At 36.1% G+C, this 131,826-nt stretch overlaps 7 protein-coding genes across 8 annotated transcripts; 1 reads left to right on the forward strand and 6 right to left on the reverse strand.

Moving 5' to 3' along the window:
* The first annotated feature begins 15,572 nt into the window (after positions 1-15,572).
* On the forward strand, positions 15,573-65,594 carry LOC144444412 (cAMP-dependent protein kinase type II regulatory subunit-like). Of its 2 annotated transcripts, XM_078133858.1 has the most exons (13): positions 15,573-15,933; positions 19,207-19,242; positions 20,979-21,031; positions 38,060-38,143; positions 42,232-42,273; positions 51,816-51,880; positions 53,284-53,425; positions 54,308-54,409; positions 55,653-55,727; positions 57,675-57,740; positions 59,752-59,809; positions 60,644-60,715; positions 62,122-65,594. In XM_078133858.1, exons 1-13 carry the CDS (start codon positions 15,705-15,707, stop codon positions 62,253-62,255), a joined length of 1,158 nt encoding a protein of 385 aa, XP_077989984.1. In that variant the 5' UTR covers positions 15,573-15,704; the 3' UTR covers positions 62,256-65,594. The 2 variants fall into 2 exon arrangements, with proteins under 2 accessions (XP_077989984.1, XP_077990060.1); XM_078133934.1 differs by lacking the exon at positions 38,060-38,143.
* A 6,951-nt stretch (positions 65,595-72,545) lies between these two features.
* On the reverse strand, positions 72,546-74,113 carry LOC144433840 (ileal sodium/bile acid cotransporter-like). Its single transcript, XM_078122222.1, has 3 exons — positions 73,770-74,113; positions 73,365-73,569; positions 72,546-73,133 (listed from the first exon to the last, which is right to left on the reverse strand). The coding sequence occupies exons 1-3, from the start codon at positions 74,111-74,113 to the stop codon at positions 72,546-72,548; spliced, it is 1,137 nt and encodes a 378-aa protein (XP_077978348.1).
* Positions 74,114-79,998: 5,885 nt separating this feature from the next.
* LOC144433850 (ileal sodium/bile acid cotransporter-like) lies at positions 79,999-82,425 on the reverse strand. Its single transcript, XM_078122233.1, has 3 exons — positions 82,142-82,425; positions 81,248-81,452; positions 79,999-80,553 (listed from the first exon to the last, which is right to left on the reverse strand). The coding sequence occupies exons 1-3, from the start codon at positions 82,381-82,383 to the stop codon at positions 79,999-80,001; spliced, it is 1,002 nt and encodes a 333-aa protein (XP_077978359.1). The 5' UTR covers positions 82,384-82,425.
* A 3,719-nt stretch (positions 82,426-86,144) lies between these two features.
* On the reverse strand, positions 86,145-91,535 carry LOC144433857 (ileal sodium/bile acid cotransporter-like). Its single transcript, XM_078122246.1, has 3 exons — positions 91,198-91,535; positions 88,797-89,001; positions 86,145-86,765 (listed from the first exon to the last, which is right to left on the reverse strand). The coding sequence occupies exons 1-3, from the start codon at positions 91,533-91,535 to the stop codon at positions 86,145-86,147; spliced, it is 1,164 nt and encodes a 387-aa protein (XP_077978372.1).
* An 8,089-nt stretch (positions 91,536-99,624) lies between these two features.
* Positions 99,625-106,450, reverse strand: LOC144436297 (ileal sodium/bile acid cotransporter-like). Its single transcript, XM_078125050.1, has 4 exons — positions 106,046-106,450; positions 102,056-102,425; positions 101,044-101,254; positions 99,625-100,818 (listed from the first exon to the last, which is right to left on the reverse strand). The coding sequence occupies exons 2-4, from the start codon at positions 102,421-102,423 to the stop codon at positions 100,186-100,188; spliced, it is 1,212 nt and encodes a 403-aa protein (XP_077981176.1). The 5' UTR covers positions 102,424-102,425; positions 106,046-106,450; the 3' UTR covers positions 99,625-100,185.
* A 2,206-nt stretch (positions 106,451-108,656) lies between these two features.
* On the reverse strand, positions 108,657-119,976 carry LOC144438319 (pleckstrin-2-like). The gene is made up of 9 exons (XM_078127389.1): positions 119,680-119,976; positions 116,957-117,112; positions 115,670-115,845; positions 113,916-114,007; positions 113,203-113,372; positions 112,680-112,832; positions 111,994-112,077; positions 111,455-111,533; positions 108,657-111,166 (listed from the first exon to the last, which is right to left on the reverse strand). The coding sequence occupies exons 1-9, from the start codon at positions 119,734-119,736 to the stop codon at positions 111,024-111,026; spliced, it is 1,110 nt and encodes a 369-aa protein (XP_077983515.1). The 5' UTR covers positions 119,737-119,976; the 3' UTR covers positions 108,657-111,023.
* A 4,108-nt stretch (positions 119,977-124,084) lies between these two features.
* On the reverse strand, positions 124,085-129,838 carry LOC144433865 (uncharacterized). Its single transcript, XM_078122257.1, has 6 exons — positions 129,712-129,838; positions 127,928-128,065; positions 127,227-127,346; positions 126,332-126,427; positions 125,182-125,289; positions 124,085-124,547 (listed from the first exon to the last, which is right to left on the reverse strand). Exons 1-6 carry the CDS (start codon positions 129,836-129,838, stop codon positions 124,240-124,242), a joined length of 897 nt encoding a protein of 298 aa, XP_077978383.1. The 3' UTR covers positions 124,085-124,239.
* Positions 129,839-131,826: the final 1,988 nt, after the last annotated feature.

Genomic DNA, 131,826 nt, shown 5'->3' on the forward strand with positions numbered 1-131,826 from the left:
TGCTATTTTGTTGAAGAAAAAAACAACTTTATACTGCTGAAATTAGATAGGTATTCTGAAAATCTTGAATTCAATGGAAATCTGTCTTCTATTTCTGATGAAGCATAATTTAATTACTTTTACTTAAGAAGTCTGTCACAAAGGAGTAAATGATGACTTCGACCTTTGACCTCTACGTAAGATATCAAAGTTTGATTACTGCCTTGACATGTGTTTGCTTTTAATAATAATAATAATCAATTTTTGCACACACAAAAAAAGCACACCTGGAAATGGCAGTCTTAACCTGCTCTACCATCTTTTTCCTAGAAAGTTGATAGAGGAAAGCTGCTAGAGAATCTATAGTGCAATCTAGGGTTGCTGGTTAGTAGTGTTAAGCTATGATCTCTAATCCTTGCTAAGCTCGCAGGCTTTGGTTAATTACGTCATATGACGTGCGCTGCCCTCTACGCTAATTGATAGATGTGCGTCACCACCATATCACGACTTCTGCATAATTGATAAGGAAGATCAGGGGATCACATTGAGGAGTATTTCCACTGAAATGTACACTGACAGGACATATAGATTGTAGACACTACTTGTTCTATGTCTAGTATAAATACATGGCTTCCAGCTGTAAGTTTCTTCAGCTGCCATGAAATGATGATCCCTGTCCTCAAGGCATTTACATATTCAAAAAAGTCAGGAAAGTTTCAACTCTTCACTCTTTTAGATGACATTACATGCCCCAATTACCTCATTTTTAACTTGTTGATTAATTTCAATTCAAATTTTATGACTTGGAAGCAAAGAAGTGGCATATGCCTTAATTATTAATGAGATGATGTCAAAATTGGATATATTAATTGGACATATTGTCGGAAAATATAAAAAATGGAGATGTTTGAAATTTCCGTCACAAACACCTAATCTGCACTGCAGGGGTTTAAAGGTCTTAAATATTCAACATCAAAGTATACATGTTATTCCTTGGGTTTATGCTAAGACTTACATCTTTCTATCTGAATGAATCCTTTAAGTAAGTTGAACTTTAAAGAACAGTGATTTTTATCAAATACTCCTAATATATCTTTAGCCGAAAAATATGAGATACACTTTATTCATGTACTCTTCAATTTTGATGTGAAATGATTGACAATTTTTGGATGCACAGTGTAGCTGCTGCAGTGTATTCTTTAAATTTTGATGTGATCAACATCACATTGGATCAAAATCACTTGTGAGCTAATATTCTATTCCAGGATGGTAATATTCTAGTCTAGGATGATCATAATTAAATAATGATGTTATTAGGTGTATACAACATGCAAAATATTCCGTTGCTGGTGATTGCTCCAGAATATACTGAAGTTGGGAAACAGCGGAAGATACACAGCAATTTCAACGATCCTTTTTAATTTCGAAATCAACAAATATAACTGAAACATAACCACCCATGCTACTCTTACAGTCTTAGAAAACACTTTACCCTACCTGACAACTAATCTGCAACAATATTGATCCAAAATGGGTTTTCTAACGAAATACGTCCACATTTAAATGACCCGCCCTGATTAACAGGACATTACATCATTCATCAACATGTTAATGAATGAATATATCATGCTAATATTGCATTGCTGTTCTTAGTTGTGTTGCTGATTGATTGTAAGGCATTGTCGTTGTGACCGCGAGAGTGTGTGATGTGGATCGCATACAGTGTGCTTTAATGCACAGATGTGCTTCTTGTATACAGATGTAACCAACATAAAGTATATCCAGTATCAATAATGGAAATTTGTTGTTTTTTCATTTCACTACCATATAATAGTATATTCCTGTACAGACAATGATTATCTGTTATGTTAGTGTCTTCACCAAGTATGAACCTATTCAAAGTCATAACACTGAACACAACACTAACATTGAAATATTCAAAGAGAAACTTTTAACACATAACATTGATGACCACAATTGAAACCAAAATGACTGATGCTTAGAGTGATGTAACATCGGAGATTGGTTGTATTCAAGAAATGTAGTAGGGGCTTAACATTTCCTGAGTGAGTCACTAACCTCTTGTATGACAAAATAAACAGTAATTACCTGGCACTGATGTAATGCTATTTATCATTGACAAACAGTTCAGAATAACATTCACCTAATAAACTGGTACTGTATAGTATTACGTATTAAAATCTTCATTTCTAATACCAGTCTAGTCAAGTCGGTTGTTCGAACACATATATCTGTGCTCCCCCCAACCGTGTCCATATAAACACGATGACGTCATCGCGTGCCCACGTGATTTTAGTTTAAACAGACTAGAGGTGGAGTCCTGGTTGGACATTTGCATATCAGTGCAGTCCTAGAAGCGTTAGAAAGGTCAAAAACGTTTCTGTATCAATGAATATTAATGAGCGATGATGACAGCCTGTCAGTTTGTAATGGATTACTACTGACATGTGCCCTTTGCGACACTTTGTTCACTACAGGGGAGCACCACAATTTAACATCTTTCATAACCGTCTTGACTAGACTGATATTAGCAATGAAGTTTTTAAGATGTATCAGTAATACTGTACCAGTTTAGAACTCTAGACAACCCAATATGATGAATTTATGTGTTATATTGTTTATTAATGGCATGATGGGCAGTAGAGGGGGGGGGGGAGCTTTTGGTAGGCGATATAGCCCTTAGTGCTACATTAATTGTTTTGGAGTGGAGGGGCATGGTAGTATTCATGATGTAGCCTTGAACTGTCATTGTCATACTAGCTAGCACAGCTTTCACCTGGTGCGTTAAATGGTGTGATTTATAATACAACATTGTAATTGAGAATGATGCCAGCTACCGACAATAACATACTTACATTTTATAATGTATGTAGCATTTAATGAGTACAAAATAACCAAATATAGGAAATTGGAGGGAGGGGGTGGGGACATAGATTATCTCAAATAAAAGTATCAATCATAAAACCACAGCAACTTTGCAGCAACAGGAGATTTTGAGCAGAATGGTTATTCTGATTTATGAGAATGATAAAATGTTCGTGTGATACTGATTCAGTACTGATACTACAAGCACAGCATCCACGCAGTGTAAATGGTGTCAAATTTTTACTCTCTGAAAATTAGGCCACAACATTATAGTTGAGCATGATGCCAGCTGTTGATCATTTAATATATTATTGTATGCAATGAGCATTTTGAGGGAAACTAAAAAAATTAATCAAGTGGAGGAAAAGTCGTAGCCTTTGTTATTATATTCCCTTTTAATTTAACTCATACAATAATATCTTAAAAGTAACAAAAATTTCGAACCTGTCTTTCAGTTTTCTGTCACTCTCATCCAAGTGCTCACTCTCCCCATCCATTGGTCATAATTTATGTTGTTCATATGCAAATATTCAACTATACATGACACTTTCTTGGCAATGTAATTAACATATATAAATTAAGCCTTAAGGCCTTTACCTTCACCCTGTTGAATTTTGACTATAGATTCCACAAATGTTTAGACATATGTCCAACAGTTTAGCATTCAAACCTAAGTTCAGCATTCAAACCTAAAGTTGATTACAATTTCATGTAGCAATGACTCAATCTACATGCAAGTCAATCGTGTCATGAAATGGTCTCCTTTGCGATATTGGCTGATCCTGTCTACTGACGTCAATTTGATACTGGTAATTATAATCATGCCACACAGCTTCACCCTCCTCATTGATTCAGGTCATGTAGGGATGCAGGTGATGTCATCTGACACAGTGGTAAATTTAAAATCTAGTCGGGATGACCCTATATATTTGTTATGCTTCTCATTACTCTTTCATCACAACAATGGGTCAGTCTGTCGATTTAAAAAATCTTCTTTTTATTTATTGGGTTCCTGGTTCCTTTCCCAGCTTTTGTACACAATTGGCACGTTGTCAGGCCCTCTTAGTTACTTGAACAACTTCTGTCATGAAAGAAATGCTATGTTTGTGAACAAGTGTTGTCACTGCTGCCATGACTGTAGATGATGTTGACAGTCTAGACTCTTGCTTATTTTTGCCAGAGATGGTGCTGTTCCAAAAAATATTAAGGTCAGGTGAAAAAATATTTTATTTTGATGTTGGAGTTGAAGAATTGGGTCGTTCAGGTGTTGAGAAACAGAAAAAAAATAGGGTCATCCTAAGAATTTGCATCCGTTTTCTGGCCAGTGCTTCATTTAAAAGTAAAATAATGAATTCAAGAATCCATAAGGTCTATTAATATAATATTAAACCTGGGTAGTCAGTAACTACGCCCTCCCTTCACATAACTTGCATTGTGCGAACTAATAGCTGTTACCAATTGTAGAGTATATTCGTGTTTTATATTTCTAAAGGTGCTACAGAGTTTAAAAAACAAACCAAAATAACGATAAAATAAAAAGTATCAATATATATATAGAAACCATGTTTTATAAACTAGCATCTCATGTCTGCAGGCAGCAAGTAGCTGGATTGGAAACACATAACCGGCAATGAAAATTCATGGATCATATTATTTTCCTACTTTAGCTGTAACTAGTAGCCATTTTCAATCAAATGCTGTTGGTTCATTTTTTGGCCTTTCGCAATCTTACCTAGTTAACTAGGAGTTCTTAAATTGAAAGCAAATATTAGTGTTACTAGTGTTACGCCCTAGGTTAATTTTGTACCTGATGATGTGGCACATCACTATTAAATTCCATTCAATGTCTACAGACTCCGTACACCTATTAAAAACACACAATGCAAGCAGAATATTAGGCAGTAGTTGTGTGTTGTCTGACAACTTAATTAAGCTGTCCAGGCCTGTCCTTCTGGCCATAATTCTTTCCATACATGGATACAGACTGCTAACTGCATGGCTTAGCTATGTGTAGTGCAAGGAGACATGTACATTTCCTATCATCCCAACTGCATTGACAACAGTTTAGTTATTTGTGAATTTTTTTATGAAAGTATATTATACTCAAAAATTTTCACAATTAATAGAATTTTAAATCATGCCCCATCTTCCCATCTTCTCTTATTCTGCTTCATAATTAATCCATACCTGTGATGAAGATTATAACGAGAGAGAGAGAGAGAGAGAGAGAGAGAGAGAGAGAGAGAGAGAGAGAGAGAGAGAGAGAGAGAGAGAGAGAGAGAGAGAGAGAGAGAGAGAGAGAGAGAGAGAGAGAGAGAGAGAGAGAGAGAGAGAGAGAGAGAGAGAGAGGGAGATGGTGGCGGGACTCTATCACCATTAATTTGTATTTGATGGGTGTGATGAAATAACAATAAAAAGACCCATTTTTCCAATGCCACTCCATGCTATCAGACATGACTTTGATTTATCTCAATTGGTAATTCAATGCAGCTTTTGTTTAATTCGACTCACCTGCCTAAAGAAAAGTATTTGTATTATACTATCATCAATTATTCTCAAATGATTCACACAATTTAACCAAATGTTGCATGCATATATCGTCATGCAGAACTGAAAATCATTTTGTCACAAATACAATTTATGAATTTTGTCATCAAAAGAGTTAAAATCACAGCAGCTTTATATTACGACAATCAACAGAATTTTGAAAGTATCATGATGGGAATATTGCAAATAAAAATTATTATATTTCTTATTAGGTAGCAAATTATGAAGACTTTTTAAAATCTTAGGAAGATAAAGGCAGCTATATATCTTTAGATGGTTCAATTTCCTGTGGCCATCACACACACACACAGAGTCTGTGATTAAAAAGATTGACAGCAAACTGTGTATCGCTTCAGGGAAACTAAACGACTTGTGACTAACATCAAAGCTAGATGCATATGTTGTAAGACTTCAGTAGGCCAGGCTTCTGAAATGTCTTCTTATGAAATGTAACTTGAAGATCTGCCAGCCCAAGAGATAGTATCAAATTTCTCCTTCCATCATCAGAAAACATCCAAGCAGTAACATATTGCAAATCATACAAATTATAAAAAACATTATGTTATTTTTTCAAACTGCAACTTTCCTTGCATGAAAAAAAAATGACAGACTCTCACTTAGGTATGTGGTTTAAAGAATTATGATTATACTAACATAACATATCTGATTTAACAAGACATGACATTTGCAGGTAAATGATTGTCCTGATCTATAGATGTCAAGTAATATACCCTTTCAAAATCTTTCCTTTGATTATAAAACTGGTACAGATTAAATATCAACTATTGATCGGCTATCATTACCAGACATCCAACGGCATGTTGAAACAGGATATATATATAAAATGTCAAATGTAACATTTACTCAATGAAGGCCATGGTCAGGGGTGCCTGCAAATCATTTGAAGTCAATATCTACAACATCTTTTGTTGTCATGATCTCTGCTGTGAGATTTTCATGTTTTAACCCCATATCAAAGAGCTCAATTTATAATTATAGATATTTTATCCCTGTATTAAAGTGGTCATATGGATGAGGATTTGGTATTTATTTTGGATTTTTAATTTATAAATTTACAATTTTATCATGGCTTCCTACTTGAAAAATCGATCTGAAACAACATAATTGCCAAGTCCTTGTTTTTTAACTGAATGAATGGCAAAAGATTAATAAATGTTTGTTATTGAATGACTGTACATTATAACAAACATTTTACACAATTTTTAAATAGTTTTTTGCAATGTATTGAGTGACAAACACAGACTTGGCCAATGTTGGTTCACATTGATTTTTCAAGTTGGAAGCCATGATAAAATAGATTTCTATAAATTAAAAATCCCAAATAAATACCAAATCCTCATCCATATTGCAACTTTATAAAGAGATTAATGTTTAAGTTGCATTTGAGACTACGCTCCACATTCTCTTCCCTAAAGCACTGCCAAGCTAGGTTCTCCCTATAAGACTGCATGCCGCCATGGCACTTATCTGATCACCATCATTACCATTTTCATTAGTTGCTGGCTTTTTTTGTGCTTGGAATAATACAAGTAGTTATAGAGAAACTGCAATTAGTATGCTTCATTGAGGAATACCATTCTGGCTGAGGTATCCCATAGAATCGATGATTATTGAGTGAGTTTGTCTTCTAGTGAACCCAAGTACACTAAAACCTTTCATCAACATGCCAACTTTCTAATTCTACCATACGTTGCACTTCCAAACATTATTTGTGATACATAAACATAAGCAAGACAAGTATTTAATTAAAAGAACATAGAATTTGTACCATGGTCAATCATGGCAATTACACATGTCTGCATATTGGCAAAATCTCTATTATTTTTCCTGATAAATTATGGTACATTACACCGGTATAATTATATTAATACCCCAATATTTTTTTTTTCATTATGCCATAAAATACTTGCAAGCAAGGGTTTTGTTAAGCTATTCACCTTCCAACATGTTGTGATAAGACCCGTTTAGGTCATCACTCGTACTCCCCTTTGTGGAATGAAGAAAATTATTGACATAATCTAATTACCACAAATTGATCTTCTAATTTGTGATGTGTTCTGAATAAACTGAAAATTGGGTATAAAGTCGAACAACAAGAATAGACATTTTACTGTTTGGGTAAGCTATGGCCTCTCATCATGCATATATGTAGCACAACAAGACAAGGGTTTGATCCAATTAAATTAAATGTTTCATGTTTTCTTTTCTGAGATTTCCAGAATCACTTAAATGCATGACTGCCTTGAGCAGCAGATTGTCCTTTTGGAAAAATACTAGCCTGTCTATCGTAAAACAAGAATTGATTTACTGAGCTCAGTGTAAGCTCAGTAAATCAGATATATATATATATATATATATATATATATATATATATATATATATATATATATATATATATATATATATATATATATATATATATATATATATATATATATATATATATATATATATATATACATTTTGTATATATTAGACTTATAACTCGGACTCTGCATATAGAATGACTGGCAGAATGGACAGTTTACACATTGTACAACTTATGTGTAGATATGGTTGCAGACACAGTTCTGGGAAAATCTGATATCATAGATGTAGTTATGTATTATACCATGCACAAGCCAAGTTGAACAGCAAATATGGAATATATACTCGTCGTTTGCAGTGTGTCACGACAACACGCTTCTATGTCACAACAATGCGTGTCTATACATCACTGATTCTGTTGTGTTTGAAATACGAGTCAAAATGTTCAAAATTGCCATTACTTTCATAGAGATTTATAATTATGCTGGTATAGTTATGTTATTCTCCAATATTTTTCTTCGTTCAAGAGGAAAATACTTGTGACCTAAGGGTTGTCACTACTCGTCTAGCAACTTGTATTGACAAAGGCTGCTTAGGTCATTCATAATTTCCTTAGCTGAATGAAGAAAAATATTGGGGAATAACATCTATATAAGTATATCCTTGTATTGGGTTATGTTTTTGTCATTTTTTGTCTTTCTCTTAAATTAATGGGGAGGTATTTGTGATTATGTTGTCTGTCTGTCTGTCTGTCTGTCTGTCTGTCTGTCTGTCTGTCTGTCTGTCTGTCTGTGTGTTTGTTTGTCCATCTGTCTGTGTCATAATTTCCTTACTAAGGACTGGCTCAAATAAGACAAAATTTGGTACATTCTTTGGCGGCAAAGTTAGAATCGATTCATTTTGGGTGAGATCTGTGCAAGAAAACTAACATTGATCTAGTGATAGATGTCCCCACATTAAAATGGTTTTGTCCACATATCCACAACCTGACTGCTGATGGCACTTTTTAAATATGGTACCATTTTCACAAAACCAGCTGTAGTTTGTGCTTTGCACTTGCCATTGCAAAAAAAAAACTTTCATTGCACTTTCAATAGTAATATTTGGGGATTGCAAATCATATTGTTCAGGGCTGCAGCTTGCGAATAATGTTTTATTTACATTTTGTGAATCTATTGTTCGTTAGTCGCATTAAGCCTTGTAACACCTTGTGATGTTGCTATGTATCACAAAAATAAGGGTACAGCTTCTAAAATAAACCATATTTCCTGCAAATCTGTATATAGCAGGTTAAACTTATAATAAAGATATTATCGCCAAGTCATTTTTTTTTTCAATCACAAAGTTATTGCAGACTTATTTTATTTGTTTCGCAAGACACACAGTTCTACTGCAACTGCCAAGTGGGATTACTAATCTTGATAGCAATTTGTGAAAGAATTTGTACAACTTAAGAAGTGAAAATGGTATTTTAAGCTTATGACTTTCACAGCAGGTGCAATTTCAAAACCAATACTTTCAGTGAGAATGGCAACATTTTGCCAATATTTCACCAATATTTTCCATTTGAATGTCATTTTCATATTTTTATTTCTTGTGAATGTTAAAATAAAAATATATAGCGTTCTATTTATTTATCAATTGATTATGAGTAATAATGACAGCACAAAAGATTGTAACAAAAATAAATTTGACATAAACTTTTATGCAATCTGTTACAGCTAATATCTATATCAATTTGTTAACTTTATAAAACATCCGGTACTTAATTTGCCTGGTTATTTTAACAGCCTACCCACAGGGTGACAATAAAAATTTATCTTTCTACAAATAGACTTGACAAGTTTTGTAAATGATGACAGGTAGTGGTCTAGCATTTATCTAGATAACTGAGATACTGGGCTTAGGCTAAAACAAAAATAATTTGGTTCCGGTAGCCCAACCCAACCTAGTTTTTTATTTCCCGCCCAAACTTTATTGTAGGTAATTCGAAAAAATTATTTAAAAAAAAAAAAAAATTGCAAAGTCACGTGAGAAATAAGTGAGATTTGAAGATGTCATCACCTCAACTGTGACCCATAATGCAAAGACCATATGGAGGACTCGAGATAAACAAGGGAAAACATAACCTAAACCAGACCAAAAAAAGTTATAAAAGTTGTTTTTTTTAAGATCCTTCCTACTCATCCTATTTTGAAATTGGGCATTATCAGAACCATACAATTTTTTTTTATTTGGCCTCACAGAATGTATTTTTTTTATGTCCTGGGAAATCAAAGTCTGTGGGACAGTACTTAGTATCAATTGAATTACACAGGCTGTATCAAAACTCGCGTGAAATCATGTTTTGTAAAACTACTGGTGATTGGTTGATTGTGTTTCATAATCAGTCAGGGTATAATTATATAGATTGACAAATAGAATTACATGTAAGTGTCTGATAGGAATTACTGTTCCAGCAGACGACCTGAGTCAAAGTCAGTATTTATTAGTATGTGTTATTAAGTTAACCAAGCTGTTCAGTTGATTTTTCTCTGATGTCTGGAAAACTTGTTTGGCAGATCAAAAAAAGAAGAAATCATGTAAAACTGATGAAATGAGTTTGAAATTTTTTTTAATGATTTTGATATTGAGTTATAATCGATTGTCAGTTGTTGGCACTATATTTTTATGTGGAATGATACAAGTCACATGACTGCATACTGATGCTGTTTGTAATTCGATTTAATATTATTAATAACTTTGTTTTTCAAATGGAAATGAGAAAACTAATCTGGTACATCAATTATCTAAGATAGAATATTTCACACTTGTTGTTGAATTCCAGCATTTACAAGTGGCCTGGGAGTGACAAAATTTGCATGAGAAATTTCATCTCAGTCCATTGGGAGTGTAGAATTCTAGTAATCACTTCTGTAATATAATTAAATTAATGTTTTTATCTGTATTTAAATTCTGCTAGAAAATACATGTGACCCAAGAGTTTTCACGATTCATGGTATCTCGCTTGGCTAAACAAAGAAAAAGTGTTTGGTAATACACGTAATATCTATGAAGAATGGTTGCCAGATAGAAAGACTAACACACAAAAAAGGCTTTTATACACCAATTGAATGCGTCAGACATGATTATTGCAAACACTGCGCTGGAAAATGGAGCTACAATTCCACCTTTCATGCCACCATAGACTAAGCTGTAAAAACGAAACAGCGTTCATTTAGTGGACTTGTATTGATATTTGCACTTTAAGTGCCTATAGGCAGCCATTAGATGATTACACTCATATGACTGGATGCATTCCATCAAAAGCCACATCACAAAATCACCATTCACTATTCTAAGTATTAGGATTGGAGACAATTTGAACAAAGTGTTAGGGGTACAGTCTTTCACTTGTGAAATCCATGGGTTTTTTTTATACATTTGTTATTACTTGTATACAGCATTTTGCATTTGACCAGATTTTAGATTCTGATTTTTGTAAATTCCTTCTTATTCCTTACTTTCATGTGGCTGCTTGAGTGAGTGCAAATGTGTGGTGTGTGTGCAAGTGCTCTTGTATGTGTGTGTATAATGCACTGACATGCACACACATGTACGTATGCATGCATGTGTGTATGTATGTATGTATGTATGTATGTATGTATGTATGTATGTATGTATGTATGTATGTATGTATGTGTGTGTGTATATGTATGTATCTGTATATAAGCATTTTCATTTCTCCTTTCAATGACAAATAAATAACTTAATATTTAATGTGCCTAGTACATTTAAAAAAAAAATCATCTTTCAACTTTTAATTTTTCATTGACTATCTTGAATTTCAATTAAACAGTCCAATACTGCCATAAAATATGATCTCAACTTAAAAGAAACAACTTTCTTTGGAAATTGATATTGCAGTCACGAGTGCCTATTCGCCGCGTGTGAGATGATGAAAATCAAAACTAGAAAATACCTTCATCGCCTCATTTGGAAATATTTGATACCATGTGTTAGTCTCAATAGAATGTTTCAATTTCCGCTATGCTTTTGTAGTCTGCTGTTATCAGAGAGTGAAATTAGAAATGGGGGTCTTCGACCTCCGTTCTTTGATAATCGTTGAGTTTACATCATTTTTAATGAGAGATAGGCGTTAGATTAGTTTTTCTACAGATAAAAGATTAAATGAAGTGATAATTCTGCACCTACAGACTGTAACAGAAGTGGGTGGCTCATGATCATAGAAAAAAAAAAGTGAATATCAACAATTGCAGCTGTGTTCATTTTTCACTTGCTTTTTTTTCATACATTTATGAGCTTGTTTCATCAGGATTCTATTTATATTTAGAAAGAGTAGTACATATTTATTGCATGAAAGGTGACTGAATTAGAAAATGAAAAGAGGTGTCAAAACAGGATCCTGTATGTTGTCACATGGTGCGTACAGCAGAATTGAAGGCACAGGATCCTGTAGGCTGCAGTGTGTACGGTAGACTATCAACAGTCGTCTTGACTTTTTTGTAATTTATCTTTAATATGTATTGTCGCTGAAATTAATAGAATTAAACATTATGGTGTGGACGTTCCATGAAGTCATGTGTTCGAATCCTCAGTGAGTGAGTAGCTCTGTATGTGCATTGTGCATGCTGACTGTTAGATTGTATGTTATAGGTTATGTATTTGCATACAACTAGTATATAAATACAACATATTTCAGAAGGTTTTTAGGAATACGACAAAATATAATCTGTGTCTGAATACAGACTAAGTGTATGGCAGCATGCAGACGCAGGTATAATTCCTGTATGTTGCAGTGTGTAAAGCAGAATATTCGGTTGGCACACCAGGTCCTGTAGGTTGCAGTAAGTAAGTGATAGCGGAAACACAAAATTTTGGTGTGTCACTAGAAATTGTGTGTGTCAGTGGTGCATCAACTCAATTTGTGGCCCTAAAGGTATGCCAGAGTTATTAAAACTAATAAGTTTAATCGATGAAATTGTGAATCTTAAATATAATTTAATAAATGTATATGTTATAGGACAATAATTAAATTCATTCAATGAAATGCTACAAACTACTATTAAATTAGATTTAAAATATTTTTCACCAGAAAGTGAAATCAAAATATATACGATCCATGAAGGTAACATAAAAATCACATTGCTAGCAATAAATTATCCAAACTACTTTTAAAAGGTTAAATTCTTCTAATTAGCTGAATTATGCATCAAACTGCAGTGGATGTTTATATCATAGCAACATATGAAAGCCCCTGAACATGTTTGCACATCCAGGAGAATGACCTATAAAAGTACAAGTTAATTGCCATGGTGACTCTCTACTACGTGTATTACGATGTTATGTATATATACCTGAGAGTGTCTACAGTTGTATATAAATTTTGAGTTCATTCTCCAAAGTAGAAATTTTTTCAACTTCGGATACACCCTAGGGTGACTGGGTCTGTTTGCACAGGTTGATAGACACAGTTTATACATCATTTACATGTACTTCCTGTCAATAACAATAATCAAATAATAATAAAAGGAATCACAAGATGTTTTAGAATAAGTTTTATGCTCCATCAATTTAAATAGTTAGTTTGCCGTCCTTGGATTTCCTCAAAGCCTACCAGGCAGACAGGGAAAACACAAACACTAAAAAAAACCCCCACAATACTATGTCATCATATGTAAAATTCACTTTTCTGTTCATTCATTTTCTGTTTGTACCTACTATATATTAAATCCTACCACACTGAAGTTTAAATTTCAAAATCCAAAGTCTGATATTTAGAGATATTTGTAGTCTTTTCATTTAAAATGATATAAATGCAGCCCTCCACGGAAATTTTGAGCAAAACGAATTTTCTTTCTCTCTAAATTAAATCTCCCAACAAACCTATCCACACTCACGGACAGACTACAAACAGAGGATTTTTTAGATGGTGTCTTATATGTTATCTTTTTTTATTTGGTACCAACTGTTTGCCCACATTTTATAATCATGTACAAACTGAATCTAAATGTAGGGTATTACATTTTCCATACCGACCGTGCACTAGTTCTCAAGGTATGTCACAGCGAGGGTCGAGCTCAGATGGCATATTCAGTATACCGCCCTCTATTGACAGAATTTAGTTTTTACTGGAGATTTTTTTTTAAGCCAATGGCGTACATTGTGTCTTGTAACTTTTTGGTATTTTCAAAGGGCTAAACTTAATATCGGAATAATGATGTCTACTTTACCCTCCTTTCAGCTAGATCTAGAAGGTCATTTAATAAATACAAGCAAAAGTATACTTGTACAGTAACCAACTAGTTTAGTATTAAAGTACGATATGTTCTGTATTGTGCAACAGGTAACAGACCATAGATCAACTTGAAATACAATGTTCTCAGAGAGTTGACTGAATAATTCATTTTTATTTTTACCAGAAATAATTAATGGGGAATTAGAAAAATTGCCTATAACTGACACAATTATTATTACTACTACATGTACCAAATATTATCAAATGCATTTAGTTTGACAATGCAACATTGTTTGTAGCTGATAGAGCTGGTATCAATGCCCATGAAAGTTGAGTGATAAGTTTTAAAACATTCATGTGCACTTTATTGAATTTCATACCATGTGCATTTAATGTAAATTTCGTTGCATACAAATCTATATACTCATAAGATTCACATTTTTATCAATTTATGAGAATAATATTCAGTGTTTACATTACATTTATTTTGTCAATGGTAGTTTTTTTCTGTATGCACAATTCAAAACCTAAGTTTGTAATTTAACCAGGGTATCAATGTTGTATTGCAATATTGCATTCTTTACTAGCAAGGAGTGGAAAGAACAGAGGTTTTGTTGGGGGGAAAAAAAGTGTTGATATTTCGTCAACTGTAACTGTTGAATATGTAATTTTTTTGGGAATCAAATTAAGTAAAAAGAAATCGAAAATTTCTTAATTGCCAATCTCCCAGATGTAGAATAAAAAAGAAATATAACTCATATATATCATATGTCCCACAACATGTTGGTGAGTTTTTGTTGTTTTTTTAAAAGTGGGAATTGGGTTGTTCATAGTGCTTGAAAAGTAACATTAATGTCTGCACACCTTTCTTTTCTTTGGCAATAGCACTATAAGCAACATCCGCATTCCGCATATGTGTAATATGTTGTAAAATACGCACATGGCATGAACATGGTGGCGTTTTAGAATGTTTGGCTTCACATCATCGCCTTACAATTTACAAAACTAATGCTGAAGTTTTAGAGTTTTACTGTGAGAAATGTTTAGGATACTGCAGTACCAACACGCATGTTACCATGTATATGATATCGCCATGCCGTGGCCATTTCTCACGGTCATTCATGCCGGTACGCGGTACGTCCACTGACTGACTTATAAATATTTAAAGTTTTCTCGTTGTTTACCTGTCCAGTTCATTGGTCAAGTGGTTGTCAGGGAGGGCTGCGTGTACCTAACCATTCGAGTTTTCAGTTTGCGCACTACCTAATCACTGTAGGTAAAGTGTAAGTAGTCATGCGCGTATGGCTTACATTTTTCAATAAGGTGCTAAATAAACCTCTTGAAATATTAGTACATGAAAATGTTGAATCATTTCAATACGATATTATTATTTTGCATATAGTGAAGTTATTATGAATAGCTCGGAAGTCATTTTTGACGTTATTTTACAAATTACTCGCTCGGGGATCGTGCAATATTTTGGTATGTAAAGCGGTTTGTTGAGACACACACTATGACGTCACACAACACGTTGATAGAATAATAATACGGTGAACTCTCCTCCCTGACGATGACTGCAGATAGGGCTTCTCGCAATTACTCACTGTAATATTAGGTTTTCAAACATTTACTACAGACCAGCTGGTAGACTTCGTGCCACGGAACTACAATTTTAATTTCCACGCAATTTCTTTCCATTTAATAGAGTTTTCTTTCTGGATGCGTGATGAATTTTGAAATACCGCCTGGTCTCACGGATTTACTCCAGGAGTTCACCGTCACGGTTCTCCGGGAGAAGCCCGCCGATTTGGTCGAGTTTGCTGCTCAGTATTTTACCAAGCTGAATGATAGCAACACAAGCAAGACGGCGGGTAGACGAGGTGTGAAGTTTTCGGAGCCGTCCGAACCGGACGAGCCCATGCAGACAGATTCAGACGAGGATTTTGTACCGCCAGGTGAGTCTATCAAATATGCGATGCTGTCTCGAAAATGACACGACGTACCGTGTCCTGTCCGTTGTATTTATGTCCGATAAACTTTTGACTTTAATACAAAACATTACTGAAAAGGAGTCAATTACCATTGTCGTTCCTCAGATTGTATACTTTCCTGTCAAAATAGGCTCGGGACAGTCGTTTTATCACCACTTTGTTTAAGCACGATGTTTAACATGTTAACAGCCGATCGATATCGCGACAGGATTCGTTTACGTTTGATTCCATGAAATAGAGTCCATCATCATCATCATGAGCATTGATGCATTGCTTGGATAATTGCTTTTCACCTTTCAGTCACGTTAGGGTCAGAAGCTTTTCGTCCTATATTCAAAGAATAATTTTGTGCTTGCTAAGGATTTTAATAAGAATCTTAAAATGATAAAAATTTTCTTGGCTTGCAAAATTAGGCTCATGCATGGCATTGGCAGTGTATGTGCGTGGTTCATATTTTATTCAACTGCCAACTGCACGCGACTGAAATTACTCACGTGGGATAATGTCAACGACTGTACATAGCTACCAAACAACGTTTCGACAATAGCAATGTTTTACTATAAATCGTTATTCATATCAAATCAAATTTCATTCTCAACAGTGTAGCATTTAAACATTATTTTTGTCACGCACCGTACTCGTCCAGAAGTAATAATATGCACTGTGTCATGGCACTTTTTCGCATGGCAGTGCCACATTAATCACGAAATTGAATCCACGTTATGTACATGTCACGAATAGGGTCAAGATGAAATATCGCTCGTGTCGCACATACCAAATTGACAAGAGCTGAATGTTTGACAGTCGTTAATCTTTTCTTAGTATGCAGTCAAAAATTTGTGTAACATACTTGTCAGGTGTAAAGTCAGTTTTGCTTGTAGAGCTGTAAAGAAAGGAAATATGGTCAGGAGGTTAATTAACTTATTGGAGATGCTTACCAATACCACTTTAGAAAGTTTTTCTTTCTTCTGTTACCCGCTCTCAAGAGCTTTGAACATTCCAAAAAGTAGATAATAAAGCCATGGTAGTTCAGGAAATTTCAAGAAGTAGTTGGAAAATGTTTTTTATTTTATTTTATTTTTTAAAGTAAACATACATGTATAAGCAGGAATTTGTTATTCAGGTACCAGCACATATTTTTCATGATTTAATAATTATTTTTGTGTTACTGATCAAAACATTTGATGAATTTAAAAAAAAAAATGAACTGTCTGTGGTGTGATCTGCAGTCACAGTCTGTTTCCCTCATCAAAATACCAACAAATATAACTAAAGCAAATATTCTAACCATGTAAACCTTAAAAGTCTGTAAGTGTAAGTCAGATACTTTGAGACCCACATACCCATACTAATTTTCTGTTTGACTTTAATGTAAAAGCTATATTGTACCATCTAATAATAGACTTTTATATCTTTGGTCTTGACTTTAAACCTGCACTAGCTGCAACTGGGCCATTTTGTTTCCTCGCATAACCAAAGATATATATTCACCAAAAAAGGCATTGTATCTGTTAATTAGTGGTCAATATTATCTGTAGGTGGTGTAGTGACCCGTATCTCCTGTGCAAAAGCCTAGTTTTCAACTTGAATATATAGCTAAGTTAAAACTGGGCTTAGTTCATTGAAAAGTGTTAAAATACCAATAATTAGACATAATTGTAGGGGAGGTCTTTATATTGCAGTGCATGCATCCTTGTATGTGGTTGAGAGCTATTATATCTTAATCAGAACAAAATTAGTATAAAGTGGATATCTAAAGATTAAAAACATGAAATGCATGTGTATGATTTGTTACCTTTATTTCAATTTTGTGAATGCCTAAAGTTGTGTGGGGGAGGCATAAAAATCCAGTAAATTTAATGACTTAAGGAAGGATATTATCGCCAGTACAGACTGTCTAAAAAATGAGATCTTATATTAATAGTTAATGAGTTTTCTTTTTTCAATGATAATGAAAAAAATTAAATGACACAAGTGATACAAACTAGACAGCGAAAAAGTTATCTTTACAATAAAAAGTATGAAGTAGTGAGTTATGTCATCTGTTCTTATTTTGAGAGAGAGATTGACGTCAATCAAAATTGACTTTTCTTTGAATATAAAGTGGTATCGTTCAGCAAGTTTGCAATACTAACTTGTACAAATATGATCAGTACTCTATCATTTGTTGTACAGTGTTTGTTTAGTTGTTCATCTGAGATTATATTTGAGCCAAGTTTAAAGTCAAAGAATTCATATCAACACTGCTATTGTTATAAAAAAAGAAGTCAACTCAGCCTTTTCAAAGACAAAGTACTCTGTGTAGCACAGAGTCGAAAAAGTTATACCCCACTGACTTTTCCCTAATGCATTGTCAGTGGTAATCTCTTGAGTGTATATACAACTGTAATTGAATGCCCAGAAGTGTCCCTACTAGCATGTCAGCATAACTGTTCCTATTGAGTAAGGAAAAGTCTGTGTGGGTGAAAGATCAATACACCAACACCAGGCCCACAGGACAGTTGTAACAATGTAAACTGGTACCAGTAATAATTCAAGTAATAATTCAAATTTAGAAATTGCGTAAGATGTATTTGAAGCTTTGCAAATAGTAATGTTTATAAACTATTGACATCCACATGGTAGGCTTCCTCATCTCAAAAACAAACAAACCCAGTGAAAGGTAAATGGGACACTTTAAGCTCTTTCCAAGAGAATGATTTGAAGAAAAAATTCGCAAAGAAAGTTCTGTATCGAAACTGTGTTCTGAACCAACCCCCAATCTAATCTGCTTTCCTTATCAAGATAAAAGCTGTTGGTATTTATATTAAGTTGCCTGGTCACAGTGAAATGTACTGCTCTACCAAACAAGCTCTTTAGCCTTTAGTAGCAGCTGGTGAAGTGCTTGTTACCTGTAGTTTGGCTCATGCATGTTCTCAATTGATCCGATAGTGATACAGAATGATTACAGACATTGGTAAGAAACTAGTATAAACAGTGCAGTATTGATCAAAGTTTGTCTAACCTTCTTCTTTGTACCTGGACACTGATAGGTTATCTGGGTTTCATGACTGTAGGGCAGAATCATTTGTCTATAGTTACCCAAATTTCATTGTATTTCGTGGATTGTCACCATTGGAGCGTTTTTTACATTCACTTAAGTATACCAAGGCCAGCCTCATTTTAGCAAACTTTACAACATGGGGTTTCGTGTGTCTTCGCTCTCTCACAGTCCAAACCATTCTTATCTCTTTCCAGAACTTCCAAAGAACAGATATAACAGAAGAAAATCAGGTAAGTGTTTTGGGTGTGATTGTGTATTTACGTACAGGGCAGCTTCTTTATGGACAGGGATTTAGCAGGGCAAAGTACACAGCAGTTGTAAAACTGAAAAGATATGCAGCTTGTGCAGTATAATCATGACAGTATTGGATTTCACCTCTGTACATGGTGTTCAGTGGCAGTGTTTGGGTTCATGCAGTGTACCTACTATACCAATAATTGTTGAACGTGATTCTGTACAAGATGTACTTTGAATGGGACAATAGAGGCTAAGTGTAGTAGTAGAGAACTGAAACTTGAATACACTAGGCCAGACCTAGTATTAACCCTGAAGAACATTGCAAATTGGTTGTCCCGTTGTTATGGACGATGGATTTTCCGATAAGTATGGCTGCATAGCCATGGTAGTGTAGGGTCACTCCAGATGTGTAAAATCAATGGAATGAGGAAGTAGTCAGCGTTAGCGTGGTTAGGGTTTCCTTTTTACTCACTGCATAGTTTTGTAGTTTCATTGAAGCATTCAGTTGCATAACATTCATGGTTACATACAGTACTATTGATTGTAGTCTTAGCACAGCTAAATGTATTGATCACAGTGTTGCCATTATATTCATGACTGGACCACAATGAGCATTATTTAGCAAGGTTGCTACAGAAAGAGGTCAGTCACGGGTGGAGTTTCCATGGTAATAAACTGTTGATCAGTTCTGAATCGATCCATCAACTTTGATTTGAGTAACGATGGCCTGGATTTTGTCCATTTTATTATCTGTAGACAATCTTACAGCAGACAGTGGGTAGAATATCCCTGTCAGTAGATATACCATGGCAGCCGCATTTTTAAGCACGAAAGCTCAACATTGGCATGCCACTAAAAGTTTTGGAACTTTTCCGTGTATTTTGCATACAAGTACTTACAGTCCATAATACCATCTTGGAAGTCATTTTGTAGAATAGTTATTGTGAGGATTTTAGAGCAAAAATCTCCTCATGACTGATTTCTAGGTTAGATTGTCTAGTACGCCATCCCGTCCTTCCACACAACAGTTGTAATATGCAGGCCGACAGAGTGCATTTAAGGCTGTCAATAGACTGACAGACATAGTTAGTATATGTCCTATTGCTTGCGTGTTGATTTTTCTTACAATAACACTTTCTTCTGTGTAAATCCCCTATGTAAACAGTCCTTTGAAATTTAAAAAAATTCTCAAGTCTTTACTAAATACTGGACCTGTAGATAATTATACAATCAAACTAGTCAACAGTCATTGTGTAGTTGTGAAGTGTATTTCAATTCAGTTTTGTATATAGCCTTTGCAAAATCATTACAATTTACACTTTCAAAACATCCAATTAATTACGTGTTCTTTGTATAACCGACAAATGTATTCTGAAATTTCTTTTTAAGTCATTGTCACCACAGAGTTTTGTCAAATAACATAGTTGTTTATTGGGATGTATTACATTTTGAAAAGATGATAATAAAGGTAACACATTCCATGAAGAGTGATTTTGTGGTGCTGTATGACATGACAGAAATATTTGTGTTTGTCTATAGATGCCAATCACCAAGAGGTGCAAACATTTACATTAGTAACAAAGACACAGGTTATCACCAAGTGGTATGAAATGCTAAGAGATGTCACCGATTGTGACCCTAATGCATTGACAGATAATGGCGGTTTTCTCCTACAACATTTAAATGACTCTTGTCTAACATTTATTATTTTTCATTTCTTTGCAAAAAGTATGTGCTGAAAGGTATGATCCAGAAGCAGATGATGATGATTCAGAAGAAAAGGTAAGGTTAACATTTATTTTTTCTCACGCTGTCATCCTTTTCTGAGCCCCCCCCCCCCACATACACACACAATTTACAGAGCTACCCTGTAATGTCATAATTATGACCCCATGAAAAGTCTTTGTATTTTTCTCATTATAAAGACTATCATTACGGCCTAAAAAAATAATTGTTTGGTTCCAGTTACCCGACCCCCACCTAGTTTTTCACTGCTGACCCTAAACCTTTTTTTTATGTATTCAAGAGAAAAAAAATAAAATTGCAAAAATTGTGACATCAGCTTAAAAAGACAATATAAAACTTATCTTCCCAATCTGTAATGGCTGTGATAGGAAGAAACAGATAACACTTAGACCATTTGGAAAACAATGGAAAACCTGAACTAGACATCACACATGAAAAAAATGAAATAATATAAAAATAAAATAAAAAATCTACCTCCCCCACCTATTTTAAAATTGAGCGTAATTGGAACCTCACAATTTTTTTTATATAAGGCGTAAAGAATCATATTGTTGGATAGAAGTGAAGAATTGTTTTTTGTTATGTAGCAAAAAATTAATAAGCTTGTCATTATTAACATCAATTCTTTCCTGCCATAAAATGATGACCACTTAGTGAAAGCATTAACTCTATCAAAAACCTTTGCTGTATATATCTTTTGTATTTCAAATGATGAATAAAAATAACACAATATTGCTTGATCGAAATATAATATATATCTAATTAAAAAATGTACACCTTAACTAATCATTATGTGCCTGTATACTTTGTTGAAAAAAAAAATGAAGTAAATTTTAAAAAAATGTTCTTGAACTAGTAAGCTTATGAAAAAGAGTGGCCTCTGCCATGAAGAAAAACACTGAATGTTGTCTTTACGTCAGTATAGCGGCAAATCCATAACTGTGATGTCATTTTACTCTCATTGATTAAGTTTAGTCTTTAGTAGCACATAGTACACACTACCAGAGGAGGTTCATAGTTAAAGAAAATATACCTATATGTACTGTGTTAATACAGATTACAGAGGTCAACAAAATCCATCTCCTCAATTTGCAGATTGGCTTTAAGTTATCAAAGCTTTAAGACCTTGCCAATATAGGAGATTGGGTTTGATTAGGTCATTTGACAGATTGGCATTTTATTATTACTATTAGGCAGTAACCTAGTGTGGTAACTAGGAGAAATTGCCAAGTGTGTCCCAAGAATCCGCTACAGTGTGAAGACAAGTAACCAATGTGATATTTAGAAATATTTTAGTGTGCAGGGATTGTGTTGTTTTTATTAAAAACCATGATTACAACATCAGAGGATGTTTTAATGGATAGGAAATGAACTGCTTGCTGTCTAAAAAGTAACAGGGAAGAGAGGGGATAGGAAATGAACTGCTTGCCATCTAAAAAATAAAAGGGAAGAGAGGAAAGGGGTGGGGGGGGGGGAGAAAGACAGAAAATAACAGATTGAAAACAAACCAGTCAATAAATTTCTACTGTCGTTATCTCATCTCGGTGTACATACACATGATTGAAAATTTTGATGTCGCAGAAACTCTTATCCTCATCATATCGCCGTGGACATTATTAATGTTGGTGGTGGTTGTTAAAAAAAAGAAGGTTTCATTCACTCGACGGCTGTCACTATAGAAATACCCAATTACACAACTGTAATAAAAGAGAAGTGAAAATCGGCTTTATCACACATGTTACAATATGCAAAAAAGATATTGACCTAGTCTAAATGGAATGCATTAGCAAAACAGACCTATGACAATAGGAAATGGGAGACACACTCTGTAATATAACCATTACCAGATCTCTACATTAGTAGAATATTGTGGCTGGTACATTCATATGTAATGACAGGAGTAGTTATAGAAGTAATTGTCATACCAAGTCTGTGTATACAAGGATTGACCAAGGATATCAGCATACTGACTGAATAACTATAATAAGCTCCTAAATTATGCAGTTGCCCAGGTTATTAAAACTGAAATGAACCATGGTAGGAGATCGAAACAGAACTCAATCATATATCAGCTGAAAATATTGGTCAAATGTAAGAAATATTGAATGTGATATGTGGAATTGTTTAGATGATATAAAAATATTGAAATATAATACAGTACTGAAACTACTTGAACTGCGGATCAACAGTGGATGTATGGCAGCCATCAGAAAAATTTATAATATAGTATTGAAGGAATGATGCAACTCAGAATTTTGCAATGCTGTATATATTATATACATTCTGGTACTCACTGAATCAAGCACAGGTAGGAGATTTGTGACAACGGGAGATTAATAGAATATATTAATTTTATATTTGCTGATTCAGAGGTGATTTTGTTGATGTATGGAGAATTTATGTAGGGTTACTTACTCTAAGGGTGTCTAGATGCGTTATATAGGCAGCCATTTTTTTTTTTTTTTAGAATTTAGTGTGAGTAGCATGACATAATGAACCCTAGACAGAACTGTGATGACGATTACGTGTTTGCCATGGGCCAAATTGTGTAATAAAGTGAACAACAGGGCAAGGACTAAGGTAGACAGTGTAGACCACAATGAGAGCTGACAAATGAGTACTTGAGGAAAAGTACACCTTTTTTTCGCAATTTCTATGTACAATGAATGTCCCTCAAAATATGTTCAAGATGTGACGTGACCATCCTTAGTGAAACTGAATAGTTACCATTACCATCCACATTTGCAAACTAACATTCTCTGAAAGCTGGTGGATACCTTTCAGCCTTCAGGGCTCTACGCATTCACCTGTACTGTCTTGCAATCACTCAGTCAGGTTATCATTTCACACAAAAATATTTTATTCAAATAAAACACTGAAACAAGTCCTGAAGACTTTCCTCGTGGATACCATGAGATGAATGGTGTTAATAGGTAAATAGTCAATTCCTTTTTGGTCTAGCAGTGCTTTGAGTTTTTTTTTTTTTTTTTTTTTTTTTTTTGCTTCTCTGATAGTTTGACACACAGATCGAGTAATCAATTCTCAGTCATAGCATATGTTGTAAAGTAGAATGTGCCATAAATACCAAGAAGTGTGTATGCTAGATTGAAGTAGCTTTGACAAGCTGCATCCAACTATCAAACTATTTCGACATCATTCAATTTGAATTATTCCTTCACGCGGATACTACAAATTGGAGCAATTTTACACTTCACATCTCTCTTAGTAGTGTGTGTGTGCTTGTGTAGATGCACCGCCTAAAAAGAGTACCACATTTTGTAACAGTGCGTAACAGTGTGTTTTTGCAATAATTCTTTGGTATAATGACAACTAATGGCATAATTGTACCATCAATAGTTCTTTTGTACCAGACACTGAGACAGTTAAATGCTGATGGCACTTAATTGCACACTAAATTATGCATGGCCTGTCTATTTCATAGCATTTGCATTTAAAGATTAGCTTCTAGATAGACACTGCAGGAACATCATGCCACTTTGTATCCACCTCTTCAGAATAGATCAAGTCACTTTGTCCCACTTTGTAATGGTCCTGACGGTTTCCATGGTGACAAGGTGGCGACACCAGTAAAGTGACAAGGAAAGGTTAGCGCAAATGTGGAACGCAAAATTGTAGTTTTAGAGGAGCAATATGGAGTCTATAGACTTGCTGAAGTGAGTGTTGAATTATGGATGGGATCTTTGAAGAATTCATGGTCATGTTTATCGTTGGTTCGTTCTATTTGTATGATGTACACCTTTAAAGTAAAGTTCTGCTGGAAATCCTGTCAACTATACATGACACATTGTACACATTATATTTTGATAATATCTAAGTATGATTTGTATATGATTGTCTATGTATCTTTACATATTTATGTATACAGTTTAGTATATGGAGGCATGTGTGTGTGTGTGTGTGTGTGTGTGTGTGTGTGTGTGTGTGTGTGTGTGTGTGTGTGTGCGTACGCGCCCCTGATATTATAGCCCATTGCCCACTTGGAACTTTGAATTTGTTTCAAAATCAAATTGAAGTCAGTTCTCCAGTCCCCACATGTGCTAAAATCTATTTGGACCAATTTATCTGAATCAGTTTGAAACCATGTCAGTGGGCTTGTTTTGAACCAATTCAAAGTAAATCAGTTCAAAACCAGCACAAAGGCAAAAGTGAATCAATTCAAATCCATTGTTCAGTTTTCAAGTAGGGACAGAAACTGATTTTGAACTGATTTAATCGAAACAGTTAAGTTTGAATCAGTTTTGAATTGATTCCGGTTGGGACAGGGCTATTGTAATATTTGTATGTATGTATGTATGTATGTATGTATGTATGTATGTATGTATGTATGTATGTGTGTGTGTGTGTGTGTGTGTGTGTGTGTGTGTGTGTGTGTGTGTGTGTGTGTGTGTGTGTGTGTGTGTGTGTGTGTGTGCGCCCATGTATCTATGTGTGTATGTAATGTAACGTATGTACTATGCATACCGATATATGCTATGTGCATAAACATAATCTATGTCATTATAATGGATGAAATAAACAGTCGGTCATCATGGATGAAATAAAGTCAGTCAGTCATCAGGCACAGCTGCTCACTGACACACCCCTGTATTCTATCACAAGTGAAGGGCGCTGTATCATTCTGGATACAATTAGCTTCGTTATTTGCTTAGATAAAGTCTCGTGACATTTAGAATTATTTCCCGAGTGCCTCTCATACTGTGGTGTGCCACTACACCATCTCACCCAAATGCTGTTTTGATGCCCAAGCACAGTGAATATTCATCTAGCGCATCCTCAATTGACATTTGGATCTCATGAAAATTCTATTCTCAAACAAGTCATTCAACTTTCGATGTAAATGATAATGCATCAATTACATGTAACTCGCTTATGAGAAGAAAACCTTAAAATTTTAAATGAAAAAGTTGGCCTTCAAAAATGTACGAAATGGATGAAATCAAACGTAAAATCATTCATTGTGAAATAAACATAGAACACATAATTCAGTCTGATTATCACCATAATCACTTTGTCAATATTAATGGTTTCATTTCATTAAAAGTGGCAAAAAATAAATATGAGATTGTAATTTGCGGATGTCCACACAACTATTTTGACACAAATGTAGTAGACAACAGAAAATTATATTTTATGATTATGAGAAGTCAAGAATGTGTATATAGTTTCAGTAAAATGGCAATTTCAAATTGTATTTGATGAGAGAACAAAATGTCATGTAGCTAGCCATATATTTCATAAGTTATGCAGCTCAGTTTCTGAATTCAAAACACATCTGTGACCTTTGACCCGACCGTAATTCCACTGCTTGCATTGCTCAGTTTCAGGTTGATCTCATTGTAAGTTTCACTTCAGTGCTTCCATAAGGGATAGAGCAGTTGCATGTCAAATTTCATTTTGGAGAAAATTAGAAATGCAGTGTCATGTATAACCTTTTTATACCTCAGTATACAAGAGAGGATGATTTACAATCTTCACATGCAGCCACAATTTTAAAGTTAACTTTTCCCGAAGAATAATGTACAGTAAATTGAAATGAAATGGCCACCCTCTTTTATCTGGTAAAATATGGCCAAGACATGGCACATGTAAAAAATTTGTCTCATTAAATAAAAATAGTAGTATATTATACCGTACATGTAGCAAATGCTTGTAGTAAAAACTAATTTCCAAACCAAGTTTGGTGGTTAAAAAGTCGTTGCATCATTATTTTACTGCCAATCTTCCGTGTATCCATTTCTGAAATAACTTGTAAAGATTTGAGGCAGTATTGTGGACATAATAATCTATGATAGCTCTGTCCCTACAATGAATTTTGAATTGGTTTGAAATCGGAGCACATTCAGTTCTCCTGTTCCTAAATGCACCAAGACCATTTCGAACTGATTTTAATATTGTTCAAGTGGATCAAAGCCACTTGGGAGGGGAAGGGAGGGGGGGGGGGGTTCAATTCAAATCTTTGCTCAGTGTTGTGGTGGGAGAAGATTTAAGAGTTTGAATTATCGGTTTCAAATTGATTCAGGTGTGGACAGGCCTATAGTCTGAGATTTAGTCCTTGAAGATGTGCCAAGAACAGTTTGTAACTGCTCATCATTTGTTTTTCATAACACAGTAAATGTACTGGGACCTTGTCATTAAATGTCAACATTAGCAGTTAACAGTTAACAGTTTGTTTAGAATCCTGCTGGTAAGTTATATCAGGAATGATGAATTTACAATTGTTCCAAAAACGAAAAATGTGTCTTGTTTTTAATAAGCAAATATATTGGGACCATGTATTTGAAAAGATCTGTTTTCAAAAGTGGTTGCATTTGCCTCAAGGCTTTAATATAGAGTATAAACTACCAGAAAGATTAGTATCGCTTTCAGCTGTTACAACAGTTGACTTGCCATTATACAACTCATAAATAGGATTGCAAGTACAACACATACTGTATGCTGGTCAAATCAAATCGATCAGGTGTCCTTTGTATGGAAATCTCCTCATAGACTCATTGCACTGGTATTTGGAATGAGCATTGGACTGATACTGTACCATTTATCAATGTATTCATATTTTGGAATCATGAAAATTATATGAAATTGAAAATTTTGATAGATACATTATGTTGTGTGTATAGTGTGAAAATGCAAAAAAAAAAATAAAAAAAATTTATAAGTCCATGCATGATCAGGCGTAAAAAAAAAATTGGTTGGTTCTGGTTACCCGAACCCACCTAGTTTTTCACTGTTGACCCAAAACTTTTTTTTAGATATTTGAGAAAAAAATAACAAAATTGTGAAAATTGAGAAGTCTAAATGTGAAAAATTGTGAAATATATGAAGAGTGGATGTGGAAACTGACATCAACTTAAATAGACGAATGTGTAAAACTGTTCTTCCAAACTGTAATGGCTGTACATTTAATGGGAAGAAACCAATAACACAGAGACCATTTGGAAAACAACGGGAAACATAACTACCTGAGCTGGAAAATCATACATGAAAAAAAAAATGTAACATAAAATAAAAAAATCTACATACCTAAAGTTGAACTTAATCTGAACGACACAATTTTTTTTTTCATATAAGGTCTGATGTAGAAATTCTGTAATAAATTTGATATACAGAATTGAAACTAAACCATGCATTTTAAGAGTAGTACAATACTAGAAAATTTCTAGTATTTCTGAAATTCTTCCTTGTTGCATACAAAAGGCTATCTGACACTGAAATTTGATTATTTAATGATAGTAGTATCGAAAAGAAATTCACCTTATATGATTTTGTAATATTCTCCAAGTGTTTCCTTGAAAAAACCAAAATATGGAACATATTTCATAATGACTAATCGTAATCACTCAGTGCTTTCATTTCAATCTGACAAATTATACATTCAACAATTCCGCTGCACACAATTATGAATATGAAGAAGTTAGAGATTTGAGCACGTATGATTCCATCCTGCATATATATATGAAACTGACTTCCTCACGTAATTTTGTGTCTAACTAATCTGTTGACAATCAAAGGTTGATAGATGACATTTGATTGCTCTTATAGAAAGTAGAAATATTTCAATACCTTTTATTTAATAATTCCACTACAAGTGAGTAAATACATTTGAGCGTTTTTATACATACTTGCCAGTGAAATAAGAAAAAAAGTTCAACTTTATTTGGATGATGGAATCCATCAAAGACTCGCTAAAAACTATTTCCCTATATGCAGTACAGATACAGTCCACAATTTCAAAAATACACACTCCATGATTGGATCAAATAGATAGATAGAATAACAAATTATGGTAGTTGAAAGTATTAAATGCTGTGCCAGCCACTTTACTACTGTCAGTGATGTTCCGTGGTTGGTATTTTATAGCCAACTCTTCAGATGATAGCCTTGTAAGATGCATTTTGTACATTTACATGCAGCTTCAAGACAGGTGACCACTTTAAGTCTTCTCTTTTAATACATCATAGACAGCAACTTGATGTGAATGCATCTCCTGATGTGAATATTCACCATCCTCTTGATTTATAGCCGTCCGTCACACTTCATCAACGCTATAGTTTTTCTTTCAGTGCATTTTCTCGGGCAGGCATGTCTCACTGGTTTCAAACATTTTTATGCCTGCATGGTTTATGAAAAAGCCATTAATTTTGATGTCACTGGAGGCTTGCTTTGGAAAGGTTATCACTGCAATTCTCTCCCATCAGAGGTAGAGAAAAAAAATCAAAGTTTCATTATTGAATGTGATCTGTACATATGTTTGATTCCGTCACCACGGTGTGTCCGAATGAACTCTAGCATATTTTAATAATCCACCCACATACATTTAGAATTAGAGGTACATATTTTTGCAATCCCAGATTTCTCATATCTAGCATTATCAATCATAGACCTAGTGACAGTTACCCACAACAACCTTAGCCTTACTAGTGACAGTTACCCACAGCATCTGTAGTCTTACACTAGTGACAGTGGCAGAAACAATAAACACACATACAGTGGATCATAGACACTAGATAGTATATTATACGACCATCAAAAGAATGCATGATTTACAGTGAGCAGTACTGGGGGACATCCTCTCGTCACACTTTGCATTGTGTAGTGGTATTTTGTGAAATATGCCCGTCATTGCCATTAAGTTGTTATTTACATGGTAGCCATGGAAACTATTCATTTAAAGCAAAATATGTCCCAATGTAAAAATTGGTACAAAAGAGAGGATCCCTGTTCATAATTTGATAAAGATTGGACAACCTTCACTGCAGAATTTACTACTGGACTGTTACAAAAGATAACTGGCCCTCTCGTCCTTATTGTTTCCACGCCATTGTATAGGTTGAAAAGATGTACACTGTACTGTACATCTAGATAAATAAGCAGAAATGAAATAAAATGAACAAAAGAGAGAGACCGTGGATGAATTTTATGGAACCACAGTCCTTTTTTGTTGGCATGGTCATTTATTCACATCAATGTTGAATTACCCGATGGTGGTTTTCATTGGAAATTTGGAGTGTCTATTTACATTTTTAAATTTATCCTAGCAGGCAGAATCCTTTCCTATCTATGTCCTTGGCACTGCTGCAAGGGTTCATTAAGTGAGAAAATTCAATTTGTGGCTCAATATAACCATGTATTGGAAACGTTTGTCTTATTTAACACAGATATATAAACGCATTACCTGTAAGTTTGTTTTTCAGTATGGTAATCTGACCTAATTGAATTATAAAAGACATATTGAATCAGCCTATGTGTGTGTGTTGACCCATCCCTGTTTGTTTATCAAAAATAGTTGATCATGTCTGGTAAATAGCTGCTAGGCATCGTTCAATGATCTGACTAAGAAAACTTGTTTTCTTGACCTGATTACTTGTAGAAAAAGCCCGATCAATTTCTTTTTTCTGTCCTTCTAGTCTATGCTGGCATGTGTGTGTATGTGACCTGAATAGTCAATGCTGAAACTAAAAAGATTTAGAGCTTTCAGAAAATCAATTTTACTGGATGAGGTATATAAAGTAATTACGTTGAGTGAAATTGCAAGCATATAGGCAAGGTTTTAGGTTTGAAACACTGAAGCCTAGCACTATGAAAGGGACTAAAATTAAACAGTTGATCGTATATATCATGTACTTGTGTCTTATAGCTGACCTATCTAGCCGTACCGATGGTGCGAGGTAGCTCAATGACGCAGAGAAATTTCAAGTCATAGTCACACCCACTTATGGATGTAGAAATGTCAAAAAAGTTAGAATAGAAAAGGTCACAATCTATTTCAGTTAAATATATTTTTGTGTGTGAAAATTGTGAAAATTTGTATTTTTTTACTGCAAATGTACAATTTTTTTTATCGTGATTAATTGCACCTTTAGTCATTTCATGTAGCATATCGTTTCATCCTGACACTCATTAATAAATATCCTTGAGAATGGTGTTAAAATGACTACAAAAAGAAAAAGTCAAGCTGGAGTTATTTCCTGTAGGCAGAGTATGTGATGTCATATATCTATACAGTTTGTTGAAGCAGGTGTACATGGCAGCTATTAATTCATTCACGCACCACCCGAATGACGTAGTTTATAGTGAATCTACAGGAGGTGCTAATCTCTGAAACTATCATGTCGAAATTATGTGTGCATGGTAAGCATTAGCATGCCATCTAGTGCCAATTTTCACATAGAATTTATTTTTTACTTGTGTCAATTCTCACATTAAATTTATTTTTTCTAGTTCACAAAGTCGTAATATTATGCTGCAAGGAACACATGTGAATCATTATTCTTGAGTGTATCTAAAGGCTGTCTGTCTTGACAAAACTGCTTCGGCTTGTCAGTAAAATTACTTTACAAACAAAAAGAGGAGTGTGTTCTTTTAAATGATTTTATAGTGGAAGGTTTATGTTGCTAATCAACAGACCTCCATGGATAAGAGGCCACTTTGTAAATAAAGGGAAGCTGTGTACAAATAATCTTACTAATCCGGAGTCGATGGGTGCGATGGGTGCGTGTACTAACTGTGATTTTATATCAGTGCAAGAATTTAAAATGATGCTAGATTTGAAATTTAGGGAAGCTGATGTGAAAATTGTTATTGATAGAACCGTGGTTGGCCAACATTTGCTGAATGACCTGCATCATTTTAATTATTAAATGTTAACTTATGTTCATGCACTGAAAAAGAGCAGTTGTGAGAAATTTAAAATCCAATAATTGTGCGCCATAGCTTTCTATAGAATTGAAGGTATATATATATGCAATTCAGGGGTCACTGCATGCATTTCACATGTCATAGTTCTGGCTTATTCTTGACAGCGTACAGCACATGCTACATGTACACTCCCTGAAGGTACCGACACAGTGCCATGCTTGCTTGCTCTCAGCAGCCTGGTTTCATGAAACAAGATAATTATTGAGGGATATAGCATTCCAAATGTCATACATGTACAATTTAGAGAGCATTATAAGTTAAAGTAAAGTAGGGATAAATGGATCACAGATTCAATGAAAGCTTATTTTGTGTCGTATGGATAGGTAATATATTGGATTTTCGAGAAATGAAGTATCCAGTATGCTGTTTTGATATATAATTTTGTATTGTCTTTTCGTTTGATGTATGTGACATTCTCATGTGGTATGTATGATACCAGTTGGGCATGCAGAAATGTTATAATATATTACTTTGTCAGAAATCTGTCGCTTGGAACAAAATAGATTAATTTTTTACAAAATGACATTTTCCTTTTCGTTATTACATTGGTATATAAAAAATTCACAGCTGCACTTTTTCATTCAATAATGCTTGTATGAGGAAATGTCAGGGATGTATAATACTTGCAAACTGTGTGGGAGTGAAGGGCACATGACACCCAAGCTTCACTAGTATCAGAACAGAACGTCAGAAGATAGGAAAATGGTCCCAGCAAGAGCTCTGCCGTTGAGCAGCAAATGAGAGTAATCAGCCAAGGGATGCCTCAACCAGGTATTCCAATCACTGGTAATGACAAGGCAAATGGTTTGAGTCCAGGAAGTATTTATTGTGCTATATGAAGCATATGATGGATAATTCAGGGCCCACCTAACATAAAAAGTATAGTTTCCCCAACAAACCTGACTTCATTTATTACTGTAGGGGAGCCCATTTCAAGTAGTTTGTAGTTGTTGAGGGTATGCTAAGTTATATATAATAAAATAGTAACAAAAAACAAACAAACAAAAAACGTATTCGTTTAGTCATTTGCTAATTTTCTCTTTGTACTTTGAGCCACAATGTGACAGAATTTCATCAAAATTAAATTAACTTTGTTGGACTTGAGTATTCTGAAACAAAACACAATCAAGATGGCAGTGAAACTAATAATGATATATGGTTGTTTTCGTTAGCTCCATTTCTTTGGAGTAGCTTTTATTACAAACTGTTGGCCTACTTGTGAATCTTGCCAACTATTGGATTTTGTTGTTGTTGACGATGCCAGAATAGCAACCAGTAGTTAAGTAAAGTCTTGATAGTGATTCTTGTGATTGTAAGTGGTTAGCTAAGATTCAACATTTTTATTGTAAATTTGTGTGAAGATTATCACAGACATTCTGGAGGAAAGATACGGCAAATTTGAACTTTCCCTCCAAAAGCTGTAACACCTTCGAATAAGAAGACATTTTTGATAGAATGCACACCTGTAGTATTTATACATCATTGTGAAGACTTGTATGTCTACTTCAGTGTTTGAGTGGAATAGTTTTGTGAAAGTAAAATGTCAACTATACCATTGAGGAATCATAATGTACTCCCTCGTTGGGTTGAGTGATAAGTCTTTCTTCCCCTACTTAAAGACTAGCTCTACAACATTGAAACATAAAATGAAAGATAAAAAAATAAAAAAATGGTAGTCTGAAAGAGAGCTAACAATAGCTAAAAAATATTCTCTGCCAAGTTATCATGTTTGAATGGTACCATGGCATAATTTTGAGCACAATGTCCTGCTGAAAAAAAAAGAAGAAAATTTAACTTGTTTAGGATATTGAAATACAGTTGAAGCATGACAATTGTGGTGCAAGTGTCCAGTACGAAATATTGTATTCTTCCTTGTGAGGATATTGAAATTGAACATGCTGTCCTTCTGGTCATGTGTATTTACCTATTCTTTGACATTTCTATTAAAGTGTAGTATTGTTAAAAAACAAATTGTGGTTCTGATATGCCCAATTCCAAAACAGGGTGGGTAAGTAGGGAATTTTTAATTTTTAAAATTTTATTTATTTATTTTGTTGGAGTCTGGTTCAGGTTGTTACAATATATGTAGAGGTCAACAGAGATTTCCCATCTATGTGTTTGCATTTTCTTTATGATATGTAGATGACATTTTGTGCTACACTGAATTCTGCCATGTTGTTTTGATTACAAGGTGATAATGTCATCAAATCTCACCAATTGTTTGGTTAAGGTAACCTGACCCAACCTAGTTTTTCACTATTGACTCTAAAAAAATGTGTTACGAAAAAAATATTGAAAAATCAAAGTTTTGGGGGTTTTGGTGGGTTTTTTTTTATAGATGTGATAGTCATGGTCATAGTATATTTGTCTTTAATTAAATGACAAGAGAAGACTTAATGTACATTTAAGTGTACATTGTTTGTTTTCTGCTACTGATAGTATGTTATTCTGAAAGTAACTATAATTTGTTGTACAAATAGAATGATATCAATTTCATTTATGTCATTGTTATTCTAGGTTGTACAGTATGCTTGTAACTATACTAAAAGTAGCTTTTTTGAATATATCAATTTAGAATTACAATCTAGTATTTTGTCAACAGATGTTACCCGTATGCATTTTCAAAGCTGTTTCGTGCATGCAATAAAAAATTCTAATTTGCTTGTAATAAAAAATTCAAATGATAAGTGATCATCCACCTTGTATGGGAGAGAGAGCTAGTATACATTTACATTATGAAGGGGAAACAGTTGCACTTACACTATGGCATACAGGGTAGCAATGGTCCAATCATGCATCAAAAAGACCAGTGGCTGTCTGGAACATTCTTGACCACAAATTTAATTTTCAGTAGTCCATTTGGACCACTAAAAGTAGTTTTGAAACATAAAAAATAACGTAGAATGACAAATCAGAAAGCATTGAATACTTCAGAAATTTAGGAAATCTTTTGATTTGAAGTGAATATTTTATTTACAAGAACAGACACACAAAAATGATACCAGAACATGTGCAGATAAATTCAACAGTAACAATAAATGACCCAGTAAGTGTGGACCACAAACATTTTGATGTGGACCATTTGAAAAAAAAAAGGGTAGTCCACATGTGGACCACTGACCTAATAAAACGTAAATTGCGAACTCTGGCACATACATGTATGCAGGTTCTTGGCATAGTTATTTTTCTAGGAAAAGAAGAGACGGTGTCTTGAGAATAGTAATGAATTAGTAACAAAGTCTGGGACTGGGAAAACATCAGAGATCTCCTATATCATGTTCCATAGCATCTGTCTTCATGCCGCAAGTATTCTGTATCTTGCGGTGTTTTCAGTTAGGTTTTAATACTCAGCACAACAAGTCAATACTGCTAAAAAAAAAAAAAAAAAAAAAAAATGAAAAAAACTGCATATTGCATGAAAGAAGTGTTTGATGTGTGATTTATAATTTAGGTAACCTTTTCTCTTTCTTTGGCTGTGTTATTATTTAATTATCACTTGTACAGATATTGCTAAGACTTTTGTTTTAGTGTGTTCTAAAATTTAAGAGTTACATGATTATTAAAGCTTTCTATACCACAGTACCATTTAGGCCTAAAACACAAAATTGTTTTGTTCAGTTACCTGACCCCCCACCTAGTTTTGCACAGTCGACCCTAAACTTTTTTTTTATGTATTCGAGAAAACAAAATAAAATTACAAAGTCTCGTGAGAAATAGTGGATGCGGAAACTGACATCAACTTAAAAAAAAAGACAATATAAAACTGCTCTTCCAATCTGCAATGGCTGTACATCTGATGGGAAGAAACCAATAACCAGAGAGACCATATGGAAAACAATGGAAAACATGACTACCTGAACTAGACACTTATACATATGAAAAAAAAAAAACATTAAAAAAAAAGAAAAATATACCTGCCCCACCTAGTCTAAAATTGAGTGTAACTGAAACCACACAATTTTTTAAAGGCTATATGAACTCCATAGCAGTGTGCCCTCTAACCCAATTTGACACGCCACTGACGCACACAATTTCTCGTGACGCACCAAAATTTGATGTTCCCCTATCTCTTACTATGTGGTGACTCGCAAGAAATGCCAGTTTTTATCATTTTGACTCACTGCTACAAAATTTGGCTATCATAAGAGGGCACACTGCTCCATAGGGCTTTGTGTTGGACCAGGAGAATACACGTATAGAACCTAGAGTTTTTGCGCTTGGTCCGATTGTGATATATGAAGAAGGGGAAAATATACTGAAACCTGTTGCTCTTGATAACATATGATAACATACATATTTTTTGATATTTGATATGATAATGAGAATATCTTTTTAAAACTGGTAGAATTCAGAATGTAGTACTCGATCACACTCTATTGACCACAAACAATGAGTATTCCACTCTGACTGCCATCTGACCCCCCACCTCCTACATTATAACAAACGTGTCCCAATGCTCTCATTCTTAGCCATTAAATATGTAATTAGGTGCAGATAACACAACTGTGTTTTGATCAAGTAGCTTATAAGTCACTTTAATTGTAAGAAATTGACAGTGGAATTTAGATTATAAAATATTGAGTTGGATACAATTTATTCCTACATTGGCAAATTTTTAGCATAAAATAATATAAACAAGTTAAAAGGCAGATAACACAAAGCAACAATGGAGGGGGGGGGGAATGATAAAATATCAGAAAACAAATGGAACTGTCTGTCCTTGCTCTTTCCCTTTTGACTTACCCCATGATTTACCTCCTTCCGAAGGGGGGTGGGTGGCACCTCCCCCACAACAAGGTCAATGGAAGTGTTGATAGTAGCTTGGTGGTATTTTTTTACAGCTTGTTGCTGAAAAAGTTAATGAAACCCCTGTACATTATTGTTATTATTATGTTCTTGTTATTTGTGAACAAGCAATGGAAACAAGTTGAAGTAGTATCTCTTTGTAATAGTCCAAATTTGGATTGATTTATATTGTACATTATCAAAGGAAAAGATAAGCAAGTCTTTTGTCTTCCAACTTCTTGACCTTCATGCAGGTCTGTTTTCTTTCCCCATTGATGTATGTACATTTTTCATCAAACATGTATGTACAATACATATTTCATCAAAACATGTTTGTACACATTTCATCAAACATGTCTGTACATCTTTTTATCAAACTATCACAGAAAGGGTACTCTGACTGACTTGTTTGTTTTTAGGTCGAAGCAATATTTTTCTAAAATAAAAACAAATAAACAGATAAAACAAAATAAAATCCCAGCCTACCCACACCCTATTTTCCAAGGCCATGTTATTGGAAACACACAATTTTTAAAAAATTTTTTTGCCAAATTAATTTTTGCAGTACCAGCTGGCTGTCATTTAATAGTGGTATATGATGATTCCAATTAATCAATGTATTTGTATGGCTGTACTTTCTTGACCAGTAGTGGTTGTGATCTGCTGATTAGCTCTCATCATTTAAAACAGAATGCTACCAGCTATATTTTCTAATGCCACCTTGTAACCCCTTACAAGTTACAATTGACAGATAAAAAGATAAAAAGGAGTGAAATATGTGAATATTAAAATTTTTAAAAGGCTTCTTGCACTGATGGCTTCACATTGTATTAGTACATTCATTTCAATCTGCTCTGCTCTGCTCTGCTCTGCTCTGCTCTTTTACATCATTAAAGAGGACCAGATAGTAACCCAGTAGCAAATCTTGTTGTTGACGCAAATCTTCAACTATTAATACGTATCACAGGAGATAGATATTTTCTGGTAGTGTGATTGCCTAGGAGGCATCAATTCAGAGGTCAGAGGTCACTATGATTGTAATTGCTACAGGTGAAGAATATATAATGTGAACATTGCATAGTCATCTATAGAGGAGGCCACCTTAGGGTGCATCATATGTCAGTAGACTGTATTGTGTGCATACAGACTGTTCAACACTTGGAAATCATGAAAATTTAAACTATTTTGAAACTTTAAAAATTGAATTTATTATTAAGAGCTAGTAAAGATTGCATGGTTTGAAAATTTTTACTTGAAAAAACTGTGAGGCAATACAATCAAAATTTTGCTATTTTTGTACATGTCTGTTTATTGTAATGCATAGAAAAGGCAATCCCTGCTGTAAAAATGTAAATGTGAAATTTAATATTATCAGAAATCGAAGACGTAAAATGTTCATGTTTGTTGTAAATTTAAAAAAAAAAAAAAATTAGTGTATTCGGTTTAATATTCACATTGTTAATTCTTTGCTGTAAAAAGTGAAGAAGTGTGAATATACGGGTCAGATTATGTAATGATGTATTTATTCTTTGACTGATGGCCACTTTCTATGGTTGTTTCCAGGTTGTGTTCCCTAAGTCAGATGACCAGAGGAAAAGACTTCAAGCAGCAGTCAAAAATATTCTCATATTCAGGGCATTGGATCAGGTAAGCTTTAGGCTAAACTAAAAAAAATAATTGTTTGGTTCCGGTATTAACCCAACCCAACCTAACCTAGTTTTTCACTGCTGACTCTAAACCTTTTTTTTTAGGTAATTTTAAAAAAAAAGATATTGAAAAAAATTGAAAATTTTTGCAAAGTTGTCAGAGAAATAGTGAGATTTGATGATATTATCGTCTTGTGATCAAAACAACATGGCAGAATACAGTGTTGCACACAATGTTGTCGGCATATCATACGGAAAGTGTGAACACATCGATGAAAAATGTCTGTTGATCTCTCTACATACCTTGGAACAACCTGAACCAGACCACTACCTACCTACCCTGTTTTGAAATTAGGTGTTATCGGAACCACACAATTTATTCTCCCTTGGCCTAACACAATACTACACAAAGTAGACAATTTGTACTTTTTTCTGCAAATCAACACTTTTAACCCTTTTTTTGTGATATCCAGTTACAAATAGGATATTGATCAAGAAGCTTTGTGACTATATGAATAGGGAGTACATGCAGTACTCACTAGTAGACACATTTGTGGTTATTCTTGGCTGCCGAAAGTAACAAAAAAAACCCCCCAAAACATGCATAATGCATGAGGTACAACCCATCTTGACATTCATGTGTTGTACATGCACACTTCGTATCAAACCAATGACCACTAGCACACCCAGGGTGTACAGGAATGAGCTAAATGATATCACCAATCCGTCCATCCATTCATGTGTGTATTCATCTATGAGTTGATCTGCCTCTCCACAGGCTGTCCACATTTTGAGAGTTAACTGAATTGTACACATAATATCTATTACATTATCCATGAGAAAAAATATACTAATTTTGGCTGACTTTGAGAGATGATATGTGAAAATCTACAGTGCATGTTGTCGTAAGTTGTCGTAAGTTGTGGCCAGTATTGTTGTAAAAATCTACAATATCCCCACAATAACTGAAGAACTAACACACAGACATTTTCAGGTTCAAGTTGTTTACATCCATGTAATTTGGTGTGAATGTTGTGTTCAGGCTTTTCACACCTGGCCTTGACCTCAGCCTTTGAGGTCAAAGGTCAACACCTAGTTTTAACTTGCAAGACCTCAATCTATAGGAGACATAGCCATGTGAAGTTAATGTCTAGTACAGAACCTATTCCAATACCTCATCTGGGCCATGTGTTTGATGTAGACATGTCATATGTGGAATTGATTATGATAAACCATCACTATGCCAAGTTGTCTACATAATCTTGTCACATTTGACAATGTCTTGTTCACTTCACAGTCTAGAGTTTTGATGATATATAGCACTTCAGCTGACAGCAGTAAATGAAACCTTCAAATCCTCAGAGAACATGGTTACATTTTATTGTGAAAAAAAACCTGAATACACAAAAGTTCATTTCATGTAATACAGAGATTCATCAAAGGCATAGTTCAGAGTTTATTTGCTAACATAGGACTTTAAAAAGTGTTGCAAATTGAGGCGTGGAATGAACATGACGTTAATTCAATTGTTACTGGAACACTCCCTTTCTGCTATATACAGATCTTTAATGCGTCATAACCCCCCCCCCCTTCCATTTACATTGTCATTTGTTTATGATTAATAACAAAATAGAAATACCTCTCCCATGTTCACAAGTTGCTAGTCTATAGTTCCTATACAGTATCGTTATGATATAACATATACCTTCACTCAGACCACAGTTGGCATCCAGACTAGCCAATTACTGGAACATTTCACGGCACTGGCTCCTTCTTGTTGCCCTCTATAAAAATTCAAACAGAAATCATTTTACAGGTACATCTAAAGATTTCCTGTAATCCAAAAAAAAACCATAGACTTCAACCCAACACCAAAACATTGCAGCAATATTTTATGCCAATTGAATTTTAGTTTAGGTAAGAAAAATATCATGCAATACAGATCAAGACAGGATATAGATAGTAAAACGTACTAAATTGATAGTTTATGAGAGGATAGGTTTATAGTGATCCATGGCAAATATAAATACTTGACACAGTTTAGTCATTCTCCAGCAGCAGTGTAATTTCATTCACATGTTTAGTTTATATATTTGTCAGTTCTTTCCAACTCCTTAATTTTAATTGCCACGATTTTGAGCATTTCATCATGTCTGTCTGTTGGGTTTACTGGAAAAAATAAAACATTTGTCTGTTGCTTGGTAACCCTTGGCCAGATTTGTTGAACAGGTGCAATTTACGCTGTATGCAAAATATCACTGATCAGTGGAAAACCTTGCATAGTAGAAACATGTATAAGAATTATATGTAAACACTGGTATGACAGATAGATAGATATAGAGAAATAGTAATAAAAAGTAGATCCAAATAAACTTTATATATTTATTTTGAGTGTCAAAATTGTACTTTACCGTGTATGTGCATGTATGATTTGTAGGAATGTAGAATAGTAACTTAATTCATGTTGTCTTGTGGAAAATGAGTAGATCAGAAATACATTACTCAAATGAAAAAAAAAGATATGAGGGTACTTAAGGTGCAACAGTACAGGCAGTATTGCCACAAGTCAATATACACAGTCATGTACATGTACCTGTACCTGTATGATTGTGCACTATGCTTTTCATGTGTTGAATTGATACATTGTAATATTAGTAGTCCTTTGTAATATTTTAAGATTCAATCTTTCACCTTCTTCATGGGCTAAATGAATTAGATTCCCATAGCTGACAGCAGGAAAGGTTCCTCAAGGGAGCGTGCCAATTTTGCTAATATTCCCAAAACCTATAGATATGCAACATGTGATAACGTGCTACAGAAAGTGTTAGTTCATTGTGGACATTGTACGTACTTCATTTGTAAGGATTGAACTTTCACAAGCTCTGAATAATTCATCATTTAACATTTGCAAACTTACGACTTGCATTGAAAAAGTTAAGCCACTGCTGCATAGGATACTATCTCCTAGATGAAGAAATACAGATCAGTACAGGTCATACAAAGTTGAACTTTTTAAATGAACAATTTACGAGAGACACCGCGATAATACATGACAAACGCTACAAATATTTTGAGGCATCCTTTTAGAACAATATAATTTCTTCCATCTGTCTGGTTATAGCTGCACGTGTCATACATACCGTCTCAATCCTCTCAGTTGACATTTCATAAATGCTAGCTACACATACGTATAAGGCTTAAAATTAACAGTAGTCCTGTGTCCAGAGACTACCCATTCTTGTCATGGAGCTGTCATAGTTTGCAGCTGGTAGCCCCCTCAGGCTACCACTAATTCTGTGATGATTTAATGGATGGAAGATTTACGGATATGAAAATATTTTTAATAACACAGTATTTTCATATCCGTAAATCGTCCATCCTTTAAATCATCGCATAATTAGGGGTAGCCCACTCAGCTGCAAACTATGGTAACCCCATGACAAGAATTGGTATTATATGGACACACAGTTCCAATAGAGGAACTCTCTTTAAAATTCACTGAGGGAATACGAGACTTGCATGATCAGCATCCTTCCATTATTTTCTTAGAAAAGCCTCGACTATTATCCTTTTTAAAAAAAAAATGTTTGTGCTATATATATTAAACAATAGACAGTAAATGTTATGCAGTATTATATTGAAGAGCAGGATGTCCAGTGTACGGTATAAACTAATTTTCCAGATGCAATAACAGGAAAATATTGTTAATGTAACTATCAAGGGTGACTATATAAATAAAATTTTTATTAAATTCTTCAAAGAAAGAAAACCAAATTTGTTATTACTTAACTCTTTAATATTCTTTCGTCATGGTGTTTGATCACAGCATTAGTACCATCGATACCTACCTTGGGTTCCCCAAGTCTCTAGGGCATTCATCACCATGTGAAATGCATAGAAGACTAAATTTTATGTGTCAGAACGTCCTTCCCTTTATAGACAGGTTCCAGAGTTATTATAGCACAAATAATTTCACTTTTAATGTGGAAATTGCTTGTCACATAGTTGATGTAAAAATGATGAATTTTTCACCTTGGTGTAACTTTTGTGTTTTTTTCTTCTTTTTTTTTCTTTTTTTTCTCTATACAGGAGCAAATGCAAGAAGTTTTAGATGCAATGTTTGAAAAGAAGGTAAGATATTTTGTGATGACTCACACTTTTTTTTTCTAAGAGACAGTTTGAACGTAGGTGTGGTGTACAACCACTTTTGTAGACTGTTACTGTTCTGGGTTCATTCACTATCTGTCAATAATTGTCAAAGTTGTAGCAACTACAAAAAGCAAGTAATCAATTGATGTAATGCCAAATTGTAGACTCGGTGGATCCATACCCATTTCACAATTTTCAGCTGATTCTGGCAAGTGATAAGTGGGTTAGGTTTATTACTTTCTATAGATGGTGGTGCACACAGGAAGTGTAATAGTTAGATGTGAAAAGTGGAAATCTGTGAATATAGGCTGTGAGATTAAATCACACTTTCGGCTGCAAACAATGACATTTTGCTTGGCACATTGGTTGATGCATGGAGCATTGACATGACAGGTGATACTGTGCAAAGATAGATGTCCCACTCTCTGGATTTCATATTGAAGTTAAAATACATTATTAAATATGTCCTTTTATATCACGAATGACTGGCATAGTACTAGTGGTACTGCTACATCCTCAAATGAATAATTAAATGATGAAATAAATAAATGAAATTAGATAAAGGAATACCAAAAATAAAAATAGAAAATGATGCTATAAGTGCCCCCCCCTCTCAAATAATTGAAAAAGCCATCAGTTGTCTGTGTAACACTTCGAAACATCCAAATGTTCCCCAGCTCTATTCTCAAATTCTACACTTCGACTGCTCCAGTGCACTTCGCTTGCATTATGTACATAAAATAGAGAATTTATCCACTTGTCTAATTTTATTTATTTATTTATTTATTTATTTAATTATTTGAGGATGCACCACTACATCACCAGTCATGTGTGTTTTATACTTGTCATCAATGATTAAGAAATATTGTCTTCTAGTTTAGTACATCTAGTACAGCATATTACTGCATTATCCTGGGCCTCAACCATGTAGCATACTATTACTATGTAACATACTCACTGTGACATTGGATCGAACTGTGCCAGGATAACATGTGGCAAATTATTACCCCACTATGTAACATACTGCGTTCATGGTGTTACACAGGCCTGTGATTCTGGGATCAAACTGCCAGATATGATGTGGCAAATTATTACCCCACAATGTAACATACTGTATTCATGGTGTTACACAGGCCTGTGATTCTGGGATCAAACTGTGCCAGGATAAGATGTGGCAAATTATCCAGTTTGTAATATGTACTGTGTTCATTGTGAATGTTACACAGGAGGCCTGTGACTATATAGGTATATCAAACAGTGTGCCTGGATAATAATTATGACAAATTATTACCCTAGTATGGGACATGCTGAATTTGCATAAATGTCACACAGTCCTAGTGCCTGTCTGGTATCTGTTGTGTAATTTGATAAATACGAACTATTAATAATATAAAGTATGCTCACATTGTAAAATCCCCTCGTATATTTTATTCAGAAGGCCCTGTTTATTTTCAATAACTTGGCTGCGTTAGTAAACTGTATAAATTTGGAAATCGAAGTGTGTCTGGGGGAAAAATGCAGTCAACTGTACATGTATTTAGAATTGAGTGATGGATCTTGAATGTTATCTCAAATACTTATAAATATTGCCATTACGCAATTATGACAGCTGATAATATTCACCATCACAACTGAATTGCTAACAAGTTGCAGTATTACTATTATACTACAATGGTCATTTGGTAGCAGGTGCATTGATTAGGTAAAAAATGTATGCATGGTTAATGTAATTCCATTTCTTAAAAAGCAATTAATATGCAAAGCATTACTGCTTAGTACGAGGTAAAAATAAAAATATCGCCTATTTACAGTATGGTGTAATTGTTGGTATCATATGTGTACATCATCATGTCACCTTGCTGAGCATATATTTTTGTCAGCGCATTTACTGACTATTGTCAAAGTAGTTGATTCAAAACCGCTTGCTAGTTCAATATTTTTAGGACCTTTTCTCTGTTCTTATCCGTACAGATTAGTTTAGTGTTGGGAGTTAAGCCCCCCCCCCCCCCCCCTCCCATAGTGGATGCGTATTTGTTGTTGTCAATCAAGTTTATTCCCAACAGTCTGTGCTTTGCGTCAATCTGATTAAAATCTGATGTAGTGCACTTGGCACCATTTCTTTATTTACCTGTGTCTTATTGTGTGTTCTTTTTTAATCCATGAGTGAGTGCCTTGTTCCTACATCTGACACAATTAATAACATTAGGAGTTCACATTCTGTACTTACGCGCAGCCAATCAGAATCCGTCTTACAGTATAGCACTCAAGGATTGAAATTGAAACAAAGAGAAACACCAAACGATAACAAAACATCGCTGTCTGTGCCCGAGAGGTTTTCAAACAGAGTGTTGCACGGTACTGTACCTGTATTAGGGAAGTTTTCAGCATAAGATACATTCTCGTTGGTTGAGTGGGTTACTGAACACTTATAATTTGAATGGGAACTCCTATGGTATTGTGTCAGATATAGGAGTATGGTGCTCACTTGGGAAACAAAAAAAAGAACAAACGATAAAAAAATGTAGGAAAACAGGTATGAATAAAGAAATCACAAGTTGACTACATCAGATTTTAATCAGATTGTGCTGTGTGTCAGACTAGAGAAATATTGTGATCTCTACTGTGACAATAAGAGTCATGATTTAACAGGAATGGCATATCATGAACTGTTTTAAATCAAATGATGAAAATGCTTGACGTCGAGCTTACAGAAGAGTAGAAAAAAACTTGTAGTCAGCCCATGATGTCTCCAAAGCTAGTCACTGATCAGATCTAAAGTAGATGCCATAAGTTTCAAAACATATGAATTTATCATTGATCTATAGATGGGTTGTAAGTGACTATTCAAGTTATCCCTAGACACATTGTGAAAACTGAGAGGTAATAAATAATGGACATTGGCTATGGGATACATGTATTTAGTGTATTCAGTTATCCAATCTGTATGCACGACCCTGGTCTTTCTATGCATTTATTCTTTCCCAAATGTCATTCTTGTCTTTCTCAAAATCTATCGCATGCACAATTTATAATTGTAAGATTATAATGTAAGCTGCAGGATGTGAATAACTTTTGACATGGCTTGCACTCTTGCACATTGGTTATGAATACACATAATCTATCAACCAACCAACAACTGACCCCAACTAAATTGCAAAGCATTGAAGAGATGGTATTGTTTGTGTGACAACAGAAATGTCTATTAAAAAAACTGGGATGAAATAGTCCATTAAATATGTTGCCAGTAGTATAAATTGTAATGTTTCTAAACTGTTCGGAATTGAAATAAGTTATAATTTGACATAATTGACAAGTTAAATAAAAATATTGTCTAAATCTGATGTCAAGTTTCGATTCTTTTTCGTTGCTGCTGTAAAATCATAACTATATCATTCATTGTCAGACCAGTTTCTTATATTGAATCAAAAGTTATAAATTGTAAGTAGGCATTATCTTAAAAAGTGGAAACCTTTCAGACTATGATTTAAGTTCCATAAGATTTAATGATGTTGTACAGACATAGTTGTGTCATCTGAAAATTGTTATGTACAAAAAAACGTTGAGTGTGTTCATTTTACAGTCATCATGTATCAGTCAGCCAGAACTAACTACTACTTGCATATATGATGGATACAAGTGATTTTGATTAATTATTTCCTGCTTGCCTTGCAGTAAGTATGTCTGCTACCCTGGAATCCATGTTATTGTGTTCTACGAGATGGGGAAAAAATGACATGCATGGGTTCTAGGTTTTGAATGTAAAGAGTGTTGCATACAGTCAGAAAAATTTTAATTTCTGTTTTCATCTGTTATGTGAGGATATTAAAGTGGCCATATGGATGAGGATTTGATATCTGTTTTGGATTTTTAACAATTTTATCATGACTTCCTACTTGAAAAATCTATGTAAAACAACATATGCTAAGTCCTTGTTTGTAACTCAATGAATTGCAAAAGCATAATAGATTTGTAAAATGTACACGTGCAATAACAAACTTTTTAAACATTTTTTTTTTATAGCTTTTTGCAATTTATTGAGTTACAAACACAGACTCGGTCAATATTGTTTCACATTGATTTTTCAAGTAGGAAGCCATGATAAAATTATTCTATAAACTGAAAATCCCAAAAAATACCAAATCCTCATCCATATGACCACTTTAAAACATGCAATAACACTATGAATATATAAAAATAATTGTTACATCCAAAAAAGTAAAATTTTAGGATTTCAACAGGATGGTAGTTATCATCTTCTTGATGATGATCGGTGAATATTCAAATAAACGAATGAAGGGTTTTCATCCTGTTTTGCTCACCAAAACAGGATGTAGTTATTTTTGTACAAACAAATACCCCTCCCTGGTAGACTCTCTCACAGTCCCGGGAGCGCTGCTAGCAGAAAGTGGCTGTTTTGTATGTACCGATATTTACTGCATACTTGTATTCTATCTAATATCCTTGTATTGTGCACCCTCATTGACTACATGGGACTATAGCCATTCCTAATTGATGTGTTTTTGTGACCCGCCATGTTACTGCGATGTTCCCAAGGCTGTGAGAGAGTCTGCCTACCCTAGTAAGAGATGTTCCTGATGCTGTGAGAGCATCTACCCTACCTGGTAGAGAGGCATTCCCAAGGCTGTGAGAGAGTCTACCCTACGTGGTAGAGAATCATTCCCAAGGCTGTGAGAGAGTCTACCCTCCTTGGTAGAGAGAGAATTAATTAATCAGAGTTTACATGCTTGCTGGCTATTTTTCTTTTGTTTCAACGTTTATGTCTATTTCTGACATCATGACCATTATTACAAAATGTCTCATTACATTTACTTATCATCCTTGTTTGCTCGTAGAGAGAAAACAGACATTCTTAGCACAAGTAGAGACATCTGACATGTTTTTTTTTTTTTTTAAAGTAGGTTCTTTGTGGACAAAAATACATTTTCCCCATCTAAGATGAAAACACACATACTGTTTTGACGTCATTAGTATTGAAATTACATCCACAGACATGCATATTGATTTTGATAAGATGCCTGAAAGGGTAAAACAGTAAAAGCGGAGTACTGAACCATACTAAGAGGCCTTGTTTGTCTTGCCTGTTATGGTCTGTTTTTTACATTATTGATGAAATTGAATGGAAAGTAGAGGTCTTACATATCATTAGAAATATATGACTTTATAGATGAAGAGTGTGACAAACATCTCATGAACAGCTGCCACGTTTCCATGCAATCCAGGGTTGTATCTTCATCCCAGGCTCGCTAATTCTTTTTAGCTTGGCCATGTTCTCAGCAGTCAGTATTGAAAACCAATAGTTAATTTGACGATAACATTTTTGTTTATGTACAGTTTGTGTTATTTTTATCAGTGTAGACTAGATTAAATATAGGCCGTCAATACCCTTACACATCAAGATACATCACTAGGAGACTGTTTGTGTCACTTGGGTTGCTATGGGTGTGTCACGCGGGTTGCTATGGGTCAGTGCAACGAGACTAATGAGAAAGTCTGAAAAAGGCATCTAAGTACAGAGTAATGTTTCAATCTGTTCAGACATATTACTAGCCATGATTTCAATTATTGACAGTTGTGAGGAGAAATAGAGTAAGGAGTATTGTTTGGGGGGTCAGAAGAGGTCACATAGCTCTCATGATCAATATTTGGACTGAAAGGAAAGGAAGGGGGTTTACTCAAAGTTTGTGTACATTCACAGAAGTACTATGAAGCTTGTGATATTATTGGAAAGACATTTCTTTTTTCGTAAGTGGAATTTCAAAAACACAATATTTTAGGTAGTAATACTAAGTTGGAGATGAAATTTTTCACATATGAGTGTGTATATATATATGCATGTGCCCTTAGAAATATGATATCAGGTATAAACTATAATTTGCAGTTACCATTACCAGAGTGTTACAATGTCTGTGAATTTTCAATAATATCACCTGTCTGTTAATGTTATTGTAATTTAGCATGGAACAATGATTCTATAGACACAGACTTAATTCTTGTTGCATCCGCGTATTAAATGATAGAGTAAATGTATTGGCTGTTACTAGTACAGTTAGATAATGTCGTTCCTGTGGGAACAAGTGCTGCCATGAAATATTTACCTCCCACGACACATTAATCATGTTAATGATTGGCATTTGAATGGTAGCAACCCAGAGTACTAATGGTCCCTAGTAGTCACACTCAGACTTCCATCAAAAGAACCAGACGTATCGATTTATCTCAAATGTGATGCGAGGCGTTCTTTGGATGCAAAACCTGCTCTCTGAACAAGTGAACATAATAATTGTAATATTTCCTGATGTCAGATTTTAGCTTTTAATCATACACTGAAATCGTTTTTTTTTTTTAAATATTGTTGGCACTGCTATATGATTCAAAATATGGAGGTAGACTTTGAAAGCAACTGTGGATTTTATGTGTTCAAAATGTCTGTTGTTGTTATTTGGAGCATGAGAAACTGAAAATGTCTTGAATGCAGAGGACAATTTCATTCTATCAGAAACTCGTCAAAATAATGTATTAAAACATCCACTATGCCATTTTCACAAATATAAAGACTTCCTCGATAAAGGTCACAACCCTTTGTGAATTTTTCAATTAATATCAGTCTGTAATATCTCTCTGTGTGCACACAATTCTGTGAAAAATATGTACCATTTCCCCTATTGGTACAAAACAAGTTGAAGTTCTGCTTTCACATCTGCAGACAGTACAGATAAATTATATTAATACTGGCACTGTTTAAATTGTCACTTGCATGATAGTATTATGTTTTATCTCTTGTATCAAATGTGTATTTTCTAGCCATCAAACAAATTGAAGAGACAGCAAAAGGTTTCAGTACTTACATCCTAGAACCCCCTGGCAACTATGTGATGTTTCAATCATAGTGTCAAAAAAGACTATGGATTCCAGAATACTGGTTGTACATGGTTTATTAATAGCCGGCAGTACAGCATTTTGACCATCATGTGGTGTTGTATGCAGATCATCTCTGTATTTTTTCTCTGACGTATATTTTTAAATCTTGCAAGTTGTTATGTACGGACCGTTGAGACGTGTATTGTGCAATGGTCTTTCAACAATAAATTATCAACATTATTATTATTAATTATAGTTCATACTTCAATTTTTAGTAAATTTTATGTTTTTGACCTTTTGAAATGACCTACTAGATGAAGCCGTTGTCAAGGTAGCTATAGTTTATATATGCTTTGAAACAGTAGCCCAAAACTGTGTCAGATTACAGTATTTTGAGTAAATATGCCAAAGATGAATTAACATGTAATTTAAATTTTGAAAATTGACAGGAGATTTATGAATGGTATTGTCATAGAAATGACGACGAAGTGTTCTCAATACTCAATTTGTAATTTTAAACTACTGAATATATGCAGTCTTTATGCCACATTGCCAATTTAGGATAACACATCTATTAATTTGCTGTCCTTCAGGTAAGGGAAGTAAAGGTGACTTCATTATACACTTCATATGTCGTGACTATCAGCAGGCCCTGTTCCATTTTTTTGCATGAATGAATTCACTTCCTCATATTATTGCCAGGGGGGTGGGTGATTATAATGGAAGGACTTTTTCTACCATCATCAGATCAACGTCATGTTCTTACTTCGTGATAGTGAATCTCACTTTCATGACCTTTTCAAAGAATTAAGATCATACCAAAATACAGGAATTAATAGGACTGTGCTCCAGATTTGGTATTTTCCCATATTGGTGGAGATTTTATCAGAATGGAATTTTTTTTTAGACATAATGTAATTTGGTGATCAGATTTTGATAGATTAGTCAGTGCGTATAATATGTATTCCTTTCTAGCTTGGAATTCATGCTGTTCTCTTCTCTTGTACATTGTGTGTTGAAATGCAATCATTGCCCTGTAGACTGAAGTGAGTAGTACAGATTCCAGGCTAGTTGTCTCAATCATTTTGATTAGGTTAACCAAAGTCATTTGCATTTTACCTGCGAGCTGAGAGTTGCACTCACTATCGAAAGATCTCACTCCTACATGCAAAATTGATAGCATCTTGTCACAACCCTCTGGTAGACAGCGCTTCACATTCTCACAGTAGTGTCAAGCCTTTTGTGTACCTTCATCACTAGCCTTGAAACTTGTCAACTGGACATTCATGAGGTGGACTGGCTCAAAAGAAGCCTAGATAGCCAAGTCTCTGGGATATTCTACATGTGAACAGGACGTGTGCATACATGCATGTGTATGTGCAAAGGATCATCATAATTTCGTACTGTCTTTGATGTGTACTTTTCGTACCTGGTGAAATGAACAATTCAATTGAATCTGTGCATCTTTTTCTGAAATTATTTGTGATATATATGTGGTGTTTCGTACAACGCAGTGCGTACTCCATGAATATTTCATGACATATGCAGTCTACAAGTAGATACATTTTTAGTGTTTTAGTTATAAGAATATGTATGGTCAAGTGTATATATATATATGCATCTAGCAACATGTAATGCTACTGGTAACCTGGAAACATTAAATGACATGTATTTGCAGTATGGTCATATTCTTGTGTGTTGTAAAGTAGGAATGCCAGCTCCACTAGTACTACAAGATTAGCAGTTGTTATTTGGTTCATGCCTAGAATACTAAAACAGCTATCCATCACACTCTGTGTGTGTGAGGGCTGCATCCCACGCCACTGACTATAGCTCTGCTGCGTTGCAGCCAGCAGTTGTCTAGCTGTGCCAATTCTGAACTGCTAATCATAAAATATGACCTGGAATTGTCATTATCTTTCATGTCGTAAATCCGTCACCAACTGTGACATTGATGTTGTTCAATTTATGGAAAATACAAAGTAGGATTTTTTTTTTTTTACTGCCTTATATTTTATTGACCAGAATAGTATTCATTTTCACATTTGTTGAACTATAAATCTTAGTGTTTCAATCAACTTGTACCAAATTGAACAGAAGCGGTGTTTTTGCTTACAATTTTGATCCGATGGTATCAGAGGGTCGGAAGCTGGTAAAACTTACGATTGTCACATAACGGCTCACAATTTAGGTTGGGAGTCCCATTCATTAAAATACCCGAAGGCGAACTGTACCATAGATGAAAGCACTAGGTTGTTTCTTTTTTGTCATTGATCAGCTATTTAGGCATTTTTTCGTAATATTTCTTTTTGTAATTATTATGTTCACAAACATACACAAATGACAGCAATAATTTACAGTACAGGATGTACAGCGGCAATACGGTGAATACTAATTATTTCTACCCTCTCATGTCGGTGCCAATTTTTAAAACTATTGTCATGTTCATTTGCTTTAATCCTATGCGCTTATTGCGGCTGCAATGGATTGTATGCTCTGCAGGGAGTTGAGGAAGTATAAAGGGCCGTTATGCCGCTATAGATCGGAGCCAGGGTAATAAATGTAAAAGCGCTTTGAGCACAGAGTGGGAAAACGCTATATAAAAACTAACATCATTATTACTATTATTTTCAATTTTATTACAGACACAACCTGGTGAACATATTATTGAGCAAGGAGATGATGGAGACAATTTTTATGTTGTTGATCAGTGAGTAAAACTTTATTTAGCTACATATTTTATTAAACTCTAAAAGCTTGTATTTTGTAGCTGCTATACTAGCTATAACTGGAGTATTTTTTTTTTTTTTTGATCAGGGAACTGACAAATTTTTTCACTGAGATTGTTTAAATACAAATGATTGAAAATTGTGCATGTTACTTAGAAGTTAGAGGTCTATAGTACATGAACAGATGAAATCATAATTGCGTTGAGAGCGCTGATTTTAGGGTACGAACGCAAAAATCAATTTGATTGGATTTTTTTTACCATATTATGTGTGTAGCTACACATGCATTTACCCCCCCCGTTTTTTTTTTCAATCCCATGTAGGGTGTATAGCATTATGAGTATTACTATAACTTATAAGTAATTATGTCTAACAAAACAGTTTCACAAAACATGTTCCACTCGCAGCTATTGCAGCTTTGTGGATGTTTGATTAAGTTTAGAATTCATATTAAATGTCTAAATTGCCGTGAATGTACAAAGAGTGTTGTAGACACTGTTGAAATGAATTCAGATGATTTAATGAAAAACTATTAGTCTGGTAGAGTGATAAATGTGATTCAATAAACCATTTGTAGAGTCTGGAGTCAACTTTACATTGTTGGCCATAATTCCATTAGGAAGACAGCTTGTGTATGCCATTCCTTGGTAGTTATGGAAACTTACCGTTAGTATTACCAATGGATAGCCCCCAGAAATGAAAATCGGTGGTTTCCCAGTGTCATTTATGGTTATATTACATTGGACACTTGATATTTAATTTTCTGTACGTGAGATCAATAGTGGTTATTGTTGTAGTGATATTGGTAATGAGAGACATTTCAACTGTATTATAGTTGTATGGAAGTCATAAATGACTGACATGCTAGATCAGATGTAAATCATTGAAATTCATTAATTTTTCCATTTTGAGCAAAATACGATGATTAGATATGTTGGTCACAGAGTTGACACAAACCATGACAGGATTTGAATAGAGTTTTTTTGTATCATCATTCATCTGTCAAAGCTTTATACCTTATTCTATTCAACAGTTAACCACAAATGAGGTGTTATATAATAGTATGGTGTAATATCACCCCTGAAATCTCCCTTTGTTGTGGTCAGAATATGTTTTAATTGGAGATATTAGCTAAAGCTAGGGATGTCAGCCATTATGCTATCAATAACTCTCACTAGTAGTATACAGAAAATGTATTGTGTTTGTGTTCATTGTATGGTAATATATAGTATGACCTACTTTTAATTGGTAGTACCATGTATGTAAATTATAATATCACTCAGACTGTGACCAAATTATACCCCAGCATTTGATGTAGAACTGTTCTTCATTAAATTGATAATATATGTTAATTGACATTGTTTTGTTTTTTTCCCATGTCTAGGGGTGTTTACCAAATTCATGTAAATAACAAGAATGTTGGTGCGTATGACAATCAAGGAAGTTTTGGTGAACTAGCACTTATGTACAATACACCTAGGGCAGCTACCATTATTTCTAGCTCAGAGGGTGTCATATGGGCACTTGTAAGTATACACACAGTCTTTTAAATTAACAATTCCTGTTCTGTTTTTTTACAGTCAGCAGGTTCACCACGTGTACATATCTCTTCTCATTTGCATTGTAGTGTTTCAAAGTGTGGTTCATATTATATTTTCACTGATATTTGGTAATATCAAAGTTTTGAGCCATTTTTGTTCTCATTCTACAAAAGCGATTTTACTTTTTATGGGTCTGTTTTGTACCCCTTAATACGAATATTTGTGACTAAAAAATTTAAAAAAATGTCAAATTGAGAGATGGAAGAAATTTCACGATGGCACTAAAATAAAGTAAAATGTCAACAAATGAACTATTTTGTCCTCATTACATACTGACTTTGTATTCATAGCACTATGTACTGATTTGAAATCAATTGAGCTGTCTGAAACATTTCATTTTAGTCAATTTAATTAGTGGGGTGGGGGTGGGGGTGAGGGTGGGGTCAAAGGTCCAACTGAAAGAATTTATTTTTGTTATCCTACATTGAACTATTGATCTCACCACCTATTCTATCAAACAATGAAAAAGGAGAGTAAAAGTCTTCAAACTTGTCAGTTTCAACAATTCACTGACATTAAAAAAACAATCAAAAAATGTTTGAGATTTTTCTGAAGAAAATGTTGACGATACCCTTGTCTTCAGACCTTAACATGTTACAAGCTATTGGTGGCAATGGTGTCCAGGTGTTTATCTCATCAAAATAAACTATCCTTGGAATTTGGCTGAAGTGTGATGATATGTAAATATTTTGTGCATCTACGACTCGGCGTACACAACATTAATTTTTTCTTGATATATTACAAAAAAAAACAACATTCCCTCGGAAGTGAAGTTGAGAGTAATGTTTACTGATTATATTCCAACAGGACCGATCATCATTTAGGAGAATTGTATTGAAGAACGCTGCCAGAAAGAGAAAGGTGTATGAAAATCTACTGGAAAGTGTTCCAATGCTAGCTTCATTAACCGTAAGTTGATATTATCTCAATCTGTGATGTTGTTGAATAAAAGTGTGGTACTAAAAAGTTGATGTAATCAAGAGGTGAAATTCTACCTGAATGATGTCCCCAGTACTCTATAGCTTCATTAGCTGTGTTAACTTTAAATATATCTTGAGTGTAAAAATCCGCTGGCAAGTGTGCTAATTCTCACTACATTAAACTGTCTTTACTCAATGTATAATGTATCTGGCGTTGAAAATCTGCTAGAAAAGTGTGCTAATTGTCGTTGCATTACATGTGAGTCAACATGATGTAATCTTAGACTAGTCTAGAGTTTTGGACTCCATTCTGTCACTAAGTGCCATCTCTAGAGCTTAAACAAATACTCTGTTGAATTTGTTAGGATATGAAATTTGAATGTCAACATTTCAGATGACACATTACACAATTTAGTAAATTAGTATTGATTGTTGGTTGAAAGGTGTGTGTCTAAGTCAGAACCTGTGTAATGCAAATTGTCTATTGAAGCTTGTATATTACCTTTATGAAATCTACATTTTAGAATTTATTGTAGGTCTAAATTTAGCTTCCTTCTAACTTCTAAGGCAAAAGATATATGACTTTCTGTAAGTACTTCCTTGGAATGACTACAGGACAGCTAGAAAAACGCAAAGTGTGACTTGATGGGGGATCTGAGGGGAATTTGTACAGTCTTCAAACTGTTACACATGTCATGATACCTGAAGAGCAAGCTAAAAAGATACCGAGTGTCTGTCCGTCTATCTATCAATCTGTCGTCTGTCTGTATCATCTCCAGAATCCCTTATTAGTTTGAAGTGAAATTAGATATAGAGATTCTGTTAGCTAATGTGGAGAACTGAGTGTGTGTGTGTGTGTGTGTGTGTGTGTGTTTGTTTGTTTGTTTGTTTGTGTGTTTGTTTGTTTGTTGAATACTACAGAAATGATGAAATGCAAGTCACCATGTACTGAGTCAATGGTGCGGATATTGTTATTGTTGGCTGAATCCGAGAATGAAGAGAGCTTTCAACCATTCATATCATGCCTATCAAGTATGAAATTGGTAACAGAATAACCAATAGATGCTATTTTGTATGACACTAAAATATTTGCAGCACTGCTAATATAAATGTAAACCATTCTGATTGACATATTTTTGAAAATAGATTACATAATGTTGTTGGTAACTGGACTGAATTACATGCCATTGTACAATAGTCATAACTGATCTATTACATGTTTTAATTTACAGATGTACGAGAGAATGAATTTGGCAGATGCCCTTGTCAGAAGGACTTACAATGCAGGCGATCAGATCATCCGACAGGTAAAAAGATATTCTAACCCTATAGTCTTATTTCTTTCACATACTTTCCCCACCAAGGTTGTTGGCCTGTACAGCCAGGCAGCCCACAAAATGTGATTAGCAGAGAAGTCTGAAAAATGTCTTGATGCACTGCTATTGAAATGAAATAGCTTGTATGGCTTATACCTGTCTGGCCATGTAATTTTGTCTGATACACGAGATCCCACCCACCCAGTCCCTGGAAAAAAAAATATATGGGAAGGATGGGGCAGAAGAACAGGTAGTTTCAAATACACATTAAAAGATATCTATGCTTCAAATAGTGCAATTAAACTGTAGTTCACTTCAGAAGAATAATGGATGCTTAGTGGTTGCCAAGTACTGCAAGGAGAGGAATATTATGACCAATGTGTATATATAATATAATCAGCAATACTTGTGTATTGGTGTATAGCGCCCTCTATGTTCAATTTTGCCACAACTTGATATTGTCATCCAAGTGTGTTACAGCATGATCTGTAACCTCTTCTTGCAGGTTTGTGATACAATAACATGACACCTGCAGGTTAAATGTAGTATCCTCTTTCATTTATTTATACTAAACACCTGCCTCTGTCATATGGTCCCATTGAGTTTGACATCCATTTGAAAGTACAGTAAGGGGGAAAGAATAGGTGACTCAGATACAGGATTTCATAAATTATTTATTTTATTTTGATTACATCTTAGGCCTAAAAAAAAAAATTGTTTGGTTCTGGTTACCCGACCCCACCTAGTTTCTCATGCTGACCCTAAACTTTTTTTTACATATTCAAGAGAGAGAGAGAGAAAATTGTGAAGTCTCACAAAAAATAATGGATGAGGAAACTGACATCAACTTAAAAAGACAATATAAAACTGTTCTTTAAATCTGTAATGGCTGTACATCTGATGAGAGGAAACCAATAACACAGAGACCATATTAAAAACAACGGAAAACATAACTACCTGAACTAGACACTCACATATGAAAAAAAAAATACAAAATACAAAATCTACCTACACCCACCTTTTCTGAAATTGAGCTAATCAGAACCACACAATTTTTTTTTCTGTTAAACCTTGCCAGTCATGACTATCAATAGTGTTTATTTTCTGTTTATTTATGTATTTTTTTTTTACCTTATAATAATATCTGATGCAACATTGCATTACATGATAGGCATCGTTTCAGACGTGTTGACGTTTCGCATTTGTAAAATTTTGTACTAAGAAGTGTAAAGTTAGACACTGCATAATTGCTGCCAGTTTGATTTGATGTTGTTTAGTATTCATAGCAGCGTACAAGTGAGAGTTTTCTACATTAGTTATCCAGGCACCTGCATTTCTCACAACTGAAACATGTCAAGGCTGAGTGGATTAAATCATGATCATTGTAATTGTCATTATAATCATCACCAAGTCAAAGGTTACATGTATATGCATAAATAGATAACACTATTCAGATGCGAAATGTCCCATCTGTCTCTGCACTTGATACTTATAATCATGCGGCGTAAGTTATAACATAAGAGTTATACACAAGAAATGACTGCTTAATATACATTATATGTAGTTTGGTAAAAAAAAAATCCTGTTTCTTTAATTAATGCATAATTTCGAAGATCTGGTTTTGAGATAAAAAATATTATTAGTTGACTGATTTAAGATCAGCTGTTATGGGAAATCTTCTTGTCACTTTCTTGAAAAGGGAGTGATGGTAGTTATGATTTCGGCAATGAATTGTACAGTCAAGCTAGGACTTGGATTGGTTCATACATATTATAATCATGTCAAGACATGAACCACCCTTCCCAATATATATCTGTTTTGCATGGGGCAAAAGAGGCTGCCACCAGACACAAGCAAACTTACACAGATACACAAAGGAAGACGGTGATTAGTTTCTTTTAGTGTTTTTAATCTCATTTTATGTGTGTGTTTTTATAGGGTGATGAAGGAGATGGCTTTTACTTTGTGGAGTCAGGTGTTGTTAGGATTGCAATGAAAAGTCAGGTGAGTGTCAGGTCACACCGAACTACAATTATAGTGCTGTGTGTGTTTGTGTGTGCAACAAAAGAACAAAATGCTTACTTGAAGTTAAAGTGCCTGTCAAAAGGAATAGACAATATTTGCAGTATTTCATTATTTCAGCTTCTTTTCCATTTAATACAATAAAAGCATGATGTAGAGCGATGCAAATGTCAACTTTATCATTTTATTCAAGATGACATTCAGAAAAAAAGCAACTTAATCTTACTCCAGATGAGAAGGGTAATTTCACAGGCAGAGGTGTATGTTGCAAATTGAAGTATCTAAGTATGTCTCGGTATCTCTAAATGCCAGGGGTTGTGTTGCTGCCCTTTTATAGTACATGTGTATGGGTATATTTCTGTAAAAAAAAATAATTCCTTACCTATTGTTAGTGCCTGCGTTGGCATGATAGCACTTGTTTGTGTTGAGTTGGATGAAAGGTTTCGGTGGAGGGTTGGCATAGGGGTTATAAACTGTTCTTGGCAACTTTTGTATCATTGGCCTGCAAGAGTTATTGTGTACACTCCTTTGAATCATTCGTTGTTTAGGCAGTGTACAGGGGTAGTAAAAAGGGCCAAGCTTTTCAGACTATTGTATCCTGTGTCTTAGATATCCAAAAATGTCCACTATAGTAGTTTCATTTCTTGTATTGTCCTTTTATTAACCAGCTGTTGATCAGTCTAACAAGTTCTCATATACTCCACTGAGTTTGATGTCTGAATAGTACTCCTCAGCACACCTTGATTTTACTCCCCAATGTATCCATGGCAACAGATTCCTGAACCCTGATGGAATCATCTGTCTATCCCCGCATACAAAGTGAAATCCCCGTACTAACAAATCACTACCCAAATGATAAAAGACTGTTCCTTGTAAACCCAAAGATTGACTTTTTTTTTTCGTATTGCTGTTGTAGTAACCAATGATGAATGTGTTTTTCTTTTTGCTCCGTATATATATATGCATGCCACAAAATGTTTTGTGAATGCTCTGTACCTGCAATGAACCCACAATCCAAATAACTTGTTTGCAAACTACCCACATTCTCCAAATACCTATTTTCTTGTCGGACCACTCCTTGTACCACGATCTGCATGTTCAGTATGCCGTAAGTATCCAGAATGTGGACATGACAAAATTGCCATGGCGTCTATACCGTGACATTTTGCTAAAAAATACACTAAATTGTCCTACATCACCATCAGTCCATCCTAATAGCCAGCACTGCCACTACCATGGTGCCTGCTAACTGCATGAAAATAATGTTAATTTTTTTTTGCACTTTCTACAAAACATGGTTAACTCAAATGACAGTAAAGTTGTCTTACATTGGGTAACCTCTCTGTGTGTGCTGTTAGAGGGCGCTGTTAGAATTCTTCATTTCATATTCATAAACCTTATCCGCTGTAACAAGTGCTCTTGTTACAAATCTAATTTATCTTTCTAAACTTCAATGTAAATCTTTATTCTCCTCTGGTGTCGGGTTTAACACTGTGTTGGGTTCTTTCTGTCTGGTTTCTGTAACTGTAAGTGCATGTGTGTGTAATTAGGTAATTTGTCTTTTTTCCCCCATTATTAAAAAATAAATTTAGATACATAGTTTATCATAAATGTTGTAAATTGATTGTAATTTTTACTATTAGAGGTTGTGTACATGATGTAGTTACTACAAAGTTGTCTTTGAGATTTCAAAATTTTCAAAATCTTGTGAAGTGTACTCGAGCAATTTGAAGTGAAGTGTCATTCTCTTCTCTGCAATGTGGGAGGACTCCTTTATTTTCACTGATTATCTGATCCATGTCATCATGTGGAAATGACACTTTGCTGGAGTTTTTTTTAGTGGGTGCAAAAAGAGTATAAAGTTGTATCCTTTTGTTGATATTACACAAACAAGGCTGAGATAAACATACAACTGTTGTAACAGTTAGAAGGTGATATTTCTAGAAGGGGTGCATGGCGGACGTTTTTCTAATCTGACATTGTTGAATTGCAGGAGGATCCAACAAAGGAGGTAGAAATAGCAAGATGTGAAAAGGGACAGTACTTCGGCGGTATGTCAACTTGTTTTTTTTTTCTTCATAAGGTTTTATCAAAAAAAAAAAAAGTCTCATGGTAGAGTAATCACTCTTAATGATATAGTACTACTACTTGGTCACTCTAGTACATTATGTGGTTACTATAGAGTTTAGTTCCTCATTTTAAAGCTGCACTAGCTGCAACTGGGATTTTTCTTCTTTATCAAGCAACCAAAGATATATTCACTAAAAAGTGGTCAAATAACTATAAAAAGACACTATCTGTTATAATTAGTGGTCAATATTATCTGTAGGTGGTGTAGAGACAAGTTTAAATCTTGAACGAAAGCTTGGTTTTGAATGTGTCACTGTTAAAACTGCACTAGTTTGTAACTGTAGTATCATTTTTCAATCAATCTATTCAATAAAAAGTGTTAAAATACCAGTAATTAGACATTGCACATGTTAATCAGTGGTCAAACTTATCCGTTAGTATTGTAAAACAGGTTTTAAATTGTGATCGCCATTGAGGGCGCTGATTTTTGGGTATGGACCCAAAAATCAATTTGATCTGATTTATCATGTATACAAAATAGACATTCACCCATACTGTTCAGGGTGTACAATATTATGAGTAAGTTATTGTATGAAACAAAATATTTTCAAAAAAAAAATTTCAGTTGCAGCTAGTGCAGCCTTAAGTCAGATCAGAATTGTAAGTTGTAGTTTTCAGACGAAAAATATAACATAGTGCTATTAACAACCAACCATGGACATGACAAGACTGTAATAGTGTTGAATTGTTTGGGTTTTGTTTTTTTGAGAATCATGTACATACCTCTGACTATAACCTTTTCCTTTGTATTTTAGAATTGGCACTGGTCACACACAAACCCCGTGCAGCTTCTGCTTACGCAGCTGCTAAAAATACAAATTGTGCATGTAAGTAGAATGTACCGTCCCCTCATTGTCATGTACATGATTAATATTTATATGGTTAGTATCAGCTATGTCTGACGTCAAAAGTCTACTGATGTTACACAGTGTCTGTCAATTTGCATATTGAGGTGACAATGTCTGTTGTACTTGTCATGATGTCCTGTGAAGTTGTCTATATAACCTTGACTGAATGTTGTGTTTATTAAGAGATACTTGAACTGTTTTGACTCGGTGCTCTCGTTATATCGCCATATTCATTCCACTTCTTATAGTTTCTTACAAATGAGATATTGTTGTTACCGTCTTGTTGTAAGGCTGTAAATCTGCAGATGATTTAATTAACGGTGATCATTGCTATGATTCAAATATACCAGGTCAAAATACTCATTTCCAGGTTGTCACATTTGCATTACTTCAGAATTTAGTGACTTGTGTACTTGTACGCTTTGAAATGACTGAAGACATTGTTTAGGTGTGACCTTATTATTTGCATCTTGTAGTGCTGTATAAACAATGCAAGGTGTATGGCAAAATGGTTGGGACAGTTGTTGTGTTCACATCACATTACACTGTTGTAGTCATTGTATATTAATCCTTGGGCTTATTGGCCGGATATGGGTTTTGCAGACTCAAGGTTGTATGTACGGCGAAAAAGGCCAGTAAGGTTGTATGGCAAAAAGGCCAGTAAGGTTGTACGGCAAAAAGGCCAGTAAGCTGTACTAGCGAGATCCACAAAACCTATATCTGGACCGTAAAGGTTTTATCATATACCCCATGTAGTGGCATGCAAACGTCATTTGAATCACGTAATCACATAAATTGGCTCTGAAATATTATTTTATTTGCAAAAACATAAAAATAGTGAAGAAATTAACAAAGCCAAATCACTGAGCAAACAGACATCGATGAGTGTGCCTCTTGCCATATTTGTGTAGAGTGATACTGGTGTACCGGGGCATAATATGGAAAATTATTGCCACTGGTTCGATGCGCATGCTCTCCATTGAATTACATTGGAATTGATACTGGGCATATGATAATAATCTTTACAAAGCAGATATGGGTTTGCAAACTGAGGTTGTATGGTGTTAGGGCCTGACCCTGGGAAGGGCTCAAGGGCTTGTAAGTCATACTACCAAGGTCCACAAAACCCACATCAGATCCGTAAGGGATTTAGCACATACCCTATGGAGCATTAAAAATGCATTAGAAAAATCGTATTTTGGAAAAAATAGTGGCTCAAAAATTCATGCAACTGACCTTATTTGGGCAAAGTGTGCCTGGGCGCAATATGGCAAATTATTGCCCGAATGTGAGGGCGCTATCCCCCATTGAATTACAATGGAGGCAATACTGATGTAGCACTTGGTATATGTATGGTAACAATTTTTTCTTCTCAATTTTTCCAGTTCTCGATGTCGGTGCCTTTGAGAGGCTTCTTGGTCCATGTATGGATGTCATGAAGAGGAACATTAGCAACTATGAAGATCAGCTCGTCAAGTTATTTGGCAAAAGTGTAGACCTGAGTGACGCGAGGTCATAAAACAAGGAATAAACTGCCAACCTGAAATATATACTCCATTACCAGCTGCTGTGCTGCTGCTACCACTACTACTACTACTCTCAATAGTACCATTATACCATGTAAATAAGAAACTCTCTCCAACTACGACAAAAAATAAATAAAAATAAACCACCGGTACTTTTTACCTATAATAAAAAAAAAATCACTATTAGGCTTTAATAGTCAATTGAAGTCACATTTGCTGTTCATTCATTGTGTTTGTTCCCCTTTTTACTGTTTGACGGTACCCCCCAACCAAACTGTTGTTAGGAGCTACTGTATGTTGTATCGGTTAGTTTTAAAAAGTCCGTATAGACTGCCAGAGTTGTATTTGAGAGCAGTCGATGTTAGTATTGTGCAATCAGTGGTCTTTGTACTCGTAGCTACTCTCTCCGAAATTCATACAATCCGCATGATTCCTATTTTATTTTATTTTTTTTTACAGCAACACAGCAGTTGAGGTTCTTTTAAAATCATGTTTAGTTGTCACCCAACAGTCTTGATTTGATTGATTGATTGATTGATTGATTGATTGATTGATTGACTGACTGATTGATTGATTGATTGATTGATTGATTGATGAAGACTGTAAAAAAAAAAATGCTGACACTTAGACAGCGCAATACCTGCCAGACTAGGGAAAGCCCAGATCCTTACAACATTCTTCCTGTTCGTTTCCATATAATATGTGGGTCTATTAACTGTGTAAAACCATATCTATACATGCAGGCATCTACAAAAAAAAACAAAAAAAACTTTACTATCACGAAAAACTTCCAATAAGGCAAAAAAATGTACTGTAGTTCTAAGATGACATTTTAATACTCCTTTTTACACTCAAACAGAAAAAAAACTTTGCAAAAGCGTCTGCTCTTTCCATGCCTATAGAAGTTGAGATTCAATCGTCTTGATAGTTTAGTAGGATATTATCAGAATGCCAAATTTAAAAAGGAAAGAAATGATTATCAAGTTTATATAGTTCCCAGTTGAGAATTTATTGAGTGCAATGTCATCCGAGCACACGGGCTTACTATCTGTAAATATTTGATTTTTTTCCCCACAGCGTTGTCAATCAGTTCATTTTTTTTTTTTTTTTGTTCAAAGTAAAGATTATCACAGAAAGTTTTCCTTTTTAAGCTTTGTGTATTTATAAAGTACTGTAATAAATATTTATAATTGTTGGTTTTTTTTTTTTAATTCTGTAATTTCTCAAGATTTGTTCTCAAGTTGGAGCACTGCTGCATCTTGGGGGGTGTTGTACATGGTTTTACACACATGTGTAAGACACATGACATATACTGGTTACTGACAGCTTCTTTTTTTTTCGCATTGTATGCATGATGTCATGCAAATAATCCAAAAAAGAAGACCAGGTATCAAGGGTCAGTTGAACACACATGGTATGTACAGGCACCATCTGGTTTTCTCAGCAATCCCTATCAAGAATCTTTGCTATGTTCATCTCCAACTTGAGACCAGTGAAAATTGAAATGTCAAGCTTTGGTCAACTTTTTTGTTTTTACATTTACCGATAGTCTACTAGCATACTATACAGGTGTGTATTGTATCATTTTCATGTAATGGGTGCTTATTTCTTGTACAGAGTTTGTAACTTACAACTTACAATAATTGTATTTCAGTGTAATTGAGTATTCTACCTTCTATACCTGTTTCAAGTTGGTACAAGATGTTATAAGTACCTCATATTTTGTATTCAACTATGAAATGTCCAAAGATAAATTGGACGCATTTTGTTGAAAGTACTTTTTTTTTTCCCATTGAAGTACGTACAAGTTAAATTAACAAGTATTGTTAAGTGTTAAAAGATTTTGGTTTGTTTTTAAATCAGGTCTCCCTTGGATTTGAGTAAAGCTACCTGACTACCTCCATAGATGAGTAGAAACCTACATTTTCATGTATTCTTTCTTTCTACCCAAGTTTTCTATCAACCTTGTTTTCTCTGCAACCTAAATGTTATCTGTTTAAATCTAGTAGAGATGTTTGTGAAGTACAAAACATGTACTTTGCCAATCTAAACTTACCTACCCCCTCGAGCCTCCCTCCCCTTCCCCTCACTTGTGTGCGACCACCACCTTTAATTTGTCAACACATCATCTGTGTTTTATTTCTCGTGAAATGGATAAATAGATAAAAAAAATTTGTTGAGATTTACTTTTGACAAAAAAAAGTGTTTACGGACGGAGTTTTAATTTGATTCAAGGTGAGATGAATGTTACCAGTTATTATTGAACCTCGTCCAATAATCTAATGAAACTTACATACACCCAGCCCCCCACCCTCATGTTTTCAGCTGGGTTCATATGATCCTCAAAGTAACCCTACCTTGGCCTATGTCTTCAACTATACAGGAAATTCTGGAAATAAAGAGCAAGTCGGGAATCAAACCACCTATTTTGCAAATACGGACATTTTTCAACTGTGTCTACCAATCAATTCTAGTACTGATACTAGATGATGTCTCCTTCCTGTTCTGTTCACATTCCTTGTTGAAAGGGGGTGGGGAGGGGAGGGGGGTATTTGTAAACATTCCGTTGTCTTTAACATATTTGAGAATGCACAAGCTCTGATTGAATGTCAATCAGCTGGCTACAACATATTCTTCATTGAATGATTTTATAAAAAAAAAATCTTCGGTAATGTTTGAATTAAACAGATTCATGTTTTCAAGTTTTATGGTGAGAGAGAACACCATGTATATTATATAAACAGTTGTATCTTATGTGATGGCATTGTCCCGAGGATTGCCAGAGTACCATGATATTATCCTAAGGAGATAACCACAGCGTGCCAGGTTATACACGTGTACCATATACGACATACATACAAAGTACAATAGTGCTAGTGAATATACAGAATGATCCTCAGATCGGTATTTCCTTGACTGTGCACACGTGAAAACAAACTAAACGAAACAATGCTGTATCTTTGTAAGGTTCCGTTACACATAGTAGTTTTTCATTTTCTTTTTTTGAATAATTTCAAAACGTGTTCTTTGTAAACTGTTCTGGTTTACCAATTCTACGACTATATGTTCATGTACATATTCCAGAGAGGTTAGTGTACTACTTGTATATGAGAATTGCTGTGCCAAGACTCCATCAACTTTTGGAAGGAGAATCTTCCAGTGTTTAACTCTGCTCATTATTTGTCACAAAACAATCATTCTCTTGAACAAATTACTTGTTAACAAAGGTTTTCCATGAGTTCCAAATTGGATAAAGCTGTATTATCCCCAGGTATGATCCCATATGAATTGTTTCATTTAAAATAGATGACAATGCCATCGTTGACCAATTTCAAGGATATTATGTTTTAATGAATAAAATGAGTTTTTATGAAATGTACATAGTAACTGTGTGATAGTTTTTGATGTGGTTTTTACTGGTAAGGTTTATATTAGGTGTGGGTTGTTTGTTGTTGGTTCTTTTGGTGTGTGTGTTTTTGTTTTTGTTTTGTTTTTGAGGGGGGGGGGGGGGGGTTAGCTGAAGCTACTTGATTTGACATAGTAACATTGCAAGTGTCTAATGTCAGTCAGCCAGTCTTAAGATATCTAATAGATGTCTACCTATGGAATACGTGATTTCTTGGCAGTGGTACAGTAACTGTTGCATGCACTAGGTTCATCTGTGTGTGTGTGTAATTGCACGGCCCCATGCAATGTTGTTGTCTGTAACCTGTGTTGTTCATGGATGTGTGTGTGTGAGTGTGAATATTTGCCTGATGTGTGCAATAGGTTGGTGGGTGAGTGTGCCAGTCTGATTCTCTTAAGTTTGTTTGTCTATGTCTACATTAATTTTGATTGATTGATTGTCTATGTTTTTTTTTATTGTAACATCAATTTTTTCCATATACTAGTATTTCCTGTACCGTATGCTTTACCATAGTATATAAAACCAACAAGAAGTCATCTGAGATCACATTCCACGGAGTATCCTTTATCCTGCACTGTTTGTTATTCATGAAAACAAATGATGGATTGGTGTACACTTTCAAAGAAACAAATACTTTAACTTACTGACGACTTGAATATAAAGTTTACATGTAAAGTTGCCTTTGTACAATAGACTTCAGGAATCCCAACGTCCTCTTTTAAGGTAAATTATGTTTCTTGATATTATAAAAGCAACATGGAGTCTCAGCAACGCCTCTCCTTTACACATTGATAGCGAAGGAGAATTCACTTCTAAGGAAAGTACTTGTATGCATCCAGACCGAAAGGTGTTTAACAAGATGTAACTTGCGACTTCAATACAGCTTCGAAAGTCAATGAATGTTAATATATTTCGCCATACAATGTTCGACCAACTGTATCTCTTAGTCTGTCTCAAGCTGTGCTAAAACTACCTACTAGCAGCAAGTTTCTCTATTGATCCCAGTGTAATCTTTCACTCCCTGGTGTTTAATTAGTGTACATTTCACCTGTGGAGTTTTAAAGTTGTCTACAGGATCATGAGGATAGTGAAACTGTGGGATATCTAATCTGGTATAATAAACAAAGTTGCAATGTTGTATTGTGTTGTAGTTGCTAATTTAACATCAAATGTTGGAGTTGTTTGCTTACTGTCTGAGTGAAGTGATGAGTGAGTAAGTGTGTGTCATATTATCTGTGTAGTGACTAGCCAGCCTGGGTCTTATCAACAATATATTTACAATCATACATCAGGGAGTGAAAGATTACACTGTGATCAATAGAGAAACTTGCTGCTAGTAGGTAATTTTAGCACAACTTGAGACAGACTAAGAGATACAGTTGGTCGAAAATCGTTGCAGATGGCGTACTTGCTATTAAAAACGTTAGGATTTCTGCCACCACCGGTGCCAACTGGAGAACCAAGAGTGACGGAGCTACAGTGATGCATCTAAATTCCGGGATATACCACGTGCCAGTTATTTCGTTACTAAAGGCACAGTTTAGTCACACGAATACGATTGAATACGACCACATAATCATATGACGACACAGTTGTTGACAGTACCTATAAAACACAAATATTTATGATGCAATTATTTTGAAATTGCCTCAGTGAAAGTGAAACATCATTCCTTATTGATATATATTCGTTTATTGCCATGTGTACGTATAAACATGAATCAGGAGAGTGCTTACGATGTCACTTAAACAAACAAAAAAGTTAACATCAGTCACCACACAAAATAAATACGGGGTTAAAACCAGTCTCGTGAAACTTACGACAAACGTAAAACAGGACGAGTCAATCACTTGTGCATGATAAATATCAACAAAAATTATTATTCCTCACTCGCAATGCGTATGCGCATAGTCCGGAATAGACAGGCAGTTAGTTGTGTTTTATGAAACCACCCTAGAATTAGATTGAAACAACATACCTAGAAGTAGATTGAATTCAGTCATGAAACATAAGGTACGCCGTAACAAGCGCCCTCATGCATCGGCTAACATGTTTGGGACAGGCCGTCACAACGTACTTGTAACAGTCTGTAGTATGGTATAGGGGCGTGTAGTATTCTTAGATTGTTGTTTTCCTAGTCTACAGGCTAAATACAACAACGTTTTGACTTGAATATATTTTCCTTCCCTTTATGGACAGAACACCACCTAATTGTATAGAGCGTAAATTTATACATTTGTAGTTAGCAGGATTCGCCTGATATTTTTCTTATATAAAAAAAACAACAACAATACGTGTCCCTGTGGTCTGTAGGTACACCCGTTACAGCTCTGTGTTCCAGATTGCTGTAGCTAAGCTTTAACAAGAGCGCCAACAACGACGAATCTTAGCTTTCAATTTAACCCACAATCTGTCTCTATAACTTTTACACACACTTTTATACAACATAATCGGCATTTAAGTGACGTATATTGTAAGGGTCGAGGACTTCTTGCTTGTTAAAAGTGATTTACTAGAATTGAAAGTGTTTCGTGACCACTTCAAATGACGTTTTGTCATGCCAACGGACACTTACAGGCAACTGGAAAGAGCGCTATCACTACTGGTGCTGCTGCAAGGTTGCACTATGCAAATCATAACAAAAAGTGACTCCAGTCTGTGTCACACTTTTTACAGCGTTTATATTAGTGTAAAATAACAGCCCTGCTTCATTGTGTTGGTGAAGCCGTGTCGTTTACTCTGTTTCCTGGTTTTATCGTGAAATAGAAACATCCCCGACCATTTTACATGAAAGAGTCAGTAACCTTCATTTCCACCATATAAAGGTTCATGTTCTAACAATTAGAAATATATATTGATTAGGTACCAAGCAAACATTATAATTCCGAATCCCAACCAAACCACCCCCGAAAACGCCTACGGCGAAATATCGGGTATTTTTTAACCGTAAAGCTTGGAAACATGCGCTTTTTCTGTTGTACAGTGTGTAGAAGTTGAAATATCGTGTAAAATTGTTCGCATTGCTTCCTAGTCGTAGTTTTATTATTATTTATAATCATTTTCTTTAGTTCAGGTCATATCCCTACTTGTCGTCAAATGTAAATATATGCATGTCTGCATGTTTGTCCATGGATCTGTAGATCATCAATGTAGGGTTAAAAAAGAAACTTAATTCATTTAGTTTGGGATTGGAGGGGTTGTGGACTATTATAGTTCTCATCCGACAAACACGATTTTATTTTAATGCAAGCTGTGTTTCACCCCTATAGTATAGATACAAATGAGAAATGGAAGACGTTGTGAATGCATGTCATTAAAATCATAGACCAGGGTCTATGCTAAAAATACAATAAAAGAGCTTGTTTGTCACTACATAAACTTACCGGCTTTAAATTCATACTATTTATATACTTTATATTCATACTGATTTCAAATTGATTGTGCTGTCTGAAACAGTTATCAGTCATTTGCCAATTATAGTTAGAAGTTAATGTTTTATCCTACATTGAACTATTGATCTCGCTCGCCCCTTTATAGTACTAGGCGATTGAGTTCAGCGCAAGACCACACTAGCCAAACACTTCTAAAGTTTTATCACTAGATTTGTATATTTAGTATACTGTGAGATTATATATTAAACGGGGTTACAATGTTTACGAGCACCTGTGATCATTCAGTACTCAAGGTATATAAACTTATCACCACATATCATACCTGTAGCAATCGGGATTTTACACTCGACATTTACATTATATGTACCGGGAATGGCTTCATTAAGTTCATGTACTACCATCGTTACAATAGTAAATCAAACTTTACTATTGTCAAGGTCATGGGTGACTCAAGGTGAGACATCGTTATTGGCCAAAATACAAATATTGGTCAGAAAATTGCATAATTTGTTTTCGACAAAACATGTCTTCATCTATCACGGCTACCGAGCAGAAATTAGAGTAAATGAAACGTCCACTCGGTCTTGAATCGGAATGTCAATGAACCATGTAGTGTTTCCATAGCAATTCTCATCCATCAATCCCTAGAATAGTGCATCCCGTCATAAAATAAAATGTAAAACACAACAACAATAACCCCAAGTAAACCATGCAAGGTTAGATAATAATCCTTGGTATATTTATTCAGGAACTACCTTGAAAATCAGGGCTTATTATTTATTGTAATAACCTGATTGTCTGACAATTTGTTACCTATTATATATGTTTTGCTAGTCATGTTATTAAGGAACAAATGATATCACATTTGACAATGTCACCACTTCATCCAAGGTGATCAAATAATTAACTTCCTGCCACTTTAGGTCCATCAGTCTCGTGTGTCGGTAGTCAATGTTACACCTGGTAGTAAACGCCATAGTTGTTTACGTTGTAAGAGTGGAACCTGAGTTTGTTGGATTTAATGTCGATCTTGTGGACACATGCAATGGCGGCGTTCTCAGTTTGTCGACATGTAATTGAAGCATGGCACACAGACTACACACTGCAATACTGTCTTCTTTTATTGTTTGACAGTGTAAAAGACGTCTGTCCTCTGATTTCACTTTATTCAACTTCACTTCATCTAGTATATTGTTGTCTCATCTCATCTCATCTCATCTCATCTCATCTCATCTCATCAAACCCCTTCTCTTCTCTTCTCTTCTCTTCTCTCTTCTCTTCTCTTCTCTTCTCTTCTCTTCTCTTCTCTTCTCTTCTCTTCTCTTCTCTTCTCTTCTCTTCTCTTCTCATAACACCTATTTCATCACAATCACGCCAAATCACATCATATCTCATATCTCACCCCATCCCATAATACATCGTTTCATCACATCATATCATCAACTCTAGTCTCGTCTTGTCTAATCCCATCTCACCCCTTCTCTTCTCTTCTCTTCTCTTCTCTTCTCTTCTCTTCTCTTCTCTTCTCTTCTCTTCTCGTCTCGTCTCTTCTCGTCTCTTCTCTTCTCTTCTCTTCTCGTCTCTTCTCTTCTCTTCTCTTCTCTTCTCTCTTCTCTTCTCTTCTCTTCTCTTCTCTTCTCTTCTCTTCTCTTCTCTTCTCCTCTCCTCTCCTCTCCTCCCTTTCCTGTTCCTTCCCGTCTTGTTTCATCTCAAGTCTCATCTGTCCTCTGACCAAATCTACTCACATTTCGATTCATCTCATTTTATCCACGAATCTGGTATAATCTAGTCCAATTTAAACAAATGTATTGTCATAGAATCCCTATTTACAATTATATCATAAAATACATATTCAAGAGAATGTCGTGCAGAGGTTGACAATAGTTACTCAATACATACAAACTAACACAACCCACGTGACATATCAGACGCTGTCCTAAATACAATGCCACCAATGTATCTCTTCAGGTGAATTAAACAACATTGTTTACTCATGCTTGTTTACGTCTGTCTTATTTTACTGCTTTATTGGCAATAAGTCAAGAACTGATTGTTGGTTTATACCTGAATAACGAAAGTCTGTCATTCGTTGACACGTTGGAATTTTGATATCATATCATGACGTATATGGTCAGGTACGTGTGCTGATACTCAGGCACGTCAATACGTGAGTTAATGTACTGTCAAGACACGCGGTCAAAAAGTTCATACATTGCCAAACTTTACAGTTGCTTTCACCAAGCTGTGCGGCATACCACCTGAATGTATCCCTTTATGTGTTGAGTACCCCGAGATGACCTATACATACACTCCCCTTTGAGCTACTACCCTTTGTTATGGAGATGACGTCATTCTTCTCAAGTCTTGAGATGTAAGTGACAACTGAAAACAAATATACGCATGAATACAACTGGAGACCGATAATTACAAACTTTCACCTCATAAATAGATGCCGACTATGCTTGTGACGGTTGACTTATTTAGTTTTTGTTGCAGACATTTAAACTGGACGAACTTATACATTCACTTTTTCGTGGTATTTCACAGAGATCGAAAAAATATAGTCGCTCTCATATGTACAGATATACAATATTCAATAACATTCAAAGGCTTTAATTAAAGGAAAAATTGCAGAAAAGCTAGCATAAGTATGATAATTTGTGTTATAAAAAGTCGAAAAGTCAGATTTTTTCTTAAGTTACTTAATTATGACACTATAATTGTATACAGCAAAATTCTATATGAGACATACATCAAAAGACTGGTAAGGATGGATTATTTATTGTTGACATTCTCTTCCCTGAGCATTAAGTTATATTATTTGTGATAATAATATTTACAATATTTACAATTTTCGTCATTCTTTACAATTTTAACAATGTATTTTTTTTTTAATTTGAAAAAAATATAGACTATTGCGTGTAATCCCGTATAATTCTAGTTTCAACCATTTTCGAGAAGAGATTAAAAATTTAAAAAAAAAAAAAAAAAATTCGGATTACTGTCATGCGCCAAATATCAATCGTCTTGCGCTAGCGTCACCATGCGTGACATTATTATGATGTCAAAACGTTCATCTTTATGCAAGACATATTGTTACACTTTCTATAGTTCCTGTTACTGTTAAGTTTTAGCTCAGACCACTAGGTTTTGGTGACGTCATAATTTGAGTCTGTAAGAACTGACATTTCAGCTCCTATCTGTAGTATAAGACAGTAAGGTCCCAAGTCCTCACTGATCTAGTATGTAACAAAATATACAAATTCTAAATCAATGATTGGACTTCTGATTCAAGTAATTCTCCAAATCATGAGAACAATAAAATATGTGTTTGTGTGTGTGTGTGTGTGTGTGTGTGTTTGTGTGTGTGTGTGTGTGAGTGCGCGCGCGCGCGCGCGTGTGTGTGTCGTGTGTGCGTGTGTCCAGCTCAAAAACAGTTTGTTTTGATATTGCTAGATCATGGAAAGTTTGTTTTCAATCTTGACTTAAGCTTGAATAACTTCAGAGTCTTCAGTACTGACAACTTCCTTATTTTCAGTCGGAGCTTCTGCATCAACCTCCACGTCTTTGACGGCTGGTATTTCTTCTTTGAAACCTTCATTTTCTATTCCATTGGACTGTTTTCCTTCTGTAATGTCAGACGGCTTCTCGTTTGTCTTGGTTTCCTCCATCGATTCCTCCTCGAGTCCAACTACGTCTTTCTTGAAAAACTTCTTATAGATGAGGTAGACACCTGCAATGGACATGCCGACTATGAAACTTATAAGACCGTGTAAAGCCGGTATGAGACCAGTCTTGACCCCCTGTAGTCCATCCTCCCTGAGAAGGGTTAGGTTGACAACGGTCAAGGCCAATGCCGTGTTTTGGATTCCTGTCTCAAACGCAATGGTGCGGCATTTCTTATGCTCTTGGCGGAGTGCCCACGGTATGGCATAACCAATGGCGAACGCCAACGTGGGAAGGAGGAAGCTAACGATGTAGGGTTTCCATGACGACTTGAACATCAACGGATTCATGAGACAGATAACTACCAAGGCAGAAACGATTCCCAATACAGTGATGATACTGCAAACCTACAAAGAAAACACATGGCACAACTTTTTTACTAAATATAACTGAATAAATTCAAGTTTCGACCGTAATCAAAATAGCCTTATTGTCATGCCAACAAAGGATTCCGACTAGGATATCTCTGAGTAGGACAAACGATAGTCGGAATCCCTCGATTATTCTAGATGGACAAACAAAGTAAGTTTTTAGAAGTCGGACCGTATTTAACTTTACACGACCTTTGATCTACTTACCAGAGCAATTTTTGCCGCGTATTTCGGTAACTTCCATCTAATCAGCATCCCGAATACTCCAGGAATAAGGATAAGAATCAGTGCTATAATGATGTCCAAATATGGTAATGTGGCTGCAGCCTCGATCCAACTACGACTATATACGAATAACCATAGCGGCATAAACGCCATGGCAAATATTGTTGAGAATGTGGTCATCACAATGCTGAGGGCAAAATAGAGAACGGTATGAATACAATGTTTATATGTGTTCTTATTACAAACGATTACTTTTTACTTTGTTTTAAGTTTGTTTATTGTACTTAGAAGGAGTTTTTATGTCCAATAAATAGGTTATATGTTTCGCATCCATTTTATGACATATTGCGTTATCGGTGAATCTCATATATAGTTAATGACATTTACCTGAGACATGTATCTCCATCGGTTAGGTACGTCATCACGTTGGAGAGTGTACCCCCGGGGCAAGTAGCGATGGCCAAGGCACCAATGGCAACGGATGCTTCCAGATCACATGCCATAGCTAGACTCCAGCCCAGGAAAGGTGATATCAGAAACTGACAACACAATCCAATGACTGGACCGATTGGTTTCTTGATGTTTTCCCAGACTTCTCTCAAAGTGATAGTAGCCCCCATTCCTATCATCATTACGACGAGTACGAATATGATGATGACCTGGTTGGCTATTACCAGATGTTTTGGTGGTCCCTGTGGGCCAGTGATATTCGTAGAGTTGGTGTCTGCCATTCTTCCTAATATACACCTATGGAAATTAAATGGCATTCGTAAAATAATTTATAACAAGTGAGACCAGAAACGGACGGATGGTATTTCATGCAAACGAAAACCAGACAGCATATTGAATAAGTAGGTTTTCCCTACTGTATACCAGACCTGTGGCTGACTCAAGGGACGGAATTCATCACGGCCACGACGCGTGTCTGTCATAGGGTCTCTCAGCTTACAGAGAACGGTAAATAAATGTCAACAAATACAAGTGAAATCAAAAAGAAATTTGCGATTAGGAGATTTATACTATAGATATTGTCATCACTCAAAGTATAGTGGTGGTAGTACACAGTGTATTATCCACAAGTTACACAAATAGAAAAACAGAAAATATGAAGACAGCAAAAAAAATGAAAAGATATGACGTTAATTATTGGTCAATATCACACTGGTCACATTAATCATTTCACTGACGTGAAAGTTGACTTGTTACCATGCTTTCCAAACCAACACAATCAAATGTATGACAAGGTGTCATCTTTATATATGGGGAGGCATTCCAACATGCATTTGTAGGCAACCAAAAGAACCCTCTGTACATATATATATATATATATATATATATATATATATATATATATATATATATATATATATATATATATATATATATATATATATATATATATATATATATATATATATATATATATATATATATATATATATATATATATATATATATATATCTGAATCAAGACTACTCGATAGAAGTTAATTTTTACAGTTAGTTAATTACATGGGGCCGGGGTTTCAACTGTTAAGTTTAACACATTTACACATTGTGCATTTTCTCTGTTATCCCGATGTCTACCCAAACTGACGTTATCGAATCATTTACTCGATTTGTCTGACTGGTGTGGTATAGATATCGCATGGTTATTATAGTGAAACTGTATGCATTTACACTTGATATGGATGCTATAAACGACTGTGGTACAGACAGAAAAGGCTTTACTTTGGTGTTATGGGTTGTTATGTGTTCACTTGGTTTAGCATGGACAGTGCTGTAAAAAAAACACCAGCAGAAAAATGTTGAGATCTGCTGTACATGTAATTACTGTACTGGTGCCTTTGAGAACGGCATACTCTCAGACATTGACACAGAACTATAACTAAACACACGACGTTTATTTGAGGATTTCGTGACACGGGGCAGTAAAATACTGAGTAGCGATCGGTAAGAATGGCATAGGTAGCTTACATGTTTATACGACTAAGTATTATCACCGTTGTCGCCTATCAAGATTGTATTTGGTGACGTCAATCCATCAAAATCTTAGCGCCAACACCATTGTAATACCTTACAACAATTCGAAAAGGGCTTTGGTATTTGTGAAATGTATATGTTAAGTTATACAGTCGTTAATTTCTTGTTCAAACAAGAACTTTCATTTAAAAAAGGGAATCGAATACCACATTTACCATTGAAGCTGACAACACTTGACATAAATCTTTTAGCTTTCACTTGCCTTTATTACTGACTACTTGTGGTTTTGGTTTGAACTAATGGTAAATAAACTGTGTCGAATATTATGGTTGTCATTCTATGTGTGGCCTATAGCTACTAGCCTCTTGTTCTCTTCTGCGGGTGTGTGGTAGGTCGATGTCCGTTGTTAATGTTAGTTTTAACTTTTTGCTTAGCTAGTAATAGTTGATACAAACTGTAATATGATAAGTCATTTCGTGAAAAAAAAACCTCGACACAACTTTAATTGCTTGTCAAGCATACAATTTAGTTCGATTGCAGTACATTCGTGTACAATGCACGAATGGAATTTTCGGCTGCAACTAAAAATGCAAAGGGTGAAGTTCGACTTGTTGAAATAAGTATTCAATAATGTACACCGTGTTGTCAGCAGTCATCTCTTAATAACGTTTGTTTGACCGCATCAAAATGAGTATTGAACACAAAGTACTAACACCGTGACGTTTTGTTATGTTTCCATAACAACAGTACCGTCACACTGTGTCACTTGGTCTCATTTTTATCTACAAAAAATCATGATAAACTTCTAAAATTATATCTTTCTGATCTAGAAATGTTAAAATAAGGAGAAAATGTCAATGTCTTAAACAATAATTGTCGAGTTGCTGGTTACAGTACTACAAACAGATCGATATTCTAAACGCGTCACACTTGTACTTGTACATGACGCATTAGTCTAACTTGAGTATGACTCTAAAATAAGTTTACAGGTGGCCTTCAAAACATGAGAGAGAAATGTGTGAAGGCGTCTTTTTAAAAAAAAAACCCCAACAACTTCCCATTATAAGTAGAACATCTTACTGAATAGTGACATACGGTAAAAAGTAGCAAAGATCCCCGTGTTGCACTTCCAAATTGGTATACGTCACGTCTCCTCCTACTACCCCAATCACAATGCCGGCTAATTATTTCGAGTTTTGTCAGAATTTAAAGACAAAAACGTGAAGTTTGCTCTACATTTGTGAAAAAGAAAGAAAAATTGTACTTACCTGGGAATGTAATATGATGCTGGATACACGTATGGCTAGTGGCTGATATTGGGAGAAATGTAAGACCACTAGTCTATGGCATATGTTCTATAGTGGACTGAGGTGAGACTGAACTCAATTCGACTGGGGAATGGCCTTGTCACTCTGACTGCTTACTAAGTATTTATTTATCAATATCCGCTATGGAGCTGAACACCTTGTGATTACTTTGACAATTTCTGCAGCAAATTTTCCCAATGTCACTCAAAGATACGTATTTTCTAACTCCATATATTTACTAAGACAAGTTCACGTCATATCGTCTATATAAAACCCGATGACCACTGTCCTTTTTAAAATGCAATACAACAGTAAAACAAGCACGTACCTTTAGAAAATTCAGGAGTTTGAGAAGTTAACTTCTGCGAGATCCGTCTTGTGGCGACAAGATGTACAACAGTATAAGAATGAGAGAACTTTGGGGGGGGGGGGGATAATCCTCCTAAAATGACCAATCCAATGTGTACCAACAAAAAACGACATAAATTGTTGAGCGAAGGATATTGAAATAGTATTTATAGAAAGTGTCACTGTTTTGATGGTGTACGTATCATATGTTTATCTCTTGATACGGTCGGTCATAGGTCTGTTTTTCTCTCAAACCACCCCTTTTACGAATAATTAATTGACTGCACATGCACGCAAGTGCCATGTCATCGTTTGGGAAAATGAAGTGACCACAGGAACGTTTACATGTGTAAACAAAGACTGAACAGGTCGAGACGACCGTCAAAACCGGTACCGGTACTAGATGACCAAGGTAACATGCCTGTCAATGTGCTGTAAAATTAACGAGCTACTTTCACCTGGTTTTGATAAGGGGAACGAGGGACAATATGATGTATTCATAACCAACTGTTTGTTTTTGTATGCGACGAGCACGTTGCCTTGTGGTCAAAGCTCAGAACGCCAACTGTTCTGTACTTAAAGGTGAAATATAAGCTTAAAGAATTGGCTTTCTGAATTACCTTGCTTGACAACAAAGATAGAAGTGTAGAATGTAAGTTGATTTAAAGTGGATGCACGAGTTATAATGGAGAACCGTGTCTAGACTATACTGGTAAATACACTGAAAATTAGTTGAATAGAAACAAATCGCCGTATGCCTCACGAAGGTCTTTACTGGTATTGCTACATTTTATCGTCTGTCTCGACGAAAGTCTTACTGGTATTACTACATTTTATTGTCTGCCTCGACGAAAATCTTACTGGTATTGCTACATTTTATCGTCTGCCTCGACGAAAATCTTACTGGTATTGCTACATCTTATCGTCTGTCTCGACCCAAGTCTTACTGGTATTACTACATTTTATCGTTGTCTAGACGAAAGTCTTACTGGTCATTGCTACACTGTATCGTCTGCCTCAACGAAAGTCTTACTGGCATTGCTACACTGTATCGTCTGCCTCAACGAAAGTCTTACTGGCATTGCTACACTGTATCGTCTGTCTCGACGAAAGTCTTACTGGTATTGCTACATTTTATCGTCTGCCTCGACGAAAATCTTACTGGTGTTGCTACATTTTATCGTCTGTCTCAACGAAAATCTTACTGGTATTGCTACATTTTATCGTCTGCCTCGACCCAAGTCTTACTGGCATTGCTACACTGTATCGTCTGTCTCGTCGAAAGTCTTACTGGTATTGCTACATTTTATCGTCTGCCTCGACGAAAGTCTTACTGGTATTGCTACATTTTATCGTCTGCCTCAACGAAAATCTTACTGGTGTTGCTACATTTTATCGTCTACCTCAACGAAAATCTTACTGGTATTACTACATTTTATCGTTGTCTCGACGAAAGTCTTACTGGTATTGCTACATTTTATCGTCTGCCTCGACGAAAGTCTTACTGGTATTGCTACATTTTATCGTCCGCCTCAACGAAAGTCTTACTGACATTGCTACAGTGTATCACTTGACGAAAATCTCACAAACGTTGCTACATGTTATCTTTCGCGATCGCTGAAATACGTCGTACTAATCAGTACTGTTCCATTTCATCACATGTTGTATCAATTTAACATATTACACTTTTGCATATTAACTGTAAACCTGGAAATGTCCACTTAGTTTTGCTTCTTTCACACACAAAAAACATGTACAAAAACGTAAAAATAATTAAGTAATGACCAAAATGCCTTCTTGTACAATGAACACAATATTCCAGTCTGGTAATTAGTAAAAAATATTTTTGAGAAGTAGCTGAAGACAATAAATTATCAGACCTATTTTCGCTTATTTCGCTGGAAAACAAAAACGCGAAAATACGCGCATGTAGTGACTATTAAAATACCTCTTTTGTATTAAAGGTGCACCAGGCCTATTAGTATTTCTGAAAAATTAGTCTTTGATAACTAGTTTGGAAGACTGTATAATCGCAAAATATTTATAGTGGCGAAAATATCTAGGTTAACTTAACAGATCGTCGCCAAATCACACACAGTATATTACAATAGCGGTATTGGGGACATTATTATGAATTAATTTTTGTGTCTTTTTTTGAAGCAATACAGTAGCTTAAAAGATATCTGAGTTTTTGTTGCGCCAGACAATGTGTAAATAGCATTGGTAAGATTTCACTTGAACCATTCAACGATTTACTGGTTTTCATTGTTAAGCCTATTTATCAACCAGTCTATTGAGATGAACTTTCATATGAATATCTATAGGCATATAAAGAATGAAATGTTTTAAAAGGGAAATTTATTTTGTATCCAAAACTATTTTGAACGACTCAAAATTACTGGCATGTACGATTACCGATGTACGTTACTGCATACATTTCATATAGTGCCAGGAGTGTATATTTCATGGCACATGTGTGGATGTCAAATGGGGGTATTTATTTTGGATTTTGAATTCATAAAATAACTCTACTTGGTTTCTATACTTGGGAAAAAAATGTGAAACAACATACACTTAATTCTTGTTTGTAAATGGATATATTTGAAAAACGTTAAAACAATGTTTACAATATTTGTTATTATATATACAATAACAATCTTTTCACACACTTGTAAAGTTTTTTTTTTAATTTATTGAGTTGCAAACACGGATTTGAACTATGCTCGTTTACATTGTAGTTGTCATAAGAATTAAAAATCCAAAATACACATCACACCACATTTGCCACTTAAGCGCGTTCTACTCATCAGTTCATAATAAGTCGTCGACACCTTCTTCGGTCATTGGTTCACCGTTCCTGATCTACGGAAATGAAAGTTCCTCATCTCGATCTCCTGATAAAATCGTCGTCTCTGGGCATGCTATTTTCCACAATTTCCTAATCTACAGGTACATCGTTCCTAGCAATTTAGTGATCTTCAGTCACCCAATATACTGTTCTCGGAAAAGTTTTCTTCAGAATCTTTGAGGACGCCATTCCCAGCAGATTTCTCCATTTCAAAGCTTATATTTATGACACGTACACCGTCCTTTCCGGTAACATCTTGTTGCATCTCTTCTTCTCCTCCTCCTCCTACCCCGTTCAATTCAAACTCTTCCATCTTTCCTGACTTTTTGTAGAGGAGGTAGCAGCCTGCAAGGGCCATATAAAATGCAAAACTGATAATACCGTGAAGTGAAGGAACTAACCCCATCTTAACTGATTCAAGTCCTTCCGTTCTTAGTATAGTGATATTAATAACAGTCAACGCTAGGGCACTGTTCTGAATTCCTGTTTCAAAAGCTATGGTGCGAGCTTTCTTGTGGCCTTGTCGTAGTGCCAAGGATATAATGTAAGCCAAGACGAAACCAACAGTTGCGAGGAGGAAGCTGACGACGTAAGGTTGCCATGACGACATAAACATGGTATGGTTCATGATTCCAATCATTGTGAGTACACCAACAATTCCTAGTAGTGAAATAACTGAACAGACCTATAGGAGGAAATGAATAGAATATAGTGCCAGTGGTGTTGCATCACAACGGTACGTACAGTTGATGTGCTACTTTTATCCACATGCCCATCCACCCCTGTAACCATAATTTACCGTTGTATGTGCAGTATCTTAGTAGCTGGGTGATTATAATTATGTCAATTTGTGGATGTTTATTTTTCCTTGTCTAACCATCATTGTTGTTATCTCTGCATACACCCCAGTTACTATGGCCATGTTCTTGTTGCAAGGTATACATGTGATCATAAAATAAAATTGTTAGACCTAATTTACATATCACTTATGAGATCATCATGTGCTGAATAATTCTTCATCTATGCACCACTAGAAACACCCAACCTAAATTTCAGCCCAATCTGCCTAATAATTTTGGAATGCAAGATTTTTGTACATTTAGACCATATCATGTATGTGATCACCACGTCATGAGCACTCCGTCAGGTAAACATCCTTGTTCCATGTTTCATGTTCCATGTTCAGATAGCAGAGATTGATAGCTCACTGTGAAAGCCCCAATAAAAAAATAGACTCTGTGGAAGTAATGACTGTGAGCTATCATTACTGTATTTATCCGAACATAAAACCTTGTAGCCTGAATCTCACTGAGCTTAGCATCTCGTCTAACCGCCCAAACTACATGCTCATTCAGTAAAGGTTGTAATTAAACACTCACAAGAGCCACTCTTGGCGCATATCTTGGTAACTTCCATCTGATCAACATTCCAAATGCTCCAGGGAAAAGGATCAGAATCAGTGCTATAATGATGTCCAAATATGGTAGTGAGGCTGCAGCCTCGATCCAACTGCGACTATAGATAAATAACCACAGTGGCATAAAACCTATGGCGAATACATTCGAAAATGTGGTCATCATTATACTGAAAGGTAAAATAAAGATATAGTCAGAAAATGTACACAGTTTATATTCAGTATTGACCACAGCTAAAATTACTAGTTTTAACTGCTTCTAGTAACGCTACTCCATGCACTTTAATACAAAAAGGACACGTCATCGGGGCAGTGAAATTAGGAAGAAAATGGCACATACAGAAGGGAATGGATACTAAAAGTGCGAGAACGGAAGAAGGACGGGGTTGTGTACCACATAATTTATGAACCTAAATTATCTTAGTATGTAGACTGTAAAATGCGCCGTGTCCCTCCGCCCTCACCTGCCTCCTCCTCCTCTCTCTTCTGAGAGGGGTTGAACGTTGTGTGAGGGCGTCCCGTCATGGCGTACGTACCTTACAGACTACATAGCATGAAGAGTATAAGAACTAGGCAGCTTATGGTAAGATTTCATATTTCAACAAAGATGTAAATAGAAAGAATTTACACCTTGTAAATTTATTTTAGAGGTACGAGTGGAGGGAATGGGAGAAACATTAACTCCATAAGCTTTATGACAAGTTGTTTCTCGGCCCCCTCCAAACCTAGCCCTCTTGTAATAATAATAAAGTGATAAACTTGGATATAATATGATATGATGACTTTTAACTGTTTCATTACTGATAAGAACAAAACATTACTGTAGCCAATTGAAAGAAATGACAAACCCTTTTAATACCTGAGACATGTGTCACCATCTGTCAGGTACGTCATCACGTTCGAGAGTGTTCCCCCGGGACAGGTGGCGATGGCTAAGGTACCTATGGCAACCTCTGGTTCCAGGTCAAAACCCATCGCCAGACTCCAACCAAGGAATGGCATGATGAGAAACTGACAAGACAACCCAATGATAGGTCCAATGGGTTTCTTGAAGTTGTCGAGTATATCTTGCACTGTGATTGTAGACCCCATGCCAATCATAAGTACAATTAGCGTAAACGTAATTACGACTTGATTTGCTGTGACTAAACCTATGGGTGGACCACCTGCACCGGTTGCATTACTAGTATTAGAGGTTTCAACATCCGCCATTTCCCTTAAAATGAGGAGAATATACATTAAATATGGTATAATTATTGTCGAAAAAAAAATTGTATTGACCAAAAATGTAAGGCAAGTAATCTGGAATTGTACAGAGAGGATTATGGGTCCGACTTGATCATTGTCTATATGATTTGACCAACGTAATGTTATACTCCAAATTTAGGTCTAAGCTGATATTTACACGTCTTCTCCTCTAAACATGTTGCCGTATATCACGTCCACTTACTTTCCCTTCCGGATAATATTTTATATGAACGGTTCGTACGTATTAAAGAGTGGTAAACTTCCTAGCATAACGCTCTAGTAACGAAGAGCTTCGGATATGACAAACTACTGCATGCATGCATGAAACATAAGTATATCTAAGCATTTTTATCGTGATACTTGAAGAGTAAGCAATGACTCAGAAAGCCTTCATGCACTTACATGTATCTCACTGTACATTTAAGAAACGTCAAAGGCATGTACAGTATACACGTAAGGGGAAATCGTATATAAATTAGTAAAAGAACTTGAAAGTACTCACCTTGTTGCTCGACTGGATACAGAGAGAATAAGACAGAGAAAGTAATAAAACTTCGAAAATCTAATTACCGATATTTTTTCTAGCTTTGCAACGTTATAGAAATCGACAACAGAAATGCGACTTCGGCTGCAACGTACTCTTCACCGTGGTGTTTTTCATCCTAAGTATACACCCCCTTTATTACAGAGAACTATATCACTATCGCTTCGTGAAAACTACACTTGACCTCTGAATCAATAAATAATCGTGTGGGTTGACTTGGCATTATTGACTCGGATTTGGCACTATTTATACTTTTTTTAGTAACATTGATATCCAAAATTCGTATTGACAACCAAAAATGTTTTTATTGAACAAAGTCACAGTAAAAGTTTGAAATGTGTATTTGCACAGTGTAGAGGGTGTCATTCAACTAACTGAATGTAGAAAAGGGTGTCATTCCACTGTTTACATACTGGAAACGCTGTCATTCCAGTTCCAAAGCATTGAAAATGATGTCATTCCACTTATTTTATAGAGTGGCGGCTGTCATTCCAATGGATCTACAGTGTAGAGGGTGTCATTCAACTAACTGAATATAGAAAAGGGTGTCATTCCACTGTTTACATACTGGAAACGCTGTCATTCGTTTTCCGTCATTCGGGTTGTCATTCGTTTTAGGGTCACCCAACATTAACCGTATTTTGGATAAAAAACCAAGTTCGAAGGATTTCGCGGTCTTAGAAACCTGAGTATGCTATTTGTTATCTCTTCGATATCCATAAGAAACGAAGAATAAATTTCGGAAGAAAGTGCCAAAGTTGCGAGATAAGTCTGACTTTTGGGGCAATATATTTGACAACATTTTAAATTTGGGACTTCCAGTTAAAATTGAATATCAAGTGAAAGTCCAAGATAAGTTGTCAAATTAAAGAGACATTTTCCAATTCACTACCGCCGATTTCCTGATAGCCCTATACGTATACGTTCACGGGTTAGTGGAGTGTTGTTATGATCATGTAATTAGTTTTTTTTCAACGTTGATCGCGAGTTTATTCATCCGACACCAATCGCAGACATATTGAAAGTCACAATTTATTTATTTGAGATTGATCACTTCAAAGTCTGTTTCTTGGTTAAAATATCACTGCGCCATCAATTAGAAATTCTTCGGTTTTTTAATCTTAACAACCCCTCCCCTCCCCCCTCACACACACACACATTTGTACTCATCATATAGAAGAGACCTGTAGTTCATAATACAGACAAAAAGTCAAATTCTGGACGCACTCCTCTCATTTGTCTACGGCGCTGATCTCTGACTCGTCCGAGGGTAATCGTTGTCACAGATCGTCGTCGTAGACAGACTACATACTCAATAAATCATTATAGCAAAACACTATGTATACGATCGTGATCATAAAAGCTCACAAATGGGACAAAATAGCATTCACCGATTGATAACTTGACGTTCAGCAGGACTTCTCAAAGATTATGACACAAACATGCATATATACGCCTCTGAGATAGGCTTTCGATCTCTGACCAGACTTTGCTATGGCTGGGGGGGGGGGGGGGCAGGGAGTTTACGAGGATTAACATATAGTTCTCAAGCTTCCGATAGACACATAGCCATGTTTTTATCAAATTCGTGTTTAGGGTTTCTTACATGGAAAATGTAAGAATAGGTCTAATCTAGACCTTAACCACCCCCCCCCCCCCATGTTTAGGGAATTCTATCGATAAAGTGATCGATTTCGGCGCCCCCTCTCCCGAGTGAGATGTAGTCATTTTTAGTATGACACTGTATCTGGCACTATGTATACCCCAATGATATAGTATTACACCTACCACGCCCCTCGCTTTAGTTTTCCAACCAAGGCTGATGCCACTGTACTACTCTCCTACAACATCATGAAATTAGCCAATTGACTCAAAAAGAACCATTTAATTAATTCATTAGACATAATATACCCAAAAAATATCTCTCCAAAAAACAAGTAGATGATAAAAAGTTGGGATGTTAGATATACACTGTACATCGTATTCTATACAATCATTCAATCACCATAGCGACCACATCAACAAAACATACACATTCCATAATGATGCAAATAAAATAACACAAAAAGTACAAATCATATCTAAAAATATTTTCAAATATATAATGGAAAAGTTTACAATAGATTAGACCTTTTAAAAATAACTGAAAACAACTTCTTACAAGATTCCTAGAAATGAAACGCATTGTTCGGACAACAGTGAAGGAATGGGGATCACAAGCCACCATGAAAAATTTTCGACGAGGCGGACACTACGACACATCTATATCAGTCGTCCTGAGCGGGTGCGTGTGCCGCAAAGAGCATATGAGCGCCACCAACAGCAAGAACTGTAATACTTTGAGTACCGATACAGTATGTAGGCAAATATGTATCACAGTGAGTTTAGTTCTCTACTTCTAATAACTGAATCATGGGTTGCTGAATGATTCAGTTCAATGTGGCAATTTATACTCCATCGACATCATGTCATTGGAGTACGTATGTGTTGTATGTTGGTTCTGGCGACAGTTGACAGGTACAAGTGTCTCCCTCTCCTTTATAATCAAGTACTGATGAGTCCATAAGGTTTTAGCGTATGTGGACGGACTGAATTAATTTCATTGTGAGGTAAGGAGAAAAAACCCAGAAAACATGTTACAGTTTGCTCACTTTACATGTACAACTTTCTATTGTCTAAGTATCATTGCCAGTATGCACGAACAATTATATTAAAATTTATAGTACAGTCCATCAAAAAAAAAATAGAAAACACGATGAGTTACGGGTTTATGTATAATACAGTATGTATATTTCGGAAATCTCACACTGTCTCTGATATGATATGTTTATAATTAATTCCTCGATGTGACAACGGTGTTAATGAAGATCAACAACTGGTAAATGGTTATGGTGTTAGTAACGGATGGCGTCCCATGGTAACGGGTGACGGGGTTACACGTAGTATAACGTCATAGCAATGGATAAGTGTGTTAGTAACGATTAATTTCATAGTAACGTTGGATTTCTAGTGGACGGGTTTGTTTCGCGTTCAGACTTCTACTCTTGACACGTCTTTTAATTCCGGGATTTTAATTCGGGTCAACCGTGTTATCCTTCGGCTTCTCGTCCGGCTTTTCATCATGTACGTCACCATTTGCTGCCTTGTCGACAGCACCGTCTGCTTCGGGCCGTACTCCTTTATCATCAGCATCGACGCCTTCATTCACTTTACCGTCTGGGTTATCTGAATCAACGCCTTCATTCATCACTTTACCGTCGTCAGCGGGATTCTCACTGTCCACTTCCTTCAAGGCTTCTTCACCCGGTTCTACTTTATCCTTCTTGTACTTGGTATAGATGTAGTAGATGATGACGAATGAGAAGCCAAAAACGACACTAACCACCGCGTGCAAGGCTGGAACAAGTCCCAATTTGATGCCTGCCAGTGCTCCGCTCTTTAAAATGACGATGTTTATCACGGTCAGGGCTAGTGCGGTGTTCTGAACTCCTGTTTCAAAGGCAATCGTGCGAGATTTTTGGTGACCTTGTCGAAGTGCCCAGGGTATGAAATATCCGATACCGTAAGCGAGGAGGGGGAGAAGTAAACTGACAACGTATGGTTTCCACGATGACTTAAACATGAGGGGATTTAACAGACTGATGATAACGATAACGATCGCTATTCCGACGATGCAGATAACGGTACAAACCTATTTGGAAAAACGAGAAGAACATTATTTCCGGATTATCCTACATAAATAAGGCTACTGTCAGAATCTACTACAGGGTCGGGGGGGGGGGGACTTGTGAGAAAATGTTTTGGTCAAAAAAATTTCGCAACCGCCTTCACGCTCTTAAAAAAATTCATACCCCCTCCTCCACCCGAAATGAGCCCCGGCAAATTTTTTATAGCCCAGGCTACACAGATTGTGATTACTCCTGTGTATTTTTTCTCTACCCCTCCCACTTCCCGCATTCTGGAGATGTACAAGTGTACGGTACACAGTAGTCTTGCTGCTAGACGTTCGGGCTTTCTTTCGATACTATAAGCGAACGACTCGGATGTTCCATCCTCGATAGCGATGTTCGGGCGTGTGTCGTATTCTATCGGAAGAACATCCGAGGTCTAGCAGATAGACTAGGTACACAGTGGCATTCGATTTCAGCGTCCATACATAACAAGATAAGATATTTCTTTACAAATATATGTGGGTCTGCAACTTGAAAAAAAGGTCTCACATTGGGCTGTAACCTGTATTTGGAAATATTCATAGTTTCTGGTACTTGATGGCGCTGTCTTCTAAGCTTGAAGGTTATTGCCTGAAAGGGTTTGAATAGCCTACCTAAAAATTGGCATAGCTACCTTCTAGGGCCCGGGGAGACTCTCCGGACATATCCCAGTCTCAAGCTCTAAATTTCCTACCTCTTATATTACTGTCAATATGTTATTAAACCTTTTTTTCTTCTATTTAAAAACCCTATGCAGTTGTCTTGTACATGTTGGTGTTGTCTTGTAAAACTTGGAAATTATTGTCTGAAAGTGTAAAAAAAACATGGCCGCGCGTTTTGCCATTGCGCATTGGCGGTGTTTTAAGGACTATATTGGTAATAATTTCACATTCTTTTATAAGACTATATCATCTAACATTAGCATAGAAAGGTTAATATGTTTAAGAAAAATTTAATACATGGAAGGGTCATGTTTTTGGGGAAATTAAATCGGGGGAGGGCCATTTTTTTTTTAGAAAACGGATTCGGGGGAGGGCCCCATTTTACGCGTCAGACTGTGCTTGACCCCCCCCCCTCCTTGCAGAAACTTCCTTTTACACCTTTGATACTTATTGACACGAGACTTCAGTTAAACGTACAATACAGAGCTATGTACAAGCCTTTATTGGCACAATCTTTCGGTAAAATAATCTATACTAGCTCACAAATGACTGTGTGTGTCATAGAATGGATACGTGATGATCACGTAGTTAGGGTCGAGATCGATAGTTCAATGTAGAATAACAAACTAAATTCTTTTAGTTAGGCCTCATACCTCCACCCCTCTTCTAATTAAATTGACCAAAATTTAAAATGTTTCAGACAGCACAGTCAATTTCAAATCAGTATGTAGGAGTGAGGAAAAACTATGTTCTTTTTGTTGATACTATTATTTTATTGAATTTAGGGGAACAAAACAGGACCATAAAAAGTAAAATCGTGTTTGTAGGACGAGAACTAAAATGGCTCAACCCCCCCCCCCCCACTCATCCCAAAGTAAAAGAATTTAGTCTTTATCCTACATTGAACTATTGATCTCACCCTTTGAGTTGACGGGCTTGTAATCGGAAGGTTGTTGGTTCGAGCATAGCAATTGCCATGCAGTTTGTTTCTGAATGGCTACAGTCTTATAGGACAATATTTTAACCACGATTGCGCCCCCAGTCAACCCAGCTGTATAATTGGGGACCTGGTAGGATACATGTTATATGGGAATGATTATAATCGTGTATTGTAGACGTACAAAACCTGCAATGGATTGTGTGCTTCCCTGGGAGTCGATGAACCATAGTCACCGTGTTGCTACAGTTCAGTGCATGCAAGCAGACGGCTGGACATGGGGGGGGGGGGGCACTAAACTGTGTAGTCTATGGCCATATGGCGCAATGAAGCAATAGCTGTACAAAAGCGCTTTCATTGAGTACCATCGTGTGGGATAGGGCTATAATACATGTAATTAGTATTTTACTTACATTTGCTATAGTTCTAGCATATTTGTCCAATTTCCATTTGATCAGCATGCCGATTCCACAAGGGATGAGAATGAGAATGAGGGCGATAAAGATTTCTTGGTAAGGTATGAGTGCTGATGCAGATATCCACGAACGACTGTAGACAAACAACCACAGGGGCATAAACGCCAATGCGAATATGGTGGAACATGTCGTCATCACAACGCTGGGGAGAAAACACATTGAAAGTTTCTTCTTAAAAAGACACTATTAAAACTGTTGTAACGTACATCATAAATATGTAAAAAAAACACACACATGCTGACTGATCGTAGACGTGCACTTGCAAAATCGCATGTCTGTTTATTTCGGGCTTATGGGTCACCCCAACACAGAGTATTCCCCTTTGGCTCAGTCCTTCAAAGTTTGGCAAACAAAGCGTGTGTGTTTGGATGACCCACAGTCCCTCGAGTCGAGGCGAAACAGACGTATGATGTTGTCCTCGAGATCAGTCAACGTGTGTATAAATTAATGATGTGTAACATACAATTACAATACAACAGTCGAACGTCATCTAGTTCAGCACGGAAACATTTGAAACCACGACAAGACAAGTATAACCTCAAAAAAATAATTCTGTAAATCATACGAAAACAGTGTCCTTGTGTATTTATTTAAACCCATGTGATTTGTATTTTGTGTTATTTCAATCGAACTAGGTATTTCAAAAAAAGTGACCATATAGATGAGAAATATGTCACTATTTATTTTGGATTTTTTTTAATGATGAAAACAACTTTACTACTATGCTTTTTTCTACTTGTAAAAGATAATGGAAAAATAAAGACCGACTCACCACGCATATAAGTAATTCCATTACTTATATCTTTAATTATAATTGCAAGTGATTACATGTGTTCACCAAGTTTATTTACAAGTCACTTCCACCCGTACGTACAGTAACAGGCGTTTTATAAAATTAATGAAGTTTTTGTTATTGGATTGAATTCGGCTACGTTGTTTCAAACTAGTTTTCAAGTGGACAACCTAATAAAGTTGTTTCAGTAATGAATAATCCAAATAATTTGTCACTCAACATGACCCATGACCCCTTTATTAAACAGGAGTGTATCCAAGAAAGAAAATTTACAATAAGTTGGACTGGCAACACGTGACGTCTCTAAGATACTGCACCGTTACGGGGCGCCCTCACGCATCGGCCACCCTGTCTCGGAGACTACAACGGAAATCATAAACCCTGAAACAAAACGTCGTCTGGCTCAACAACAAACATCTCATTAACAAAGCTACATTCTATCGGCTGGCTAGACAAAAATCTTACCAACAGCGTTTCGTCACAACTCTTTACCGATATTGTTACACTTTCTTTGCGTGAGCTACCATTATCTTAGGAGATCAACGCCAAATTCATATGTCCCTGCCTTGTAAACCTAAGGTCTGGCGCGTTCTTTGATATTTTTGAGACAGTCAATTGACTAAAATGTATCAATTGTAGTTCAGTTCTTGTTGTGCCAGACGATAACATGTGGAAATATTAATTAGATTTTTGTCGAGCCAGACGAGAACATTTACAACATCAAAGAGATATTTTGTCTGGCCAGACAAAAACTGTGGCAATGTTAGTGAGATTTTTGTCGAACCAGGCGACGTTTCGTTTCAGGGTTTGTGATTTTCGTTGTAGAGACCGATTGGGGCTGAACGACAACACGATGTATCTTTAAGAGTTTACATTTCAACATACTATATTTGTGAGTGTTGTAACCAGTAGACTTCAAATGAAACTTAGTATACGCATAGACCCTCCACCCACGTGGGTGGAGGGTCTATAGTATACGGTAATGATATATCTCATACAATTTGTACTTCGTGCCTATCGGTCATAATCAGTAATAATAACCCCATCAAGTGAAAAATAAAAAGAACCATGTTCGCATCAGATTTGGCGAAATTTGGAATAACCATGACCTTGTTTTATCCCACAAAGACGGTAACTTTTCTTTGAACATGGTCAACTGCAAAGCGATGCTATACAATCAAATCGTGACCTTGTAAATCATATTTGATATATCACATGTCTTCAAGTGGCGCAAGCTGAGTTTATCAACTTTTATTCAAGTCAAAATACTTATAGAAAACATCAATTTAACTACAGTAACTCTAGTATAATGTTAATGTCGTCACATGCTTTTTATGACACCAAAAATGTCTTCTGGCATTGTTAGAGCAGTTGATGTACAAGATGTTTTCGCAGCAAGTGATAGTTTAATAAGTAGGCTTCATTAATTAATAGAATACTACGAGCACCATTAAGATATGCAGGCAAAATTATTCCAAAAACATATAAACTCAGCTTGTGCCTCCTGTTCCACTTTCACGCACGGTTAGTTTTTAGCTACCTTACCTGAGACAGGTGTCACCATTGCTTAGGTACGTAAGTACGTTGGAAAGTGTCCCCCCGGGACAGGTGGCGATGGCCAAGGCGCCAATTGCAACTGCTGGTTCCAGATCACATGCCAAGGCGAGAGACCAACCCAGAAAAGGTGAGATTATAAACTGACAACAAATCCCGATGATCGGACCGATTGGTTTCTTGATGTTTTCCCAGACTTCTTTCAAGGTGATAGTAGCCCCCATCCCAATCATCATGAAAATGATAGTCAAAGTGATGATGACTTGGTTTGTAATCAGCAGTGCTTGTGGTGGTCCCATTGTACCATTATTTGTACTGTTGTCCGCCATTTTGTGTGATTTTCTACAACGAAAATAAAACGAACAGCCGATCACAAAACAAATTCAAACATTATGTGACTCGGTAAGTTTTTTTGTGGTCAGAAAAGTAATTATGAAGATGAAGCCTCGTCTGTGTAGTTACACTTCCCAAATAATTTTTTAAAAATTGCACTGCACGAAAGTACTTTCTGTACAGTTTTAATTTATGTGAAATTATGATTATAGTAATAATCTACCTAAAAGCAAAAACAAACAAAAAACATGCAAACATACAAACAAACAAACAAACAAACAAACAAACAAAAGAAACAAAGAAACAACAAAATCTTGCGACAGTTCTTGCAAAATAAAATAATCATGGTAAAGTGTTATTCTCTATATATATGGCCGACGTATATTGAATCTTGTTTTGACGACACAGTTTGAAATGAAAGCATCAACAAAGGTTACCATGCCAACAAATTGGTGACAGACATAACCATTTATAATAGTGACATTGGAAATCTTGGAACCTTATTAAAGTTTCTTTTTTGTGATGTTGTGTTATTTTGTAGTATGTTCTGTATACTTTGGTAACACAATGTATTTTCAAGCGTTGGCTGCAACTAATTTGTAGTCGATCCTATGAAAAAACATTTCATTTCATTTTAAGACGATTTGTGGATTAACAGATAGAATACAAAAAAATAATTATGATAAATAATTGTCACTTTGCATGTTTGGTTATCTAGACAAACGTCCATTTTGAAAAGTAGTTGTTGGAGTGTGAGTTTCGGATATTCATTTCTTCCTAATTTATTCATCATTAATTTGATAGTCCAGGAAAGATTGCCCATACCACTGTTTCTTTCTTGTCTGTGGCCATATTGTGTGTTGCCGGTAAGAATATGTCTCAAATCTCAAATTATTTCTGACGAGACCTAAGTTTTAAATGTAAGCCACTGTTTGAAAGTCAGCTTAACCAAGATACCTACAGCTAAAACAGACAGTGTTCACAAGAAGACTATTTGTAACGTGCACTTACATCAAAATTGGTCACAATTTGCTAGACTGAGTGTAGGACTGGCTACTGTTTTACTTGATAGATAACGCAACGCTTTTTACTGCTGAATATTTGTTATTGAGGGGAATCTGAAAAGCTGAAGGCACGCAAACAAGACTCTCTCTCTCTCTCTCTCTCCCTCTCTCTCTCTCCCTCTCTCTCCCTCTCTCTCTCTCTCTCCCTCTCTCTCTCTCTCTCTCTCTCTCTCTCTCTCTCTCTCTCTCTCTCTCTCTCTCTCTCTCTCTCTCTCTCTCTCTCTCTCTCTCTCTCTCTCTCTCTCTCTCTCTCTCTCTCTCTCTCTCTAATCACAATCCTGCTGTGTTCACAAAAATGCTACTGTCTAGTGAGTAAAACAACCACCTAAGCTTGCCCAAATGGTTTACGTTTATCATTAAATGTATACTAGTATGTTATGTACAGTCTTCTGGTGAGCATTCCCTGTTTTAGCTGTGATATGTACAGTCTTCTGGTGAACACTCCCTGTTTAGCTGTAAATGTATATGTTATTGTAAAGTCTTTCTGGTGAACACTCCCTGTTTTAGCTGTAAATGTATATGTTATTGTACAGTCTTCTGTGAACATTCCCTGTTTTAGCTGTAAATGTATATGTTATGTACAGTCTTCTGTGAACAGTCCCTGTCTTAGCTGTAAATGTATATGTTATTGTACAGTCTTTCTGGTGAACATTTTTTGTTTAGCTGTAAAACCACCAGCCTCTTGTAAAACGACGTCGCTAATTCACGCTCGCTTGTTAGCATCGGTGGAAATATACTTTGGCTTACGTATAGGGGTATGCGCATAAATCATGGAGTGGACTGTGGATAAAGTGAGCCCATAAAAAATCTCCCTTTGTGTGAGCATAGACAGTGGGGAGACACTGTCTGTAGCGTGGCTTTTAGGATGTCCTCCCTGTATAGGGTCTAGGTCGAGGCCTAGACTGATTTATGTGCATTGTACCTTTTTCTATTGTCCGTGCCCTTAATAATAGTCTAAACAATTATAGTATACAGCAAATGATTCATTCTAATGTGACGTTTCGTTCACAACGTTCCTATGACAACAGTCCTAACGTGATCGTGTACTTTCTTAGATTTTAAGTGGAGGAACGATACAAAGTTTAAGATATGTAATAATACAAGTCTGAAAGTCTGAAATTTGTTGGATAATGTAGCTAAATACAGGGCAATGGAGGCGTGATTCTACCTTCACATGCATTGATGGATGAACAAACGTGGCCGACAGAAACAAGCTATCGAATGCTTCGTCGAACTCTTGGACTAGTTAGACCCAGATCACCGAACTGCAGGGCTAGACTTGGAAATTTTACATTTTTTGAAGAAAAAAATCGCTGTTAGATTATGAATTCCGTTTAAAACGAACAAATACATGGACAACACAGTCGCCACTACATGGTTAAATTTTCTACACGGGCTGTACATCAACCGATGACTCTTCATATCCCGTTTGCTTTCGTTAAAAAACGAGTAAACGTGCTTGTGTCATACGTACAAGTACTCTTAATATGCACTTAAAGAATAAACAGATAATCGTTTGACTACAGTACAAAGATTTTAAAAAGTGTTGATGATTAGTATGAAGTATGTCATGCCCAAATCCATCGGAGGAAACACAGTTTATTGTTAGAACAGAGGACAATAACGAACAAGACCGTGACAAATCTGGTACAGGCTACGGACAGCAAACTATAGGTAATATATCTGCCCATTGTGTCTAGAGTGAATGCTATGAGTTTTTTTTTACGTACATTCTGTCAGATTGAAAGTTTCAAAACTCTACAATTCACAACTTTACTCACCTGTAGACCTTCTTAGACTTAAATGTGTTCAGATCGCTTTACTTTCTGCTAATCCTACCTCCTGGCGACACGTATAAATGGAAAGTCGTAGGAAACCTTAGACGTCGTCCAATTGGCTCTCTGTCTGTGGTTTCCAAAGTAAACAAAACAGCACTGGGTACAATACACATATACGTGACTTGTATTCAACACTTTGTCAGGCGAGACTGGGTTCAATATGTTCTCTGGGCATTACTGTTGTATTCAGAAAACATACAATTGGCTGTTAGCCATAAAGTGCAACGTCAGAACTTTAAATGGGCAAGCTATCACCATAGCAACACAAATTACAGTAATGTCAGATTCTGAATGTCAGAAAAAAAAGTTAAGCACATCACCCTTTACATGCTAGAACAATCGTGAAAAACCGGTATATCTTTGTAGTTAGCCATCATCACCATTACGACAATTCCATCTAGAATGGTCATATGCACGTTACATGCACATACATCTCCTACAATCCTAAAACACCACCCATTCACCTATCCACCCATCTGTACTACACCAACACAACATACAAACACAAATGCACACCCACATACATACATACATACATACATACATACATACATACATACATACATACATACATACATGCATACATATATACATACATAATACATACATATATACATACATACATACATACATACATACATACATACATATTCTGCATATCGGTACACAAAAATGAATGCGCAGTGCAAAACTTGCGGACGTCATTAACTGTCAGGTAAAATGGGTCAATATCGTCACAAGCACGGTCGACATCTAGTTATGAGGTGAAATCTAGTTATGAGGTGAAATCTAGTTATGAGGTGAAAGATAGTTATGAGGTGAAAGATAGTTAGTGTGTGTTTCCGATAACACGCCCAGTTTAAGCCGCCAACCCTAAACATTTTTTGAACATTTAATTCTGTGTCTTCTTGATCTTCATGCCTGTATGTTTTCTTTCCCCAATGATGTCTTCACATATTTCTGGAAATTATAACAGAAGGGTATTCTGGCCGACATTTCTTTTGTTTTTGAGTCAAAGCAATATTTTTCAATTAAAAAGGTAAAGATAACAATAAAATTAAAATAAAATCCCGACCTATCGGAAACACACAATTATTACCCCCCCCCCCCCACCCCCGGCTTATTACTGCTTCGGTTGCATTTATGTGTATATTTTATCTTCAGTTGTCACTTTGAACAATAATGTCGTTTCATTAAAATGGGCCCTGTATTGGCTGGAAGCCGGGTTCACTAGGGCAGTGTGTGTATAGGTCATTTGGGTATTCAACACATAAGTAAGGTAGAATGCGCGTTTACTATTCAGTCTGGTGAAAGCGAGACAGTATAAATTAAAGTTTGACAACGTACGCATGAACTCTTCAACCGTGTCTTGAGTACATAAATTCACATGTTTTACTTGTCTCAGTATCACCATACCAGCATACGTACGTACCTGCCCATACACCATGATGATATGTCCAAAATACCAAAGTGTCAACGAATGAAACTTAAGACTCGTTATTCAGGTATAAACCACCTAATCAGTTCTTGACTTAGTGCCAATAGCAGTAAAATAAGACAGGACTAGTCGTCGTAAACAAGTTAGAATAAACCTATTATTTATTTCACCTTAAGGGACACATTAATATTGGTGACATTATATTTAGGACAGCGACTATTATGTCACGTGGGTTGTGTTAGTTTGTATGAGTAACTATCAACCTCTGCACGACATTCTTGAATATGTATGTCATGATACTAGGGATGCAATTAGAATAACAATCTTTGAATTGGATTAGGTTCCACCAGATAAAAAAAATGATAAAATTAGAAATGGGTCAATAATAAGTAGGTGATATGAGATTGTATCAAAGGACAGGTTTGACAAGACGAGATGTGGGTTGAAACGTGACGAGATGAGACTGACTGAGATGAGAGGAGAAGAGAGAGAGAGAGAGAGAGAGATCGTGAGATGGAGAGGTGGGGAGAGATAGGATAGAATGGAATGGGATGCGATGATATAATATGAGACTAGACAAGACATAGAGGAGGAGAGGAGATGAGAGGAGAGAAAGGAGAGGAGAGGAGAGGATATGACATAAAATGAGATGTGACTGAGCGAAATGAGATGAGGTGAGATGAGAAGAGATAATAGACTAGATAAAACGAGAGGATGTGAGTTGAGTTGAAACAAGTAGAGAGGCAGAGGAGAGAAGGAAAAAAGGAGATGATGGACTTCGAGACGAAATGGGATGAAGTTAAGTAAGAGGAGATTAAACCACGAGTCCAAAGGAGCGAGTGTGTGTACAATTTCAGCTTCTTTGGATGTAATTTGAATACCACGTTTACAAAAGACGCACTGGAGTGTAAATCAGTACCTTTGTATATTAGACTAAATGAACTCTATACAGAGTAGTTTTATCTTACGTATAAGTTCTTTTGCCAGAGGCTTCGATATGGTCTAGAAAGTTTCCTTCCCTTCCTATCTTTCCAGTCTTCCCCTTTCTGCAAACACATGAACAATAAACAGACCGGGAATAGCATAGGTTATATGTCATATTTAGTTTTACCAGTGTTTCATCCCAGTGTTCATCATTTCCCTTTTTAAGTAGCGAATCACTATTTCATGCGAATGCATATACAGAAAATGCCATGGGTTGAGGGCGCCATCGGCAAATGCCATGCAATAAACACCACAGATGATATTACAAGCTTTGACTTCTTGAGAAATTTTGTTTGTTATTTAGTACGAATCCCCTCCTTTACCAATGTCATCTCATAAGAGAGTGACCGTTGCTCTGCTGGGTCATACACACATACTATATGCATGGATCCAGGCTTGGCTTCCAAGTCGTCCACTCCGACGTAGTACATATCTAATTAGAGCTACGCTGACCGCTGGCATTCTTTTCATGACATTGTCCACGGGTTACGATCCTATTGTCTCTCCAAATCGCTTTTTATGATATGTTTGCAGTGATATTTTGCAAATGAAATAATTTCGGGGGAAAACACAGTCATCAAACACAGTTTAATACATGGGAGCGAAGGGGGCATTGTTATCAAATGTTTCGAGTTATATATTGTATCTCTTCTGTTCTTCTGTTTTATTTACCAAAACAATTCGAAATTGTTCACATTGACAGTTTTACGAGGCCACCTTTCCTTGACCTTAAACAGCCAACTTTCATTTTAGTACGCAGACAATAGAAGCAAATTACTAAATGCACATAATGGTAGTTCTGACCTTGACATGGGTGTTTTATCGTTTGGGGAGCAGTCAGCATGGGTTTTTTGTCAACATCTAAAAGTAATTTGAATTCCACAGAGTGTAAATACGAATACACCAGACAGGTGGTTTATTATTACAGTATATATTTAGCAGACTGGGTTAATTTACATTCAGACTTAACTTATTTGTGACGGTGTTAGCTCTATGATGCTACACCACTGACTCTACAGCGCATTTCACAACACCATTCAGCTTTTCTGTTTGATACAATCATGCAGAAACCAATATGAAACTGGACATGCTACATACACTCTAAGATAGTAACATTGAATGAGTACGGTTTCTATACAATTTGTCTTGAAATGAACTACGCATGCAACCATACAGACATCAAAGGAACACCACAAAGGAGACTTTACGCTCCCTTAATTCGCACGCACTAGCGCACACAAAGTTACACGTGCTCTCTGTCTGTCTGTCTGTCTGTCTGTCTCTCTCTGTAAAAGACACTGAAATGCCATGATGTTCACCGTTACATCCACCTTTTAATGCGCATTTTCCAAGAATTCTACAACGTTTACGAATTAACATATATAGAGCTAAGCTAATGTGGTATAATATCAAAGGATTACTACATCAATTAATTATATATATTATATATTATATTAATCATATATATATATATATATATATATATATATATATATATATATATATATATATATATATATATATATATATATATATATATATATGCATTGTGTGTAATTAATATAAATATAAAGTTCCATATATTATCATGTTTTTAGTCATACGCTGAAATACTCTTCATTAGTATAACGCTTATGTCATTTAAGGTAACCAATTGTATTTTTTAAATCCCAAAAGCTTCTTATTCTAGTATACGTACAATATTAAATTCCTCTACACGTTAATATATATCAACCGATTGCTCATATCTCTGTTTGCAATGTGAAACTATCATAAAGTCTTCTTTCTTGGAACAAAAAATTGAACTCCTCATACGTGTACAATTAGTCAACATTCCTCTATGTGTTTCTTCGTTCAGCTAATGAAAATACCAGAAACTTAAAGGGTCTTGTCACTATGAGTCTATTTTTCGGCTGAATGAAGAAGCAACATTAATATAGAGAATGATATAATTGTACCTCAATAATCATAATTTTATGTAAATCTGGAAGATAATGGTGATACTGATACTGAACGTTTTGACTCATATTTTGAACACTACAGAACCAATAATATATGGACGCACGTTGTCGTCACATAGAAGGATTAGGGTATGAATTTCACAATTTTTCGTTCGAAGGCGTTCGACTATGATTGTATGAAGTATTAGGGTTGTTGTGTAAATCGATACACTGTCAAGTGTATTGTTTCAATTGGTGGAAATCGTTATCACGTTAATATTTGATGAGTCTATAAAAATTGTCTTGATTAGAAAAGACGTCACGGTGTCTCAAGCCCGTCCATCCCTGCACTTGACCATTCTTCGTCAGGAGTGGGGATGGGGGGTTGGGGGAAAGTGCGTGTGTTTGAATTTACAAATTTGTATAATTCAAAATACCAACCAGAAACTTGTCTTGGTGTTACGATCTCAAGACGTCCTGTCCTCTACACCAAGCCAGGTCTCCGGGCTACATATACACGACGAGAGTATGACCCGAGTAATATATACACCATACATTTTTAATCCATGGTTAAGTGATACAGCGATGTGGGTTATTTGGGGTTTTTTTTGGTAACAAGAAACTTGGCGCTTGTGGTGCTATATTCACAAAATTACATTTATCGTGTACAAAACGTTTGACAGTCTGATTTCGGAATAACTTTCACTACCGTACACCGTAACATCACCCCAAGTCATCCACCCTTAGGTATCATTACTGCAAGATAATTAACCACAAGCACTATGATCTACCCTACCCTACCACCACCACCACCACCACCACCACCACCACCACCACCTATATATCCTGAACAAAGAGTCAACGTACGAAAATAAGAGTAGTGCTTTTTGAGTGACAAAGAAATATGTGCATAAATTATGTTCTAAATGCCTTCGCTATAAGAGGCGAGATGTAAGATTGTTCAACGTAAGATAAAAAACCCCCTAAATTCTTACACTTAGACATCAGACCCCCCCCCCCCCCAACTAAATTGGGCAAAATCAAAATGTTTCGGGCAGCACAATCAATAATATGTAGTGCTATAAATACAAAGCCGGTATGTAGTTAGGAGAAAATCGTTCTTTTGTTAACACTTTACTATATTTTATGAGTGCCATGCAGTTACTATGGGGAAAATTACTCTATTTCTCAATTCTCAAAAAATCCCATTGTCACCCCAAAGTAAAAGAATTTAGTTTTTTTTTTAAATCTTACATTGAACTATTGATCTCGCCCCTAACTCTTTTAAATGTGTTGTTCTGATCAGTGTGTAAGACGGTTAGTTTGATTAGGACAGTGTGGGTTTGTAAGGAGGGAGCTGCTCACTGTGTCCGGGGGACTCTTTACTTTCTTGGGGTTAAAACCGTGCTTGAGTAAACAAATCTATTGTTTTCATCAGGGAACGATGTTTGGGCGTACTCGTCCACCATGTAGGGTTTCGAGGAATCGTTGTAATATGCCTTGTTTATATTCCCGCCAGCCGCAGCTGCGCTTACCGATTCACTGGACTTGCTGTTGGCAGCTGGGATGTTTGATTTGTCGCCACGTAATCTTTGCAGATCCCTTCCCGTGTCTAAAACTGCCAAACGCTTTTCTCCTAGATGCAGTCTCTTGTAACACCAATACAAAATGATAACGCCGAATCCCTCAACCACAACCGCCAGAGTGTGAAGAATGGGTACTATCATCATCTGACCAATCCCTGGACCCGCTCCCTTTCCCTGAATGACGAGAAGGTTGATGAGACTCAAAGCGAGGGCGCCGTTCTGGACTCCAGTTTCAAACGCAATCGTTCTACATTGGTACTTGTTACGCTTGAAGATCCAGGCGATGCAGTAGCCAAAAATGTAGGAAAGAACTGGATAGGTGAAAGCAACAAGGTAGGGGCGCCAAGACGATTGGAAAATGGGAGTGAAGGCGACGATATACAATGTCATGGTTGACAATACTCCTAACACGACGAATATGTTTATTACCTAAACAGGGTAAACAAAGGAGAGATTAAAGAAGTTATATACAAACGAGACTGAGACTGAAAGAGAATGATTCGGTAATATATTAAATGTTGTACCTGCTATGAAAATAGTAAGAGCCATATTAAAACCCAAAACGTTCCCTTCCGTTATCACTCCACCTCGTTTGACAAGTCCCTGGGCAATCCCTTCCTTTAACTGTGTTGCCTGCAATTAGATCTTACTTACCAGACCAATTTTTTCGGCTGGTTTTGGCCATTTCCATCTGATAAACATGCCAAAAGCGACAGGAACAAGAAGAACGACCAGGGAAATGATGATATCACGAGTAGATGGGATAAGTGTAGTTGTTAACGTTGCCCAGCTTTGACTATAGAGGTATATACACAACGGCATCATACCTATGCCAAGGATTGTTGATACTGTTGTCATACACACACTGCATCAAAGAAAAAAATTGTGTACTGTTATAATGAGAGAACCTGTACTACATCAACAATGAATTTCATAATGCATGCCAAAGCAATCCTGTGGCATGGAAATTGAATGTGTTTTCCTGTGTGTCAGCAACTCTATCCCGGGTTTCATCATCCTTTGTTAGGATAAGCGTAATGGAATCATGGGACAGCATTTTTTTTAATGATTATATTATACAGCGCCTTACAAGTTACGGTTCCCTGGCCTTGTTTGATACAACCACACATGTGCCACTACAAAACTGCACGATTGAACAAATAAAGAGTCTTGGAAGTAATGTGCCACTATGCAGGCATCAACAAATGCAGACATAAAAACATCGGCGCCTACACGTCTGCATCTAGTTACTGTATGTTTAAACTGTTTTATTTCATTCGGACTAATTGTACTTTGCAATCTTGTTATCATACAGTGTTGAATGCGCAGTTTCCTATTGGTTTAATTTCCTTGTGATTGTGTTAAACATAGCCAGTGAACAGAAACCTGCAACGTGCTGTATGCAATATAATGGTCTGAAGTTATTGAGACAGATCTCTAGATGTTGAAAGAGTGCATGATTTGTGTGAAGTTAAATTTAACAGTTTCTATTACACCAGTCAGTTATAGCCTAAATGTTTATGTTCTGTATTATAATAATGTCTTTAACCCCCACTTTTGATAGTTAGGTATACTGCTATGCTTGTTCCACCCATTTTTATAAAAATCCTAACAATTGTAATGACTGTAGTTCTGTCAAGTACAAGGATATTCGTTTGTACTGTACCTTAAAGTTGGATCACCTTCCGTCCAAAATGCATAAAAGTTAGACAACAGTCCACCGGGGCAAGAGGCAATGATGATGGTGCCAACAGCCATATTAGGTGGTAGTTGAAATAGGTGTGCTAGGCTAAATCCAAGCGTTGGCATAACTCCAAACTGACACAACGCTCCAAGAGTGACAGCGACCGGTCTTCTCAGGATTTCTTTGATGTCACTTACCGTCATCGCGCAGCCCATGGCAATCATCATCAAAATCAAGGTGACATTGATGTCGATCTGACTAATGATGACCAATTTCAGATCAGGTGTCCACATAGCTGGTCCAGTCATGTTGCTGGCATTGCCCATAGGGACAGTCAGTGTGGTTGACATTTCTATAAGAAACAGAAAAAGGTAATTTTCAATTGTGTATTTAATTTATAAACATTCAATTTAATGAAGTCAAAGTGTCAACAAGGTAGGAGATACAATGTAAGAAGCAAAGTGGGGTGGGCCAGGATCTGATAATGTATGGTGGTTAGTATATATAGGCATGGAAGTATAATCCACATGGGTTATACTTCCATGGTATAGGGTAGGGTAGGGTAGGGTAGGGTATGGTATGACATGGATCTGTGTAGGATTGGGTTTGGTAGGTGGTTCTGTGTAGGATTGGGTTTGGTAGGTGGATCTGTGTATGATTTGGTTTGGTAGATGGATCTGTTTAGCATTGGGTTTGCATAGGATTTGGTTTGGGTTTGTGTAGGATTGGGTTTGGTAGGTGGATCTGTGTAGGTTTGGGTTTGGTAGGTGGATCTGTGTAGGATTGGGTTTGGTAGGTGGGTTTGTGTAGGATTGGGTTTGGGTTTGTGTAGGATTGGGTTTGGTAGGTGGATCTGTGTAGGATTGGGTTTGGTAGGTGGGTTTGCGTAGGATTGGGTTTGGTAGGTGGATCTGTGTAGGATTTGGTTTGGTAGGTGGATCTGTGTAGGATTGGGTTTGGTAGGTGGATCTGTGTAGGATTTGGTTTGGTAGGTGGATCTGTGTAGGATTGGGTTTGGTAGGTGGGTTTGCGTAGGATTGGGTTTGGGTTTGTGTAGGATTGGGTTGGTAGGTGGTTCTGTGTAGGATTGGGTTTGGTAGGTGGATCTGTGTAGGATTGGGTTTGATAGGTGGGTTTGTGTAGGATTGGGTTTGCGTAGATTGGGTTTGTGTAGGATTGGGTTTGGTAGGTGGATCTGTGTAGGATTGGGTTTGCGTAGATTGGGTTTGTGTAGGATTGGGTTTGGTAGGTAGGGTAGACAGCTATACATGTACATACCAATGTACATTTGAAGCAGAAAGAGGTTTTGCTATTTAGAGGCCCCTTCCAACCATGACAATTTTCAAGGTCCTTCTTCGCACCCCGAATAGTAATCATCATCTGCCATTTTCTTCTAAGACCCCAAACATGTACAAAAAATATTCTGCTTCCTCCCTAGCATTTGGTTTGGTCGGTAGGTAAGCTTAGGGTAGTGCAGGATTTGATTTGCATGGTAGTGGTGCATTGGGTTAAAGTCATAAGGCTGTGTATAATTAGTTTTGGTATAAGGGATTTGGATTTGATGGTAGTGTAGGATAGGGTCTGTAAGAAAGGATACATTGTATGGTTGAAGGGGGGGGATAATGGTGTATTGGGATAAGGAGTTAGGGATGCATTGGGTTTGGTTAAGGGATAGGTATAAGGTAGGACAAGGTAGACAGATGAGTAGATAAGGTTTGCTATTGTCGGTAAGGTAAAGTATATGGTATGGTTGGAATGGTAAGGTAAGGTAAGGTAAGGTAAGGTAAGGTAAGGTAAGGTAGATGTTTTCATATGTCATAAACTAGTACGCTATCTTGAAAGTCATCACAACTCAAATAAGAGAGAAAAATGAATTACAAGTATAAAATATATCAGACCACCGTAGAAAACTATAATTACCTTAATAGTGGTCTGAGCAATAGTAGAAGAAATTTTCAAACAGAAGAAAATACAGTCATCGCTGTCACTTGGTCAAATATTGTATTCTGGATTTTTATCCACCGAGTAAAGATATTCCTATCCGAAGTTTGTATTCCGTTTGTAAAACTGATTTGTTTGTATCACTACGTACTTAGCTACATGACTGTTTGAATTTGTGTAAAATGTTTTCAGTTTATAGTTCTGATGTTTGCAAAAGAAATGCAAGGCATTCTAATGTGAACCAGTGCATGTGAAAAAAGGAGACAGTGATGGGTAAACTTAAACCATAAAATGAAGTCTATGCAAACAAACATAGCTGCAGTACAATGAGACATGACTGGCGTAATAAAAAGGGTACTATAAATCTCCGTGCGAAAAAAAAAATGTTCTTGCCTTTAAACAAAAAAAGTCCAGAGAGGATACTTTACAGCCGCCTTCGGCTAAAATGACAACCTTTGAACCCCAGCTACCTCATTACAATGAGAACTTTCACTCGTGAAATATTCGAAATGTTTGACCCAAGAAAGAAAACATGTGCTATGTCATCTTTCAACTAAAGGTGTGTTGATACACTGACCTATTCTCAGACCATTACAGTGAGCTAGGGAGTCTGTGTCGTTTAATTTTTATGATTATGGCAAGATATCGTTCTATCCACACGTACACAATTGTTTCGATCTTTATCGTGATTCGAGAGAAGTGTAATTTCCAACAAAAAAAAAATTGGGGTCTCAAACTGTTTAAACCTATCCACCACACCCTGTTACTCATTCTCACAATTTCGAGCATAGTTTTTAGCTGACTCAACGGTACGTTATGGACGGCGCCTTCAAAAAAAGCCTGTGGCTTTACGATAATGCCTGTTACCTTTATATAAATGCATACAAGTGTAAATCGACAGCCACCACTACTCAGGGTTATTACGACACAGAAAATGATTGAAGTTTATAATATGTGCCACCGTTATCACATTCCCAGTAACCTATTCTACATCCGTACATGTATATTCAATGCTTTGGCGTGTAAATATCGAGACATGAATAATTGAAAATTAAGAAGTATATGGTAGGTTCATAGCACTGTTGTTGTTGTTGTTGTTGTTGTTGTTGTTGTTTGTTTGTTTGTATGTATGTATGTATGTATGTATGTATGTATGTATGTATGTATGTATGTATGTATGTATGTATGTATGTATGTATGTATGTATGTTGTTGTTGTTGTTGTTGTTGTTGTTGTTGTTGTTGTTGAAAAAGAAGAATTGTTACTAGGTGTAATGTCAAAGTATGTTGAAATTGTCAGTCAGTATGGACATTGCACACTTTAATAGACACAATTTCATGTATTCATTCATTCTTACTTATAATAATTATGTCAAATAACACCATTTTAAAGTCAAATTAACAAGAGTGTCTCTTTGTTGTCTAACAGGGAACAGTCGTGTGCGTGTGATTAATTACATTCAGAAGTCATATCAAACACCTTGAAACAGGTGTCTGAGTTTTGAAAATCCTCGACTACCTTATGCCGTGGTATTTCGGTATCCAAGAAAGGTCTTGATAGGAAGTTTTATAAGGTACACCTCACATACACACACACACACACACACACACACACACACATATATATATATATGAATGGTAAGGATTTTTCAATCAGACCGAACGCGATGGGGTTTGAATGACATTTTAAGACATACATATAACAACAAAGAGTTTTTACGAAGAACAGACTCTGAAAGACGTGCACACTGCACTATACAGGTGCTATTTAGTCAAACCCTAAAACATTTTGTCTGTTTTCAATATTTCTATCTCTCAAGTTTTATCACCGTAGCTGCCACGTTGTGTCGAGTAAACAAAATAGAATATCAAAGTTTCGAAGGATGTGTGCTTTCCAACGATCGCCAAGAACACTTTTAGTGTGGTCGTTGTTTCGAACAATGTTGTGTCAGTAAGTAACTATGTAGGTGTAATTTCCATTCCATTACAATCCTGGTATGTGTAAAAATACACCAGAATTGGCCCAACTTACCGACGTCCTTTGCTGTATTGGTTGTGTAAGACTGGGTGAACTTGGAGCTCAAAGGGAGATCAACTCACAATGACTACTCTCCTCCGATGTCTAGGTCGAGGACACAGCCACAAGTCAGCTTACATTCAGTATAGTGACTATATATTGTACCTTTTCTATTCGGGTCACACCGTTACCCAGAACACTTTCTTCAGTGGAGCGTAGAAAGACGGTGAAAGGTGGGTAGGGCCTATCCTAGTTTAGGTCAAGGCTGGGTTTAAGACGCTCTACTCAAAGACAAACAGAACTTTGTGAGAAACATTGACTCTGAACAACACGTGAACGTTTACATTATGTATTTAAACATCGGAATAATCTCAAAAAATTAAATTGACTTAATGGAGTGTCGTTTTACTTCGCTCGTCGTCCCCCTCACACTAAACAGTATAAGGTGTACCAGCTGACCTGTGCATATCAATGAGGACGTGATATATCGATTCTATGAGTACGAGTACGTACTTCGCGCAATTTTTTAGGTCAGTGAGGTGTTGCCATACCTGAACAGTGTTGGTGTGCTGTATCGATGTCAACATAGAATAACAAATAAACTCCCTTTTTTCACCCGATGCTTTTGAAGATAGTACTAACAGTAACACTACTAAATGTCGACATTTACAAAGAATGTTGTTCTCTTTTATTTTTACGAAGTACAACAGGTACAGAACTTCTTTTGTGATGGGAAGCTAGTAATTAAATTATTTAAGTCACACCCAAACATAGGTTTCGAGGTGGATGACCCAAGTGAGTGATGCGTCTTACATATTTACCTGTAACCAGTCTCAAATAATACGTTTTAGGGGAGGATGCGTGCTGTCAAATTAAGGAGCCTTCAATAATTACATGTGGGAAGGGGCGGGGAATTAGGGGCCGGGGTAATATAATTTTACAAATCGGTTCTCCGAGAGAGGGCCTTATTTGAGGAAATGGAAATAGGGCAAGGTCACATTTTACTTTGGTTCATTGTATTATATCTAACCTTGCACTATTTTGTAATTATTTGGCATCTGAACGATGCCACATCCAACGAGTGCCACCGCTGTACTGTGGCGGCAATATCAGAATATATCTCAGTAAAATCGCTGCTGACAACCATGCAGTGAATCAAGTATTCGTCATGGTATACTAAGGCCAGGAGTAGGTTTCACAGGAGTGAACTGAGGGGAACAATGTGGTAAGATAATAAATATATAATTAACAAAATATAGTGGTAATGAATTCATATTCGACCACATAGCTCTATATGCATGATCCTGTCTTGTTTTGCTATGCCCTATGTTAGTTGTCTTGTTTTATACATACAGAAGTTTCGTAACAGGTTACATGGAACGGGAAAGCTAGCCAGAGTACGTGTTGCAAACAACTGATAAACTGTCGAGTGCCCACACTGATATAAGTGTTCGCTTAGACAACTGTTGTCTAAAATTCTAGTGACAATAAAACAAGGTGACCCCAAAAAATAAACAATGAGCTGGAGGACACCACTGCACGCTTGACCGTTGGTGGCGTCATTCATGATATCACATCCGACCCAAAGTTGAGGTTCTCCCGCAATACTAGATTACAAACGGTCTCTTTTAGAATATTGCCTTAAATTTTGATTTTAGGATTCTGAATTGGAAACACGTGAGTAACAGGCACTAGGAATTGTATGCCAAGTTGTCATCATCAACAGTGAAAGTTGCTACATTCCTGACACAATCCTCGTCAGCGCAGTCACGTGCACTCCATTCCAAATATGAAATACCCCGTTTATTTTTTGTGTATTCCAGACAGATTACGGTTCGAACATGTTGTTTCCAAAACATGGTCGGTCACTTTATGGTCATGGCCATTGTTTTTAAAATGTCAGCTTCAAGGTTAGGACGTAGTGACGTCATTATTTCTCAGATTAAACCGTAGGGGACAGCCCAAAACGGTATGAATACGGTGATATGCATGAACTTGAGAAATCGAAAGTTAAAACTATACATATAGACTGATGAAAACAGACAATAATTGAAAACAATAGCTATTAAATCAATTATTTTTTTTGTACGTCATACTGTGGCCTAGTTTGCGTGTACGTGTACGTGTACTTTCCTTTATTCATTACGATACGTGAGTCACCGCCATTGTGTTCTGTTATCAGTACCATTTGAGAAGGAATAATATATGGTCAATTATTTTTAAAGTAATTACTTGCAAAATCGCTTCTATATCGTTGAACAATAACTGATTAAATGGTACCCTGATTTTCGCATTGCAGCCTTTATCCACAGCTTGACCAAGACACCCATGCCCCTGAACGTGAATCGCGCCCTCAGCAGGTGACTTAGCATATACATGTACACTGTAGTGTACATTGACGTCAAAATATTGAAAAACTACTTGAAACAAGTGAACAGTAATATTTACACAAAGTTGTGATTTGAAAATATTAAATACACAAAATATAGAATAACATCAGTATAAATTTTCACTGGAAATAAAACTAACATTATACAAAAACGTTCGGATACAAAACGTAATAAAATACCACGGTTTCACTACTGTCTTTGAAAAATAAAGAAAACTATTTTATTCATTAGAAATTAGGAAGATTGTCGTGGAAATTTAAGCTTTAAAAAAGTATTGGATTTAGCTTAAGTGGATTAAGCTTAAAGTGGGATGGGTTTATATAAGTCGAAAACCACTTTGAAATATCGATTCACTGATTTCAATCCAATTTTTTTCGAGAGGCGCTACTGCAAAAATCGGAACGATTTTGTTCTAACCTGTTGTAAAAAGACAGTTGTTTAAAATATAGTACTACAGTATTTTTTTTTTTTTTTATAAAAAACAAAATATTTCATTACATTTCTTTATCAAGACTTACATTATCATGATTATGTGACAGAACCCCATTTCGCGCGATTTGCAAGAGTGGCGTACTCAGCGTATTTGCACGAGCGAGTGCTTGCCGCAGTGTTCTCTGCGGCTGCAGTACTTTCACGAGCAAAGCGAGAGCTTATACCCCGTGCCAGTTACCCACACTGGAACTCACGTCGCATGGGGTTCTGTTATTATAATTACACATGTTTATCCGAAACAGCAAATTTCAGTAAAAAATGACATTATGCGATCACGAACGATCGCGTCCTCATATTTGCCTCAGACCACTATAGATAGTGGTCTGAGTTTTTGCATATAATTTGCATGCATGTATGCAGTTTTTCGGTATTGCACTGCAATGCACATGCCACTAGTACGCGCGCGCGCACCAGTGAAAATAATCTCTGGCACATATGTATTGATACAAACAAGGACTCCATCATTAAAATACAATTTCGTCATATAAAAATGTTCACATTCATCATATTGAGCCACAGGGCCCAGCGAGCATGCAATTGATCGATCGATCGATCGATTGATTAATTTAGTACTTGGTGGAATGATTGACCGATTGAATGATCAATATTGATATTGATCAATTGACTCATTGAGTTATGTGATATAAAACATTTTTTTCTTCTTTCGAATTCCCTGGCTACTTTTCTCTCTTTTAGCTGTATGTAATTCTCTCTTTTTTTATTGACTAGATAAAGACACATTGTCTATTCTTCTCCTCTTCTTTATTCTTCTTCAATCAATCAATCAATCAGTCAGTCAATCAATCAATCAATCAATCAATCAATCAATCGATCGATCGATCAATCAATCGATCAATTACATGTTCGCTGGGCCCTGTGATTGAGCCTAGCACACATGTAGTGCATTGAATACTTTAGTTTAAAACCGATCGTACAACTATTTCCTAGAATTCTGCATTTGTATTAGCTATGTAAATACAAGGGGGGGGGGGGGTATTCTTGAATAAATATGAACAAGAACCATGTTAAATAAAGACAATAGACTAGGGTATACACAAGACGGTGAAAACACCATTCGGTTTAGTCTGTAAGGTACGCCGTGTCGGACCCCCCTCACACATCGGCCAACCCCTTTGTAAGTGATAGCCGAGAGCGTGGCACGAACGTCGTATCTTACAGACTAGGTAAAGAAGAACACTTTAAGTAAATAACTCTTCTGATATGTAATTGGTCTTGAAAATAAAAACTGGTTAGTAAATTTTAGTTTCATTCTTCGTACATAAAATATAATATTCACCTCACATATAATCGTCCAAATAACTAACAACATACAGTACTGTGCAAAATATGGCACAGTTCACCCGTCACAGCTCTAGAGATTGATTTCTCCATTGAAGAAACAAATTCAAGAAATGTCGGTTGTTATCATTATTTCTTGTTGGTAAATTTGCAGGAATCTTGATTTACCTGAGACGCATCTAGATCTAAGAATACCATCATATATATTGATATTAAATATAAAAAGGTCTGATTCACGAAGGCCAGGACGTAACAGGTTGATATGACTGATATTGTCAATTCTGGTTTTGAAATATCCAATTAAAAAGAGTCGTCGCCTAGACGGTTAGGGTCAGTGTAGTCTTGCTGCTAGACCTTCGGGCTTTCTTCCAATACGATAAGCGAACGAAGTTCGCTTTGAGGGCTGAACGCCCGAGTGTTCCAGCCTCGAAAACGACCTTCGGTCGATTGTGGAAAGAAAGAAAGCCCGAGGACTAGCAGCTAGACTAATGTGTTCCACCCTCGACCTTCAGTCGCTTGTCGCAATTATCTGGGAAGAAAACTCGGCCGAGGTTAAGCAGCTAGACTAAGGTCAGTGAACTCCAGATACACAAATGGCGTGCCCTTTGAACTGTTCAGTATTCTCAAAAATATGATATGTTCCATTTGAGGAAATGGTACAATCAGATTTCCATATAAAACTGAAGATAATTAACATAAAACAACATTGAAGGGCCCTTTATGGATTAATAGAGCAAGTGTCGGGATTGGATGATGCCAACGGGTCTACTTCTGAAGGACATGTATGTATTGTTATTAGACGATCGAGTGTTCTATTCGGTGAAGTACGTGTGTGGTGATTGGATGGCTTTGACCCAGCCATCTAGTTCATCCTCTGTGTTGGCTTGCATGATGTAATTGTCTCCTTTGTGAGTTATGATTTTAAACAAGTTAGTGCGCGATTTGTTCTTCACCTCTGTTGGGAAAGGAAGCATAATATTGAAATCAATACTTGATTATAACATCGATCTGTCTGTCTGTCTGTCTGTCTGTCTGTCTGTCTGTCTGTCTGTCTGTCTGTCCGTCCGTCCGTCCGTCTGTCTGACAATAGAGACAAACAATACATCTTTAGTAATAAGTTTAGAGACCAATTCGATGTTTTGTATGTTAAAAATTACACTACACCCTTCATCACCTCCTCTCTCCCCACGAAGCTAACCAACTCACAGGACCTGTATAGACAGTAGATGTAAAATAGACCTACCCGAGTCCTCTTTACCGGAAATCACAAGTTCAACTCGACTTCGATCTAGAGAGATTACTCCTAAAGGCTTTTCATCTTGCTACAGACAAACGATATACGAGAGTGATCAGTAAAGCATGAGTTCATTTCTTTCACACAACAGTGAAACCGAAACAGGAAATCGTTACTGTATCATCGAATGTACTGGTCATGAAAACTGTCCTTTTCATGCGTCTTAATAATGTGGAGTTACTTTCCAGCTCAAATAGTTAGAATTACAGCAACACATCTTCGTTGTGCTAAAATGGACAATTCTTTGTGCGACAATGGACAAAAAAGCAGACGTTATGAAAATAATTTGAAACATTTAAAACAGGGATATATTATTGTTATACAGTCACGTTGTACAGTACCCCCATACGCGCACTAAAAAGAACAGTGCTTTTTGTGGAAATTGGTGTCTGTGCAAATACAGAAATGCAACCATTAATAACCTAAAAATGGTTCTGCAATCATATGAGTGGTAATACACGAGACAAACAAAAACTACAGTCACCTACCTTTGAACCCTTGTAATATAACATGTGTGGTGGATCTTTCTTTAAAACAAACATCCTTGTTTTCCAAGTGTGTCGAACATGGCCCTGCGAAGACAACATATACATGTACAAACATTACAGTGCTTTTCCTCAAACCAAGTCAAATCTATTAAATGCAGTGAGCCTGATCACAAGGTTTCATGTTGAGATAAACACCATAAAGATAACACACAAACATCGCCTACCCCGTGTGGGCTCTGTATTTAGTTAATGATGTAAACAGTAACAGCATGCATACTACTTTAACAGATTCTACCAACTTTCACTGGCTGCTGACCATGGATTTTGTTTGAACTTCAACAGATTACACCTTGTGCAGTAGTATGCATGCTGTTACTGTATATATCATTAACTAAGTACAGAGCCCACACGGTGTGAAACTGTATTTTGAATTCGATGTAATATGGTAAAGGTATTTGTAAGTGGGTAAAGTATACAGTGTAAGGTTGGTGAGCAAAGAAACGAACAGACGAGTAGACGTATATAGATTATAGATTGGAGCACAGGTAAACAAGTCTCTTTAACGTGATGATGATGATGATGATGATGATGATGATGATGATGATGATGATGATGATGATGATGATAATGATGATGATGATGATGATGATGATGATAAATAGCCACCAAGTCATAACTATATTTACCCTTTTCATGAGGAAACCTTGTTTAAGAATGTTCCCTTTGGGTTCCCTGGCTAGAGCGTCAAGCACCCTACCATTACCAGTACCCTCGTCATCGCTGTCCTCGTCACTACTGTCAAACGGACTTTTAGCAACTTCACTCAGTCTCAATGTTGACTATAATAGTATGAAATCAAATGAAAAAACCCCCCACATGATTGATAAAAACTCTTTGTATTAAAGATCTGAAGAGCTCAGGGGTTAACAAAATTTCAACCTGACATACATCATGCACATCCATTGCCAGAGCTTGACGCAAAATCTATAGCCAGAACTGATTTTAATCATCGTTGGGTAAAGGTTATAATGACTCTGACAATTCCATGAAGACAGCAAAAAAGGTAGGTTTGTTTAAACATGTTCTGCCAGGAATTGAAAAATACGAAAATACTATCATCTGAATATTTTTTATTCATTCAAAGTCCGTATTTATCTTTAAAACGTTCTGCTCTGCTCCCTTACAAAACTTTCAAATCATACTACTCACGAATCTGTATACGTTCTCGTCATTGTTCTCGAACTCTGAACTCTCGCCACTTTTACCATTCGTCAACGACTGGATGTGTCCTTCTTGGAGTAGACTGTTAGCAAGGAGGGTGGCATCCTCTTTGTTGGGGACAAACGACCACGATACCAGCCATTCTGTGACGTCAGTACCTATTAGGAAGGCAAAACAAAGAAATGATTTACAATGTACTTCCCTCACGCAGGAACCGTCTTTGCTCAAAAGGGAGACTCAATTTGTGCTTAAGTTAAAAATAAATCCATTACAACATGGTTTGTTGAAATGAAGTCTGGATAAAGGTGTGATCATTTTCCTTGTAAACCAAAGTTGTCCAAAATCTCTCAAAACTTTGCCATATGCAAGCTTCTTTCAGGTCAATGAACGGACGTAATGAACGATTCCAGCGGATGTTTGAGGGTTCACCATCTCGTTTTCAAGGAATCCGACACGTATTTATTTTCGCATAGAAACCCATATGGTATTCGGCGGCCATCTCGGATACTAAAATTGCCTAATTTTAATATCATTTTGACCTCTATTAAAAAAGACGCTGTAAGCGGTGTTGTCATCATTAAGGAGGTTAGCAAAAGGGTTGTGAAAATGTTCCCATACAAATTAACAATTTACTCTATCGCGTTTATTTACAACATGTAAGTACAGGGAGATCTCACAATACGACGCGGCACCTTTCTTACCTCTAAAGCAGTTCTTGTACTCTTTACCTACAACCACGACATTTCGACGGGGTAACCCCGCACTGGCATCCTGCATAGCGCCTATCAGTTCCCTGAAAACATATAGAAGTTATAAAATAAGCACACATTATTTACTGTTACACATTTCATAAAAGAGAAGTATAAGAGTTCAACAGTTCTGCGGTCCTCACTAGATGTATTACCATGACACAATTTCTTTGAAATGTACACACTTGTATTCTTTTGTATCTGGCGAATAAAATCTCAATACAATTCATTCTAATACGGAAAGGTGGATATGATCCATGCACAGATTAGTATACTAGTACGTACGTAGTAATGACCAGTGACAGAATACTTCACAAAACCCATCGTATAGTTATAGTACTTCGTCACAAACCACGGCCTGTTTTACGGCACCGTTCTTAACGAGCCGTCCCACTGGAAGTATACCGGAAGAAATAACAGCTGTGGTTTGCGAGAATGAGTGATCACATTGACCACCAATGAAAATTCAATATATAGTTATTAAAAATGGCAAGTTGACTGAGATAGAGGCGGTTTGTTATAACGTGTTACTTCTTGTTTGTTTTGTGTCTCTATGGTGTTGTGGAATTATTAACGTCAAGAGTGGAGCTAATTCATTCCAAGTAAATCCACCATGTTCTTGTGAAATGTCTCCAGATATACATATTGATATAGGTATCGTGGGTCGTTTTATATTACAAAATAAAGAGTCAGCGACCTCATCATCAATACATCATTTGCTTGCCATTTGGCAGTCAGTCTCAGAAAGTCAGTTGGCGCAAAGCTCGAACTTAGTTACAAAGCCTTTTACGATACACTTTGGCCTTATTTATGTGGGAAAAGTGACAAGTTGCGATAATTCAATTTTATAATCATTTTACAGTCACAATTATTATGTTTGTAAAAGGTCAGGGGTTGACGAAATCATGAAGTAACGTATAAATTATGCAATCAATCACATGCCATTTCTTTGTCATGGGGTTATGTTATGGTGATGTCTGTCTGTCTGTCTGGCTTGCTTGAGTGTCTGTCTTTCTATGATATCATCAGTTGCCCTAAAACGGTTGTTCTAAACCAAGAATATACATGTATAAGGATTTGGTAAATATCCTATGAATACTGATGAGTTGCTTGCTTTAATTAATGATTTTGGGTTTCAACCCCGGGCCATGGCATTAGTTTTATCTAATCAGGAGAGCAATAAGGATTACATAAGATCACCACATTGTTCAGGACTAGCTTTTTCTATAGCTCTGCCAGACAACTGTTTTTAACACCTTACATTTCAAAATCATAACCTGAAGTGGGCCTCCACGAAAGCAGGCTTCAAATTCCATTTTATTGTTCTTTGAATTAGGATGAGAAAGGTCACGTCTCCTATAAAACTTATTGATGTAACAAAATTGACTAATTTACATAATTAATTATTGTCAGTAATTAGGCAATATCTTAGGAATACAGTACAAACCTGTCTAATTCTGTTGGCGTGTACATTTCACATCAGTGATACCGAATTCTCAGGTTGAGACTACACAATATTGTATTATCATGCTACATTTACATGTTGGAATGATTTTTTGAAGTCATACTGAAACACAACACAGCGAAAAAATTATGACCGAGTTCGCGCATGTATATGAACGCATGCGCAAACTTAACTCGAATATAAATATTTGGGCGACCGAGAGTATATACCGTGATATCTCGATTGAAATTGAAATACTAACCCATGGCTGATATTTGGTAGTGTGTCTTTCGATGCACCGTTACCTCCCTGAGACTTGCTTGATTCTGCTCTCCTAATAGCCTCACCTATTAGCTGTACCCAGTCATCTCTTTCTTCTACGGACGCTGCTTGGATAAGAAATTCCTTTTTACCTCTTGTAAGAATCCTGAAAACGCCCTGTCGATAAACGCCATGGTTTGCGAGGATCAATATCAACGACGAACAAATATCATGAGTACAGTTGGTAAGCTAACACCAGTGTCTATACGAGCAGACTATCACTTTTGAAATACTATATACTAGTAGTGTACAGCCTCTTTTTCTTAAAGGTGATTCAAAATGCTCACATGCACTATCGCTAATTTGCTAGACGACATGTTTGTGAAATGCATTCTGGTTTTAAAACTTTTCAAAAGCGTCTGCAAATACCTTAAAATGACCCTTTTTCAGTCACTTCATTAAATTTCCGGCTCAAAACTACTTCTCTGTTTTGCGTAGATTAGAGACGGGGACTAAATGTGGGCCAACTATTTAGCATTACCAGGAAATAACAAGTCCTTCGAAAGTAAGTTCTAAAAGAAAACATCATATTTTTGTTTGCAGACGGACGTACTACAAGGTACGGCGTATTGTTCATTGATTTTCATTCAAGGTATACGGGTCTGTTGGCTCTCCGAGGTCATAGTGCAAATATTCCGAGGTCATATGCAAATGTTCTGAGGTCATAATGCAAATGTATGGATGTCACGACAACTGCAACTGCACTGTCGAAAGGGAGAGGGAATGTATCTATCTTTAAAGGGCAACTCCGCTCCAGGAAATTGAGACATTTTCATGAACTATGGATTCTGTGGAGTCATTTCATGATTTTACATTACCTACAATTACTTGCATCGCCTATAATTACTAATTACTAATATTGTGTCCAGTACCATTTTACATGATACAACTTGTATCAAACTTGAATTTCTGTTTGAGAAACCGGAATCCGTATTTAACCAATTGTCTGTACGTGACATCAATTACTTGCGATTTCAGAGAAGCATCGAGTAAATGCTGATCCCAGTCTAAAACGGTTATTTTTGAATTGCGTGTTTACCTTATAGTTCAAACCACTTTGCGTGATCGGTTGTGAGCAAGTACTTGCATTACATGGCCGCCACGTGTCACTTCAGTCACTATTCTATTAATAGAGTGAACAGTTCTCACAACAGTCCTGACGAAGTGATCACGTGAAGCTGATCATGAAACAGGTGTTATTTGGAGTATTACATGTACTTGAACTTACAGGTTTTTTGTTGTACTCTGGACACGGGGATATAACTGAACAACCCTGCAATGCGATGACCCCCACAGCTAGACTATCGTCTCTCTTCTTGTAGTACGACAAAGACTCCTGGGCCAAAACAAACCAACGCGTTCTCCAGTTTGTTCTACGATGACCCTATGTGAGTGAAGAAAACATGGGGTTACTATCCATAGTACTATAGTAGTCACATCCTCGAGTCTCGCGTTCTCCCTTCCACAATGAAGCAACATTCGTATTTGGAATCATGGAGGTAGAATCGTATGGGGGAGGGGGGGGGGGGTAAGATTCCGTCCTACCTCCATTTTTGGAATACATTCACCTTATCTTTATGATGCACCAAAGGGATTGACGTGAATAATAACCACACCGTTAAGAAGTTCATGCAAGCAACCATTAACATCACTCGTCAAAAATATATTAAAAACTAATATTTTGTTCTATCAAACATCAAGTTGGTTGAAATCGCAACTGCGCATGATTGTCTTAAGGGTAAACGCCTGCATATTAAGTTAATGGTCTCTTTATTTCGTAGTTCAAGGCCATCGGCCCAAATAACGAATCATTCAATATATACGTAACAAAAACAGGAAAACATACATGCAGTCATAAGGACAATAATTACAGGATTATTCACTCTCATAAACTTCTTTGTGCAATGTCATAGCATTGAAAACATAAGCTGCTAACCTTTGAATGGTATCAGTGTTATCGGATAAAAGTAAATTAAGAAAGTTTGCCTCACTTGGAAACTCAAAATATCTTCTCGGAATATATTTTGTTCTGTAATGGTCATAAAATGGACAAATTAGGAGAAAGTGGTATTCGTTTTCGACCTCTTTAGATTGACATAACTGACAAAGGCGTTGCCATCTTTCAATATTGTGTTTTCTGTCAGTCTCTATTCTGAGATAGTGTGTAGAACAACGAAAGCGGGCTAACATCTTGAGGTGTATAGGTACTTTAACAATGAACAAATATTTCTCTGGCTCTAGTGAGGTCTTAAACTCTCTATATGTCACTAACTTATCCATTAAACAAACTTCACTTTGCCATTTTGTGAACAAATACCTTTTAAAATTTTCAACAAATAACCCCACAAAACTATCAATACAGCCAACTTCTTGTCTTTCCCAAACGTCACGTAAGTTGCCGGGCGAGATACAGCAAATTTTTGACCTTATTAACCCAAGTTGGTCTTGTTCTTACACCAGAACATTCGATAGAATAAAGCATATCATAACATTTACGGGGATACCTTTTCTTTGACAAATTTAGTAATTTTGCCCAGTATTTTACACAACGCTTAGCAGTAATCAGTATGCAAATATATAGGGTATCTACCACACTCACCTAACACTGTAACGTTTGGAGCATTACTAGATACTCTGAGAAAAGAACGGCAAGCAAGATAGTGTATTCTTTCTAAAGATTCATAATAATCATAACCCCAAATTTCTGAACCATAAGTCAAATTGGCAAGATAACAGTATCAAATAATTTAAAGTGAACGTGAAATGATAACATCCCTGTCTTTTTAATTACTCTTTGAATATTAAAGAAAACTTTTCTAGCTTGTTGCGCCAGAGTTGTGGTAGCCATAGACCACTGGAGACGGCAAGAAAGTAAGACACCTAAATATTTGTAGTATGAAACTACTTCAATTGGTTCACCTCTGTACGTCCATTTTTCTTTTTTCGACAAACGCCCACCTGCTTTAAAAGTTACCACCTTTGTCTTGGAAAGATTAACACATAACTTCCACATATCACAATAGTCACTAAGAGTATTAAGTTGGCGCTGTAACCCTATTATCGTATCTGACATTAGTGTTACATCGTCTGCATACAGAAGACAAAACAATTCAGTCAGATCAGCACAAAGTTGAATACCACGCTTACAGTTTCTTTGTAATTCCCTTGGTAGTTCGTTTATAAAAAATGAAAATAAAAAAGGACTGAGCATGCATCCTTGACGAACCCCTAATGGGCATTCAAAATAATCTGTCAGACCTTCACTACCCCTTACACAAGATTTAACGTCCTGATACATAGCAAATAACATTTTAAACATTTTCCCCCTGATACCGCCTGCATATTAACAACAACATAAGGGATTGTAACTACAGTACTTTTTAAAAATAAATTGCTACCTGACCGGAATCAATAAGTCCTATGACATGAAATTGTACGTTTTATCACCATCAAGCGCAACTGTTACTTCAGTCATGTAGAGTACACGTGTACTGCCGTAACCATACACAACCACACGTTGTCTCAGATTTTCGACAACTCTGTTTCAACAAAGTATGGGCTTATACCATGTTATAGAGCGATGGTATGTATGATTTGGCCTTGGCTCTGTCGCCCACTACAGTGGCAACGAATCGTCGATATACGTTTTTTACTAATCAAAGTCCTCGTCAAACTGTTATTGTGATTTACGGTACAACAATCAGCATAACAATAGTCTAAGACTACACCTACATAACAGCTTAGTAAAACTACTATTCACGCCCATAAGCATTAGTGTTTTCGTAAGAGTTAAACCATAGTATGTTATCGACAATGATAGTTTGAAAGGTTATCTCCAAAACATTGAGAGGGTCACAAATTAAACCCTAGTTAATCACCATACACCGGCTATTATTATATGTAATGTCAACTACTAAGTGATTAAAATGAATCACAACAGTTCACAAATACCTTTTTAACTAGGAAGCCTTCTTTAAAGTTTACTATAGAAGCTTGTCCGTCATCCATATTTGTCCCACCGACAGCTTGTCCGGCAACCCGTGTGTGCTGTGTACCTGGACTCTTGGAGTTTGCGAGGTCAGTTCTGTAGGTCGAATTGAAACGGGCGGCTGTAGGTGAACAACAGTTAATTGTGATCGTTCACTACCGGGAAATAGTGAATATACTTCCTTCTCAAAGGGCGATGTACAGTACGGATAGTGAAAGCTGGTCGTCGTTCAGCCAGTACTGCCTTTACTTCCGCGTCACTTGCCGTTCAAAACAACACACAGAGGACGATGACCATAAAAGACCACCTAGGCGAGTGGTCATTTGTTGACACCTGTTGAGCTGAGTCTCATAATGACGCTCTCTGGACCACGTTGACACCGTGTATTTATCAGAAACTTGGACGAAATGTACTTGGTTAGAAGGCGGTACAGAGGGACGCACACTTCATTTTTTTTAAATTCAAATTTGTTATCTTTAATCAGAGACTTAAAAGATAAATTAATTGAGATGAGAAAAAAAGGAAATGTTTCAATTTGATGTTTCAATTTATTACTAGTTTGAAGGGAAATGTACATACGACACATTGTTGTTATTCTATGATAAAAAATTTGAGAAGTATATGCATAACGTTGAAACCAGGATATAAACACTGGAACACTTCTCTGTTTTTTGGTAAAATAATGTATGCAGATTAAATAATCGCATTGTTTTACAAATGTATCTGCACGTTAATGGCCTTGAGAGCACAGATAACCGTTTTTCTTGTCTGTGAAATGATTTTATAATCTCTTTAGTCCACGTAGTATTCGAGACTGCAAAATCATTTTTGATTCGATGCAAGGGTGTTATGTGTTTACGAATACAAAAGTAGACAGCCCATATAAACTTAAGCGCTCTATTAATTGATTAAAGAAAGAAAGACTGACAGACAGATAGAGACACAGAGACAGACAGACAGACAGACACCTCCATAACATAACCCCATGACAAAGGAATGGTATAATGTATACATTTACTTCATGATTTAGTTAACCTTTGACCTTTTACAAACACCATTGTGATTGTAAAAATTATTATAAAAAAGAGAATTATCGCAACTTGCAACTTTTCTCATAAATAAGGCCAAAGTGTGTCGTAAAAGGCTTTGTAACCAAGTTCGAGCTTCACGCCAACTGACTTTAATACGGGGAATATAACATTTCTGCGACTTACTGCCGAATGGCAAAACAATATGTATAGAGAAACAGAGAGACAACGAGAATAGAGAGACAGACAGACAGACAGACAGACAGACAGACAGACAGACAGACAGACAGACAGAGACAGATAGATAAATAGAAAGAGGTAGGTACGTGACGTGAAGTTAGTCAACATGCATAAATATTAATCCACGTATTGTATACAAACTGTACGTTTGCAAGTCAAATCATCAGAGCCACAACCATTGCTTGTTGAACAAAGATAACACAAAAACGTGTGTACATTTTATTACATTCAATGACAATGTTTACGTTTAAATTTACAATTCTTATTATCTAAATATCAAAACTAGACACGAAAGGGAGAAGTATCTTATCAAAATGCAACATATGACTAAAACACTGTAAACTGTCGTTGTAAAAGAACCCTCTTTGTGGCCCACAGTAGAAAGTTTCCCACTTCGATCAGTGAAAGTGGACAATTGACTTGTGGGTAAAGGTAGTCTCAAACGTCATTCTGTATTGAGAGCACCAAGCTATATAATTTCAGTTTTCCCCACAAGGTTTTGTAACTTCCTGTATAAATAGTAAGATATAATAGTAATATTCATTCAGTAAACTTTAACAGAGTTACAAATGTACGTCAAAGCGATATACATATGACTGGTAAATCAATATCGAAAAGTTATACATGTAGTACATGTTTTCCTATGAATTCTGAGACTAACAATTTACGTGTAATATATGAAGTATCCATTTGGCAGTGAAAGATAAATGCTCGCAAATTCCTGGAATATTTGTTTGGTTGTCACCGTCATTTCCTTTCAACGAGACGTGACCGAAATTCTTCCGATTGTTTGTACATATGTTAATTGTTAGCGAATTAAGTATTGACTACACAAGCCTAAAACTGGGTGTGGAGAGACGTATTTTCAAATCTTGTGTGCGTTCTCAGACCACTAAAAATTCGTTAGTACTTACTTCCTTTCTGTTTTCCATAATGGTCTGGAATGTTGTCAATGGAATTCTTAATATGATTACAGTGTCAACGTATTAAGGTGACGTCGCAATGACAATGTGTCAGATAATGAGAATTATATCACAAATACGTGTAATATGTACTACCTCTTTAGTCCTCGTTCGAGGCTTTCATAAAGTTTGATTTCGTCGCACTCGCATTTGTTCCAGTGCTAATCTAAACTTCCTTTCTGTTTTCCATAATGGTCTGGAATGTTGTCAATAGAATTCTTATAGCCGCAGGTCTTGTTTGGTTTACACACTGAGAACTTTAAAATCACTGTTCATCACTGTCTCACAACATCAGATGCAAAACTTTAATATGATTACAGTGTCAACGTATTAAGGTGACGTCGCAATGGCAATGTGTCAGATCATGTGCGTTGTACTTCTATGATTAGAAGGACGTTTTCACAGTAATGAACCCTACACGACATTCTCATGTAGGTCAATGATTCAACTCACAATAAGGACTGCTCATTACGACGACGACGACGACGACGACGACGACGACAACAACAACAACAACAATTCAAATCTTATTGAGAATTATATCACAAAAGTATCAACGATTCGAAAAAAAAAACCTTACAGGCTTTACAGACAATCTTACGAAGTAAAATCCATTGAATATGTGACTAGTTAGCCAAATAACTCTCATTGTACACTATGCACGAATATGGAATGTATACTCTGGTCGTTGAACGTCACTACAACGCGCGTCTATGTCACGACAACGCGTGTAGACCTACGTCACTTGTTCTGCTGTGTTCGAAATATGAGTCAAAACTGTCAAAATTGCCATTACTTTCCCTGATTTTTCTTTGATATTACTGGCGCTGGTATAATTATGTTATTCTCCAATATTTTTCTTCATTCAGCAGGAAAATACTCGTGACCTAAGGGATGTCGCTACTTGTCTATCGACTCGTAGTGACAAAGGCCCCTTAGGTCACTCGTATTTTCCTTGGCTGTACGAAGAAAATCATTGGGAATAACGTCTAAATGGTACCATTGAAATGACAGAATTAGTCGGATGACAACATCATATCTTGAATCTTTTGAAAGAATTCATATTTCAATACTACAATTCATGCTGCCACCTTAAAAGCTGCACGATTTGCAACTGGAACTATTTTTGGAACTATTTTGTTTGATATAATAACTTCCTTACAATATCGTATACCCTGAACAGTATTACATCATCAGTTGGTAAGTGTATGTACGAAGATGTACAAATGGTATCATGGTACAACAAATCACATCAAATTGATTTGGAGTTTGGAACCAAACTTTAAATCAGCTTCACCAAAGCGACCACGTTTTTAATCTGTTACCGCACTTATGGATAAAAATCGACCCGTAATTAACATCTACAATTATGTATGATTATTAGGGTTTTTTAAATAACTATTTGCAGTTAAAATATTGTTGGTTGTCTAATCGAAAAATAATACCCCAGTTACAGCCAGTGCAGCTTTATTATCAATGACATTTAGCCTTGGATAAAAGTTCAGTCTAATGCATATGTTATGCTTTGTACACCAAAACCAAGACATAGTTGTGTTCTGAGTTGTGTCACATGTGAAGTCGTGTATGAAAAATTGCTGGATTTTATGTTTAAGTTTAGCCTATAATTACTAGTGCTGTTTTGGTTGTTATACACCAGTAGTGTACAAGTGTGAAAAACACAAACCACGCACATTAAATGTGCATGGTTTTAATTGAAACAAATTAAGACAGACCTAAGATAGCACTTTGAAGTGATCAAATATTAATTGAATGAAAGTGTTCTGGTAAAAAGTGAAACGCGTTGAAGTTTACAAACAAACTCAAACTTGAATTTGAACAACAATATCGAGAATTTCAAACTGGATTCCCCAAACTTCAAAACCAGTCATACTGCTATAATATTCAGCGAGTTGCGGATCCTATTTGAAAGGGGATAATTAAGTACGACTACCTGTGTTCAAAATATCTAGTTTAAAGTTACGAGTAAAAACAAACTTACGCTAATTACATGTAACATATGTTGACTATATAGATAGTAGGCACAGAATGATAAGGATTCATTGTCTGTACATGTACAGGCGAAAACTTACTCTCTGAATCCATTTTAAAGAAATTATCCAGGCAGGACTTTTATACGTTGACAGTAACATTAATGCGGTTAATAATATTTCCATGTTTTAGAATAACCATTCCTGATTATAGCTTGAAGTGTGACCGTTTCAGTTTAGGCCTATGATGTCAAACTACATGGCAACGAATAGACAGTCCACACAGTCATGTGTTCAGCACGTGATTATACGACAGCTTCTTCAATGGTTGCCTGCGGCGCTGTCTCGTCACAATTCTGTATTTCACCGACCGAATGATTACTTGAATGGCCTGTTGCATTCTTATCGGTTGAGGTTACTGGAACGGCTGTGTATATCACTGTTTGAGAGGTTTTAGAGGGTTCATTTTGTTGGCGGTGGCGTCGGCGGCGCCTCGTCCGTCTTCGTGCCAGTAGAACTAGAAGGATGCATAGGATGAGAATTCCGACGACAATTGGCAGAATAATGTACAGCAGACGACCAGATCCCATTGATTCGTCGACTTCAGTTTCAGCTGAAACAAGAATAAAAAGAAAGAAAGTGATATCTTTTTGAGGTGGTTTACGAAAGTAAAAACAATGTTTATGATTTGATATAACGTTAATGCATATCCATGATATTGATGACGCCGGTCATAAATCGCCTTCTGGCATTGTTAGCACATTTGGTGGCATAGTAGGGTTTAGTCTACATTTTTGTACACATATGATAAACCGCCATTCAATCGTTAATGTATTATCATAATGCCTAAATGCCATTCTTGAGATCAAGAGACGGTTAAGTAAGTTTCATTTTTCTGAGAATTCTAAAAACTACATTTTAATATGCAAACATTGCCACCCAAAACATGTAAACTAAGCTTACGTCCCATTACATAAGAACGCTTAGGTGCAACCAACGGACCAACCAATACAGCAGCAGGAGCAGCAGCAGGAACAGTAGTAGCAGCAGCAGCAACAACAACAACAACAACAACAACAACAACAACAACAACAACAACAACAACAACAACAACAACAACAAGTACTACTGTAATATATAGTTTTATGAGAATGTGGTATGCTTTGATTACTTGTACCTACTGGTAGGTATGCTTAGATCGAGTTTTCATTCAACATATATTTTAAACAACCAAATATGAAACTTACCGATGGACTGTTTACCACAGTCACAAGTGTCACTGGCGCAGTCATCAGCACAGATACACTGTAGCTGTGAGGTGCACGTCCCACCGTTCTGACAAGGCGGGTCACATTCTGTTATTGGGACATGACATTATAATTAATAGATGTGTTCAGTGGATTTTGTGAAGTGGTAGAATAGGAAAGGTCTGAAGATATCATTTTCAATCACAAAACACATTACACGAAAGTATACGCCAAGCCTCAGAATATGTTAGTGACTAAGTGACTACTATACCAGTGTTCGTAATGATGTAATGCTCGCTTCATGATTTCTACGAAAAACTACATTAGTAGCATGACCAATATCGTTCCTCAATATTGAACTTTATCATGGTAAACAACAACAACAACAACAACAACAACAACAACAACAACAACAACAACGACAACGACGACGACGACGACAACAACAACAACAACAACAACAACAACAACTTACAATAGTTTTGGAGTCAACACCGTCATTTGCAAATGAACTCATGTAGTTTCTTTGGAGATAAAATGAGCATAGAAATTGGCACATGGCCCCGCATTTCAAACCTAGAAGCTATCTAGTACATGTCTTGGAAAGATGTCTTGGACAAGATTACATAACAGTCTTCTCTACTTTAATTTACCTGCACATTGATATTGCAAAAGACTTGAATTGTCTGTCTTTATAATTCGAATGACTAATTGCTGTGAATAATTGCTTCACTGTTTGTTACAACTAACGGATTGACATGACTGCATAACACAACCTTAGACTACAACACCACACGTAGAGTAGTTAGATATATACCAGTATGTCTGAGAAAATTGTAAGATACGTCACGTCGTTCCGCCAGCAGCATAGGCCTTCTCTTTGAAAGGTAGAATGCCGATGAGGGCGTCCCAACGCGACGTTTCTTACAGCCCATAGCATAGTTAAGTTTGGGGGTCATATATAATTTGTTTATAATGGTAAAATTCAATTTCCTGGTTCAGAAACAGATGATTAATGATCATATCACACTGATTAGGAGAAAATTGAACTCGTTGAAATTAATTGTAAAATCATGTTGCTTGAAGTAAACGGTAACTCGAGTATTAATGAGAAGAAGGACAAAAGAGAAATGAAATCGCATTTGCTAACCATAGCCTTGTTGACAGCGGTCTCCATAGTAATCATCAGCACAGTTACAGACATGCGCAATGCATGTGCCGCCATTTAAACATTCCATTGAACAACCTATATAAAGTATATGGAAAATTGATTTAAATAACACAATAAAGCTAAGATATTAAGTGCTATTGGTAATGTTTTCTGGGTAGATGAACCAAAAATGGACGTGACTCGGGTTAAGCCGCTTTTATTTTCTGTAACATTTCACATACTATCAATTCCTCAATTTCATTTTGTCATCACATCATATCAATGACAACACGTTTCAAAATGGATCAGTGATAATAAGGATAGGGGAAGTCAGTCCAAGAAATAAAGGCATTTTCATGAACTCTGGTTTCAAGAGAGTCATGTGATGTCATGGTTTCTATCACCTACATTACATGCGAAGTTGTCTTCATGTAGGGAATTTATTTTGCTGTGGGCCACATTGCCTCATGGGAGCCACGGTCAATAGAAGTGTTTGTGCAATGGTAAAACAATGAATATTCATGACCTCTAAGAGCCTATCACCTTCACTCAGTGAAAACGTCATGAATATTCAATGATCTGTTACATTATCATATGCGCGCAGTCCATATTCTCGCAAGCAGGCTAGATCATATTTTTCCGCTGACGCGACGAAAGATATTGCCATTTGGTAATTGGCGGTACGTTTTTGACGGTGCAGTAAAGATGTCTGTCGTTTTTTTTACGACGTTGATATGCCGCTTATACATATAGTTATTACATTATTAGCGTAATATCTATCAGAAATGAGGAAATGTGTCGTCAGCTTTGTTTCTCGCCATTATTCTATTTACTCAGATGTTCACGTTAAAATAATTCAGTTGTTGATGATAAGAGACATCGGTCGGATACTAACCTTGTACACTATATTCACATCTTTCTCCACGGTAACCATAGCCACACATGCAAATGAGGCTGTCGTATTCAAATTTACACACACTACCATGCCGACAGGAGAATTCACCCTCACACTGATCTAAAAATAATGCAATGAAATATATCTTTACGAGTCTCAGATAAGATTAAACTTCCTCTTTTATATAAATAAATCATAGCTAACACGGTCTAATTCGACATTTTTGTTATCAGAGGTACTTTGATGTATCATCTAGGCCCAGGAAGTGGTCACCAACATTTTAGTGGTATAAACACTTTTTGTACGGACGGTCTATAACTTTTTCGCTATCTAGGTTCATCGATATGTAATGCATAGCTTTATTTTGACATTTATTATCTAAGTGTACGACATGAATCAGATATTTCCAAAGTTGCAAGCCACAAGGTGGCGTTTTTACATACATAAAACAAATGATAGATGGTAAATTTGACAGGTGACTGACACTACATACCAATTACCTGTGATTGAAACTTTTGTTGAACAAAGTTGTACACCATCATTGCTATGAGGGCGCACTTTAATGAAAAATACATGGATCAGCCCTCAACTGTTATTTTGACGAAGATGATATGTTTGGAAATACATTATATTGATCGAAAACTGTTTTTAAAAACAAAACAAAACACTGCTGCTATTTAAAAGAAAAAAAACAGGCCTACCTTTTAAAGTACAGTTCAAACCAGAATGAATCTCATCTGAGTTATCACCGCAATGGTTGTAACCGTCACACACTGCTGATATCCCGATGCAACGATCGCTGCCAACACATCTGTAATACCCATCCTTACAAACGCCATCTTGAAAAAAAAAGGATGAAGACAAGTTGACTGAAAAATATAGCCCGGCTAACAGAACCCACTAAGTAATTTTGTCAGTAGTCGGATTCAACTAGTGAGTGGCGGCACAGCAAACTGACTCTCCAAGTTTATCGATAGATTACCATCAATACAACAGACTTTTAAATATTTGTATATTTACAGGAAGCAGATTTGCTTCACATTGACAAAGTCGACTGAATATAAGCAAGAGTCTGGTGTAAAATGTTAGGCGAAACGAAAAATGTAAAGCATCGAATATCTCTTACCAAATAGGACCTAACTATGTAAATGCAGACGAAGTTGATATCTTGGTTGTGAGAACAAACATTTGGTATTCATAGCAGTAAGTTTAACGACACTCTCATTTAAAACGATTTGTGGATGGAAAATGAACTCAACAAACAAATAAACAACAGAAAGATACAAGCATACCGTCTGAGGGCGTCGAGAATGAAACGAATGCTCCAGGAAGGAAAACAGATGCAGTGAATAGATCTCGAGCGCTAAATCTTATATACAATGCGTTGGATTTAGAGTAGATATTCTTTAACTGCACAACGTCTGTCCACATAGCCAACAGCGGGGATGCAGAAGTCTTCCCATCACGTATTTCGATCTTAAAAGTATCAATGTCTACGAAGAGAACGGAGGTTTAGGATACAAGAAGAACTTTTAAGTAAACATTTGTTAAATTCAGTCCATTTTTAAAAGACAGAGCAGATACATCCGTTATCATATGATTACAGATTAATCACTGATCTACTAAAATTGATGACATAGACAACGCTATTACATTCTACGATGTAAACAGAGTGTCTTCAATGAGGACAAACGCAAACTTTTTGATGATTAGTTTCTACACACACATTAATTATCAAAATGCGAAATTCTGAGCTACTCTAAGTGGCATATCCCAATTGCTAAATTTCATTGATAATGCAAATGACTAATTAAAATAAAAAACTACACAAACAAACTTTTAAAGCACACATGTTCTTTGTCATCAAAGAGCTTTCAAGTTGTAGGATCTTTGAACTTTGCTATCATTAACGTGGGCTCCAATTTTTAATACAATAAAATGTCGCTTACTTAAGATATCAACTAATTACCGAAAGTCATTAATTATGAAAATTAATAAAAGCGACATCTTAAGATATTGTCTAATTATTGAAAATCGTTATGTAAATTCCGTATTCATGTTCATGGGATGTTTATCAAAATCCCATCAATTTTAATCATTAAATACTCAATGTGATTTTAAATGAGACAGGCGTTTTTGAGAAACGATGACATAGCCATAGACTCGAACAGACAGACGGACAGACAGACAGACAGACAGACAGACAGACAGACAGACAGACAGACAGACAGACAGACATACACACACAAACAGACACACAGACACACAGACACACACACACACACACAGATAGACATCCCCATAATATAACCTTACGGAAGGTAAAAATGACCCTTCTTTTGAGAAAGCATCATCACACTTGAGAGTGATGTGTGTGATTCGGGCGAATGCATGTGAAAGCCCGAAAAGACTGAACGTGAAGTCAACTCGTTTATAGCATCGGAGAGTTATCAAATGATACGTGATTACTGACTATGACGCTTACCATCGGGGAAGTTGTCAAACGAGTACGCAATGCGGTGTTTCTCCACTCCTTCGACGACTCTTGTTAAAGTATAGGTGAAACCGGGGTAGTTATAGTAGTACGTAAAGTCTTCAGAATAATACGGCATGATATATCGTGACAGAGAGCCTGTAATAACCATGACGTCAGCAAGATTAACAACGTGATGCTATAAATTATGCACTTAATGTCAACCGGTGTAGTGTACTTGCACTGGAAATCACACTTTCTACCTACGCATGTATACGTGTTTGAGAAAGCCTTCGTCATTACTAAGTCTTGGCTTTCATAACCATACATAATACCAGCTTATTTCAAAATTGGAACCGTTCATCCATGCATGATTTTGCGAGAACACAATTCAAAGCGATCAAAATTACATAACAAGGTCATTTATATTGACATTAATCCACATTGGAAATAAGTGTTTTTTTTCTAAACAAAAATACTTTATTTGTAATCCTCGGTGATTGTAATATGTACTTGTATAAATGTTTACCTTATAAATTCAAATTCAAATTCAAATGAAATATTGGTAGTTCATATAATTATAGTTTTCTTGTGATGATCACAAGTGATAACTTGTCTTCACTCAGTTTGTTTATAAGTTACTTCCTGTATCTTCATTAACAAAGTTACTTTACATGGACGTTGTATGTATGTATGTATGTATGTATGTATGTATGTATGTATGTATGTATGTATGCAGGGGGGGGACGATGCCAGTCACGTGACACGCTATCGCGTCAGCGCAATGAAGCTCATTCAGTATTGATACACTGTCGAGTGCACTTCCTGCCTACCCCTAGCACTGTGTACTGCTGGATACAAATTCGCTGTTGACAACAGATTGACAAGGTACGTACATTTTCACGTTTCATACGTTTTAAATTCGTCTTTCCTTTATTTTTGCCATCGTAATTTATTATGTGTACTGGTACCAAATCAGATCGAAAAGTATTCAGCGACGTGACCGTGTATACCGTACCGTACGTGTACATGCCGGCCTGCAGTTCATTGTATTTGTAGGTCGGTACGGTAGGTCGCGGTCGCGTTTTTACCAAAATGAAAAAAGCACATCATGGATATTCCATTTTCTAGAATCAACTTCAAGGCAGCATTTGTTGGATACCTACATGTCCATTGATAATTAATGACTGTGATAGTTGTGACATTCAACGTCCAGCAAGCGACGTCTACGTCTGGTACGCTAGTGTGCAAGCTCGAGGTCAGATGATCAGTGCACTACGCCTGGCATAACGTACCGCACCCGGTCTAACGCCCATAAGTTTACGTTCTTTCTGCGTTCTCTGTCTTGCCATACTTACTGAAAAATGAAGTTTCACTCGTGTCGACAAGTAAACTATGTAGTTGTTTAACATTTTACATGTGTATTGTTTCAGATACGTGCTGTTCCCAGTGAAATGAAACTGGTTGTGCCTTCGACGCATTTCTTGCAGAGAGTGTGAGGAGTACTCCCGTAAGAAATTTTATATGTGATCGCTGCATAATGTATCCAGGGTGGCCCTAGTTATACGACAATGACACGAAAAAATGAATTATATAAAATAAAATAAAAATGTGAGATTTACGGTGGTTTTTTTTTGTATTTATAACAGCATTTCTGGCAAAGTGGTTTGTTCGAAAGTGTATGGTACTATTACAAGTACAACGTTACATTAGGGGTAGACCATTCGATATCCTGGGGGGGGGCTTGGAAGATTGGTGGAGAGTCATTATTTTTTTCCCACCTGCTTGCCTGAGAATTATTTTTTTTCTCCTTCGCCTATGCTGGCAACTTTTTTTTTCTTTGCTTCTTTGAGATATCCGGATTTTTTTTACGTCAACGTTGAACGCCTACATTTGTTGCCACAATTTTCTGTTTGGTTTTCACACAGGGTAATACAGAGAGTAAAAAGATGCTGTTCTATCACACACAGATTTTATTTAGAAAACTACATATTTCATACATATTTGATTTTCAATTAAATAAACATCATTGACAGTTTTTATGCCATGGTATGATGACACACTGAAAATACAAATCGGAAACTTGATTGGTGAGCTCAGACATTTAGATAGACCGGTGAGTTTCTC

Source organism: Glandiceps talaboti, chromosome 1 (assembly GCF_964340395.1).
Source record: "Glandiceps talaboti chromosome 1, keGlaTala1.1, whole genome shotgun sequence".
In the NCBI taxonomy this organism is placed as follows: Eukaryota; Metazoa; Hemichordata; class Enteropneusta; family Spengelidae; genus Glandiceps; species Glandiceps talaboti.

Coding starts and splice junctions, on each gene's coding strand:
- LOC144444412 (XM_078133858.1), top strand. CDS start 15,705: ATGAATTTTGAAATACCGCCTGGTCTCACGGATTTACTCCAGGAGTTC. Junction 15,934..19,206: donor CGAGGATTTTGTACCGCCAG/GTGAGTCTATCA, acceptor ATCTCTTTCCAG/AACTTCCAAAGAACAGATAT. Junction 53,426..54,307: donor AGGGTGTCATATGGGCACTT/GTAAGTATACAC, acceptor ATATTCCAACAG/GACCGATCATCATTTAGGAG.
- LOC144433840 (XM_078122222.1), bottom strand. CDS start 74,113: ATGGCAGACACCAACTCTACGAATATCACTGGCCCACAGGGACCACCA. Junction 73,570..73,769: donor GATGGAGATACATGTCTCAG/GTAAATGTCATT, acceptor TTTTGCCCTCAG/CATTGTGATGACCACATTCT. Junction 73,134..73,364: donor ACGCGGCAAAAATTGCTCTG/GTAAGTAGATCA, acceptor TTTTCTTTGTAG/GTTTGCAGTATCATCACTGT.
- LOC144433850 (XM_078122233.1), bottom strand. CDS start 82,383: ATGATTGGCATGGGGTCTACAATCACAGTGCAAGATATACTCGACAAC. Junction 81,453..82,141: donor GATGGTGACACATGTCTCAG/GTATTAAAAGGG, acceptor TTTACCTTTCAG/TATAATGATGACCACATTTT. Junction 80,554..81,247: donor ATGCGCCAAGAGTGGCTCTT/GTGAGTGTTTAA, acceptor TTCCTCCTATAG/GTCTGTTCAGTTATTTCACT.
- LOC144433857 (XM_078122246.1), bottom strand. CDS start 91,535: ATGGCGGACAACAGTACAAATAATGGTACAATGGGACCACCACAAGCA. Junction 89,002..91,197: donor AATGGTGACACCTGTCTCAG/GTAAGGTAGCTA, acceptor TTTTCTCCCCAG/CGTTGTGATGACGACATGTT. Junction 86,766..88,796: donor ATGCTAGAACTATAGCAAAT/GTAAGTAAAATA, acceptor TTTTCCAAATAG/GTTTGTACCGTTATCTGCAT.
- LOC144436297 (XM_078125050.1), bottom strand. CDS start 102,423: ATGTCAACCACACTGACTGTCCCTATGGGCAATGCCAGCAACATGACT. Junction 101,255..102,055: donor GAAGGTGATCCAACTTTAAG/GTACAGTACAAA, acceptor TCTTTGATGCAG/TGTGTGTATGACAACAGTAT. Junction 100,819..101,043: donor CAGCCGAAAAAATTGGTCTG/GTAAGTAAGATC, acceptor TACCCTGTTTAG/GTAATAAACATATTCGTCGT.
- LOC144438319 (XM_078127389.1), bottom strand. CDS start 119,736: ATGGATGACGGACAAGCTTCTATAGTAAACTTTAAAGAAGGCTTCCTA. Junction 115,846..116,956: donor CAGAGTACAACAAAAAACCT/GTAAGTTCAAGT, acceptor GTTTATCGACAG/GGCGTTTTCAGGATTCTTAC. Junction 113,373..113,915: donor GTACAAGAACTGCTTTAGAG/GTAAGAAAGGTG, acceptor CCTTCCTAATAG/GTACTGACGTCACAGAATGG.
- LOC144433865 (XM_078122257.1), bottom strand. CDS start 129,838: ATGCCGTATTATTCTGAAGACTTTACGTACTACTATAACTACCCCGGT. Junction 128,066..129,711: donor GTTTGACAACTTCCCCGATG/GTAAGCGTCATA, acceptor TTTTTTTTCAAG/ATGGCGTTTGTAAGGATGGG. Junction 126,428..127,226: donor ATGTGAATATAGTGTACAAG/GTTAGTATCCGA, acceptor TACTTTATATAG/GTTGTTCAATGGAATGTTTA.